This window comes from Acomys russatus, chromosome 2, assembly GCF_903995435.1.
Source record: "Acomys russatus chromosome 2, mAcoRus1.1, whole genome shotgun sequence".
Classification (NCBI taxonomy): Eukaryota; Metazoa; Chordata; class Mammalia; order Rodentia; family Muridae; genus Acomys; species Acomys russatus.
Genome location: NC_067138.1, coordinates 87,467,758 through 87,599,255, shown reverse-complemented (window position 1 = coordinate 87,599,255; position 131,498 = coordinate 87,467,758). Strand labels below are relative to the sequence as shown.

Below are 131,498 nucleotides of genomic sequence, written 5' to 3'. Positions count from 1 at the left end.
TCCTCAGACTCTCTCAGGTTGGACAGGATCCTCTGCAGAGGCCCCCACAGGAGTGCTGCCTCAGAGCAGCAGGCACACTGCGGCTATTTTACACAGCGGCCAAACCAGTTCAGACAACCTAGATGTTATCTGCTTTGCCGAAAGGGCTGGTGACATTTCATCTTGGTTCTATAAATGTTTGTTTGGAAAGCAGCTGGCACATCTCTAGCCCCTTCCTTTGATTTTCAGTAAATAACCTCTCCCCTCCCCATGTTTCCCTCCGTATCTCGCTCCCCTCCCTTCCTCATAAAAGACAAGAATATAGAAAATTAAGCAAATATATCAAATGACGTAGATAGATTATTGAGTATATATTCTTGCTGCTGTGTTGTTTAGATGTTTTGTGACGTTAGCCAATTACAGCCTAGGCATTTTTGTCAGGTATGTTTTGTGTGTGTGTGTGTGTGTGTGTGTGTGTGTGTGTGTGTGTGGTGTGTGTGTGTGTACCAGAAGCTGCAGACTGGCAACAGGTTTTTTCTTCACTGAGCTCTACTTGATTAATTGGGGCACAATCTTCTCTCTCTCTCTGAATCCTGTTTGTCTCTGACCTCTGAGCATTAGGATTATAGGCAGCCACCCAGCCTGCCTAGCCTTTATGTGCACTTCAAACTCTGATCCTATGCTATCACAGGCCAGTGCTTTATCTGTGGAGCCATGTCCTTGACCATACTCTAGACCTCTTAAACATTACATTGAATAGGATTAATTTATATTCAGTCAGAAAAATCCAAATCACCTTTTGATTATGTTTATTTTCAGTCATGAAGGCTCCTTGTCACACCAAGCAGCTATGTTGTTTTCTATCACTGTAGATTACTTTTTCTTTATTGGAAATTCATGGTAATTAAATCATTAAATCATGTTTACATACAGTGGTTTCTTTTGTTCAGCATATTTTGGAAATTGTCTACATTGTACCCTTAACCTGTTCCTAAGTAACATTCCTTTGTAAAAATATCCAAAGTTTGTTCATTTGTTTAATTACAACATACCTTGTTTCCAGTGTTCAATTACCATGAATATACACGTTAACAATGCATGTGAGTTTTCTTATAGATGTCGCACATACTTCTCTTTAGACGAATCTAGTACAATTTCTATGTGGAAATGGAAATATACCTTTGACTCTGTGAAGCATTTTCAGCCCTTTCAGTACTGCCTGTACAGCCAGAAATTCCCACCAGTGACGTCAGAGGACTTCGATGTCCTATCAGCATTTGGTAAGGTCAGTTTTCTGAGTTCAGTTATCGTAATGTGTGCAGAGTGGCTTCTATCACATCTGACAATGAGCAGTGCTGTTGGGCTCCTTCCTGTGCCTGTTACTATCTGTGTTATTACCTTGGTAAAGCTCGCTACATCTCTTCTGCCCTTAAAAGAGAGGGGGCGGGGTCCGGGGTCTATTTCCTTGTGGTCTGTGATTTTCTTTTTGTTTTCCTTTTAAAGATATTTATTTGCCTTTGTTTTACTTGTATGAGCATATTCCCTGCATGTATGTATGTATGTGTGTGTGTGTGTGTGTGTGTATATATATATATATATATATATATATATGTGTGTGTGTGTGTGTGTGTGTGTGTGTGTGTGTGTGTGTTACAAATATTTTCTTCTAAAATGTTACCAGCTTTAGTTTTAGACCTGTAATTTATGTTGCGCAACCTCTGTGTATGATGTGAGGTGTATAGCCAAGCATTAATTGTTTAGGTGTAGTTTGTGGAATGTCAATCACCCTAGTGCCTCGTTAAGAAAGCTGTCCTTTCTCAGTTGCTTTGTTTTGTACCTTAGTGGACATTCATTTACCGACATACCTGTAAAATTATTTGTTTTCTTTTGATTAACTTTTCTGTCTGTATATAGCAATACAGTATCTCATTGTTTTAGTGTTACACTTTAAAATGTGCAGCATAAATAGGTATATCCTTGTTTCAATATTCAAAGTGTTTTAACTACTATAGTACTGTAGGCCTTGTTCATTTTTGTTGAAGTTTTAGAGTCAGTTTTTCAAATTTTACAAAACAAGACTTTAAATATTTTGGATGGAATTATGTTTAACGTATACTCCAGATTGGAGTGGAGAGAGTCTTAACAAGAGGAGCCTTTCAGTATCATGAAGTTCATTGTTACTTATTGCTGCTGTTTCTTTAGCAACGTCAGTTATGCAAAGGAAGCCCTTGATCCGGCTCTACTTTGAAGGGTCGGGGTTTAGATTTTATTCTAAGATCTTTTATCTTTTTGGAGTTGACTTTGTGCAGGGTGAGAGACAGGGACCTAGTTTAACTCTTCTATATGTGGATAGTAACTTTTCCCAGCATCATTGATGAAAAAAAAAAAAACCCTATCTTTTCTCCAATGTTTATTTTTGCATCTTTATAATAATTAGAGCAGCTATAGTGTGGATGTGTGTCTGGGTCTTCTATTGTGTTTCATTGACCGGTAAATCTATTATTGTTGTTAATATCATGCTGTCTTTATTACTGTGGCTCTGCAGTATACAACTTGAAATGAGGTAGTGAAACCTCTGGCGCTGGTCTTTTGCTCATATGTGCTTCCATATGCATCTTAAGATGTTTAAAGTATATTTTCATGAAGAATGGCATTGGAATAATGAGGGAGATCATGCTAACTCTAAACTACTTTTGATACCATAGCCATTTTCTTTTCTTTTTCTTTTGTTTTCTTTTTTTCTTTTCTTTTTCTTTTTCTTTTCGTGTGTGTGTGTGTGTGTGTGTGTGTGTGTGTGTGTGTGTGTGTTTATGTGTGTGTGTTGTGTTTTCAAGACAGGGTTTCTCTATGTAGCCTTGGCTATCCTGGACTTGCCTTGTAGACTAGGCTGGCCTCAAACTTACAGAGATCTGCCTGCCTCTGCCTCCCAAGTTCTGGCACCACAGGCATGTAACACCATACCCAGCTGCCATAGCCATTTTCATGTCACATCTCCTGACCCATCAGCACGGAGGGTCCTTCCATCACCTAGTGTATTCCTCATTTTTTACCTTTGGTGCTTTAAAGTCATCATTGTAGATGCCTTTCACTTCCTTGGTTAGGTTTCATCTAATGTAGATTTTATTTTGTTTTTCTTTGGGAAATTATAAATGGGATATTTTAAAGATTTTTTTTTCTTGATCTTGCTATATAGGCAGGCTATTGTTTTGTGTGTGTTACTTTTGTGTACTGCCAGTTTGTAGAATTTATTAGCTCAGAGAGTTTTCTATGGGAGTCTTTATGGTGTCATAGAGAGAGAATCATACTAGCTGCACATCAGGACACTTTGTCTTCTTCTTTTCCTTTTTAATCTTTTTGGTTTTGTTGTTGATTGTACTAGCTAAGACTTCAGACACTATATTGAATAAGAAGTGTTTTTAAAAACTGGAAACAATGGCCATGTGTCTTGTTCCTGATTTTAATTTAAGTGTTTTCAGTTTTTACCTATTTATGTAAAGTTGCTTGTGGTTTGTTATATATAGCCTTCATTATGTGAAAATGTGCCCCTTCTATTCCAAGTCTCTCCCTAGAGTTTATCATAAAGAAGTGTTGGATTTTGTCAAAAACCTTTTTTGAAGCTATTATGAATACCATGTGAATTTTGTCCTTCATCCATTTAATATGAAGGGTTTAGCTATGGACTTGTGTATTACGAACTATACCTGCATCTCTGGAAAGACTGTGTTGTTCATGCTGAGTGATATTTTTGATAAGTTTGAATTCGATTTGCAAGTATTTTATTGGGAACTTTTGTGTTTATGTTCATCGAGTGTATTTGATTTTTATTTTCTTTGTTGCAGTTGTACTGTCATTGTCTGACTTTGTTATCAGGATAATACTGACTTTAACAGGAGCATGGCACTGTTCTCTTCCTATCCACTTCCTGGAATACACTATCCACACTGGTATCATTTCCCTTTTAAAAGTCTGGGTGAACTCAGCAACGACTCTATCTGGGCCTGGACCCTTGTTAGCTGGGACATTTAAAGTTGCTGCTTAAATCTTCTTGCTTGTTACAGATCTTTGTAAGTTGTTTACCTTTTCTTGGTTTAATTTGGGTACCTCATTGGGATGTAGAAATTCACCCAGTTTTTATAGAGTTTCCAATGTAGTGGTATGCAAGTTTAAAACATGTCCCAATGACTTTCTTAATTCCATTGATACCGTTGTAATGTCTCCCTTTTAATTACTAATTTTGTTAGGATCTTTATGACTATCTTTTGTTATGTTGGCTAAAGTTTGGTCACACTTTCTTTTTAATCTTCAAAAATAATCATCTCCTGATCTGCCTTACTGTTTTTTTTTTTTTTTTTTTTTTTTTTTTCCTTTTGCTTTTTCGAGACAGGGTTTCCCTGTGTAGTATTGTCTGTCCTGGACTCACTTTGTAGACCAGGCTAGCCTCGAACTCATATCAATCTGCCTGCCTCTGCCTCCCAAGTGCTGGGATTAAAGGTGTGCACCACCATGCCCAGCTACCATTTTTAATCAATTTTGCCGTTTTCTTGTGCTTGCTTTTCTAAGTTCTTAAGGCGGACACTTGAATTGTTGATTTTCAAGATCTCTGGTTTTTAGTGTAGACATGTACAGCTTTTGCTCCCTTTGCTGCTTTCATTACACCCCATAAACTGGATGTGCTGTATTTCATTTTCATTCAATTAGAGAAAATTTTAAATTTTCTTTGTCGTTTCCTTGATGATCTATGCATCATTCACTGATGTACAGTCTTCATGAATGTTATATTCTATAGTTTCTCTTTATACTGACTTTTAGCTATGCTGCATTATGAACAGGTATAATATAAAAACATACTTCAATTTTCCTGCATTTGTTAACTTACTATGTATCCCATTATATAATCTATTTTAGAGAATGATCCGTGGACTGCTGAGAAGAATGTGTATTCTGAGTCTTAGATGAACTGTTCTATAGACATGTTAACCCTTTGATCTATGATCTTTGATCTACGAATTCAGATGTTTCTCTGTTTAATTTTTTCAGAATTACTTGTCTATTGGTGAGAGTGCAAAATTGAAATCACTTGGAATATTCAGGTTGTGGCTAATCTTTGTCTTTATATCCAGTGGTACATTTTAATTAGATGCACCAGTGTTGCATATATGCTTAGGGTTGTAATTTCCTCTTGATAATCAGTATGCAGTGACCCTTTTCATCTCATCTGACTAATTTTGATTTGAAATCTATTTGTCAGACACAAAATTGTGATCCTAGATTCCTTTCTGATTTCATTTTCTTAGGAAACCTTTCTCCATCCTTTCACCTAAGGTTGCATTTGTCTTTGATGATAAGGTGTGTTTTGTAGATCCAGCAAATAGATGGATCATACTTTTTAAATCCAATATGTTAGTTTGAGTCTGCTGATGGGGGATTTACTTCATTAATATTCAAAGTTATTGTAAAAGGTGTTGTGTTGACTGCTGTTGATTTTGTAGTGTTTGGTGTGTTCCTATGCTGTATTCACGTTTTCAGTGCTGTTTATTCTTTCCTGGAGCCTCATAGTTGTCTTTATCCTTCTCTTCCATCCAAAGGGTCCCAACAAATATCTTTTACACTGTTTATTTTGTGGTTAGAAACTTCTTCAGTTAAATTTTGTCTTGGGAAATTCTTTTTTGCGTTCACTGATGACAGATCATTTTACTGGATATAAAAATCTAAACTTTCAGTTATTGTTTTTCAGTGCTGCCCGGGTTTTGAAGATTTTTGTTGAGAAATCTGATTTCATTTTGATAGGTTTGCCTTTATGTTATTTAGGTGCTCCTCTCTTACAGACTTTAGTATTTTTATTTGTTCCCTATAGTACTTGTTTTATCTATAATATGATGTTGAAAAGTTTTGTTTCTGGTCTTGCTTAGTGTTCTAAATGTCTTCTAAGTCTAGGTAGTCATCTCTTTCTCCAAATATGGAGACTTTTCTGCTATAATTTTTAATTCGATATATTGTTTATGTTTTTGGCCTGAATTTGTCTTCTATCCTTATGCTGCATAAATTTGGTCCTTTAGTGGTGTCCTATAAAACTTGCATGTTGTATTTATATCGTGTCTGATGATGTCTCAGAATTCTAATTATTCTGTTTTCTCTTTTATTCCTGCTATTCTGTCTTCTGTTTTTCTATTCTATTAGTGAAGATTATGCTGAATTATTTATTTGACTTACTGAGCTTTTCACTTCTAAAATTTTTCCAGTATTTGTATCTCTTTAATGAGTTAATGATGCATATCTTATATTGATGTTTGATTTTTTATTTCATTCAAATATGTATTTGTATATTCTTTGATTTTTAAACATTCTTATATTCATTCTTTCAAATTTTTTTTATGATTTCATACTATTCATCCTCATTACACACCATTATTATGAAACTAGTATTGAGATGAGTTACACTGCCTTGGTTTTTTATGTTTCTTATATGACTTTGTTGAGATGGTTTTTTTATTTTTATTTTTTAATCAGCTATTTTTTTTCAGCTGCAGTATTTGCAGTGCTCAAGTGGGGATAAGATGCCCATGGTCCACATGCTCAGGGTGCCCAGTATGATGCCTGCATTTCTCTCAGAGTAGAATTTTCACTGGAGAAAGAACCACAGTTGCTGGACACGCCCACAGTGCAAAATGTCCTAGCCAGTTAAAAACAAGCAATGATCCCTTTAATTTCCATTAAACAGCACTTAGAGGATGAACCAATGCGGAGAGTACTGCGTATGCTGGGAAGGGCATAGCCTGGGTAAATACATAGATTAGCATCACATCAATGTAATTTGATTCAGTTCAGATGTAATTTCTTCTCTCTCCCATGTTTTATTTCCCATCAAAATATCCTGTGATTGCCCATGATCATTATGATGTTTATTTCTAATTTAATTTCACTGTGGAAGATTACATACTTTATGCACCTTGTAAATATTTTTAAAGTTTTTAAAATTTGTTTCACGCATAGAAATATTCTGTTTTGAATAACATTTGAGTGCCACAGAAATTCATACTCATTTCAGTCTTGTGTGAGTGACCTAAGAATGTCATATAGATCAAGTAAGCTGATAGTATTCAGATATTCTGTATTATTACTAATGTCTATTTATGTAGTATGCTCACTGTAGCACTCTTACTGTAACTGAATGTGTTTTAATGATCTTTTTATGTGTTTTGAAGCTATATTTTCAGCAATAAGTATTTAAGAATTCTATGTCCCTTTATTAATTGTTCCTTTTACTTTTTAAAAATACATTGTCTTACAAAAGGAATGCTTCCTTGTATTATTCTTGCTCTGCAATTTAAGACAACTCTTTTCAAAAAGCCACTTTATATGTCTGTCATAGTGCCAGCACTGCATCTTTATCATTTTATTCTAAATATAATTATACTTGTACTTGAAATGCATTTCTTGTGGGCACATATAATTGAGTATTACTTTCACATCAATGTGATGGTTATTTAGAAGATTTTTTGTTCATTTCTGATTAGTTTTAAAGAATACGTTGCTTTACATTTCGTTCATCCAGTCTCTAATCCATTTCACTTTTATTCCTCCTTTGCTCTTATTTTTTAATTTTATTTAACTTATGTCTTAGTTATTTCATGCTGATATCACAAAATAATGTAGAAAAAATTATTCATAGGTGATAGGAATCTATTTGTCGTAGCTACATAGCCTAGGATATTCAAAGCCACCACACAAGCGTGTTGAGTACCCGATGAGCACTGTCTGCTTTGTAGTTTGTCTTTATATGATCCTTTAAATGAAAGAACATCATACTTTCTTTGTTCTTCATTGTTATTATATATAAATAAAGGCCACACAACAGATCTGGTATGAAAAAATATTTATTGTGGGAAAAGAAGGGAGAAAAACGGGAGGGCTACAATAACTGAGAAAAATGAGCCAGGGTGGGATTGGGGGTGGGAGGAAGATGACCTGGAGAGACCACTGGAGAGACCAAGAGAGGGAGCATGGGGTGGTGGGAGGTTCTTATATCTTGAGCACCTGGCTGAGATGGCAGGTGATGGCATCAGAGGTTGAAGACCCCTAGGGGCAGGCTAGTGGGCTGCCTATATGTTGACATTGATAAGGTCACTAATCCCATTCACAAGGTCTATACTCTCATGACATAATAACCTTTTGTGACTGTTGGCCTAATGTTCTTATGCACTATGTACACTTTACCCTTGTTCATTCAAATGTTTATTTCTCTACCCCACTATCTGGTTTCAATCCGGTCATTGCATTGTGATGTTTATTCTAAGTGTCTCCAGTCTCAAGTTTGTGTAGAATATGCCCACCATTTGTTCTCTGTATTGCCAATGAAAGCCAACTAGTCATTGCTAAGCAATACAGAGAATAGGGTGGGACATTCTAGCCCAGTGAGAGGAGGAAGAAGGACAGATATCAGAAGAGGAAGGAAGCAGAACCACCAGGATGGGTTAGCATGGAGAGGAGAGGAGACATGACTGAATTGTCATGGATGGAGGAAAGCAGTGATGAATAAGCAAGTACTTATGGAATTATGGATGGGAGGTTGCCCAGATAGAAATGAGTAGAGCAGGTGGCATGTGATAGAGGATGTTAGATAATGGAAGGTAGTTTAGAGGTTAACATCTGCCGCAGGTGAAAAAAGGCTATCCCAAAATATATCAGGTGTCTGTGTCTTTATTAATCGTGAAAGCAGGTTAGAGAATACCACTGCAGTAACGATAAGTCATTTATAAGGCCATACTTTTAAATTAATAGCAATATATATGTTAAAATTAAATTTTAAAACATTAATTTTAAGGGTTACAAATGTTCAGATAGCAGTCAACATGTATTTACCTAGTATAAATCCCCCCTTTTAAATTGTCTATAATGTTACTCTTTAGTACATTGTTTAGTTGTGTTTCTATTGCTGTGAAGAGACATCATGACCACTGCAACTCTTTTTTTATTTTAATTTTATTAATTTGTTAGTATTACAACTAAATTTTTATCCTATCACTTGTATTCTCCCATTTCTCCCTCCCTCCTGCTTTCACCCTGTTCCCCTCCCCTAGGTCTAAGACCGAGAGGGACCTCCTCCCACACTATATGGTCATAGGCTATCAAAGTCTCATCTAAGTAGCCTGCTTCTTCTTTCTTTGAGTGCCATCAGGCCTCCCCACCAAGGGGAGGTGGTCAAATACAGAGCACCAGAGTTCATGTCAGAGTCATGGCATGTGGACTCCATAACTGTGGAGAATGTCCTGTCCATTGGAAAGATCAGAGTAGGTGTTCATACAATGTGGGAGGAAAGTCACCCCAACACCTATAGGCTAAGCATTCAAACACTATGAGGGCCATACCTATTCAATCCACCACACCAATAATGTATATTTTCAATCTATATCACTTTACTTTTACTTTAATAGTACAATAGTACACTTCCATTGCTCCTCTTCTAATGTTTGTGTTAACATGATCATGTTTTTGTCGATGCTACAAACCCCAGATAATACTGTCATTATTTTATTAAGCAGCCAGTTATGACTTAATTATAATTAGAATGACTTTATTATAATTAGAAAACAATTTCACATACTTAATCATGTCATTTTCCTTGTTGCTCTGACAACAGGAAGGGAGTTTGATGTGGACACATAATTGATGGGACAGCCCATCATAGTGTGGAAGTGTGACAGCAGGAGCCCAAGACAACTGGTCAGTGTCAGGAAGTGATGTCCGAGAGTGATGAACACTAGTGCTTAGCCTCATTTTTTTTTCATTCTATTTACTCTGTGAGTTAGTGTAAATCTTCTTGCCTCAATACACCTAAACTAACCTTGATGATCTATCACAGATCTGTCCAGTGGCTTGTCTCCTAAGTGATCCATGATCCTGCCAGGTTGGCAGTTAATATTAAACCATTCACTATCTACTTACCATTAAGGCAACTTACCCCCTTGGCAGAGCCTATAGAGGGCCGTGATAAGCAACGTACCGAGGCTCACCCAGCTCTCTCTCTGGATTCCTATTTGAGATGTGGCCTTTATTTCTGTGCTTCTCCATGACTTTATAACAGTCATTTAATGCTCTCATTGAAGGCCAAACTACTGGGTCACTGAACCTTGGACTTCAAACTTCTTAAACCTCATTTATATATAGACTTAAGTATTTAATTTTTACTCATCATTTCAAAGATGTCTTTGTATTGTTTGATGTTACAGACTGAATTTTATATTCCTGATATTCATATATTCCTATATTGAAGTCCTAACTCCTGTAATAAAAGTGCACTTCTATTTGGATACGGAGTTTTTTTTTATTTACAAGGTAATTAATGTAAAATAAAGTTGTGTGTCTGGACTATAGTCCAACACAGCTGGTCCTTACATAAAGACACAGAGAAGGTCCAGAAAGAAAACTTTGTGAATGTTCTAGAAGAAAACACTTTTGCTGGTTGGTTTTGTGTTACTTGAGCCATGCAATATTGGGTAAAGTTCTTAACTTGTACTTACTCATCGTTTTAATGATGCTATTTCATTACTTTTGAATTATAAGTGGAATTGAGCATACTAGGCTGAAAGTTGAGGGCGTAAAAATGTTTCTGAGGGTATTTGGGGGTGAGATTAACATTTGAAGGGTGGTGGTTAAGCAGATTGTGCATCTCAGTATGGATGAGCACAAGCGATTTTTCTGTGGACTTTGTTAGTACAAAATGTGGAAGAAAAGGAATTCTCTTTTCCTTGCCTTACTCTTAAACTGACACACCTCATCTTAACTTCTTATGCCTTTAGGTGTGAATTCACATCGTCAGCGCCCTTTATTTTCAGACCACTGTCCTACAATTGAATCGTAGCATCCTGGGACTCCAGGAAGTGGTCTGGAGACTTTCAGCCTCCATGGGAAGTTCCATAGCTATGAGAGCCTTTTCCTCATAGCATATAAACCAAGCAGGTAAAGAGTAAAAGTGTCAAGAAGCTCATGTATAGACACACATAATATAGATACGTGTATACATAGGTGCATAAGATGCCATGCACCTATGTTAGATAGAAATTACTTATGTTATACTGTACATATCTAATTCATTTATTTGCTTATTTCTCTGAAAACCCTAAGTAATATAATGATCATGACACAAACAAGAAAAAGATTTTTGAAGAAAGAACTCAAAACTATTTCTAACCTCCAGAAGTATGAAGAAATACACTTCTGTCATTGTAGCCACACACTCTGTAGAGCCAGTAACAGTATCCAGAGCAGATAACTGCATATAGCTTGCACAGTTTTCAACAAGCCGGACACCTTTCTCACTTTTAGTGCCTAAAATGCTGTGTGTCCATTGTGTTCCCCTCTGGCAATTAGGAACTATGCTTTCCATTTTGCTATAGGTAGTTTATAGGTTACCCTGATAATTTCATTGGGTTTATCCTGTTTGGATTTTTTTGGTAGATCCTATCATATTTGAAAGGAAAAGGTCATTATGAGGGACATATTTATAACATCTCTTTTTTCGGTGGTGGGGGCGGAGAATCTAGTTATGAGTACATTAAGTCACTTGATATTAAAAGCCATGGTAACTGAGTCCTGTTCTAGTTTTTGTTGGTTGGTTTCTGAGTTCCCATTACCCCATCTTGAATTCTAGTGTCTTTTCTATGACTGTCCAGTTGCTTATGACGTTCATTGAAATTTAAATTTTGTGTCTTCTATTTTTTCAGTTCTAGGATTCTTATACCTTATACATTCTTTTTTATTCAATTAATTTATTCAGATTACAACTCAATTGTTACCACCTTATACATTCTTATGCATCGTACCTTTCTCTTCATCACATTACACTGGCATTTTTAGCTTTAGGGTTTATCATAAGTCACTTGAAATCTTTGCTAATTTCACTATCACTTTCATTTCTGAAACATCTCAAGTAAGTGACTTATCCTTTCTTTAAGATGACGCTGTATTGACCTACTTTATTGCACATTTATTTATGTCTACAGGCGTTTTGCTTTTGTGTGTGTCTGTGTACCACATGGATATCTGTGTACCCAAGGAGGGCAGAAGAGGATGCTAGCACTGGAGTTACAAATAATCGTGAACCACTACATGAGTGCTGGGAACAAACCTAAGTCCTCTAGAAGAGCACCTGGCACTCTTCACTTCTGAGTCATTTCTCAGGCCCAAAAGCAATTGTTTTAATTGGGTCATTTATTCTCAGTACTTTAGTTTCTCCAGGTAGTAAAGTAACTTTTATAATGGCTTGACATTTTTGAACCTTATTTTTGAGCCAGGTTGTGACTGGCCAGTGTAGCTTTTCTTCTAGAGCAATGGTACAACTCTTTAATATTGTTCTTTATATTGTGGTGACCTCCAACCATAAAAGTTTTTTATATTGCCACTTTATAACTGTAAATTTGCTGCTGTTGTGAATTGTAAACATCTGTGTTTTTTGGTGGTCTTAGGAGAACCTGTGAAAGGGTTGTTCATCCTCACCCTCAAAGGATGACAGACAGCCCACAGGTTAAGAAGCACTGCTCTACAGGCTTAAGGTCAGTGATGAGTGTCTCAGGCTTTCAGTAAAGATGTGTGAGTTTGGATACACTCATTTCAGGAGACTTTGCTGTCTCTTCCCTAGTGGACTTTTATCCTGGGCATGTGCAATTTAAGATTCAAGAACAGATTCCAGAGGACTCCTATTCATATTTGTATAGGCATTTTCAGTATTGGTTCTCCAATAATCTTCTGAAAACGCCAGTTGCCTCGAGCTTCCTAAATTATGAATTTTTGTTTGGATACTGCTGTGTTTCAGCTATCTTAAAATTATCCAGGAAAAACAAACAAACAAACAGCAACAAAACACCAAGGCTCTTGTCACCGAGGACAATGTAGACACCAACTCAGTATTGTTTTACTTTTGGATTACAATATACTGTCTGTTGTCTACCATCTCAACTAGCAGCCTATATGACCAGCCCTAAAGTTTGTTTTCTTTTAAACCCCCAAGAAGGGAAGTCCAGTTGCTTTTATGGAGCCTGGGGTAGAGAAGCAATAGTTTGGTGGCTTCTTTGTGATCTGTGCATAAGTTATAGTACCGAAGAGAACAGTTCTACAATGTAGTATCTTCTTGTTTATTTGGCAAGTTTTTATGTTTTACTTTTAGATACATGCTTACCCAAGTGATTTAGCACTACCATTATGTACATCACTCAGAGTATATAGAAATTCCAGAGCTCCATGTGACCATACATTACAATAGCTATATTCACATATCCTTGAGCATGTATTGAAAGTGTGCAGTGCCTGGAGGTGTCATTTACGTGATATGTGTAACTCTTGGAGGATGCAGAAGGAAGGACCTAATATTTCCCTTAAGACAAGGTTTTGGAACTGAACCTAAGATACTGCAATACTTTCCAGAAGGAAAGAGACAACAAGGATGGATGTACAACCCGGGCTACATGTGTTTTGGGATGTATATATGAAAATATAATTCACTGAAGTAAAATATAAATAACAAAGCATTTCTTCAGCATATAGAGTGTTCAAAACAATGTAGTGCTTGTGAAGGGTTACCCTCATCACCTGACTAGAAAAATTCTCATCTAGCTAGGGAGCTAAAGCAGAAAAATGAGATAGACAGTGAGTGCACATCAGCAAGGTACCTGTTGCCCTGGTCTAAAGTGTGTGCCGAGCTGTGCACTTTCACCATCATGCCATCACAGGCATCCACTTGGATTCACTCATGGTAAGGTACATTCTTGAGACTCTTGGCTACACAAATGGTGCTCTCATAACTTCAGGCTGGGCACCATTTTCTCTTCAGAAAGGAGTAAACTTTCCTCTGATACTCTTTCTGCTTCTGGGCACATAATGGCTTACTCAGACAGAATCTGCTTCCTAAACTCTGCCCTAGCATGAGTTTCATACAGCCACAGGGCATGCACTGTGTAACAGCCTTTGTTCTCTTAATCCATTTGTAAATCATTTATTTGAAGCTTTTCTGTATACAGGCATAAGAAGTACTCTAGGCAGTGTAAAATACAGAAGGTGGGCTCTATATGATCAGAACGCACGAGAAAGGGATGTTTTGTGAACGAAGTATGTAATCTTTCCCCCAGGGCATACTGAACAGCAGGGAGGTGTCACCCCAAAGTTATTGATATGTATAATTTATTTTTTGTAATTAGCAGGGACTAGTTTGTATGCTATAACAAATAATGTCAGCCTGAACATACAAGGAAATTTAAAAGTGAAATATTGTTCTTTAATATAATATAAAAGGCCCTATATATAAACAAATATTACTTAAGCTATCTTCACTTCCTCTATTGTCCTCCACTCTACCATTATCTCATGGTAGCTTATATCCTCTGTGAAGATAGCTATTTTTAAAATATAATATTGTTACTAACTTTTGAAATTACTTTTTTTAATAACTTGTTTATTTATTTTTATTTTATGCATTTTGATGTTTGTCTGCATGTGTGAGGGAGTTGGGTCTCTTGGAACAGGAGTTTACACAGTTGTGAGCTGTCATGTGGGTGCTGGGAATTGAACCTGGGTCCATCTGGAAAAGCAGCCAGTGCTTTTAACTGCTAGGCCATTTCTCCAGCCCTTGAGACTTCATATAAGCATACCATTGAATTTAGTCATATTCATCCTTCCCTGACTCCTCTCAGAACACCCTTCCAGAACCCCTTTTGACTTCATGTTCTCTATAGCTATAATCCACTGAATCCAATCTGTTGTTGTCCATATACTCATGGGATTAGAAGCCTCTAATGGAACATGATGGACCTAACCAAGTCCACAATATTAAAGAAGATTGACACCTTATCCTACGAGCATCAGTGGTCAATAGCTTTTCTGATGAAGCCACATAAGCTCATCTCCTCCATGTGGGATGTTTACTGGCCTGTTCCGGTGCAGGTCTTGTATAGCCAAGCACAAACGATAAAATTGGAGCCTTGTCTTTTGGATATTCTTTTACTTTTAACATTTTTTAAAATGTATTTATATGTACTGTGTGTGTGTGTGCGCGTGCACATGAGTGCATGTTTGGATATGCTACAGTACTTGTGGAAGTCATTCTTTTTTATCTATCATGTGGGTTCCAGGGATCAAATGCAGGTTGTCAAACTCAGTGGCAAGTGCCCTTAAATACTGAGCAATCCTCTGGCTCTTCAACAGTACTCTTAAAGAATAAAATACTTATGTAATTAATTGAATTCCACAGTTTATATTAAAGTTCAATTTCTATGTTGGACATTCCCATGTGTTTTACCAAGTGCATGATGCCATTTATCCAACTTGATGGCATTATAAATGTTATTAATTACCCTAAAGCGTCCTCCATTTAACTAATTTATTCTCCCTTCTGGCAGCCATTGATCCTTTTACTATTTTTGAGTTTTTGAGGACATAACGTAAAGTTATTGTAATGTTATTGTTTGTGCTCTTTCTGGGCTTTCTTCACTTGGAAGGTAGATTTTGGTTTAGAAGAACGTGGATGATATGAAGGCAGGGATGGAAACACAGGGTGGGGGTGGATTTATCTATTAAAAAAAGGAAAGAAACATTGAGAGATAGTGAGAAATAAAGACTACCTAAGATGATTGAAAAATCCATAAAAATATTATTTTATGTTTACTTAAAAATACAGAGGTAGCGTGTATGTCTGTATGTGTACACGTATATAATCAAGCAAAGGGCTGCCACTTGGATGATGGTGCTCCATGCCAACATCATAGACTAGCCATCAGAAACCTGTGCCAGGTGTGGGATGCCTTGTGCTTTGTTGTCATTGAACTTGGTTGCCTCTCACAAGTTGCCCTGTTGCTGACAGCAAAAGACACCACACACTTCTCCTCTCTGAGGACTGGCTCTCATAGTCCAGGAACTTGCTATTCAAGCTGCCAACAGAGAAGAGCAATGGGTATTCTTACTCAGATGAGAGCCCGTGGTCTACAAAAATGCCTGGACTGGCAAGATAGCCACAATAGCACAATAGTGCCAGTTTTATCTTGGGGGTAACCTGTGGCTGTTTAATTAGACTTAAAGTTCATACATCAGGTGAGAATTCATGCTAGGTACTGTAAACTTAGCCAAATACATGTGGCTGGAGATGTCATAGACTTGAGAAGAACCTTCTTCTGCAATTTTCCTGATATAACATCTTACTGAGCCCTAACCACTTATCCTTAGGTCCACAGATAAGTGTAGCTTTTACCCTTTATGAGAGAACGCCCCCTCTCCTCAGCAGATGGAGACTATTACAGAGATCCGCAACTATTCAAATATAGAGAATAAGTGACTATGAAGGGTACAACCCCAACTGATATAGCGCCAATGCAAACTTATAACCCAGGCTCAGGAAAAATTACACAAGAGGTAGATGCAAGAAAGAGTGTAAGAGCAGATGACTGGAAAGTCTGCTGAGAGACGTGACGGAGAAGCTGCACCTATGAACTCCCAATAGTATAGTTGCATGAACAAGATCAGCATAATGTCAATAGTCGTTGACACACACATGGACAGGGCTCTTTCCTCATGGTCCCAGCCCTAGGTGAAGAACTACAGTGATTCAGTGAGAATCAGTCTGTTCCTGAGGCAAGCTGGTCTAAACCTATGTGATCATCCTGGACACAGGTATGTGTATGTGTATGTATGTGTGTGTGTATGTATATGTACATAATTGCAAATATATATGCAAGAAATGATGATTTTTAAACTGAAGTCGCAAAATCATTTTATGTTCCCACAAGCAATAGAATCCCTGTTTCTCTACATCTTAGGTTGCCAGAAGTTCTGACTTTTTCTCTTTAATATTTATGTAGTGTCAATTCATAATTATTTTAAATTCTAATTTCGCTAAAAACATGGAATATGAAAAGGATTTTTATATGTTTATTTGCATATTGCAAATATTTTTATTTCTGTTTGCTGGCTTCATCTATTTTTATTTCTTTTCTGACATTTTGTAAAATTGCTAGTATATATAAATATATAATGTATAAAATATTGTTAATATTATATGTAATATTGCTAATATATATCTTCTTTATTGAATTATCTGCTCAAACTTTTCTCATGTTAATAATTATTATTCATATTGATCAGTTTTATCATTCTTTTCTTTTATATCTAAGTCATATGTAAAAACTCATCTACATTTTTTCCTGTGTTGTGTTCTGAAGTATTTTCTAGTTTTAAATTTTACATTTATGATTGCGGCCTATTTGGTCTTTTTTTTTTTTTTTTTTTGTAAAAGTGTAAACCCTGTGTAGAACTAATTCTTACACATGGCTACACACATTTCCATCCTTGTTGACTTAAAAAATAAATGTCCTTTCTCTCGAACTGAATTTACTACTTCTTTTATGTTTGAGTGGGTGTGACATTTTGTCTTTCATTTCAATGACATTTTGTAGATTAAAAAATAATTTGAAAAATAAGGAAAAGCCTTCAATGTATAAAGCAGGTCTTTCACTGTTTGGATAGTGATTACCCTTCTCTTTTAATCAATCAACCTCAAAAATAGAATGGAGGAAGACAGACTGTTGCCTGATGACTGTAGAGACCCTTTGGAAAACATGTGCCATCACTGGGTTTGGGGGTGGTTGCCATGCAGTGCTGATGGCCAGGAGATGCCATGATGTTCTCTGTGGGCCGTGAAACTCCCCAGCATTGACCTACTCTCCCAGGAGCAACGTCATGCTTTCAACAATAGAAATGGCACTGATGTAGGGACAGATCTTCCTTGGCAGCTGTTTTATTTCCTAAGAGTCCACAGTGTCTTCTGTCCTGTCTATGTTTCAGCATAAATCACAAAGCCTTTCTCCCATTTTGGCTCAGTGCCCTTCATCCAATACACAAGCTTTTTTTGGCTGATGGAAATTAAGTCTCTTCATCGATGGTGACTAAAATATGTTTTGTGTTTGTCTGTTTTTCAACCTTCCAGTATTACAAAATCTCAGAAAGGGGGCATAAATGGATGGAATCCAAAGAATATTAATAAAAAAATACTGCTACAAAACAAGAAAATTGTGCCCAAACATAGGTGTGCATGTTAGAAATTTAATGAAATATTTGCATTTGGTATGTAAATAAAGCTCTTAAAGCAGAGAAGCCAAGGCCTAGGGAAATTGCCACTGGCCTTGTTTTGAGTTTTAAATTTTTGTTGTTTGTTTTGTTTCTGGAGACAGGGTTTCTCTGTGTAGCCTTGTCTACCCTAGAACTCACTCTGTAGACCAGGCTGGCCTCAAACACAGAGAGCCACCTGACTGTGCCTCCCAAGTGTTAGAATTAAAGGTGTTTGCCACCACCACCCAGCTAGCTATGATCTTAATAGTCTAAACAGGACATGGAACTATTAGGCACCAATGAAGATACAAGTCACATAGATTAAATATAACAAATCATTTAAGATGATTTGAGCAGCATAAGAAGCCAAGAGTGACCCTCTAATTCTACTTGACAAGATGCTTTTCAGCTGGCTTACACAACCAATTGGAGTTAGTCACACTCTGGGCACCCTGGCTCACATGTTTAATTTGCATGAAGGCAGCACTTGCCTCCTGTGAAGAAGGAGGCAGACAGAGCTGGATGACTTTTGAGATGACCTGGTTTAAGCCCAGATCAGTTTACCAGCTAGGGTTTTTTTTTTTTTTTGGACAATTCGTAGTAGGCCTATGACTTAGTCATCAGATAAATTCTGAGGCAGAGGATTGCCTAAGAGTAACAAGCCATAAACTATTACACATGATCCAAAGCAGGGCCTTGGAAAGTTGGTAAAAAGTATTTTGTTTGGTTTTGGAAGACAGATTTTTTTTTTTTTTATTTTTTTATTTTTTTATTTTTTTTTTTATTTTTTTTTTGATTTTTTTTTTTATTAATTTATTCTTGTTACATCTCAATGTTTATCCCATCCCTTGTATCCTCCCATTCCTCCCCCCCCCATTTTCCCATTATTCCCCTCCCCTATGACTGTTCCTGAGGGGGATTACGTCCCCCTATATATTCTCATAGGGTATCAAGTCTCTTCTTGGCTACTTGCTGTCCTTCCTCTGAGTGCCACCAGGTCTCCCCCTCCAGGGGACATGGTCAAATGTGAGGCACCAGAGTATGTGAGAAAGTCGTATCACACTCTCCACTCAACTGTGGAGAATATTCTGACCATTGGCTAGAAATTACACATTGTAGGCAAGGCAAGCCCTTTGGTGATATGCAAGTCATCTCCGACTGTGGAACTCCCTTAGACATTTACAGTATGACTTTAGGCAGAATGCCCTCCCTGTTAAATCCTGCTTCCCACCTGGCGAAATGAATGAAATGACACTTACATTACAATGTGTTGTAAGCTTTCATTGAGATGATGTTTGGGAAGGTATTTATTTCTGGTCCTAGCATGTAGTAGGCAGCCTAGGCCCACTCAGGTTGTGATGCTCAGTCCCGGGGTCCCTATCCTCAGTTGGATGGCATTGGCAGCTGAGTAAAGGGGAAGATCCAGCCAATTATTTAAACTATTAAAGGGAATAACTAAGAGTGTGTCCTCATTTTATCCTCCACTGATACAGAAATCCAATCTACAACCACGAATTTATTAAGACAAAATAATCCCTAAACCATCTTTAAACAATTGTCCTTATACCCACAGATAAGGGTAATCTTTATCCTTCATTAAGGAAACTTTTTACAACTGACTGAGACCATATAAGAAAACCACAGCCAATAAAAATGCTGAATTTTGAAGGCCAGTCCCAGTGGTACATCTACAAAACACTCACTCCTGCATTTAAGTAAGGCTCAGGGAACATTGCAGAAGAGAGGACAGAGAGACTAGACAGTTTTCTGTGATATTCTTTCTCCTAGTAATAGTACAAGCTGTAGCCATAAAGTCTCCCCAACATGGTTGCCTAAATGAGAGGTGAACAAGGATGGCATAATTAGCATGCCAAACTTGAAGGTGAAAGGCTACAAGGCCTCAACCCCATACAAAGAACTATAGGCTACTGACGAAACTGGGAGAAGAGGCGGCCCTCCCCAGGGAAGACACCTGGCTTTTCAGTACCAAAAGGTCAGTTCTTTAAAAAAAGATAAATATTATTAACATTATATGCACTCAATAGGTTATGTTTAGGAATATCTGTGTATATACAAATATATGATAGCATGGAATAACAGTTGTTTTTTAAAAATCCATTAATTTAAAGGAGATCATGGAGGGGTATATGGGAGAGTTTGGAGGGAGAAGGGGCAGGCAGAAATGTTACCATTAAATTACAGTCTCAAAAAATTAGTTTGAGTCCTCAGTTGCTTCACCTGTTAACTAAGAGGCTTTGACCCTACAGGTGTTAATGTTGATCTACACTTTGATTCAGCCCTTTTATCCCAGTACAGATAATCTCAAAAGACAGGAAATCTCAAAATACAGGGAAATTCATTGAACACCCCTTCCCAGTGGGTAAGGGAAGCGGGCCAGACTTTCCTGCAAATGTAGGACATTTAGGCTTTGGCAAGAAAGGCTCTATTATGTTACAAATCTTAAATGGAGTAAGACTAAGCTATGAGACTAAGCTTAAAATGTGCCCCTTCCCCAGTCCAGTATTATTTAAATCTGGTTAATCATTACAGCAACTATGGGCAGAGAAAACAGGTATGGAAGGCGGAGAGCAAGGGTGTGGGAAAAATATGAGAAAGTCAAGGACAGATTCAAGTTTGAACCTCTTCCTCTTTCTTTTAAAGGGTTGAGCAGTTGCCAGAAGTCCTTAGAGGGCAGGCTGGCAACCTGGCCTGCCAAGGGATCACTCCACACCCATTTGCTGCAGTCACCCATGGTAACCTATGCAGTGAGAACACACAGGTAATTCAAAGGTAAGACATCACATGGACTCCCACATTCTTATCAGGTTTGCTAACACATCAGTAAGTTTATGTTAGCTGAAACAAATGTCTGAATTTAGGATTCAAAAATATTTCTTCCCCCCCCACCCCAATCTGTATAATTACTGTTTTTTTTTTCCTCCAAAAGTCTTTCAAAATACTGTAATTAACAGATTGGCAGATAACCCACATAACCGCAGTTAAGGCAAATATAGTATGCAGCTGTCTTTGCATTAAGTGATTAAATCAAATAGCACAGTTTTGAAGTACATTTATAAAGCATAAATTTACCTCCTGGCAAAACTGTCTCAAGGAACACACCCTGCACCATCTGTTCTCTCAGACTTAATACCATATTTCCCAGGATGCTATTGATGGAGAGAAGAGCGACCAGCTGTGCACAACCAGTAGCTGCTGGGGGATCCTTGAGAGTATGTGGCAACTCCTGGATTCTCTTACAGGTGCTTAGAGTAAATTGTGCACTGCATACTTTCACATAGAACATGCATGTGTGACACACACATGGCACACATGAATTTAGTCCAAGAGGTCTGCCATTTTGATATTTTGACGATATAGATACTTTCCATGAAAGTAATAGATGGGTGTGGTTTTAAATGCAATTTTCAAGTACTTACACTTTCAATAAGTTCTTGGAGGTAAATTATTCACTAAACAACAATTAATCCATTGCTTCTGTGACAACCTAGGTACTAAGTACTATGGATAGTGTGGTAACTACTTGCACACCTTGCCCTCTCTGAACTTACAGTCTAGCCCAGAGTCTTTTTATTAATATACAACTTTAATTGAAGTTGATACTTTTGACACAGCATACAAACACACACACAGGTACAGCCTCATTTAAGGTTTAAAAATAAAGTATGAATCATCTCACATAGATAAATGTAATGAGTGAAAATGGTACAATCATAAACTGTACCCAGCGCCTGCCCTACTCAGCATTAATCCAGTGGATGAAGCAAAAAACTTTCATCATGCAGGACAGAAACCTGAAGGTAAGCACAGAAAGGAATGCTAACTTTCATGATATAGACTGCTTCATGGGGTCTCCAGGATTTCAGCCAAGTACTAGGAATAAGAGGAGTGGGGAGGTATGGACCAGAGCAATGGATAAACCCTGGATCCTTATTATAGTCTGTTGGTGAACTCTTCAAAAACATTCACACTCAGATGCAAGCCCGTATCAATTGATCAGAAACTCCAAGAATGGGGCTTTCCAAGTCTCTCTATTTTATGTTCTTGTGGGTCATTTTAATAGTCCCTACACTGTAGAGTGATAATTAAATCAAATTTGAGTTCAAGTGCTCAGATACACTTTATGCATTTAACAGTCACATGTGGCTAATGATGAAGATCTTAGACTATACAGATTGTCTTTCTATTGGATAGTTCTAAATGTTTTCCAGCAGTGTCCTATGGGGTGCATATTTTCCAGGGTAGGCATGAATGGAGCTCAACAAGGAATCATAGACTTTCTTAAAATATCAAGAGAGGCTCAGTTGGTACAGTGTCTATCATGCAAGCTTTTGGACCTGAACACTCACATAAAAAAAAAAAAAAAGCTGAATATGTCATGGACCTATAATTGTGGTACTGTGGACGTAGAAACAGGAAGATCCTTGGGGCTTGCTAGCCAGACAATTTAGCTGAATTGACAATTTTCAGAGTCAGTAAAAGACTCTGCATCAAAAAATAATGGAAGCATGATTGAGGATGCCCTGGTGTCAACCTCTGGCTTCTACATAACATGTCCTCAAGACATGTGTGTGTGTATATATACACACACACACACACAAACACGTGACAAAAAGTTGTGACTTCTTTGGTAACTTGATTATGAAACATGAACTTTGTAGTTGTCAATGTCACATTTGATAGAGGGATGAAGAGGAGAGAAAGTATATCATAATCCGAGTGATGAAAGAGTTAGGGACTGGGCACCCAGGGTGGTGGAACAAAAACGAAGACTATGAACTGAGCAGCAGCAGCAGCATACTGAGCTTCCCCAGGCAGGCAGGAACACTTCTATTTGAGGAGCTAAAAAAGAGCGGGTTTTGGAAGACATGATACAGCACATAAGAACTTTGTCAAAGGACCATGGCTTGTCACCAGTCAGGATAACTAGAGAAAGTGATTGGAGACTGCAACTCTGATTAGAAAATGTCCTCTTCTGTATTGACAACGCTGTAAAACAAACAAACAAACCAAAACAAAAACCCAAACAAATGGAGACCTGGTTCAGTTTGCTGGAATACATGGTGACCATTTCTAGTTTTCTCTGGGGAGCCATAGCAGAAGGTTAAACATTGAAAATGAGAATGGTTATCCAGGTTGTCTGTTTTTATTTACTTAGTCCTGTGTGTGGGTGGGTGGCTGGGGGGAGGGCCCTTGGAGGTCAGAAAAGGGCATCAGATATCCTGGATCTGATGGTGAGCTGCTTTGTGGTTGCTGAGAATCAAACCCAAGTCTTCCTCTTAACGACTGAGCCATCTTTTCATGTCCGACTCCTCTGCTTTTAGAGGTGTAAGCCAACATGTTTGAGCTATGCACCACCACTGCAAAGTTGTACTTTTCCAAGCTGTGCTGTGGTAATACAATGAAATTATCTCATACACTGAAAGAGACTGAATTTTTTGCTGGACCTCACAGCCAAATTCACAGTACTCCTTGAGGTCACTTTAAGACTTGGCCTGGTATCCTGCCTGCTGTGTACTTATCCTGTTAGTTTCAGCTGCCTTCAAGATAACAATGCTACAACTGACTGCACTTGGTTTGAATTTCTCATGTACTCTTCCATACCTTGACTTAGGGCAATATATGTGTGTATGCGTGTTATGGTAATCATATACCATATAATCGAAAAGGTCAGAAGCAATATTGTATAGCTGATATTCCCCACAAAAGTTGGAAGAAGCATATATGTATATGTGTATGAGGTATGGCCTGACAACAGTATGTTTGTGAGGCTGTTTGTTATCTGAGTCAGTTGGGTCAGCTGGTATGAATAACTTTCCTTCTAGAACTTAGTTAAGGATTTCTGTAAAGAACCTCTCACTCCTTTCTGTGTTTCTCAATAAATACAGAGCAATGTCTTTTGCTTGGAGCACACAGGCAAAACAGGAAGATACGATACACACAACATAATACAGAAAAGCCAGCGACACAAACAAGGGACAAGTGGAAAAGTTAGGGAGAGAAATGGAGAATTCAAACTTGAGGAGACTCTCTGTCAAAGTATTCCAAGGAGAAGTGCTGTGCTTCCTTTCCTTAAAGTGACACCAGTGCATTTCGGTGCCTCCGAGGCCGTCTTTAGAGCACTTAGCTGATGCACTGTATGTGCCATCTGGCTCACTGTCTCATTGTATGTGTGTGAATGAGGACACACACATGTGCTAAACGCATTTCCCAAGGTCTCACAGGTAGAATTTGAGGCAACAGTTGAAGTGTAATGCAGGTTGTCCAATCTCCACCCTGGAGAGTCCTTCACTGCACCTGCTTTGCAGAAGTCCAGATGTAGTGAAGAGCAACCTTGCACACAGCGTTCCCTCATCATGGTTTTCAACACAAAAATACTTAAAGCAGGAAGGCAAGCAGCAATGACACATTCAGTCAGCCGAGGGAGGGGCAGGAGAAGGCTTTTCAGGATTCTTAAATTTTTTTTTTTTTTTTTTTTTTGCATTTATGGAAACATCTGGAGTCTCCTTCCACCTTTTTCTGTCATCGTATAGTAGTTTCTTTTAGAGGTATAGTTTATTTGCTATTTTGGAAAAATTAGCATTTTATGACATTTGGTCTTCCTACAAATGTGTCGAAACTCTGATGTCTTATTATTAAGTAAATGTAGAGTTTGTAGTTGTTGCTGTTGCATCTAAAAATAGATATATCTTCTTACTGAAGCTGAGTGATATGTATCAGGCAGCCTGAGCTGCAATAGTCAGGCCAAAGAGGACATATTTTAAGTTTTGATTTGCTTCAATATTTATGAACACATAAGTAGCTACATTTAATGTGCCCATAATTTACTAGTAGACTTTATCTGGAGGCACAACTAGAGTCCGTAATTATTGTGACTCACATATCCTCCAGGCAATTTTTAAATCTGACTTTTGTTGACTGTCACTCGGGTTGAACATTTAGCAATCTGCTTCATGAAGAGGCAGTTCACAGAGAACTATGATCTGGCCTAACTCAACAGTTTCCACTTTAATAGTCAGTGGGAGTCAGCGTTAAATTACTCAGCTTATAATTTATATCCGGAACAGACAATTTAATCGTTTTAGGATGTGTTCAAGCACAGCTCACATCTTAACAGCCTGCTTCTTCTATTTTCTATCCCCTCCCTGTCAAGAAGACTTCTGTTTTCACAAAGAAAACAGCTTTTCTTTCCAGTCCTCCTTCAGCCAAATAGTGTACTGAGGCACATCACAAGAAAAGTGAGGTGGAAAGCAACACAAAGCTCCAAGGAGGAAAAACCTGGGAGGTTTTGAGGTTGTATAAAAATTAAATGAGAAAATGGAACAATTATTTTGACAGCAGGTGGGAACTCAAAGCTGTTAATTAAGAGGGCAACCATTAGGAACAAGAAGACTCAAGTTTCAAGAGGTTTACTAATTCTTTTCCAGTGTTTTGTGAAGATTTGATTATATGGTACTATTTTAAAATATCATTTTATGGTCTTAAGAAATGACAGAGGAAGTAGCTTAACAAAATGATCATCCTGGAGGGACAAGGATAACAACTAGTGTTTGGCAGCTATTCATCATATATAACTCAAAAGTATTATTTACCCTGTGGATAAAAAGACAACTAATTATAAGAAGTAGTGATGAAATTAAACATGTGTGCTGATCTCAAATAAATCACACAATGGGATGAATGGATGGACAAATGAAAGAATGGATAAATGGATAGATAGATGGAAGAATAGATTAATTGATAGATGGGCATAAAATAGTCATACCCACATGAAAATATCAGCTAATATTAGCACGGCTGTGTTCATGTTAAATAGACAAAAGTAAGATGAGCCAAATCAACAACAAGGACTAATAGAAGGGTTGTACTCTCTATAAGAAGAGAGGAAATAGCTAAAGGGAAAACGGATCTTTCTGATGGGAGCTATGTCTTAACATGAACCACTCCACAATTCCTTGTATACAGTTCAATAAATATTAAATGAACTGAAGTAAGGAAAAAGGAAGGAAGGAAAAAAGGAAGGATGGGAGATAATAAAAGTGATATGTTTGGGAGAAAAAAGAATGGCATTTATCCAACCCAGTCTAAAGAATCTTTATGTCACAGAAGAAACATACTCAACATGTTAATAAGAGCCACTCAGGCACAGAGGTGGGGCCCACATTCACAACCTGATCCCTTAAGGAATGTAAAAGGTGTGTCCAGATTTGAAATGACACCTCAAAAGTATTGCCCAGGACTGCACTGGTTATCTGATCGTTCAAATGAAAGCCTAGAGGGGTGAATAGTTGTGCCTATCACAGAGGGTTTCCCAGTGGTAGGGAAGTACCCCAAGAGTACAAGCAGAACCAAGAATCAGATGGATCAGTCTTCATATCCTATGTCTCCACCCAGCTCCCTTTTCTTCTACTTCTGTCTTATCTTTGTTGAACACCCAATATCATTTTTAGGACCCATCTTTCTCTTCTAATTTTTACTGCTGCTTTTTATTCTCATTCTTCTTTTATTCTTATTCTTCTTTCCTTTGCCTTTTTCTCTTCCAAAGTACTCTGGCCAGGATTACTTCAGCCTCCTGAAAGATGAAACTGTTCTATAAGAAAACACATGCCCACCTCTTTTTTCAGCATACTATTAAACAAAACGTTTATTTTGTCCTTGCAGTTTACTCTATTACATTTCCTTCCTCTGTTTTTCATCATCCCAATACAAATCAATCACCAGCCAGGCTGTATTTCTTCTTTTTCTTTTCTTTTCATCCATAGGCACATATAGTAATCCATACCCATACATGGTACTTGCAGCGTCCCTACTCCCCCCAAATAATCAACATTTAATGGGTGACTGTTTTGTGAATGACTCTTACTCTACCTAAGATTACAGACTGGTGGTAAAAACAGTAATTTTACTCTCTGAGGGAGACTGGATAATTTAAAAAACACATCATATATTGTATTTTATAAAAATGTTTTTTAAAAGATCATAAACTGTGATCAAGTTGGCTTCATTATAGAGATGAAAGGATATTTCAAACTATGTGAATAAATTAATATAATGTATTACATAAATGAACTCAAGGACAAAATACAACATCATCTCAATAAGTGGAGAACATGTTTCACATAGTCTAACAGACCTTCATGTTAATAACACCAAAGAGACTTATGAGCATATGGAGCATATCTCAATAGGGGCTATTTAATGACAAAGCTACAGCAAATATTATGCTAAATGGAGAGAAACTCAAAGGATTTCCTTTAGATTACAAACAATATCAAAAGTATCCTCTTTCCTTATTTCTGTTCAATATAGTGATTGAAGTCATAGCTAAAGCAATAAGACATGATAAGAAAATAAAACAATACAAGTAAAAAATAAGTCAATCTATCTTTATTTACAGATGATATAGTTCTATACATAATAAACCCTAAGGATCACACCAGAAACTCTTAGAGCTAAACATACTTTCAGTAAAGTGACAGGATACACAATTAAGATACAAAAAACATTAGCCTTTCTATATACCAGTGGCAAACATTCTAAGAGATCAATCAGAGAAACAATCTCATTTTCAATATTCACCTCCTCCTCCCATCCCCCCAAAATCCTAAGCTAAACAAAACCAGCCCAGACTTCAAACAAAATGAACCAAGGAAGTGAAAGACCTTTACATTGAACACTTTAGAACACTACAGAAGAAAATTGAGGAAAATGCTACAATAAGACTTTCTATATTCATGGTCTAAAAAATAACAATGTGAACGTGGCCATTTACTTAAAGCAATTGCCAGCTTCAGTGCACTCTGCACCAAAGTCTCAATGCCATTCTTAGCAGAAATAGATAAAAAAGACTGACCATGTCCCCTGGAGGGGGAGACCTGGTGGCACTCAGAGGAAGGACAGCAGGTTACCAAGAAGAGACTTGATACCCTATGAGAATATACAGGGGGAGGAAATCCCCCTCAGGAACAGTCATAGGGGAGGGGAGTAAGGGAAAAATGGGAGGGAGGGAAGAATGGGAGGATACAAGCGAGGGGATAACCATTGAGATGTAACAAGAATAAATTAAAAAAAAAAAGAATCTTAAAATTGACAGGGAAACACAAAAGACCCTGGGTAGCTAATGCAGACCTGAGCCAAAGGAATAATGCAGGAGGCATGGTCATGTTTGATTTGAAGTTAAACTACAGAGGTGGATAAATAGAAACAGCATGGCATTATGACAAGCCGACTTGTCTATCAATGGTCTGGAACAGAGGACTTACATAGAGACCTAGACAGTTCCAGACGTACAGTTTTTAACAAAGATGCCAAAAATTGCCTCATCACTGAACATACAACAGTGGAACATTATTTTTTCCTTTAACTCTATATTAAAATGCACTCCATATGTATCAAAAATCTTAAAGTAAGACCAGAAACTCCAAAACTGTAAAGGAAAAAGTATGAAAAACATAAGACACGGGCATACATAGAGACTTGCTGAGTACAATCCCAGTTGTTCAGAAATTAAAGAGAACAATCAATAAATGGGAATGTTAAGTCGCTGCCTGCTGCAGGGCGTGGCTGGCATGTCCATAGAACATCTTCCCTGATGTTCTAGCCCAGGGGCAAGGCTTCCCCTCTCCCAGAAGCTCCTCACTATCTAACCCAGACACTTTGTTTCTCTTGGCCCTCTTCCTTTCTCTCCTTCTTTCTTCCTCATTTCTCAAGACCACCTCCATTCATCCTATCCCCCCCTGCATGAGCCCCCCCTCCTCCTTGCCCTCCCCTGATGCTTCCAATGAACCTACACACATATATGTACCTATCATCTGGTGCCATGACCAGACGGAGCTAATAGTGACACGAAAGTTTTATATATATGCAGGTTTATTGGGAACATGGGGGAGGGGAATTGTGGGAGGGAGGGGGAGATGGAGGGAGATAGGATAGATAGAAGAGAGGAGGAGAAAGAAGAAGAGAGGAAGAGGGCCAGGGGAACCAAATGTCTGGATTATATTGTGAAGAGTCTCTAGGAAAGGAGAGCCCTGCCCTGGACTAGGTCATCAGGAAAGAAGGGCAGGCATGGGACCTAATAGGCACCTTATGAAATTAAATGTCTTATTACAACAAAGAAACAGTAGAAGAGAGACCTACAGAATGGAATAAAATCTTTGCTAGCTGAACATTTGACAGAAAGTGAGTACCCAAAATATGCAAAAACAAACAAACCAACACCCCTGAAAGCAAGGAAACAACTGCCCAACCAAAACATGAACTGAGATACTGACACAGAGTTCTCAGGAGAAACAGGAGTGGTGGATACAAGCTTTAAAAAATAAAACAAAATATTCAATATCCTTAACCATCAGGATATATAATACTAAGTCAAAATTCCTTCTCATCTCACTTAGAATGACTGTCACCAAGAAAACAAAAGATTAATAATGATGCCAAGGAGGTGGGAAAGAAGATTCTTCATCCAGTGTCGGTGACAAGTCACTTTGGGAATCAGCTTGGACATTGCTCAACAAGAAAACAAAATTAAACTAAACTAAAAACCTCAACCACCACATGATCCAGCTACACCACAGCTTTGTGAATACCGCGTTCTCTGTCCAACCACAGAAGTCCTTGCATATTGATGCTCGCTGCTGCTCTGTTCACAGAAGAATAGAGCTGAACACACAATGACAATGTGGTATGTATTCAGTGTAAAGAAAAATAAAATTGTGAAATGTGCAGGAAAGAGGACAGACAGAATAGGAAACTCGGGCTCAGAAATACAATACACTGTAGGTTTTGTCTCCTGTCTGGGTCCTAGCTTCTAACTTTAATGTATGTGCATGTTTGTGTGAGTCAAGTGTGTCTAAAGGCCACAAGAGTAGAAAAGTACTCATGAAGCAGGTTGAGAAAAGATTCTTTAAGGATAAGGGGCTAATAGAAACATATCCAGTTTGAAACTGGAAGGAGAAATAGGGAGAATGGAAAGGTTAAAGTGGAGAGGAAGATCAGAGAGATGGGAAAGAAAGGTCACAGAGGGAGACCCAACACTAACTAATGTGGGAGTGTCTTGGGCAAACCTTCCACAGGTCTTGGCCTTTGGTTTTATAAAATAGAAGGTTAAGTTAAGTGCCTTCTTAGCTCACCACAGGTTCTGATATACCTTTTTCAATTCCTATGTTCCCTTCTGGAAGTCCCTTTTCTTATCTTATGGAAATAAAAATAATTAATGGATTTCTATTGGGGGGAAGGGAGGAAGTGAGGAGACATAAAGCTTTTATGGTATTTTCCAGTTATGCTGTTATTTGGAAAGATTTTCTTGTTCATTGGACATGAGTTTGTTCTAAGGTGTGAAGTCTCTGTATGATCTCTTAAAAGTAACATCTGGAATATTTGAATATGCAGCCAAAAATAAGGTTCCTCCAAAAGGAAGCTTTTCTGCAGCACCTCTGTAATTGAGATGTGTTTATAGTTACTGTACCAAGTGTCAAAACCTTTGTATTCTTTCCTTTCTAACTAAGGTCACTCAATGAAATATACACAGGGGACTATGGCAGAAACTTATGTTTCATTGTCATTGAGAAAGATGCTTTCACATTTGGTTGCACTGGGGGTTTCTATTGACTGGGGCAATGAATATATATATATATATATATATATATATATATATATATATATATAATGTGTATGCATGCATTAGTGAAGGCACATGCATGCCTAGGCATGAGGGTAGAAGTTAGAGGACAACCTCTTATGTTGATCCTTGCCTTCCGCCTTGTTTGAGAGAGGATCTCTGGCATTTTCGTACTCCTCTCCACCAGGGTACCTGGCCTGCAAGCTGGTGGGAATTAACCCATCTCTGTATCCTTTATTTCTATAGGAATGCTGGGATATAGGTTTTATAGCTCTGTCCCTGAACTGGTGGAAGAATTGCTTTTACTCACTGATCCAACTCCTCAGACCTCCATCTTAAACATCACTAAACATTTTAATGTCTATTTTCCATATAAAGAATTTGAAAAAGTAACTGGTAAAGTGACACATTCCAAGTCAAGCAGCAAGTATGTGAAAAGGCAAGACCTGGAGTCACATGGTAAATAGGATTCCATCTTTATGTGCAGCATCCATTTTGATTTCATAGCTGCCCTTTCAAAGCTGTGCCTAATAATCCTGAGAAGCTTCATTAATAAGGTAGAAACACAGGGGAATAAGACCTCAGTATCTTATACCATGCAGGACTACCCACCTACAAGTTGCACCACACTTTGTGGGATTAATATCTGTTAGTGAAATGTGCCATAGGCTTGCCCACAGGACAATTTGGGAAGTGCCTTTTCTTAGTTGAGGGTCTCTCTTCTCAGAGGATTTATTTTGTGTGGATTTTACATAATACTAGTTAGAACACACTTGTGGGGATTCATTCTGAGTACTTGGGTACCACTCAAGAAAAAAGAACATCCATGCATAGTATAGTTCCCAACTCATGTGAAATTAGCATGAGCACAGGACAACTCTGTGTTCATTGCCACTCTATTCACAATAGGTAGGAAACAGAAAAAAAAAATCTAAATGTCCTTCAGCTGATGAATGGAAAATGAAAATGTGGTACATATTCACAATGGAATTCTATTCAGCTGGAATGAGGTAACCAAGACCCGGAAAGACAAAAACCAAATGTTCTTCTTTTATTTGTGGTCCCTAGATTCAAATCTTTAGATGGAGTATATAACCTGAGGTAACCGCAGGAAACAGCAAAGTAAAAAGGCACCATGGGGCGAGGGTGAGGCTCTAGGGAGGGAACTAGCAGGACTCAGGTGCTGTGAAAGAAAAAGATGTTGGGGGAAAGCTTTAGCTGACAGGAGGGGGGTAAATAACATATGATACTTGAAAATGCTAGAGAATCATAGTATTTTATATTTACCTAAAATTGCATATTATATATGTGTATATATGTGTGTATATAGATTAAATATATACTTTGAATGAAGTTCTACCACTTGTGGTGATAATGCTCCCTGCAAGAACCATAGACTAACAAAATCCCAATACCAGGCGTGAGAAACCTCCCCTTGAGCTGTTGGTTAAAAGAGTCCATGAAATCTCCTGAACAATGAACTTCCTCTGGGATGCCACGTGCTGAGAGCATTTACTGCCACACAGGGCCCAGCAAGGGTCACAGAGTGTACTTGCCCACAATTCTCCGTGAGTGTCCTATTATCTAAAACAGCCACAGATTTCTTTTTTGTTGTTGTTGTTTTCATGACTGACATTTTTGAAGAAAGCAGCTGATGAGCCATTTTACAGTCCCGTTTTTCCATCTGGAAGCCGTTGCTGGAGCTTGTTTTTGCTCAAAATGTGAAGGGTACTTCTTGTACTGTGGTGTTTTGGTTGGCTAAGAGATGCACAGAGGGGCTTTGCTGAGCAGAAACATCTTATGTTAAGTCAAGCATAGCTAGAGATGGGAAGACTCGAGTATGTATTTGCTGTGGTTTGAATGCTCAGAATCTACTGAAATCTATATGAAATCCTTATGTCTATGCTGACTGTAAGAAGAGGCGGGGTCTTTCAAAAATGTTTTTGCCTTGAAAGCAAGGAAACAATCTGGATTAATAGTCTCTTGAGAATTCCTTCCTCCCTTGTTCCTTGCTCTGTGTGTGAACCCACTTAGAAGGCATGGCCTTTGAGAAGGTTATATTCACACAGATATTATAATATATTTATATTATATATAATATATTTTATGTAAATTACTCTATCAGTTGTCTTAATATCTATTGAAAGCATGCAGCTGAAATGTTATCAACTATGTGGGAAAAACAGAATATTCCTTTTGTTTTTCGGTAACGTACTGATGTGACACAAGCCATGTTCACAAAGTACTCCTCTCTATGCCTCCAACTGCTCTCATAAAGCTGCACATCCAGATCAGGATGTTCCTGGGTTTCCATGTGGGGTGGGGAGCTGGGAGAGCTGGCATTCTCTGTGAGAAACAAGAATTTGATATAGCATGGTGGTGGTGATTCAGGGACCTGTGACATGGTGGTGGTCAGCAGGTCAGGGCACTGATGGTTATAGGGGACAAGGCTGAGAGTCTAAAAGGACTTGGATGGAGACCAGCCATGTACACTAGGAACCAGGTTATAGGAGGTAGGAGGATGGGCTGTGTGTCCTGTCTCCTTTTTCTATTTCTTTATTAAAGCTTTTTTTTAATATATTTTTTTTAACTAATGCTGTTTATAGCTTGGAGCAAAGACAGAGCAACGATAAACAGATGTGTGGAGGAGATGGAGCAGAGAGGTGAAGGATTTCAAGACTAAAAATCTTGGACCATCAACACAAATTCTAACATTAGCTTCAGATTGTCTGAAGAGTAGCTATGTTCAAGGCCAAGATCTGCATCAAATGAGTCATGTTATATGTTAAGGGACAGATTGGATAATAGCAGAGTCTAGGAAAGTTGCGGACTAGTGGACTCATGTCTCCGCCCCTGTGTCCCAGTAAGCAGGCTCAGAGTTGCTTACTGTGGTCCCACAGGAACTCACTGGGTGTGGCCTTTGTGCCCAGAGGTAAGTAGGTTCAGTGTGCTTAAGGTGTCAGAGATTTTACTTTTACCTTCTTGAGTTACTTGTTCCCTGGAGAAGCCCAAACGTGCTTCCCGGGATACTGACATGATGTTCTACATCCTCTTAAGGCGGTGATTTCTTTTGTTATATCGGCATCAGGGGAAAAAATTTCATGCAGATGAGGAAGAGCTCCTTGGGCCCAGCTCCCAGAAAAAGAGAGTTTTATTCTGGTTTTTTTAAAAAAGCATTTGATATGAAAGCTCCCAGGAACTAGTAGACTACCACCATTCAAGGGAAACAACTTAAGCCGGAAAGGGAACAGGATGAGGTAGGCTTACATTGAGACCCCGCAGACCTTCTACTGGCTGGTGGAGGTCTCCAGGTAGCTCTCCTGCTAATCAGGAGGTGCTACCCTGGCTTAAGAGGAGTTTCCAGTGCAGTGTAAAAGAACTGTGCTCTACACACTGCTCGCCAGAAGCTTTTGTACGTCTTAGGTGTCCTTAGAAATCTCCCAACGTGTGCTAGGGCTGACACTGAGGGCAAAGTTCACACCCTGCTTGCGTGCTGGCCCATCTGGCCTCTATTGGATGGCGTGAATACGTCCCCAACAATCTGAGAGTCTTCCCTTCTTTAGGAGGGACTATCAGCGAGGACGTTATGAAGGGAATATCACCAGGGTCTTTCCAGAGAGGAAGTGTTGGAAAATTGTTTTACCCACTTTTATAAGAAGAAAAATGGGAACTTTTTTTTTAATGTAATGCAACCTAGAAATGTATGTTACTCTTGAGTAACAAATGTTCTCAGCTTGCCTAGTGGGAGAGTGCAAGCCGAAGGCGGTACACCCTCTCCTCATCTTTCAGCAGCCAGGCAGAGAGCCAGGGAGAGAGGATCAAAAGAGGGGCTCTTAACACACACACTTCTGCCAGTTCATCCACTGCCAATCAGAACCCTGAAAGACGCATAATCTTGCCATAATCCCAAATGTTGAAATTCTAAAAGACCAAAATCCCTAAAGTATAAAATCTCTAAATATCAAAATCCAGATGATCATCGTTTCAAAAGAGTAAAACTCCAAATGTTGAGATTTGGGGAGCTAAAATCCTGAAAACTGCAAACGCCATTGAGAAAAAGTCAACGGCTGCCCAAGTGGGATGCAGAGATGAATTCTGAGGAAGCCTTTCTGGGAGTTGGGATGGTACTTGGAACAGACGCTCAGTTAGGTCATTGCGTTGCACCTCTGTCTCTTCGCACAGCAGCATTCTTGACTTCCAAAACCTGTCCTTTTGTCAGAGAATAAAGTGAGTTCTGTACCCCAGTCACTTTCTACATCAAAGTTATCTGACATACAGCGTTGCTCCAGTATTAGGAAACACATTAAAGGCGAACTAACTGTTAGGATAGGATTTGAATGATGAATTTCCTCCGTTGATTACTGGATCTGAAATAGACTTCACTGTGCAAGCTTCACTTTACTTTGAGAACGCCACCTTCAAAACTATCTCCACTGATTTCTAAATTTTGTTTTGAGGAATCTTTATTTATTTATTTATTTTTGTTGCTTTGTTTGTTTTTGTTGTTGGTGCTGTTGTTTTGAAGTAGGTCTGACTTCGGTATCCCAGGCTGGCCTGGAATTCACTGTATAGCTGTGGGTAGCCTCCAACTTGCAGCAATCCTCCTGCCTCAGCTTCCCAAATGTTGGAATTGTAGAAGTGTTCCATACCATGTGCAGATTTCACTGACTTTTATGTCCATATATACAATGCATGCTCCTGTTGCATCTAAAATTCCTAAAATATTTATATTTATAGATGATAATTGGAAAAAGGGAAATCCAGTGGTCTTGAAAGAAGAAATTATATCTCAATCAAATTCCCAAACACTAAGGACAAGTTTGTATTTTGATTCAAACAAAGGTTTTGTTTTTGTTGTTGTTGCTTGTTTAATTTCTTTTTAATGTTTTCAAATTATTTTGTTTGTTTGTTCTGGTTTTGTTTTTCTTTTTTCGACTTCTCCTAAAGCTTTTACATAAAATTTCAGTATTGGACTGAAGATAAGACAAAAGGAAAACTTCACTTTCAAAATATTTCACTTGCTAGAGGGAAGAGGAAAAACAGAGACACTCACCACATTTTTAAATCTTTCCAGTTTGAAACAAAGCTCCCAGGTACATGTCTTCAGGGAAAGCTGAGTGGCATGGAAAGGTAGGTGAGGTGAGGTGTAAAACACCAGACAGTTAGACAGTGGGTGAAATTCAGAAATATTGGGCTCTATTAAAAAAAACAGCTAGACAAAGGAGAAGGCATACACAGGGGTGAGTTCCACAGGTTCAGAGTACAGCACTGTACATATATATATACACACACATATATATATATAAAGATGGGAGATCTGAGGTCTGCTTTGTAAGGGTTTGGGGTGTTTTGTTTTGGGATGTGGTCTCCAAGAGGTCAGGATGGCTTCTAATTTCCTATGTCGCTGAGAACCTTAAATTCCTGACCTTCCTGCTTCCATCTCAGAGTGCTGGGATTAGAGGCATACACCACCATGACAGGTAACTTTTTATGTTTTTGCACAACTGAATGTCTGGATTATTTTGACCGATTATTCATTGCTGACATAGACAATTTATGGACAAAAGGATTTATTTTGGCTCATGTAACAAAAATTCTAGTCCATTTTTATATGTATATATTAATTATATAAAATAATGGGTTTTGACATTTTTGTCTGTGCATACAATGTATTGTGATCATATTCACCTTCCACTTTATTTTTTCCTAATTCCCTTATGCACACTTCAATATTTCATGTGACTACAGTTGTAGGATTAGTTTAATACAACTGATAACACTGAGGTATATGTTTTATTTTATTTGGCATGGACTCCTTTTGTGTTGTATATTTTGTAGGGCTACACTTTCCTTTGCAGGGAGATCTGAGTGCACAGTCTACGGTGCATGAATAAAATGCCAATTTCTAGAGTAAGTGGTTAGAGGTCCACAGAAGGGAAAGCAAAGGCCAGGGAGTTCGTACAGCTCCCACTTTAATCACATAGGATGACCAACAGAGTTCAATGGGGTCCGTTCACCAGGGCGTAGTGTGAGAGGCAGCATGTATCTATGCACTCCAGGTAAACAAAGCCAATGGGTATAGAAGTGGTTCCTATGGGGGTTCAAGTTCAGCATCTGCAGGATGAAATTCCAGGTTGGAGGCCCAGGAAACTGGCATTTTGGCTTGTATCTGAAAGCTGGATGGAATATTGCCTCTTTATTTGGAGAAATCAATCTTTTACTTTATTCTGGCCCTCAATTTTTCAAATGATGACCATTTTCATGATGGAGATCAAACTTCTTTATTCAAAGTCCCCCACTTTTAATTTTTTTCTTAGTCCTTTGAGAATTTCATACAATGTGTTTTGGTCATATTTCTACCTCTCTCAACTCCTCCTGATTCTTCTTCCCTTTCCTACTTACCCAACCTTGGTCCTCTCTTTTTAAACACATCAGGTTCAAACTGTGCTGATCACGAATTCTTAGCTGTGTGTCCTTCCACTGCAGCATGATTGACCTGTTAGTGTCGCTACTCTTAAAAAAAAAGTGACTCTTGTCCTCCTGGAAGCTATCAGCTGACAATAGTTATTCAGCTATGAGTTAAGCTTCATGCCTAGTCCCCTGGTCATGCTCAAAATTTGTCTGAATTGAGGTCACATAGGCCGTCTGCATAATATCCCGTGTTGTGAGCTCATATGTGCAACTGTCCTGCTGTGCTCAGAAACCACAGTTTTCTTGTGCTCATATACTGTTTCTGGCTCTTACAACCATTCTGCTTACCCTCTATTCAGTAATTCCTGACTCTTGGGAGGAGAAAGAGGATGCAACGTAGATATCCCATCTAAAGTTGATCATGCCACTGTTTCTTAGTCTCTGCGTTTTGACAAATTGTGGGCCTTTGTTATCAAAATCTACTGGAAATAGAAGCTTCACTTTTAAGGGTTGAAATATAAATTCGTTTATGGGTATAGCCACTTAAGTTCTTGGCTTGATAACAGTACCAGGTATGGGTTTCATTTTGTAGAGTATGACTTAAATCTAATCAGAAAGTGGTTGTTTATTTTTAGGGTGTTCATATCCCCATTACACCAATGAGCATGTTTGGCCAGTCAGTATTGAAGATTGCAGGGTTCATATCTCGGTAAAACTAAGGATTATTCTTCTCTGCTAGTAGTATATATAGAACCTTCCAGAGTTGTGAAAGAAAGCCAGTAGCATTCAGGTCAGGAAAAGTTTGATTTATCTGTGTGGATTTTTTTGTTTGTTTGTTTGTTTTGTTTTGTTTTGTTTTTTTGAGACAGAGTTTCTTTGTGTTGTCTTGGGTGTCTGGGACTCACTTTGTAAACCAGGCTGACCTCGAACCCACAGCAATCTGCCTGCTTCTGCCTCCCGAGTGCTGGGATTAAAGGTGTGTGCCACCACGCCCTGCTTTATCTGTGTTTTATAACTCAAATACGTGGTGTTGTCAGCCACTATCAAGTTCCTAGGCATTAACCAATTCGATTGGCAATAGTATTGGGGATATATGAGAACTCATGGCCAATACTGCAAAGTAGGAAAACCATTCCTGTCACTGCGCTTTTTGCTATCCTGTGGTACCTAGTATGGACATTGTCACTTTTTATAGGGAATGACACAATTTAAACAATATATAAAAAAATAAAAATAAAAAAAATAAACTATATATATATATTAACAACCAAAGTCCAACTTTGTGAACCAAGGAATTTATTGTGGCTACTTACAGGAATATGGGTATATGGTACATACAGAATCAGAAATGAATCAAAGACCCCTGCATCACCAAAGCCCACCACAGTACGGGTAACATACTATTCCTCCCTGGGTTAATCATGTTCCCCAATTCCCCAATTTTATTGAGATCCCTACAAAGGTACTATATGCCCCAAATCATCCAGAAGAAACCTTAAGAGAATGACACCCTACTACTCCTAAAAGGGAGTGGGAGGTTGGTAAGTTTATGTTTGCTCTCTTAGGCTACAGATGCTTATTTTCACTGGGAGTTGGTTATAAGTGATGCTTGGTCTTATTCAGAGAGAAAACGAGGTTGTACTCAGGGATGTCTCTCTTCCTCTGTCTTTCTTTCATAGATATGGAGATGGGGTTGAAAAGAAAGAAGGGGGGGATATAGAAATACATAGGAATGATAGGATAAAAAGTAGGTTATTAAATCTCCTCCTCAACATAAGGCCTTATTTGCTACTAACAAAAAAGGTTATTTTTAATTCATTGGTATAGAATTTTGTATATTGATAGAAAATAAGATTAACTTTGAAACGTTGTAATTCGGTTTTAAGGTGGGTGGTTACCTGGCCTACCCAGAATCCATCTCTACTTTTGAGCCAAGGCTGCCTTCTCTCTGAGCAGACTCGAGAGAGCCAATACCTGAGTATGATGGTACCCTAGGGTTTGCCCATCTTTGAGGGTCTGTCTAATTATCAGCCTTCTGTCTGCAGCTCCTGGAGGTTGGCTGAGCTCATCTAATGCTCCCCCAATTCTCTCTGTGCCTCCGGCTTTCTTTCATTCAGGAAGTTCAGAGCTGCACTGTGGTCTGATGGGTTTTTTTTCTGCCCAAACCTGCTCCAGTCTCCTCTTAACTTGCGTATGCATCATCCCCCCCCCCCTTTACCTCCAATAAACTTCCTGCTGTATACATTTTGTTCTCTGGCCTGCTTCCAAGTGACATCATTCCTTAACACTTTCCCTTTCTTACTTTTCCCTGATTGCCTGACTTTTCAGTGTGCCTCCAACTTTCTTGAGAAATGTTTAGGTTCTACAGACTTAGAATTCCAAATACTTGTACTGTGGATCTCCTAAAATCTAGCTGAATGCTATACGCGTTGCCAAGAACTTTGAGGTGGACTATAGATGTTCCTGTTTTCTATTATATTTTGTAATCACAAATTTAAGATGCAACCCAAATAAGGGAATTCAATTTGTAGCTCCCGTTCCCAGCCCTGTTCTTTAGAGGTGCTCAGAGCCAGAGCAGTTACATGACTCATTTCAAACTGGGAGAGCAGTAAAATTAACTTCCTTCATACGTTAATTGTCTCGAAAGCGCTTTTTATTTTGTGGCATTTTTCATCAGAAAGCCTCAGGGCCTAGCTCTGCTCCTCATCTCCTAATCTTATTAAATTACTTCCTAATGTATTTAACTAAGATTATTTAACTCATCTAAGGTTGGAAAGATTAGTTCCATATATGTGATAATTGTCCTTTCCTTGAGGGAATATACTCTTTTTTTTTTTTCCAGACAGGGTTTTTCTCTGTAGCCTTGGTTGTCCTGAACTCACTTTGTAGACCAGGCTGGCCTAGGACTCATGGTGATCCACATGCCTCTGCCTCCCTGAGTGCTGGGATTAAAGGTGTGCGCCACCACACCCAGAGAGGGAATATACTCTACCTATTTCTGGGAAAGTTCTTTGCCAATGGTTAGATTAGTAAGAAAGTGGTCACAGAAAGCCCTGTATGTGTGTGCATGCACACGTGTGTGTGTACATATAATTAGCATATATGATATATTAGCATACATATGCTAATGTTTACTTACTTTAGCTGTGTCAGCAAGTTAATATGATGATGGTTCAGTATCAAAGGACATAAAATGAACATATAACTTGAGGAGGCAGAGGCAGGGGATCTCTGTGAGTTCAAGGCCAACCTGATCTACAAAGCAAGTCTAGGACAGCCAAGGCTACCCCAAAAAAACCTGTCTCAAAAAAAAAAAAAAAAAGAAAAAAAGAAAAGAAGAGAAAAAGAAAGAAAGACAGAAGGAAGGAAGGATTAGTGATAAAATATGAAGTATTTGCCTGTGTTTTATTTTCTTTTTTCAGTCCTTATCGACAAGCCCTCCTTCTTCTTTATCCAAATGGCTCTTCTTCTCTCAACAACTAACCCCTGGGGACAGCATCTAGAATCTCCTAGGAAGGCATCATTAACCATCTTTCCTGTGGACCAGTGGTGAATCTTGGGAAGGGAAACTCAAATTAGCTGTGGAAAGGTAAGCTAGAGCTGGGGGGAGGAGGGGCATAGACTTGGGCAGGAGTCAAAGAGGGAGCCAGTCCATAACTAGTAGGCTAAGTCTTGGAAGTATTAAACATGTACACACCCGTTTAATTTCGTCCCCAGGAGTCTTGCAAGTCATTTTCTTGCCTGTGTAATTCTGTCAAATGTATTCATGTTTTCATTAACTACTGAAATTATTTTTCTCTGCAATGAAGAGTTTAGACTGTACTTTTTTGTGTTCATGAGCAGTTATCCTCTTACCTTCCACTATTACAATCATTAACCATGGTGTGTAAATGTAGTAGTTATTACTGCCTAACTTTTATTCAAAATTCACAATAAAAGAGGGAAGGTAGAAAAAAAATTACATGAAAAACATGCAGCCAGAATTCTCTGCCAAGTAGCAGGGCACTGAATTCGTGACATTTAGCATCTGTGCCCAGCAGCTATGTCCTGTGGTTTTAATGAAAGAGAGTACTGATCAGCCAAGAAACATAATATTCTTGAGAATTGCACATCATGGTATTGAAGAAAATGAAAAATTATATTGAAAATAGCCACGTGTTCATTTTTTTTGTCCTTCCTACTTTTTAGTCTCGTGTTTTTATACATGAAACACGTTTCACTGTGGGCCAGGAAGGCATCAGAATGAAGACAAGGAAGCTGCGTGCCCCTGAAAGAATGTGTACCCCAAAGAAAAAGACGCACAACGAACCATAAGGAAAAGTAAAATGAAATGTTGGAGGTTGGTTTAAAACAACAACAGCAGCAGTAACAAATGAATACAGGCTCCTTTACTAAAGAGCTTTGGAGCTGTCAAAGCTCTTGGGATGATGCTAATAAGCAGCATCTTCACCATGGCTTCTCTCTGTACACAGTGTTTCAGATGAGACACGCAGATGGAGAAACGCAGCCAGCTCCTGTGTTAGCTCAACTGTGCAGGACAGCAGCTTGAGGGGATGGAAGTCTTGCTGCTCCTGTGTTAGCTCAACTGTGCAGGACAGCAGCTTGAGGGGATGGAAGTCTTGTAGTCATGTCAGGCATTAACCTGGCATTTGTGAACAGTGTCTGCTCACCTGAAGGATGTTTCTAGTCCAACCACACAAAATGTCATTCCCACAGACACATTTCTGGGCTTTCTTTTTCAATGAAAATGTATGAGCAAAGTAACACTGAAGTATTTTTTTTAAAGGAGAGGAATTAGATTCAATGTTAGAGAGGTGAGAACTATTGATTCCGGATAGAAACAGATGCCTGTAGACTTATCATTGTCAACATGAATTCAAATTTTCTTTTAATCTGATATTTTTTATATCATAAGAATTTACAAATAGATGTTGGTTGAATTTCACATTTGTGAACCAAATGGGACAAGAACAGAGAGTTTAGGAGATGTATTCACAGGCCTGACTCCTTCTCTTTTTGTTGCTCAAGACATTGCCACACACACACACACACACACACACACACACACACACACACACACACACACACAAGTCAAGGCCAGCTAAGGCATAGCTGCAGGGTCTGATGTGCAGAAAGACACCCTGACCCTTAGTCACCACCCTGAACAAAGGATTTCTTCAAAAATCTATACATATTTACTGCATTATTTTTTACTTTCCCCCTTCCCAGTAAATAACTTTTAAAATGCACAAACCATTTACACCAGCTGACTTCAAGCTACTCTGGGAAGGCCGGTGTACCACTGCAGCCCCACAGATCCTGAGAGCATGGCCTCCTGAGCTGAGATTGGTTTGTCCACTATGATGAATTATGCATAACTGCCAGGCTATTTCTTGGCATGGAAAAATGTGATATGTCAGATTAAAATTAAATATTGAGTAGGCTGTCTCCTAGCAACACAGATTAAAGAAAGATGCTTTTTTTTTTTATACTAGTGAAATATGGGAGCGTCCACCTGAAGAGTGCTAGCATGAACAAAATTGAGTGACGCCACCCAGCATGGCACAGACCACTGAGTACACAATGCCAGGCTCAGCCCTCAGCTGCTTACCAGCTTCAGTAGTGAGTTCCACCAGTGTTCAGAAAAGACCCAGAAAAGACCTTGATGCAAGGTTTCCATGTTTATCCACGTACCACTTAGAGTCCACACACCACAAACTGTCAGAGAAGCCACTGTCTACTTCTCACTCAGGAGTGGACAGCAAGCAAGCACGTAACAGGGGCAGCCAATGAACAGATTATGTGAGCAAGATGCAAGCCTCTTTGCTAGGCTTGGAAAGAGGGGAGTAAGGATGCATGATTCATTCAGGGTACTAACAAGCTTATCAGGAAACCTCAATGTCGCTTTCCTTTGGGAGCTTATTTCCTTATTAATTTCACATTTTAATAACATATTAGAAGATAATTAAAATATGGTCCACACTTTCAGAGTGAAATAAAGCCAAGCACCAAGAAAAAGAGTGTTTTTTTAGAATAGGCCTATTGCAAATGACTGCAGCAAATAGACCCCATCTTCAGGATACCAGCTTACACTACCTCTGTGTGTCTACTACGAAGGGTCTCTTTGGTTGCAGGGAGGTCTGTGTAACTGAGTGCAGTGCCTTTGCAGACACATAATGCTATCTGTAATAGTGTTCTAAGGCTCCCAAGGGCTTAATAAAAGAGAGAAAAGTGAAGCTTCCAATGGAATAATTCACTGGATAGGCATAAAACTGGACCTGTGACTCAAAGGATCTCTGAAATTGAGCTGATGTGCTAATCATCAGGAAACCTGAAGTCATTTCAAGTAAGATGTGCCACAGCCAGAAGATAGAAGCCATAAACACATGCAATATTAATAAAGCAATTACTGTAAGTGGTAGGGCATCCTGCTTTGCAAATCTCTTGCCACTTTAAGAAACATCTGTCTCTGCCATTAGAAATTACTGTTTGGAAAAAAAAAAAGTCCAAACAAAACAAGCTGTGCTTTGTGTTTTAGTTTTGCATTCAGTAGCCCGATCAGTGGGTTTGCTGCCAAAGCTTCAATACCAATTTTGTAGCCTATTCCCTTGGTTGGTTTTCTAACCAATATAGCCAATTGTGCTGATGGTAGGCTAAGGAGCAATTAGCAGATCCACTGCATTGTGCAAGGTGCCTGAATGCAATTGCACATAATGAAAATAATAGGAGCGAAAAGAGGCATTCATTGGACCACACGAATCTTCGTATAGTAGAAACTGGCTTAGACCTTACTATCATCATTTTAAAAAGGTGACTTCTCATGCTCTTTTATAGAGCACCTCAGGTTTTGTTGTTGTTGTTGTTGTTTTATTGGTTTTAGTCACTGGTGATTGAAACAAACTGGCTGAAAGAGAAAGGGGCTGTAGGAGATGGGTGAGCCCACTGTCTTGGGTCAGTCTCTTACTGTTAAGTGTCAGGAGTTTTATAATCTTTGAGATACTAATTTTCTTTATTTTGAAAACAGGACTTCAAAGGGAATCTGCTAAAACCGCTCATTCTTACAGTCTGAGGAGAGCTAAGTCAGGCAAGGGCCTCCTGTGTACATGGGTCCTTTTACTGGGATAGCAGCAAACTGCTTAGGGTAGAAGAAATGACCCACACCCACAAGCAGTCACTGAGCTCATCCAGTCTATAGATGAAGTCATTCATGGAAGAGGTATCAAAGCTTACCTCAGTCATGAAGAAACACACACACACACACACACACACACACACACACACACACACAACATCTGGATGGCTTCTGAAATGGAATATCACAATAGAACAAAATGTTAAAGGTTCCCCTGAAGAAGAGATAAACCTGTTTTTTTATGATCCCAAGTGCGGGGATTGGAACGGTCTTGTGAGAGAACAGGTGAGGTTAATTCACTAGAGGACCAACTACCTCATGCGGGAGCTTGATTGTTGCCAGCTGAAAAGATCCCATGAACAGACTCTGGGAAGAGATATATAAATGAGCCCTGAACTGGAGGCGGGGCTCTTTGGAGACTTGGGATAGTTTTGACTGTTCATCACTACACTTCCAGCACTTGGAGATGTTCCTAGAGAGAACCGCTCAAGGAAAGGCTTTGGGGCTCCGGCTCCTGTAGAGGTTCCAAGTTCTGGTTACTCCAGGTTCCAGCAGACGAAATCCTGCTGATCACGCCAGGAGAATCGTTCCTCGGAACTGATATCCTTTCGGTTTTGTTATTGTGTCCGTTAATCCTCTTTTACTATTGTTTTGGTTAGTCGGGTTATAAGTGGCATACGCTCAGTTAATAAATTGTAATAAAATATATTGGATAAGAAAATTGAGCCTACATTCCCTCCTTTTAGATTTGTCACCTTGTAGATCTTAATGGATAACTGAATTCACGAACCTTTGGCTTAAATAGTTTGGCACCCCTAGGTGCCAGTGGTGATTCATTGCACATCTCCTACAAAGTCACAGCTAATTGGTTACCACATTTCTGTTTGTACTCTGGATGTCGTAGAATAGCATTTCCTTTTTCTGGCTTCTTTCATTTTTAAAACCTGTCCTACAATGTTCTTCTTGCATCATGTCTCTTCCTTTTGTGATGTATTCTCTACATTGGCTATATTGTATAGTCTTTCTAAAATTCAGACCTGATTCATAACTTCCCATTTAATTCTCATCCACAACCCTACCCCCATTCACTGAACAAAATTCAAAGTCTTCAAATGGCCAAAAGAGCTCAGGATATGGTTTTTGTCTAACTTTCTGGTTCCACATGGTACAGTCCCATACATATATGATCATTAGATAACAAAGTTTTGAAGATCTGACATTCATTGGCATGTGCCATCATCCCTTTGTCAAACACTCCTGACCTACCAAGCAAGTCACTTCTTAATTTCTTCTGGTCTATTAGTCACTCCCAGGTAAGGCTGTGTGGCCACCTCTTTCTGTACACACTTTATTTATAACATTGTTCTCAGTATATACAACACAGAGCACCACAAAATGGTAGCAGGAACAGTGCTTTAAAAACAAAGATACTTTACTCAAATTCTATCTTATAAACTACTTTCTACTCTTTGTTCCTTATTCCCATAGAAGTCTTAGTTTTTCCATTCATCAGCTAAGAATACAAATGCTTAAGTTTAATAAAGATTGGCATTATGATATATAGTACACCCAGTGTTGTGCTTGACTCGATAAATGTTTGCCATGGACTTTTATACTGAAAATTTCTTGCGAACATATTTGTCTTCTGCTTGAATGTAAGGCCCATTTTTCTTTCTGGCTATAGTACCTATCAAAGAGACATACATGAATGTGTACAATCAAGATCTTGTCTGCTTGTGGATAGCACAGCATATGAGGCAATGGAAAGAAGAGATGTCAGGTCAAGGAGAGGCCGTGTCAAGACGTATTTGAGCTCAATCCTCAGAACTCCCCGAAAGGTAGAAGAGAAGAAATTATTCCACAAAGCTGTCATATCCACATGTGCTTTGTTGCACACACCTTGCCCAATCAAGTTTGACTTGGACATGGCCCTTAAGGAGCTTAATTGGAGGGATAATTAGATAGGTGAGAAAACCAAACATATTTCTTATAAAGTGTGCTCAGAATGGTACTGAGGGGAGAGAAAACTATGAAAGGCACCTTCCTTATGAGCTTGTTGAATAATAATCAAGGTGACAAGGGTCTGAAACAAAGCAGGTGGCCCAGACAGGTCCAAGAGTATGTGGCCTGGGTCATTGTACATGGCCTAACAATTAGAATGACTCCTGTTGATTTAATGTAATGTAGTTACCTTCTGGAAACTCATACTAATAGCTGAAAACAGGGTCCCACATTTTTGTTAAATATATACATTTATTTACTTTAAATGTCTCCCTTTACTAATGCCACAAGGGAATAGAAACATTGAAATTTTCGTACAAGAAGAATTAAATTAATTTCTCCATGTTTTCTTTTCCAATTCTTTGGTAGTTGTTGCAATAGCAATCTGGCTCAGCAGAATAAAAGCACTTGCTGTGCACACCTGGGAATTTGAGTTCTATCCGCAGACCTCACCAAAAGGTAGAAGGGAAGAAATCACTCCACAATGTCCACATGTGCTTTATCAGATACATTTCACTCCCAGCATGCGCCCGCGCACGCGCACACACACACGCATGCACGCACGCACGCACACCTGCACACTCAAAGTAAATAATAATAAAAAGATATAGCAGCTGTGCCTGGTGGTGCATGCCGTTAATCTCAGCATTTGGGAGGCAGAGGTAGGCAGATCTCTATGAGTTTGAGGCCAGGTTGTTCTACAAAGCAAGCCCAGGCTAGCCAGGGCTATTACACAAAGAAACCCTGTATCAAAACAAAACAAACAAAGAAGATATAACATCATGTTAACTGAAAGAAAACAAACAAGCAAATAAAAAAGCAAAACCTTTTGATTTAAAGAGTCTTCAATGTGGGCTTTCACATTTTCACTGAATACTTTGCTTTGTGAATAGTTATGAGTCACAGTGAGACATAAGAAGATCCATGTTCTGCGTTGCTTTTCCGTGAGTCCCTAAGGCTGTTCTAGCTGCTTGATCTGGGTGGAGTGGGCACTGTGTTTTGTTTTACTAAAATGAAAGTAAAAAGTAGATAAGTTGTATTGTGTTTTATAAATATAAATTTGAGATCTTTTTTTAGGCAGTGGGAAGCCAGGGTTTATAAAAAGAACAAAGTATTATTTGTTTTATTTTATCTTCCCCTAGCAAAAACAGAAGCTTGTGTTTGGTGGTCCAAATGAAAGCAAAATCACATTGAAAAACTAGAAAACCCCAAACTAGCTCTTTCTAGATTTTCAGAGGGGAGTGGGAGTTGGGGTGGGGATCTGAGTGTGAGATGATCTGCAGACTCTGAGGTTCCAAATGGGGAAAGGTTTACTGTGACCAGGCTAATTCTTGAACTCTTAGCCAGAGTAAGAGAGAGCCTTCATGTGAACGTAAATGGTTCATGTGTTTTGCTACCTATTTTTGGTCATTTGTAATATAAATAACTCTACTTGCCATTGACCATTTTCACAAATATATTTAATAACCTTAAGTGAGTCATTTTTATAGATTTGGTCATTAAAAATGTAATTGCTTTCTTTTCAATCTGTTCCTGATACCATAAACAAATCTAGTCTTGCAAGCCTTGTTTTCTTGGTTTCTGTTATGAATTGCTCTGATTTGAGGAATAAACATTTATGTGAAACTGTAGTATAGATTTGTTTACATATCTTAATTTCAGAATGCTATAGTGAGGTGGAAAATACACCTTATGATGGAAGGAATATGGTAATTGTGCTGCAAGATATGAATTTTTTATTTTATGTCATTTAACTTGTTGTTCTTTGACAAGCCCAGCGGCAAGTATCTTCAAATATGACAGATCCTGAAGCACAGTGAAGGGTGTGTGTATTTTCAAATCCATGTGATATTGTATACAACTGCACCTTAGTCTGAATCTCTGTTGCTTTGGGTTTTCAAACAGAAGCAATATACACTGCAATCCAGATGCTCCCATCACTGTCAAGTGGGTGAACTGAGGACACATAGGTAGGTAGCGTCGGGAGAGAAGGTTGACAGCTGGCTCTGCCTCCTTTAGCACCGGGCCATAAAAGAAAGATTTGAAACAAAATATAAGACAACAACCAAGAGGTTGTATATTTTGGCTTGCTGGACATTGAAGTGGTTCATGTAGTCAGAAAACCAGACCAGACTGAAGCCCTGGAACTGAAGGCATTTGGAAAGCAACATGTGCCACTTGTTTTCTTCCGTGAGGCTAGTTTTTCAGGATTCTGTAGTCACATGCCATGACTACATAATTGGCGTAGATAGGAGAATGAAAGATGTAAAACTCAATTTTGTTTTTTTATTTTTAATGGTTTGAATATAATTAATGAAACTAGGGAGTGTTTTTCAATCAAATAGAACCTACACAGAGGTATTTTTTGAAGCTAATAGTTAAATGACATGGGTATTGGTGTTTTTTTAAGCACCTAAAATACTTCTGAAGTTAGGGACTAACTTATCATAATTATATACTTTTTAATGTCAGAAAAATTCTTTTCGAGAATTGAGTCTTTGGGAATAAGTTTCTTTTTTTCCAGGCAGAGTAGCTGAAAATAGACTGGATGGTTTCCAAGATTTTCAAAATGAGTTTTGATCTGGTTTAAGACAGTTTTAAATATTTTTCAAAGATGAGAACATTTTGAGAAATTTTCAAAAGTTTTAAAAATGAAGCTTTCCTAGCAAGAAATAGATCTTACAACTTAAGCCTAGGAGAGTTCATTTAATTGGAAAAAGCCAGCCCTCTCCACCCCACCCCACCCCCTGCCCCTTGCCTCCATGTGGAAACTGAGAATAAATTTTGAAATTTATTTGGGAAATAAACTCTTGAAAATCATCAAAGGGATCTCTTCAAAGAGCAGAGTAGGAGCATCCAGGTGACCTACAGCAAGGCTGAAGATGAGCAGTTATGAAAACAACATGGTGAAGGGGGCCAGGAGTTGCCGGAACAAAACGGGCACCATAAATGACTTTCAACACAACCCAGTATGGAAGTTCAGAGTCAAGGCTGCTTCCTGGAAAACAGAAATTGTTCAACGAGTGAGAGCAGAACAGCTAGACATGTGCCGGGAAAGGGGTTTGGCTCTTACATCACTAAACGTGAAGGAAGTTGGAAACGATGCTCTCTTCTAAGTTTAATTTCTGTTCATCAGAAGCCATTGTAGAGAACACCAGATGAAGCCACATGCTGAGGAAGAAAATGCTCCAGCCCAGATCAGTAACGGAAAGTGGCCTATATATGAATAGCTTACTCTATATGCATTTTTAGAAAGCTTAGTTTCTAAATGGCCACCAGATAGTTTTCATGACTGACAGAGTGTATGAAGGAGTGCTCAACAGCAGTCAAGAAGAGAGAACCTGTTACAATTCTGCTTCAGTCTGCCTACGTGTGATGTCATTGTCTAGCTGCTATGGAGGCATGGCTCTGCCCAGTACATAAAAGGACAGACCTATCTTGCCCCATGCTATCTTACCTTCTTACTCCCTTTCTCTCTTCCTCTGTCTCTCCTCCTCTATCCCCCTCTCTTCTCCTTTCTTCCTCTATCTGTCTGTCTGTCTGTCTGTCTCTGTCTCTCTCTGGGGTCTCCATCCCCCTTTCCTTCTCTCCCCATGTTCATTTAATAAACCTCATATATTCTAACATCTGTCATCTAGTATCTTATTATCTGGTATTATCTTATCATCTTATATTTAATCATAAAAGAACTAAAATCCAAACATGATACCAGTCCACATATATACTATATAGTGGCTAAATTAAAATAACTAAATAATGGCCAATAACAATCCCCAGTATTGGCAAGAAAGTGCAGCAACTCAAAAGCTCATACATACTGGCTGAGGTTGCAAAGTTTGTGTCTAAACTTTGGTTCTATCTCCAAGCTTTATCATTCCATATATGAAAATATTACAAGCTGTGAAGAAAATGGAAATCTAGACTATTTCTGTTCCCAAACACTTTGGACTAGGAACTCTCTACTCATGCATCTTAATTGTGATAGTACTTGCATTAGTGCATATACACTTGTCATAATTCAATGGACTGCTTATTTGCAAATGTTTCATTTATTAGGTGTAAATTATTAATAATATTGCCATACATAAGCATAACTTGGGCTATCTCATCTTAAGCAACATATGTCTTAGCTGCATTAAAGGTGGAAAAAGGGAAGATGTCTTGGTGGATAAAGTACTTGTGAGGGCCTGAGCTTGTGGACACAGGTAAAACTGGCTATGATGGTAGACACTTACTATCCCAGCAGAGGGGCCTCTGGGAGCTCACTGCACAGTCTGTCTAGCCAATCTAGCTCTAGGTTTACTGAGAGACCCTGTTTCAAACATTAAGGTGGACAGTAAAGATGACGGGATAGTCCTTGTGCACTGACAGGCACAGCCTGCACACATGCGAGCTCACACAGATGCACATATCACACACAGAAAGAGAAGAATAGCAGATTTAATTTATTAAAAGTGTTTCCACTTCTGAAAGCTGCTGTTAGTCTCTGAGCTTAGCTGCCATTCATAGCGACTAGGTGATTTTCGAATGATTTATTTCTGCTCTCCAGTTCTCAAGTCGGCTGTGAACTCAGGAGCCCATATGCTTTACACTGGCAAACAGTCTCTTTCGCATTAGCTGTGGGGATCATGAGAACTTAGCAGGGCATTTGCTTTGTAGGCGATTTTATTTAGGGAGCACTGGGTCACTGGCAGGAGCCAATCAAGTGCAGAATGAAAATGCATGCATCTCAAACTTAGAAAGCATGCTTTAAAAAGCATTCAAAGCGCTGTAGAGATCCCCCCACCCCCACCCCCCAGCTAGGAGCAATACAGCAAATTGAGTCTGTTGAAGAACAAAGAAAATTCCAGCTTCAGGTGGGCAGTACCCCAGTTCCCAGTTCCGGCCTGACAGCTTCTTGGCAAGAGCCATGGCATCAAACTTGACTGGATGGAAGGAAGTCCTTGAGGGGTAGTGCAGGGTGGGGGCCCGGAAGAGAGATGAGGGAGGCTGGAGCCTCAGCTGCCGCCTGCACTCAGCGTCTACCGTGAAGTGCCAGCGCCACCATGTGGCCATCTGCGGTGCCTCCGCGGGAGAAACCGATTCTCAACACACTTGCAGAAGACTAAACTGTCCAAGGGCCCGGGAAATCCATGAGAAAGAGCATCCTCCAGCTCTTTTCCACCTAAAAGTGTCTGACAGCTCAATTAGTATGCCATCTGGAATGTTCTCTGTCTAGGCACTTGGTGTTTGTTTCTGCATTCATCAAATATTATTCAATACCGCGTGCCGTCTCAGACACTGAGCTGAGAAGGTAGCAGCACACACCAAGGCCCAGTGGGGCAGATGATCAGCATAAGGTAAGGACTCTCTGTGGCAAGAAAAGGCAAACCTGAGGACATCAAGGAGTGTTCAGCATTTATATAGATGCCGCTGCGCCTCTCCCACCGTGATGACCACAGGGACTGTTACCTCAGAAATGGTGGGCTGCCACTCTGTCCTCTCCATGCTACTGCTGCTGGCTTTCACAAACCCAAAGCAGAAAACTTTTCTGTTGTTAAGTGTCACTTCTGTGTGCAGGAAAAGAACTGGCAAGGAAAACGAACGTTACAAGCCGCTGTTATTTCTAGTTGAGTCCCTGCACCTTGCCTGGTTTTGCTGCTCTCCTTTCCTGTGTCCACACAGCTTGTGTGTTCTCCAGTGATTCCAGTGTAAACAACCACTCTAAACCGGCTTCAGGTTGGTCTGAAACGCTGAATAAACAGGGCTTCTTCAAGGAGTTCGGGGGTGTGCCTGATGCCCTGCTGTGCACCGGGCCACTTGTGTTCCATTAGCCACGAGGGTCATGCTTGAGAAGACCTTAATGGGGCGCTACCAGCTTTTCATTTGAGGGGTTAACCCTCCCCTCTCTGTGTTTCTGCCACTTCAGGGGTCCTGGCTATAATAAAGACCATCACTGAGAAGTTTAGATTAAAAATGGCAGACAATAGGAAGCTGGAAAGACGCATGCTCACACCTGCCCTCCAGGCCTCGCAGAGCAATCTCTGGGAGTGGGGGTAGGGGTGGGATGGGAGATCTGACCCTGCCTCCCAAATGCACACAGGAAGTCACTCTCTGTGCCTGTACCAGCACTTTGGCACCAAAGCAGGAGACAACTGCTCTAAAAATCCCCAAACAAGGAAAATGCAGGTAATTGGATGAGCCATGGAACAAGCTGGAGGACGTGATCTTAATGAACACAGCAGATTTGTTAACAATTACTGGAAACCAAACTGCCACCATAATTTATGGTTATGCCCTTAAGGAGCCAAGGCTATTCCTTAATCCTTCATGCCTCATCCTGTTAAGTCTTTCTTGTTTACAGTGTGCTCGGCCTACAGGTTGTTGTCTGGGCCGAGGTCATCTCTTACTGTCAAGTCCACTGAGAATGTGCTCTGGCTCTTAGGCTTCATCGTCAATTTGACTGGATTTAAAATTGAAAAAAAGAAAAAAAAAAGAAAAAAGAAAAAAAAACAAAAACAAAAACAGTATCAGCTCAGGGCCCTCACGACCAAGTTCTCAGCCCAAAGAAGATGTATTTACAGCAGAGGGACACAAGTCAGGAAATGAGAGACAAAGGCAGGAGATAGAGGATAAGGGAGCCAGGAAAGGATCAAGGCAGGAGGAGTGGAATTTGTCCAGGAGTTGACAAAGGATGGTCTTTGGATAGAGAGGAGACAGACATGGCCCAGAGGAAAATAGTAGTTTATAAAGGTAAGGAGGAAATCCTGCACTAGGATGAGGTGTTTAATTTTAATTGGGCATGCTAATTAGGTCAGGCAAAGGGGCCTTTTGGTTGCCAGACCTCAATACTTTGAGAGCTGAACCTCGGTGGTCAGCCTCAGGAGGAGGAAGTGACCTAATATGGCATAGACCTTGATGGCTAGCAAGGCCTGCCAGAGCTATGTCCGCTATGCTCATGATGGCTAGAGCCCCATCAAGAATCCATTGGAAGACTGGATCTGTCTGTGAGGGCTTTGATTTGAGAGGACTGAGGGTTAAAGCCAGCATGCAGTGGACAGCAGCATCCGTTCCATGGACTGGGACCAGGGTTGCCCTTTTCAACTCTCTTGCCTGCTGAGCTGCCCTAACAGCCTCTCCTCCTGTTTTGGACCCTTGAAACTATGAGCTGAAATGTACTCTTGCCCTTATGCTGTGTGATCAAGCTTTTGTTCATAGAAATAAGAGAAACAATTTGAACATGTATTTTCCATCCAGCTTGTGCCACAATTTTGGCTGTCTAGGTGAAGTCAGTGGCAGGAGGGGGCGGGTCTCCTGCCAACCCTGGCATGTCTGCGCTCAGTGTTAGGAAGGGTAATAGTCAATGCGACAAGCAAGGACAGAACTCTTGGGCACCATGACTCCAACCAAGATCAGACTCCAAGATTATTCTACTTTAATGCATTTGAATCCGGGACAGCCCGAAAATCATTCCGAATCTGTTTATCACTCTTGTCATCTCATTAGTCAACTTCTTTACAAAGAAGTTAAGAGCACTTTGGATACAAAGCGAGGCTATAGCATATTGTGTGTTTAACATGCTTTCTCTCTGAGCGTGGATTTGAAATTCAGACTAACTGCATGGCACTGTGCACTGATTCCCACATCCTCATGAAGAGCAAAAGGCTTGCGTTGTTTGTTAAGGATGAGGGCAAGAGACCGTGCTGAAGGGTTTGTTCTGTTCATCTTCCCAAAGTCCCCCGTGTGTGCCATTTTATAGCACTAACAGCAACCTGAATGTGTGACTTAACTGTGGCCATGGAAACTCTGCACAGAGGCTGAAGCGTCTTCAGTGGACTGATCTACCCTTCCCAACAGTACCCTGAGGTCATGCTCTCACCCCCAGTTTATATGAGAAGCAGTTTGAAAAGGAGAAGCACTTTCCCAGAGTCCTGTGGAGAACGTGTGGCATGGGTAGGATGGCCTGGCACACGCTCAATGTCTGTGATGAACAAAAATCCTCTAAACCATTTATCTGGAGATCTGAAGCCACCGTTAGCTTGGGATCTCTTCCTGACTCCACCTGTCCCCAGGTTCCAAACTGCACAGAGAATCTGCCTGCGTGTTGAACTTTAATTCCTTAACTTGTCTTCAACTCAGAAAACGGTTCATCTTCGTCCATCAGTGTCTTGTGCACCAGTGGACTCTGTTCTGTCTCCCACCTCCAACAGCTCCAGTGCCAACCCTCTGCATTCCTCCATTTGTTCCGATCTCTCTCCCTTTTCCAATTCATCCACCCAAGAGTTACCAGACCCTACCTCAAATCAGCCTTTGCCCACCTAAGGCTTTGGCAGCTTGCGTATAAAATGAATAACAAAACCCTAACAGGCTCAGTCATACTCTTTACTTTTGTTTCAGCCCAGTGATGGCCCCCAGAACTCCCCGAATATGCTTTGTTGTCTTGTTAAAATGTGGTTTAATTTCCATTAGTTACTTCTCATTCACAAGCCTAATATCATGTCTCTCCCCTGCTCCTGGTAAACTTTCCTTCATACTCTGATCTCTTTATTCACCGCCTCTGCTATTTCATGGTTCAAGTGCTTTTACTAAGTTCTAAAATAAGACTTACCCATCCCGTCTCCCTTTTACGATGTCTTTTATTAATTTACTCAGCTCATCACTGCTAGGGGAACAGTACCAAAATATACATGTTTATCCAGCAAATTTCCTGCTCAAAATCTAAAATCACTTCTTCTTTACTATAGATTGGCTCTCCAACAGCTTCACTATGGCCATGGCGCTAATGACAGGGGACCTGCTCAGATTTCATCTGTTGGAATCCTTGTGCTATCAAACAGTATTTTGAAAATTAGTCGTGGAACAATTGTAACAACCACACATGGCTTACTCTGCCTCCCACTCAGAAATCCATTACCATCACACATACAATCCTCATGCTCAGGCATGCTGAGGAAGCAAGAGTAATAAGGTCATCCCGTGGAGCTCTGTAAAAAAGACATTCATATGTTTTCCACAGTTACTTTTTGACGTTCTTAAGGCATCAAAGCTCCATAAATCCCTCCCAGGGGTTCTGCTCAAAATATGGCACCAGGCAAGGACAATATGTGCAGTAAACTTTGAACCCCGAACCAGATCTAACCACTGGACAGGACAGTCTCCACAGTTGAGTGGAGAGTAGAGAGTGGGGACTGACTTTTATAGGAACTCAGGTGCACCATATTTAACAACGTCCCCCTGATGGGGAGACCTGGTAGCCCTCAGAGGAAGGATAGCAGGCTACCAAGAAGAGACTTAATATGCTATGAGCATATACAGGGGGAGGAGGTCTCCCCCAGTCACAGTCATAGGGGAGGGGAGTAGGGGGTAAGTGGGAGGGAGGGAGAAATGGGAGGATACAAGCGACGGGATAACAATTGAGATGTAATATGAATGAATTAATTAAAAATGATATTTTCAAAAAAAGAAGCCCCTCCCATTGATGCATCAAACAAGGACTAGGCATGCATTGAGAGGACCTATGCCCCTGCTCAGATGCAGCCAGTAGGCAGCTCAGTCTCCATAGGGGTCCCTTAGTAAGGAGAGCAGGGGATGTCCTTGCCATGGACTCTGTTACCTGTTCTTTGATCTCTTCCTCCTGGTGGGGTGTCTTACCAGGCCACAGAGGAAGAGGATGCAGGTGTCCTGATGAGACTTTGGAAGGCTGGTGTCAGTTGATAGAAGAGTCCCCCTCTCTGAGGACTAGGAGAGGGGCAGAGGGGCAAGAAGGAGGGAGGGTGAGACTGGGAGAAGAGGAGAGGAGATGAGGGAGGGGGCTATGGCTGAGATGTAAAGTAAATACATTTAAAAAATAAATTTAAATTAAAAAACGGAAGAAAAGAAATTCCTTGCTGTATGCCCTCTGCATTGTCACCATCTCCAGTTTATTGTCACCTCACCAGGAAGGCCTCCCTGTGTTAGCATCCACTGCTACCACAAATGCCTGAGCTAACAGACTTACAGAGAAGAAAGGTTTCTTTTGCCATGTGGTTTTGAAGCTTTGACTTATTATGGGGTTGGCTTTGTTGCTCTGGGCTTGTCATGCAGGCAGAATCCTGACCAGGCCACAGGGTAGAGCAGAACTGCTTGCCTTATGGCCAGGGAGTGAGAGACAGAAAAAAAGAGTCCTGGCCCATGGTTGGAAGGCAAGTTTCCAAGCAGAGTCTTGCTTCTGCAGGTCACAAAATTTCTCCCTGTGAAACAGAAGCAGGAGAAAAGTCCCCTATCCTGATGTCTGAGAAGGAATAGAAGGAACTGGATCAGACCTTCTAGAAGACCAAAGGAAGTTTGCCTTAAGGTCCGAGAACATAATTTTTGCTTAGGTAACCGTCTTGAAATTTGTGTGAGCAGTAGGAGAGTTAGCTCAGCCATTAAGAACACTGGCTGCTTCTCTGGAGGACCTGGGTTCAGCTCTCAGTAATATAAGTCCCAGAGAACTCAGTGTCCTCCATGAGCACATAGTACATAAATATAGATGCAAGTGAAACTCCCATACACATAAACTCAAAATAAATCATATGAGGCAGGCTGTTTAGAGAACATGCTCTTTTATGAAATACATAATCTACATTAATTCAAAATGTTTCCATACATATCATTTTATGTACCATATAACAGAGGGAAAAGATGCAATACATTTATGATCAAGCTTGTCCTTGATGGCCAAGAAATATAACATATGGAATCAAGTATACATAATGAGTTCTGCTTCCTGGACAGGCTCTGAATTCTAATCTCCAGATTCTATCCTTTCTAAGAATGAGGCAGTTATAGCTGACATAGCACAGGGAAGTGTTAGGGGAAAGAGGGTCTGTGGCAAGTACTAGAATGGGATTGGAAATTCTTGTCTTCTATTGTGTATCGTGTGAACACACGGGAAGCTCTGACATCCACTGTGATGACACTTCCCATTACAAAGCAATTGTTACAGGCACTCCACAGAGCCACTTAAATACTAATCCACCTGAAAACTGTTACAGAAATTCCATCTCTTGAGGTCATTCCAAACTGAGATGTTCTCTGCTGAGACAGGTTAAATCATTTGTTCTCTGAATGTTCTGGGTTCAGGCCATCTGGAGACTCTTAGACTCTTCCCTGTTTTTGTTGTTGTGGTTTTTTTTTTGTTTTTTGTTTTTTGTTTTTTTTTTTTTTTTTTTGAGGGGTGGGGTAGCCTGAAAGGATGAGTGATTTATAGCTTCTGTGGGTTTCAGCACACAATTTGGTTTCTCCCCCTGAGAGAATTTTATTTCATCTGGAATATTTGTGCAATGGTGTAGCATGCCACATATGAAACATTCCTCATGATAAAAGCCAATCTATCTTCTGGCTGTCCAGTCACATAGCTAGGCAGGGCGTGACTTGGAACAGACTTTATTGAAGAGCCAGGATTGTGTGGAATGCAGTGATGGTGCTCGTTTCAGCCTGTTTCAGACCATCCTAGCTCTGCTGAGGGAGCAGAAGATGAAAAGCACCCACTTCTTTGTGGTCAGTCGTTCTGTTTTCCTACACAGCTGAGTTTTATAGAGCTCCCATGCTTTGAGATGCTCTGCAAAAAAGTGACCTGGAATAAGTGCAGATGCTAGGAGAGTAAAAAAGGACCATGGAAGGGGGTTCTGGAATAGAAAATAATAGGACAAAGGTACTATGAAGGGGCAAGTGGAAGGGAGAGTGGGGAAGGGTAAAGAACACTGAGAATATCAGAAAAGCCATAGGGAATCATATCATTTTATATTTGCTTAAATTGAATACCTGAGCACCAGAATGCCTGCTTTGAGATAGTGTCTTTTATATATGACAGGAAAGCTACACCCGTGAAACTGAAATAACATCACTGATTAAACAAAACTATGTATGCTAGTTGGAGTAATAATGTTGCCCCACAAAGCTATATGCTACCTAACAAAACCCCAGTACTAGGCATGGAAAACTTCCTTTCTAGTTCTTGGTCAGAAAAATCCAAGTGACTCCCAAAATAATCAAGGCTGTTGCTGTTACCTTTGGTTGCCTGGCAGAAATTGAGGGTATATCCATATTGTCTGAGAGTCTTCTTTGCAGCTCAGCTTCCTTTTGTCTAGGAGGGATTCTTAGCTTCTATTCTTTACTCTAGCATGAAAGGGCTTAGCAAGAATGGTCAGTTTCAGGGACTTCCTGAAGTATTTTGAGTTGTTTACCTTTCTGTTTAAGGAGATTCCCTGCAGAATGGAACGGTTCAATCTTGGAGGAAACTGTTATACAACTCAAGTTGCCAAAAAACAAAAAACAACAAAAAAATCTCAAACATCAACAAAACCAAATCAACTAACCAACCAGACAACAACAGAATGAAAACACTAACCAGAACACCACATCTGGTGATTCTGAGAACTTACAAGTATTCTGGCTACCTCAGGGAGTCTCTGGACAATAAAAAGCAAGCCTGGTAAGCTGGGTTTGAGTGCTAGGTAATGCTCTGTTATAATGTTGACAGACAGTTCCCAGGAGCACAAAGGGAGACACATTCAAATACTATAGCATTTCTGAGCTAAAAACTCTACCTTTGACTCTGTTTTTCCTTAGACTGATAAAGCCACTCCGCTATTGTACCATACTTACTTAACATCTCAGCCTTTAGTCTCTTGATCCACTCGTACCTGTATCTTCACCTGTATCTTCTCTTCATTTCAAACCAAACCCATCCTTCAAGTCCTCCCATAAAGGGGTCAGCATACTGCACTGATAGTTTCTTACAGTTTTCCCTGATTCATTGAACCCAGCACTCATTGTCAGTATGGTACTACCCGTGTCTTGGAAACTCCCACTGTTTTAATACAGGAGCCTTCTCATTCATAATATTTACCTTGTCACATGTGTATCTGTAAATGCTGTACCTTTTCAAGGAACAACCATTTTGCGGGTAAAAAGTTGCTAAGAATAATGCCTGCCATAGAAGCTATTGAAGTTATGTACCAGAAATATACAAGGAAAGCAGAAAAGATTTAACATAATTTGCTGTCTAGTTTTAAGTCAACTTGACACAACCTAGAGCCACTGGAGAGGAGGGGGCTTCAATTGAGAAAATGCTTCCATAAGATGGCAAACCTGTGGGGCATTTTCTTAATTAGTGATTGATGGGGGGTGGGGGCGATGTCCAACCCATTGTGGGTGAAGCCATCCTGGGCTGATGGTCTTGGCTTCTATAAGACATCATCGGACTGAACAAGCCATGAGGAGGAAGCCAGTAAGCAGCACCCCACCATAGCTTCTGCATCAGCTCCTTCCTCCAGATTCCTGCCTTGTCTGAGTTCCTGCATTGACTTCCTTTGATGATAAACTGTGACGTAGAAGCATTAGCCACATAAGCCCTTTTCTCCCTGAGTTGCTTTGACCATGGTGATTAATTACAGCAATAATAACCGTGAATAGGATAACTGATGTATCTTGAAAGCACTTTCCATCAGCTATGGTGAGCAGAGGCAGAGGAGCCTCCACTTAGGCTTGGTGTTTACATGAAACTTGAACTGTATTGGGAGCCAATAGCCAGTCTGCTAAAAATTGTGATTTAAGCCAGCATTCCTTAGCAGGGTAAACCCAAACTTAAAAGAGTTTAAAGTGTTTGGAGCCAAGTAAGAGAGCACGATAATAAGAGCCAAACTGTAGATGCACAAGAATTGGAGAGATTTTTCTCAGTTAACAAAGATCTTAACAGAGGTACGAAAAGATAGCCCAAAGATATGTTACCTGCTGCTCTGTAACTCTGGGGCCAAGCTGCAGAGCATTTATCATCATCTGTAAGTACTGTAGTTCCTGCCCACCTGCACATCCTACCCATCAACTCCACAGAGCCATCTTTTGGGATAAACTCAGCAAACCTGCCAGCAGATCTCATAACGAACAGGCCAATTCCTTTTGCTCATGGAGACTCAGTATCTTGTATGTCTTGAATGCCTTTCCAAAAAACAATAAGGATTCATCACTTATCCCAAGAATTTGCTGATAGAAAAACAATGAGATGAATCATAAAGGCAATGGTAAGAGAGCAGCAATTGCTAGTTATCCAGTCTCCAGAATTAAACCATAGGGATCCACTTGAGCCCTCTTAAATAAGGACTGTCTCTTTCATTACATTCATCAGGAGCTAAGCACAGACTAGTTGAAACATCATTTTACTTGCCTCGGTTTTACACTAAGGAACTCTTCATTCTCATTCAAGCTTTCACATTAGTGAGGGTGTACTCCTAAAGAGAGGCACTTGGTAGGCTGTGTCATTGGCATTTGTATGACAGGCAGCGTTTGTCTTGTGGGACTCTTTCTGAGGAGATCTACACAAAAGTCTGCTCTACCCATAGGGCACTGACAACAGACCTGAGAAACGACCCTATAGGTTGATGAAGCTATGAGTTTATTGTGCTTTTACACAGAACATGGGTGTAGAGTTACTAACAGAATCATGTTGAGCATCCCCCAACACCCACCCCAGTGTGGGTGGAGACAGAGAAAGCTGCATCTCTGGAGCTCCCTGACCAATCTGTAGGCTGCAACCCAGAGGGTTTTCTCCTCCCTGGCAACTGTTCATCTGTTATGTCACATTATGGAGGAGCCTCATGAGTGCTATAACCTTCACCAGCTTCTTTTTTTTAAGGATTTATTTATTTATTATGTATACAGTGCTCTGCCTGCATGACAGAAGAGGGCATTAGATCACATTATAGATGGTTCTGAGCCACCATGTGGTTGCTGGGAATTGAACTCAGGACCTTTGGAAGAACAGCCAGTGTTCTTAACCTCTGAGCCATCTCTCCAGCCCCCTTCACCAGCTTCTTATACCCTGGAATCGGTATGGGCTTGCTCAGTCTTTACATTTCCTCTCATCCCTCTGCAAGTGAATGCTTCCATTGCTAGGAAATAGCTACACACGTGTGTGCTTAAGCCTTAATCTGAAGGCAGAACACCCCTAGGAAGGTAAGTTCATCTTAAGCCATGCTGAAGGGATAGGCACAATAATTATTGTTTTAATCAGATACTGTAATTTTCCTTTCCACAATTCACACCTCTAGTGCAGCTAATGCAGTTCCTACAAGCTGGGCTGCCATGCAGTTCACCTGGCTCTGGTCACTGTTCCTCCATTCTGCATTGTGAGTTAGAAAGGCCCAACTTTTCCTTTTCCCCTTTCTTTGTCTTTTTGAAGAGAAAGTTCAGCAATCAAAAATCCTCCTTTGGCTTATCTAATTAACACACTCAATTAAAATTAAACACTTCATCCAAACACGGGGTTTCCCCTTTTACCTTTATAAATTGCTATTTGCCCATGGGCTACAACTGTCTCCTCTCTATCTAGAGACACAGTCCTTTATCCTTCAGGGGAAATACTCCTTCCTCTCTCCCTTGTGTGCATCCTCTTCTCTTTTGTCATCAATCTCCATCTTTCTTAGTCTCTGCCTTTTGTCCCTCTAGGACAAATAAATCTCCTTTGTGCTGAGAACTTAGTCTTGAGGATCCTGAGCTTATACTTTTCCTTATACCTATTACTTCTTTTGTTACCATTTTTTGGTGTGGTGAAAACAGTTAAAATCTATTCTCAGAAAATATCAACTCTACAGTACAGTAGTACTTGCTTTAGTTACCATATTATACATCAGATCTTAATTAATTGATCGGAGCCTGGTGTGATGGTGCATACCTTTAATCCCAGCACTCAGGAGACAGCGGCAGAAGCAGGTGGATCTCTGTGAATATGAAGCCAGCCTGGTCTACAAAGCAAGTCCAGGACAACTGGGGGCTCTGTTACTCAGAGAGACCATGACTCAAAAAACAAAACAAAACAAAACAAAAACAAAAACACCCAAAACCCAATTGATCCTTTAGTTGAAAATTAATCTTTTGGCTGACATCTCTATGTTTCCACCACCTAAGGGCCAATGGCAAACACTCTGCTAATCTCTGCCTTGTAGGCATGGATTTTCTTTTTCTTTTTCCTCTTTTTTTTTAGGTTGCAGAGATCATGTAGCATTTTTCTTTCTGTTTCAAGCTTATTTTACTTGATATAATAATGCCCATATTAATCCATGCTGTGACAAATAATAGAATATATTTTTAATGCTGAATCTTATTTTTATCTATACCACATTTTCTTAATCTTGTTATAGCTATTTTGATAATGTGACTCTTGTGAATGGTGTCACAATAAACATATGAGTATTAAGGGGAACTGTTTTAGTGGGTTTTTTCCCTCTCAGCCCTAAGATCCCAGAATAGAGGCTTGTGAGACTCAAAATATATTTAAATATACCTGGGACATGTAGCTAGGCACTTCTCTGACTAGCTGATAACTTAAAATAACCAACTTATACTAATCTACATTTTGCCAAGTAGCTAGTTACCTCTGCTCAGGTACCAAGTGTCTGTCCTCCTCACATCTTCCCAGAGAATCTTCTCAGCCTAGCACTATCTCAGAATCCTTTCTGCCAGCCAGATGTCCCATCTTCTATTCTACCTATCCTATAGGCCATCAGTTTTTATTTTTATTTTTTGGACAGGTGTTATATCCATACAATATACAAGATATTTGCTCTACAGGGATCCTTGTGGGGCAGAGTGGTTGTCTAAGGGAACTGCGATGTCTAGTATGTGAGACAAAGAATTGTACTGCTCAAACAGACTTGAGACTGAGAGGCAAAGGAAGCAACAAACTTTTGTAAAAGTAGAAGAACATCCCCCATCATGATTGGAGACCTCCAGAGCTGAGAGTCCCTAGTGTTGTCTCTGGACCTAGATTCTTTACAGAAACCCACCCTTTTCTGGCCACTCACCTTTTCTCCTTTATTGGCCCTGCCTGTGGTCCTCCCTTGGCCAGCCTTCTTCCACCCACTATGCATGGTTTTCAATCTATGAAAAGAATCAACTCTCTCAAGTGGGCTTATCCTTGCATTCCCTATCTGCCTGTGTTCCCCGGGAGGCAGGCATCTCTGAAGAACACTAACTCCATTTGGACATGTAGTCATAAATAAAATTGATGATGTCATGGCTGTTCTATGTTAGAAGTTAGAAGTTTTGAGGAAACTTCATTTTATTTCATGCATTGATTGTACCAGTTCACGTTCTCAGCAATATTCTCCAGTGGAAAGCACCTTTAGATCACTCTTTTATTATTGTTTTCTTCAACAATCTATGCTCAAATAGTTTTATGGTTGAGGAAGAACATTTGACCATGTTCCCTGGAGGGGGAGACCTGGTGGCACTCAGAGGAAGGACAGCAGGTTACCAAGAAGAGACTTGATACCCTATGAGCATATACAGGGGGAGGTAATCTCTCTCAGGAACAGTCATAGGGGAGGGGAATAATGGGAAAATGGGGCGGAGGGAGGGAAGAATGGGAGGATACAAGGGATGGAATAACCATTGAGATGTAACAAGAATAAATTAATAAATAAAAAAAAGACAAAAAAAAAGTGTACAACTTCAGGCCTCTGCTGTGTTCCCTCTTCTTCTACCCTGACAAAATCAATTTAAGCGTGAAAGTATTTACTTTAGCTCATGAGTCCAGATTATCCTCTGTCATTTCAGGAAATGAAGGCAACAGGAACTTGAAGGCACTGGGCACACCCACAATCAAGAGCAGAGAAAATGAATGCATGCATGCTTGTTTTCTGCTCAGAATCTCCTTTCTAGGTAATGGTGCCACCCATAGTGTATGGGTCTTCCCACATCAGTTAAGACCATTCCTCTTAGGCCAACCTAGTCTAGATAATTCCTCCCTGAGATTCTTCTCTCAGGTGATTCTCCTTTGTGTCAAGGTAATATTTAAAAGTAACGACCCCTCCTTCTCTCCCACTTCTGCTCCTTTACATATTCTCTCTCTCTCCCTCCCCCCTCCCTCCCCCTCTCTTGCCTTCTCCCTCCCTCTCTCTCCTTCTCCATCTCTCTCTCCCCCTCTCTCTCTTCCCTCTCTCTTTCCTCTCTCTCCCCCTCTATTTCTCCCTCTCTTCTCTTTCCCCCTCCCTCTCCCTCTTTCCCCCTCTCTCTGTCTCTCTCTCCTTCCCTCATCCTCCCCTCTCCTTTTTATTTCCTTTTCCTTTTTGTTAATCCCCACTTCTCCTTTTCTAAATGCTAGAATATAAAAGGCACTTCATCACAGGCTTAGTGTAGAAATTTGTGTTTACTTGACACTAATAAAAGATGACTAGACATGCAGAAATTTCTCTTCTGTATCTCTTCATCATGCAAGTTGCCAATAAATTCACCTATAACGTCCTCCTGCCTATACACCCTCAGTTTATCACATTGTCAAGTTTCCAGCGTAATCCACTAGTGGAAAGTCAATGGAACTGTGCTCTGTTTAATATGCTAGGGATAGTTGCATCGTATGGAGGTTCGTTCACACATCTTTTATCCAGTTGAACTTTTACAGATTTGTTTTTGCTTTTCATGAGCACTACTGCAAAGAAACAAGTAAAAGTCATTGAATTACTTTGTCCTGTGACAAACTGTGTTCAGTGAGCGAATGGGATGCTGGGGTGGTAGAAGGGCTTGGAGGATGTGAGGCACACTAGCGCATCCACTGTGAGTGTGCTGGGCCTGAGAGGACTGTGGAACTATGCTTCCCCAAAGAGCACTGCTGTAGAATCTTCCCTCACTAGAGGATTTTGGAACAGCAACCAAGTCCCCAGCTTTCAGAAAGAAGCAAACTCTGAAACCTGAAAGTTTTAGAACAAAATAAAAGTAAACTCGTTGCCTAATTTGGACTTTCTTCCCATCAGGATTCTAGACTACATCTTTTTCATGTTGTTCTTGCATTGGTTCTTGTTAGTGAAATGTCAAAACTGTAGAAGAGTGGAAAACTCCCATCAGGAAAATGCCTTTTCTCAAAGAATTCCTGGTATTTTCCTCATGAACTGTATTCACAGCTGCAACCAAATGCTGTAGCTGGACAACTTCACATAAGGACTAGCATGAGCCTCATATGAATAAATTAAATTTATGTCCCCTACTTTCTGTGGTCACTTGGAAGTAAGCAAATGGAGAAGTTGAAATAACACAGACCTTTATATTAGGTATCATCTGCTGAGTGAACAGGACAGCTCTCACCATACAACCCTAAGCCACCTTCCCTCATATTAAGTTCTCTGCCATCAGTATCAAAATAACATCCAGGGAAAGTACTGAAAAGAACTGAACAAGATCGATTAGGACCTTGGAAACCAATACTTTTGAAAGTTCAAACTATAGAACAGTCAACAAAAATACATATGAAATGTTAAGAAGAAATGCAAGAAAAGATTTTACTTAATTATTGGTTCAAAAAATTTGGGATAGACCCCTTTCCTTCTGCTTGCCCTGTTGCCTTTTGAAGATAGACATGGGGAAAAAACCATCAGACAGGAATCTGAAATATTCAGAAGATAAGGGCTGTGTAAAGGCATATAACTGTAATTACTGCTTTGATTATAAATTAGAAAACTGCTTTCCAGAACTGTTTGCTGATAAATCTGCTCTTTTTAAAGTATATGATTTTAAATCCTCTTAAAATGACAGTCTACAAGGAATGTTGAAGTGTCTTGGAAGATCTAAGTGCTCTCAGCTGCTTTCTTAATTTTAAAATATTTTCTTAAAGGGTATTTCCAGTCTGTTGGCAGGATCCAGACAGAATCTCTGCTTAATTTCTTGTTTCACTTTCTATTTTTTATTTTTGGATTTTATAATGTGGTTTTTCTGTGAGGTGATAGTAAATGGTACTTATTTATAAATTTATATTATTCCTTAATTACTTACTAAAATATACTTTTCATTAGCTTCAAGTTGTCATTATTTGTAGTAAATAATACAGAGAGCTGTATTATTTCCCAAAAGGTTCCTGAAGGTGGCTGTGGCAGCGAAATTGTAGATAACACACCCAAAGTGATCAGTTTTCATGAGGAACAAAGAAGCCAGTCCACAGAAGATCAATGCTGAGGGACAATAGAAATAAGAGATATTACAGCTTGGGGGAAAGGGACAGAGGACAAATGTTCTCAAGATGTTACTTTTACCTTTAACGAAGATATAATGACAGCATGAGAACTGTGCTTCAAGCTAGGCAAGAGACAGTGAGTGCAGTAATTGACCCCAGAAATTTCAGTCTTGGAAACCATAATAAGAGCCTTACTGCCAGCCTGGGTCTGCTTCTGCCCTGGGGGAGTCCAGACACTGTTGTGCCCTGGGCTGTACTGGAAGGAATGAAGCTTAGACAAGTGGGTGGGTGAGTAGTGAGGGTGGAGAGGAAAAGCCTTCTTTGTGATGGTTTTTGGTGAAACAGTTCTTCTTAATTGATGGGAATAAGGGTCATATAAACCTTAGGGAAGTGGGTGGGAGTTTTACAGGGTAGCTGTACATCATTGGCTTGGCCTGAGGTTTTTTGGAATTCTTCATTTGAATGAAAAGGAATTCCGGATGATGGTTAGACATGTCCCTATAAGGAAATAAGAAGTTTAAACCTGAAACCTGGCCACCAAGCTATGTGACTATCTCAAGGGTGGTAGAGGTAGGTTGCATGGCTACACGCACCACAGTATGCCTTCCCAGCCAGTAGGGGTTTGGACATTTGCTGTGGGCTGGTTCCTCAAGTTGGATGGCTCACCTGCCCCAGACCATATTTAATAAAAAGAACTTTGAAGTTGTGGTGTGTATTTAAGGTAAAAGACTATTCTTTTGGATCCCAAATGCCATTGACTGCCTCCTGAGAGAGGAGTACAATTAGATTCAAATACATATGGAGAAGAAGCATCATTTTCAAAAAGACAGAGTCGGGGGCACAAGTCAAGCCCCTTCCAGCACTGTGGAAGCCAGCCAGCAAGGAGGAAGTTTTTAGTTCAATTCAGCATTGTTTCTCTAGATTTTGTACCAGAGTACACATTGTGTAGAGCAACACGGTGTTATCATATAGTTCTAGTGGGAAACCAAGAAGAATGGCAAACCCCTACATCGTCTGGGGAGTCTGTGGGACCTCCCTGTCCAGCCCTTCATATGGAGGTATTCCACATCTTCTATGGACAACATTATACACTGATGAAGGTTATCTTCTTTCTAACTTCTTTTTTAGTTATGTTTTCAAATTAAATCACAAGGTAGTAGGTTTTTTTTTATATGCCTTTGCTTTTGGTTACCCCTCCAATCCTTATTTCTCTCATATCCTGCACAAAACTGGGCCTGAAGAACATTGACCCTGTCAATGTTCAGTCACGGGAAGGAGAAGGCTCGAGAGCCCCAACCCTCCAATGCTGAGCTATTAGCTGCTGATACAGCCTGGGCAAAGAGGAGTCATTGTCTTCAGTTGTGTATGCAGTGGTGTGCTACCAAGTTCCAATATTCATACAGGCAGAGAGAGGCTGACAAAACAAAACAGAAGGATATGATGTAGAAAGGGGTGTGTAGTGAGGTCAGGGGATTCAGGCAGTGGGAGGCTCATGAGAGAGGGTGGAGGTCAGAGTAATTAGAATATGCATGCATGAAATTATTAAAGAACACATTTAATTGATAAAAATTGAGTTTTGATTTTTGAACATATAAAATATTTAGGCCACTGTTGATATTGTAAACTATAAGTACATCCTTTAAATCAATAAGGAACAGGAAGCAACACAGTTGAAGCAATGACAAAGGATGTGAACAAAGAATTCATAAATGAGGATGCCAGAATACCTAATGCATATAAAAATATACCCAATGTCATTCCTAGTCATGAGACTGTAATTAGTAAGGACCATTTGGTGGCCATTAGACTAGACAAAAAAAATTCTAATATAGCTTACCATGTTGGAAAAAAAGGTGAACTATAATATGCTTTGATTGTATGTAAGATTTAGTCCAATCAGTTTAAAGAAATAATTTTAAATTCCTGTTTTATGGGTTGAATTGCTTCTATTGCAAAATAAATATATTGCAGTTCTTACTCCTTTGGTATCTCATAATGGGACCTTATTTGGAAATGGGGTTATTACAGTTTTAATTATTAGCATGATGCCATACCGGAGTAGTGTGGGCCACTAATCCTGTAGGACTGATGTCCTTGTAAAATGTCCATTTGAAGACACAGGGACACAAGGAGCATGCCATGTAAAGATAGGGGTAGAGATGGCTAGGCAGCTAAATACAAAGGGATGTATGTTGTTACTAGAAACAAGAAGGACAAGAAATAATCGCCAGAGTGTCCAGCAGCCCCACAAGAAGACCATAGGGCTGGCTGATCAGGACACAGGGGGCCTGCACAAACTTCTGTACTGATACAGAACAATGCATGCAGTAACCCTAGCACCCCTGTTCAGATGTAGCCAATGGACAGCTCACTCTCCATGTTTGTGGGGAGAGCAGAAACTACCTCTGACATGAACTCTAGTGTCCCCAATTTGATTACTTCCCCCTGGTGGGGAGACCCAGTGCCACACAAAGGAAGGAGAAGCAGGCTGTCCAGATGAGACCTGATAGGCTGTGATCATATGGTGGGGGAGGAGGTCCTCTTCTGGTATAGGTCTAGGGGAGGGGGATAGGGCAAAAGAGGGAGGGGAAATGGGAAGATAAAAGTGAGGGAATAACAATCAGGAGATAAACTGAATAAATTATGTAAAAAAACTGAACAAAATCCTTCTGTGGAATGCTTATTGGGAAAATGTTTTTTTGTACACTAAGCCACCTGGGTCGAAACATTTTGTTACAGAAATCCAAATATTTAATAAAGCTGAAAAGATGCATGCTGATGACCTTATTTCTTGCTCACCCTAAAATAATCCCACAACATCCACACAAATAACCTCATGAATTCAAGGCAAGTCTTCCTGAAGTATCCCGAGATACCATGACAGCTGTTCATATGCATGCACAGAGAGGTGGGGTGGGGTGAGGGAGGCTAATGTAGGTTTTGGTAGTATACTCATCCTAGCTTCCTCTAATTTATTTAATTTTATTTGACATATTATTTCCCTTGAATAAAAAATTATATGACTAAAACTAAGCTTGAAAATAATTGGAATAATAAAATATTACTTTCTCAAATGATGACATTGCCCTTTAAGTATAAATCGGTTCTTTCTTTGGAGTGATATTCTTAGTGAAACTTTTTTCCTTTCTATTTTTTTCTGTATATAGCTCCAGTATTATTTTTGAGATATGTATGTCTTACCAGTCAAGATTCTATTTGTCCCATTTCAAAAAACCCTAAATGACTATTATGATAACCAGTGTCAGGTGGTGTGAGGGATGGGTCAAAGAACTACATAAAAATATAGTACACATTATTAGAAAATACACAATTTAGGACAACATGGATAATACTGCATCTGTAGTAAGTTTAAAGCTAAAAAGATTGGTTAAGTGTTGGCAAAAATGAAGTGTCCCAAACACATCTGGTAAAAATAGAAAATAGAACAAGTGTTTTAGAAAATGATTTGTCAATTTCTTTCAAAGTTAAGCACACCCTACTCTTTGATGCAGCCTTCTATGTCTAAGTATTTATTCAAAAGAATTCAAGTATTTGTGATGAATTTGTTTGTAAAATAGAAACAATTTGAATGCAAACAAGGGGTAAATGGATCAATAAATCACTGTCCACTCTGGGCTACAGGAGATTATCTAAAAAAAAATCCAAAGCAAAACCTCAACTAACCAAATAAAAACTCAGAAAAGCATTTGTTGTGATAAAAGGTCTTTTAAAGTATTTAGTTATTCATGATAATTGCTGTCTTACTTTACTTTTTTGCTTAACTCTAATTCTTCACTGTGCCATAAATTTTGTTATGCTATATCTTTCTTGTTTATGGTACAGGGAAAGTATGTAGTAAGTAATGAGGAGGGAAGGAAAGATGGCTGCAGAAGCTTCCATCCCTCTAAGCGCTTTCCTATTGGTTGGAGCTATATCCCTGCTCATGATCCACAGTTTTATCATCAACTCAGCCTATGTTCCATAGTGGTTTGGCTGCCCACTTGTCTGTGCCTTTGAATTTTACACACTGGTTCCAGAGAGTTGCCCATCTTTCTCTGTATGATAAAGGCTACAAGACACAAACCTTGAATTTTGAAGAGTCCTTTCTAAGTTTCTTTCTTTCTTTTTCTTTCTTGTACATTGAAAAAGCAATTACATTACAAAAGAATAAAATTTGTAGAGGAGAGACTGGCAAGGCTCCAGGTCTCACACTAGCCAAGCCTGGATGACTTGGCAGGTTAGAGGAGTTAGGCTTGGCCAGGGGATACTGCCATTAGCTCACTTCCCCTATTTATAGATGGTAGCATGTAAGGACATTTGGATGACAAACATTATTTCAACTTCAATAAATATTGCTGCTTTTAGACTTGTGAAATTCTGCCATCGCTGTCATGAAACATCAATGAAAATGAATAGCCAGTGAAAATATGTATAATGCTTGATTTTGTTCTTTAAAGCCGTTATGTATCAATTTCCTCCAGAACTAAAACCTTACATCTTGGAGGAAATTTTGTAAGACACAAGATGTTAGATGGTGAAACAACAGTGCGTTCTAGGGGAAGCTCATAAAGATTCTGCTTGATAGAAACGAGACAAAAGAACTGGATATTCTAAGGCAGTGTTTCGCAGCCTTCATAACACTTTGACTCTTTAATACAGTGACTCATGTGTACAGCGACCCTATCCATTAGGTTATTTTTCTTGACACTTAATACATGTAATTTTGTTACTTTTATGAATCATAATGTAAATATTTGTGTTTTCCAATGGTCTTAGGTAACCTCTATGAAAGGGTCATTCCACCCACACCCACAAAGGGGTCATAACCCACAGGATGAAAACTTCTGTTCTAAGGGAAAATGAAACATATCCTGCTGGGAGCTCATCAAGCTCAAGAAATAAACAACTTAATAGCTTCAGGAAGTCCCTGAAATTGATCAAATTCACTAGGATCCTCTCTCCCCAAGTGTATATAAGGAAGGTGTAAGCCTTGCTGAGAGACAATCTCAGACAAGCTGAGATGCCTAGAAGAGGCTCAGACCAATAAAGTTGTCTAACAAAACAAACCAAATGATCTACTTGATGAAACAAAGACCAGTTAAGCTCTCTGAAGGAGTCTCAGAACTGAGATGAAAGAACACCCTCAATCCTGTTGAGCCTCCTGCAAGTAAAGACCAGTTATTCCCTCTGGAAACATCTCAGAACGATTGACCTACCTGGAAAGAACACTCTCAAACCCATTGAGCCTCTTGCAAGTCATTCAGTGCACATCAGGATTCCAGCTTTTATGAACTCCTACCCACTGTGTAGTAGGCTTATAGTGATGGAGCTGTCTTTGAGGAATTTCTTCTTGTGAGCAACCCCTAACCCATATCCCTGTAAGTGACCCCAATAAAACTGGTTCACCAAGTTGGACTTTGGTGGTATCTATACTTTGATCTTTTATTGGTTCTCTGGGATGAGTATGTGTTTTTTTCACATCACCTTGGGAATATTTTCACACAAGAAAGGGCTGGTTTCTTAACCAAGTGTATGGGAGGCACAGGGAGGCCTCTGTGAGTTTGAGGCCAGCCTGGTCTACAGCACAAGTTCCAGGACAGCCAGAGCTGTTACACAGAGAAACCCTGTCTCAAAAAACAAAACAAAACAAAAGAGAAATCTAATAAGTCATGTTCCTTAACCCACTACTAAGTACATAAAAATAAAACTGTTGTGATCTATAGAAGGCAAGATAGCTGGCTAATAATATGAAAATAATACTTAAAGCATTTTCTACTTTATAGGAAGGAAAAGCATTTAGAAGAAAACTATTAATAAAGCTAGCATATAGATATCTAATTCAAGACTAATAAAATTAGTAAAATCACCAACAGACTAAAAAAATCTTGTAAGAAACTCACAATTCATGTGGCCACCTGACATTGTCACTAGAGTTGACATAAAACATTAATGATCTTTATTCCCTCTGTCCTATGTATTTTTATAGTCTCTGGGCCCCTGACCCAAATCTTTGAAGGTTCCCTTGTGTCTGGATTTATCGACTCTTGCAAAGAAATGCCTGAGGGCCACCATCTAACTAGTCACCAGTCAGTCAGTCTTAGCATTTCAAAGTGAGTTGAGACACAGCTGGGAACAACCATCCCTACTCAAGATAGGATGATATGGCTTAAGAAGAAGGTTTCCAATGTCATTCAGGACAAATTCAAATATGGTCTTTCTAAAGCAGTGCTAGAAGGACACATTTATTGAGGGATGTAGGTCATGTCACAGAAAGTAGAAATCACCATCTAGCCACTTAGTTTTATATTCTTTGGGGAGAAATATTGCATATAGAATTCAGAAAACTAGGCTAAAATTATAATTTAAAGATTTTTTGTTTTTAACCTATATTCTCTCTCTCTCTCTCTCTCTCTCTCTCTCTCTCTCTCTCTCTCTCTCCTCTCCTCTCCTCTCCTTTCACAGGTTTTTGTTGTTTCTTTTTTATACTTTCCTTCTGCCTCTTCTTCCACTTATACATCTTCATGTCTCAACTCTCTTTTTTCTCTTTCTTTCTTTCTTTCTTTCTTTCTTTCTTCTCATCTGTGTGGTTCAGGCTGGGCTCAAACATGTGATTTGCCCCACTTTGTTCTACTGTGTACAGAAATTATAGACATGGTCTACCGTGGCAGCCAAGCCTGTATGTCTTTATTGAAGGTGAAAGTCTAGCAATACAGTTAAAGATCAGTCACACAAACGTAGGAGCCCAAAGCTAAGAACAAAGTTAATGTTCATTTTTATTTAGACAAATTCCTTTCTAAAGAAAAGAAAATGCCAAAATTGTCTCATGAGTTCTTGTAGCATATGGTATCACCTGGGAAATTTATGATTTTGCCATCTCTACTCATTACAGAGAAAATAAACTTGATGGTGTGTAATAGGAAATGAAATTAAATTTTTCTTTCACCTTGAATTTCAGCTGAGTTTCAGATTTGGTTAATACACATGTCATCATATGCTTCTTGTGGCTTAACACTACAATCTGGATAATTTATGTTGGAAATCAATTTTCTTTGGCTTGTGATTCCAGATGCTGGGAAGGGCACAGATACAACGCTGGCCCTTATTCAATATCAGCTAAGGATCTTTTGTCTACAGCTTAACATAGCAAATGGAGTTTCATGGTGGAATAGAGCAAGGCCAGGCTCTTGCTCTTCATCTAAAGCTAATCATGCTATCATGAGGGCACTATATTGGTGACATTACCTGATCCTAATTACTCCCCCAAAAATCCATCTTCAAATAATATTATCATATGACATTGAGAACTGATTTTCCAACAGATAACCTCTAGAAGGCTGTTTTATATCAATTTCATCTTAATTGAGATATTCCCTCTTGAGGGAGGCTCAATGAGACTTGGGCAATAAAAGAAATTTACAAGTTCAGAAAGTAAGCAAGACTTAATTTCATAAAGCTTCTGATCCTTACAGGATTCACAGAGCCCTTCCCCAGGCTATATGAGTAGAAACAATTCCTGGGGAAAGGGGACTTTGAGACAGGTAGAGCCACCTGCAAGTCATGCAGCATATGAGATGCAGAGATCCAGCTTTTGCTCAGGCTGTGGCGGGCTTTTCAGTGATGTACATACCTTTGAGTTATTCATCCTTTTGTATGTAACCCATCAGCCATACTAGACAAGAAACCCTAATAAAGTCACTGGTTCACTAAGCTAGACTTTGGTGGAATTGATTACTTAGCCTGCTGTTCCTGTCCTGTCTGGGTGACTAGATATTTATTCACACCTCTCCAGGAGAAGTCACACAATGTAGACAAACATACATAACATAGCGACATATTAACTCGTCCCTCATACAAAGAGCTAGCTGGTTGGCAGACAGATCTAGAACTTGCTATCAAGTGAAGAACTATCCAGTGACCACCATCACCTTTAGAAATCAGTAGGAAGTTTCTATGGAATGAAAGTTTAAGAGCTGAGGAATCTTTGGTTTTTCTCTTCCCTTTATAGGCTTGGGAAGGCTATATGGTTGTTTGTGTAATTTCCCAGTCTTACATAGGTCTGAATCAGTGGAGTTGCAAGAGAATCGGATGTTCAGATTGGAGCTCCTCCAAAGAGTTAGGACCTTCCAAAGGAGGTGGAAGTCAGCTTCAGACATGGCCTAGACTCTGTATCCTCAAGGATGAGCCTTGGTGAAAAGACTCTGCAAGAGTCTGACATACATCTCCAGGAATGGGGAAGTACCATTTCTAGAAGTGGCTCCCTGATTTTGCTGGGGAAGTTGTATTTGACTGAAATAGACATGGAAAATGTGCTTTCGTGTGAAAATAATTCAGTTGGGTTTTGGGGTTCTTGCCCCTCCCCAATGAATGAGAATATCTCCTGTATGTTTGAAGACTTGGACTTCAGTCGGTAGCTGTTTAGGTAGGTTTAGGAGGTACAGCCTTATCAGAGGAAATATGTCACTAGGGGTGGGCTTTGAGGTTTCAAAGCCACCATACCATTCCCAGTTTGTTCTCTCTGCATCATGTTTGTGGTTTAAGATGTGACATGAACTCTGTTGTCTGTTTTGGGATCACGTTGCCCCAGCTGGGCTCCCTTGTATGGCCTCAGTGGAAGAGGATGTACTTAGTCCTGATGAGACTTGTGCCAGGCTGGATTGGTGGGAGAGGCTACCGCTTTCTGAGGGGAAGCAGAAGGGGGAAAAGGGAAAGAGGGTGGGAGTGTGGGACTGGGAGAAGAGGAGGGAGGGGTCACAATCGGGATGTAAAGTGAACGAATAAATTAATTAATAAGAAAAAAAAAAAGATGTGAGCTCTCAGCTTGCTCCTCCAGCTGCCGTGCCTTCCTGCTGCCATGTTCTCCTACTATGATGGTGATTAACTCTTACCCTCTGGAAGCATAAGACCAACTAAATTCTCCGATAAGGTACCCTTGTCATGGTTCTTTACTATAGCCATAGAAAAGTACAGTGCATCTTCAAATCCAGTATTGCACATGGTTGGAGATGTAGGAAAGCTGAGAAACATCTGGAATCCTGGGGGTGGAGGATTTTTAGCATACCCTGAATTTGTACCACCCTCTGCTCACCTTGGAACCTCAGAAAAATAAAGGAACAGGAATGTACACACAGATCCCACTTTGAATGAAGTTGATGGAAATTTCATATCTAAATATGGCCAGATCCAGGGGCTAGCATTAAGGAGGAAGAGATGTGTTTAAGTGTGTCGGCTCTGAGGGGAAATGTTTCCCCAATGCAAATGTTGCAGCTCTTCACAGAAAGGTATCCTGTCAGTGGGGAACCAAGGAATACCACAAAGTCACACCACATGATAAACTTCACACAGAGATTTATTGGGAAAGACACAAGATGGTGGCAACCTCTTCTCAGGAGAGAAGCAGACAAACTGAGAGCAAGGTGGGTTTTATATTGGGTTTCCTGGGGGCAGAGTTTTCCAGGGTGGAGATTTCTAGGGTGCAGATTGGTGAGATTTCAAATCCTGAGCTTGGGACCAGCCCATGGATTGGTGAGTTTTCAAACCCAGACGTGAGCTCAGACCACATACCTTTCCAGCACAGAAACCTGTGTTCTCTGCAGTATCCTGATTAAACACTTGGATTGTCACTGAGCTTGCAGGCACTGACTTCTGAGGGAAAAATGCAAAGGCTTGGGCATCAAGGCAATATTCTGATGCTAGAAATTAATGAAAGACCATGCTTTGACCTTTGAATTAATTTCAATACAAAGAAAGCCCTCTACTTATAAGAAGGAGCAAGCAAACACTGAGAAACATCACACCCATGTAAGGACTGGTGTTTTACAGGTCATGAGGTAAAATATATGTCACAGTTTTGGCCAATGTGGGTTTTCTGCTTACAATGTGTCTCTCATCCCTGTGACTAACCATTCCGAGAGTCACTGAAGTGAGGGTGTAGCAGAGATTGTGTCACTTCTGTCTCACAAACCCTTGCTTCAGTGCTTTACCTCCCCAGCTTCACACACTAGGCTTCATTCCAAACAGAAGTGTTGGCCAGTCTGGTGTCTGAGTGCAGGATGGCTGAACTTTGTGGCTAGGTGGGAAATGTTCTTTATAACAAACAGACTCTAGGCTATACTCCACTTCATACTTAAGGGGAAAAAAAAAAGCCCATGTTTTTCTTGCCCCGGAATGCAATGTTCATTAAATAAGAAGTAGGTATGGATAAACCCTTTGTAATGAATGAAGTTTCTTCATTGTTAAGCAAAGCATAATCATAGACATCATGTGAACACCTACTATAATCCAGGCACTGCTAGGTACTTTATAAGCAGAACTATATTTGGTTCACATAGTTCTGTTTATATTATAGTCCTGTTTTAGCTGAGAAAAGTAGGGCTCAGCAAGAATAAATAATCTGTCTAAATCAAATAGGAAGAAAAGAGAGTAATTGGATAAACACAGCTTTCTTACAGGCCTACTATTTCTGCATTGTGAACAACATCTTGGTAATTTGTTTTCATCATAAAAACAAAATTGCCAAGAGTTTAGCAGCTGTAAACAATCGATGAATGGACATTCGTGCAATGCTTTAGAATAAAGGGTCATATGTCCCACACTAGGTGGATTACTAACAATACTATGCCAATATTCTTATTCATATTTTAGCTTCTCATTTTATGATTTAGTGAAATTCATTTCCTCAATAGGAGTTTGCTCATAATTTTTGACTCTTGCTCACATAAAGTACTTCATTTCTTCACCCTAAAGAGTTTAGCAGACTGACTGCTCTCGTAGAGGACCTGAGTTCAGTTCACAACCACCTGCAACTTCAGTTCCAGGAAATCCAACACCCTCTTCTGCTTCCACAGGCTACTATACAAGCACAGCACACATAAACACATGCAGGCACACTCAGTTACATAAAAATAATAAATAAGTCTTTAAAGACTGCAATGCATGAACTTGATATGAATTTGCAATTTTTGTGCACAGCACTGAAATTTTTAATTATCAAATAGTGGATGTATTCCCCTAAAGCACCTTGCCAAGTAATAGTATGTTTAAACTTTTAGGTCTGCAAGAAACTGGCAGCTCTGTAAATTACGATTTAATACCTTTACAAGAAGAGACCCTATCTAGAGCTTCTAGAAATTAGAAATGTGATAAAGTCAATAATCATACACATGAAACAATAAGGTATAGTAGTTCCCTGTATACTATGAGTGGTAGCTGAGCATATCAAGCCTATATGTCAGCCCTGTGCAAATTATAATGTTAGGAATGTAAGATTAGACCATTTATCAAAGGCAGAAGAAGAAGAAGAAGAAGAAGAAGAAGAAGAAGAAGAAGAAGAAGAAGAAGAAGAAGAAGAAGAGGAGGAGGAGGAGGAGGAGGAGGAGGAGGAGGAAAAGGAAGTGGAGGAGGAGAAACTATCTTAAGAAATACAATATTAAGCCAGTTATGGTGGCACAAACCTGTAATCCCAGCACTCAAGAGGCAGAGGCAGGAGGATCTCTGTGAGTTTGAGGCCAGCCTGGTCTACAAAGTGAGTCCAGGACAGCCAAGGCTACACAGAGAAACCCTGTCTTGAAAAACCAAAACTCAAAACCAAGAGCAAAAACAACCACACACACACAAACAAAATACACTATTACTTCCACATAGTTAATTAGTTGGTATCTTTTCAGGAAACCAGAGTCTTTTTCTATAGGTGGTGATTAGACAAGTCCAAAGTACATTTAGTCTTTGCTTTTCCAGAAACATTATTTATATGTTGAGATATATACTTGGTAGAAACAGCCTTCTTCTTGTGCCTTCTTATTAGTTAAAGCAAAGTCAAGAACTGTGAGAAAGAAAACTGGGAGGCAAAGAGTGGTTGGACATCGCTCAGAGCAGTCAGAGGAGTTTCTAGCAGACTAGGGTGTGATGAACCTTCTGATACAGATGAAAGAAATGGCGTAGAAAGTCCTTTGAATTCAAACCATTCTCTGTGGTACTTCTAATTTGTATCACTCTTCCAGAATCTTTTACAAGCATTTACATGCAATTAAGATAAGTGGATGATTAATTTTACAGAACTGAATTCTTGAAAGATGGAAAAACAAACATGGCAAAAAGCAAAAATTAACCGAAGGTCCCCTGCTGCTTCATTGGCAATCAGTTTCTTGGCCAGTTTCGGTCATTATTTTTTGTAGCTCCTAAAACCTGAAGTCACACTCAGATTGTGTGGGTGTTTGAGGATGTCACGTGCTGTTTAAAGTTCTTTAACTTTACGACCAAACTTCCTGTGTAGAGGTTAAATGGGGTGAGAAAGTTATACGGTCTTTGTGTGCAGTCAGTGTTACAATAAACATGGGAATAATTTTTCCACTAGAATGAAATAACACAAACTTCAAGTGCACAAAGCCTTGGTGCATGTTTATTCACTGGCAACCTCATTGTGAGTTGCTGTCCCATATTGATGCAAAAATTTTACAGTAACCCAATATCACAAGGACTGGGGTTTTACAAAGATAACAATATCAGCTTGACTTGTGTTCAAGGCACTACAGATTAGTCATCAGACAAAGAAACCCTGCCTGTGTTGAACAGGATGATCTCAGGAGCCTAGAAGTCTCCTCTATCTGCCATACTCTTTTAGTTTTCTGTTTCTCTGTTATTTCTTTGGTCAAAAAACCACTGCCTCTCAATGACTCAGAGATGCCACAAAATCTCCCCTGTGTCACAGAGACATCCGATCATCTTACATGTAAGTCCTCTGTCAAATCACATTCTCCAATAATGGCTGCTACGTGCGCTCACATCTCAGCAAACCTTGATCTGCCCTTTACACCATGGCACCGCTCTCTTCTCCAATGACTAGACCTTTGTACTGACCTAGGCCTGTAGAGTATGTCAGAGAGGCTATGGGACACTTTGGGTTAGATTACAAAAATAAGTAAATAAATAATAAATAAATAAATATTAAAACAAAACAAAAATAATAAAAAACAATAGTACAACATACTCCATGCCCTCTTGAACAGCTCAGGCCATCATTGGAGAAGGCCACTGAGCCCACGTAGAGAGACAACAAAGAAACCCTCTGCAGATACAGTGCAGTCCAGGCCAATATACAGCTTTTTCCCTTTATGTATGAGTCGTGAAGCCTCTAGTTGATTGCACTTTGAGGTGCTGAGTCTCCTCTGGTGGGCCAGTCCCCTCACTTGGAAGAAGCCAAAACAACTGCTGTCTACTGGTCCTTCACAACTTCTTCTAGCGTGGAATCTGTCTGTTTCATGAGAGGGTTTTGTGCCACTTGCCTTGACGATATTTGTTGTGAAGCCATAATTGAGCAGCATCCTTTGTATTTTTACATGCGACATCACAGGTCAAATTAGCACATTTGGAAGAGAGAACACATATATCTCATCCTAAAAGACTGAAAGAAGATCCTAAGTAAAGGCATTAACTCCATTTGTGTGGGCTTGGTCATCCCATCTCACTGACAACTCATGGGTCTCCATTTCTTCTTGTGTGACTTCAGTTTCTGTGTTAGTGGCTACCTCTCTGGGTATACAGTGAGAGGAAGCACCCCAACCTTGCTATGAGGCAGTTGATTCTCTGATCTTGGGTACTTGTCCTGCCCTCCTTCCAAGAATGGAATGAGAAGGGAGCAAAGGGGAAAAAAGGGAATTTCCTTTGCCAGGACGAACTGGATTAAATGGGAAAATAAATATATGAATAGGAAAGTAAAAACTCTGAGCGTCCTCATAGGCAGCAGCATGCCAGCTGAGGTGAACTGGGCTAGAGGGCTGTGCACTCAGCAGACTTCAAGTGCCAGCTGAGATATTGGTTGCAAGTGTCATAGCTCAACAGCTCTTGGAGGGTTTTGGGGTGCCAATCTAACTCAATCCCTTGCAAAGAAAGACTGCAGGATTAAGGTCACTGGAAGAAATCATCATTATGTTGGAATTTTTAGGTTGCTCATTTTCCTTGGTGAATTCTCCAGGACTAACACATTTCTACCGTGGTACAAGGGGGCAGTCCTATGTAGTTTTTATTGTTAGGGCAACACAATCTTTGCCTTCTCTGGGCTGCAGCCTGTTTCCTGCCCCATCGCTCTTGGAGAAATTCCTGTCAATTTTCATCTAGCAGGGCTTTTCCCACTTCATTACTGGGCACTCCACTGACAGCTTGGCCTTAGAGGCAGGCTGTCAAATGGTAACTAACTACCAGCTTCTCGCCCTCGGGGCTTGAGCCCCAGGGAAGTATCCAGAAGGCTCTCTACTAGGGTCTTCACTCTTGGGCTAGTAGGAAGGAAGCTCCATACATATCAAGGGGCCCTTCCTATCCTTAATATAAACAGACAGTGGTTATTCTAGTCTCTATGCTGCTGCAATAAAACATGAAGATCAAAAGCAACGTAGGGGATGAAAGTGTTTATTTCACTTACATTCCCAAGTCATAGTTCATCATTGAAGGCAGCCAGGACAGGAATTCAAGCAGAGACTTGAGGCCGAATCCATGGAAGAAACACTGCTTGCTTGCTCACAGGTTCATGTTTTGCTAGGTTTCTTTTCCTTTTTCTTTTTTCCTGTGACAGGGTTTCTCTGTGTAGGCTTGGCTGTCTTGGACTTGCTTTGTAGACCAGGCTGGCCTTGAACTCGTAGTGATCTACCCAGCTCTGCCTCCCTAAGTGCTTGCTAGCTTTCTACCTACCCAGGGAACAGTGCTGACTACAGAGTGCTGGGCCCTCCTACATCAATTAACACAGGCTAATTTGATCTACATAATCCCCCAATTTAGACTTCCTTCTTGAGAAGGTGATGCCTGGCTGTGTCAAGTTGACAGTTAAAACTATTAGAGCACTGGTAGAGTGTTAAGTCGACCCTATTTCCTTTTTTTCTGGAACAAGGTAGTCCATCAAGATCTCTTAGTAAGTCCAGCTAACAGGCCATATATTGTCTTATTATGTTATAGAATTCCTTTAAAAGAAAACAAGAAAACAAACAAAACCAAACATAAAACACACAGCAAAAACAGAGAAAAACAAAGGGAAAGAGGCTTAGTCAATATTCACACACACACACACACACACACACACACACACACACACACACACTGATTCAGGCTGCTAAATTAGTAGTCCAGTATTGTAAAAGCACTGGAGAACCAATACAATGCATGAGGATTAGATCCCCAGATTTCTCGACACTTTTCTCATATCTAATAACTTCACACTATGCTTCTGTATGGACTATTTTCTACTATGGGTCTTTTTTGCCCAGTGCTCAGGATATTGTGTAGACACTTTCCACCTATGACTTTTTTCATGTACAGTTTCTAAATACATTAAGTGTTTAATCTTAATAGTGATGAATTAGAAGAGAGGAAGAAGTTGCTGTGAAATAGCTGTGGCTACAAAAGCCAACTGACTGATCAAAACTTCAGAAGTATGGAGAGGGAGAGGGAGGGAAGGAAGGAGGGAGGGAGGGAGGGAGAGAGGGAGAGAGAGAGAGAGAGAGAGAGAGAGAGAGAGAGATGATAGACAAGCAAGTATTTATGATCATATTCTTTTATTCTTATTAGTCCACAGGAATGTCAGTATCACTCTATTTATTCTAGTTCATCTCCATTTTGTTTTCTTTTCCTTTTTTGTCTCCTACTTCTTCCTTCATTTCCTGTCTCCTACCTTTCCTTCTTCTAAATAACTCTTGGATATAACTATTATGAGCTGAAATGGCAATTCACTAGTTCAAAAGTATTGATTTGAATACTACCAGTTCACCAGATTTCTTCTTTCATAAATATTTCCCTAGATAACATATAAATAATTGTATGAGAAAATGATAGTGTTAAAACAGTTTTGTTGGCACCAACCATAACTAGGATTGTGAATCGGCTGGATTTTGTTAAGCTGTGCTTGCCTGCTATCTTTTTCATAACATCTCCCACAATACCTCATGGTAAATGACCACCTGAAATACATTCTAAGAACAGCAAGTTGAGTCATTGGCCTATCTGGTTTTCTCACAAATTAATCCCATTGTTATTGCACTCTGGACAATCTTACCCTCAGAAGTCCTTTGAGATTTCTGATGAAACTCATTCTATAATTTTAGCACACAATTAGTCCTTGAACTCATTGAAATGGTGCTCTCGTATTTCTATATATTGTCAAGTGTCAAACTAGTCTGTTTCAGGAATTAAAAAGAAATCCTTTCTAAATTGGACTATATGTCATTATGAATGTGCAATAAAGAAATATTTTGACATATTTCTTTAAGAGCTGATCATCATCCTGGGGAGGTGGCACAGATGCTATCAAGGGGAGGATGTGCATGCTGTAGAAAGGTCTTGCTGCTAATCAGCCAGCTTGACACTGTACTTGAACGAAGCACAAGCAAGAGCTATGAAATCATTTTTGAGAAAATTCAAACCAGCCGTATCAGATGGGGAACAGAGGTAAAGATGGCACTCAGGTAGTTTTTTTTTTAATTTTTAAAAATTTTTTTATTAATTTGTTCTTGTTATATCTCAATGGTTATCCCATCCCTTGTATCCTCCCATTCTTCCCTGCCTCCCATTTTCCCCTTATTCCCCTCCCCTATGACTGTTCCTGAGGAGGATTTCCTCCCCCTGTATATGCTCATGGGGTATCAAGTCTCTTCTTGGTAACCTGCTATCCTTCCTCTGAGTGCCACCAGGCCTCCCCCTCCAGGGGGCATGGTCAAATGTGAGGCACCAGAGTTCATGTGAAAGTCATACCCCACTCTCCACTCAACTGTGGAGAATATTCTGCCCATTGGCTAGATCTGGGTAGGGGTTTAAAGTTTACCGCCTGTATTGTCCTTGGCTGGTGCCTTAGTTTGAGCGGGACCCCTGGGCCCAAATCTGCCTATCATAATGTTCTACTTGTAGGTTTCTAGGACCCTCTGAATCCTTCTACTTTGCTATTCAAGTAGTCTTAAAAGAAGTAAAACTTGTCACAAAAACCATTCTGCTGTGCTTCCAGCTATTGCAAATAATACTGTGCACGGGATTGAGTCACCTGAGGCAATTCTGTGGCTCAGCCACAGCCTGAGGACAATCATAGCTCACTTGTGGGGAAACTGGGTTATGATGTAATTGTGATCAGAGCCCAGTCTCTGCCCCAGGGACTCAGTAAAGACCCTGACAGTTTGGGTTAGCCTACTTCCACATTTAATGACTATTCCTTCTACCTTGAAAATGTATGTGTTTGTCATTGAGAATATTTCAAACAGTCTTTAGAAGAGAATGTTTCATGCTTAAAAACCTATGTGAGCTGCATTTATCCTGCCTGGTTTTTACATGGAAGTCTTCTACTTTATCAACAAATGAGCTCAGAGCCCTTAGGGACAGCTGAAGACAGGATTCAAGTACTCCAATGCTTTCTGCAGAAAAGAAGCTTTTCAGGCAGCGAAGCATTGGCATAAAGGTTTCTTCTGCTACTTCAAAATCGGAGCATTTTCTAGAATGTTGACCTTGGAAAAAATAAGATTGGAATTAAAGATGGTGGGAGGCAAGTGGCAAGAGGAAACAATTTTGTAGTATCTCTTAACTCAAGGATATTACTTAAAAAATATACCTAGTAATTTGACATTAAGACTGTTGTCCAGGTGGAGAGTGGTTGGAATCCATACTGACAGCAGCAACTTGGAGCTCAGGGAAAGAGCAGAAGCCCACAGAGATGCTGCACTTCTCCAGCATCTGACAGAAGGTAGAACGTGCTCACCTACCCATCGAAGCTGAGGTTGATGAAGATATTTTTGACATCTCATTGACTCTAATTTCTTCCAAAACACTCTCAAAACACTTATCAAAAACCATTAGCTGAAAAATACTAAAACATTAAGAGCTGCGATGTAGTAGCAATTTAATTAATTGGTCAAGGCCAATGCCAAAATTGACTTTGAACTGAGGTTTACTAGTGAATGTGTGTGTTTATGCAAAGCTTAAATAATGGCTAAAACATTAAGGACACATGAATGTTTGTATTTATTTTCTTTCTGTTTGAGACTTTTACACATAAATAATGTGTGTTTTGATCAAGTCCATTTTTCACTACCTCCTCTCCATTTCCTCTCTAATCCCCACCACTATTCTCTCCCGATTTCATTTGTTCAATTTTTTAAAAGTAAACCCACTGAAAACCTTTAGTGTTGCAAATATTGTGTGGGTCTGGGGCCATCTAATAGAGCACAGAGAACTTCTCAAGGGCTAAGTCCTTGAAGAAAACTGATTCTTCCTCCCCTGTAGCCATAGTTGCCAGTATCTCCCGAGACAAGGGTTGTATTTCATGATTGTGACTGTCTTCCACACCGGGATTGTGTTTGGCTTGATCGTGTGCAGGCCTTGTGTTTGCTGTCATATACACCATGAATTCACATGTTCAACTGTCCTCTTGTGTTCTGAAAACACTGCTTCACTGTGATCACCCATCGCCTCTGGCTTTTACTATCTTCCTAACTCTTCTTCCTCAACCCCTAAGTCTTGAATAGAGGGTGTGTGGATGTCCCATTCAGGGTTGAATAGCCCATAGTCTTTTATTTTCTTCATCTTGACCAGTTGCTGATCTCTATATTAGTCACCATGTACTGCAAAAGAAAGCGTCTTGGACTAAGGTTGGAAGATAACCTAATGGTATGGGTTTAAGAATAAGTTATTAGGAATTGTATCAATACTATATCCATTTAGCAGTTCTTCCCCTGGTGTCATGTTCTGGCTACCTATGGCTCCTTTGCCTCATGAATGGTGTAAGAGTACTAACGTGTGGATCCAGCCTTACAAACAAGCAGAAGATGTTTGGTTACTCCACACTACATTTCTGCCACTGTTGTACCAGTGTGCATATCTTGCCAGACGTGGTGTTATTTGTGGCTTTCTGGGTTCCCATCCAGATAAAACTGCTGATTACATGCACAGTGCCTTCTAGTTCTTTGGAAGCTAGGTAACAGGGATAAAGTTCCTAGAAAACTTGATTTTTCTGTGTTCTATGATGCAAATACGTGGTGTCTTTAGAAATAGTCTCACCAGAAGCTATGGAGGGTCACCAAGAGGAATGGAAACGGCTGTAATGTTAGGGATGAGTTTCCATTGACAAATTTCCTCCAAAAGAGGCACCCACACTGGAAACTGCTGTCTTATTGTGTATGGTGCCTAGGAGGGGCATTGCCTTCTGTTATAGGCTAACTGTTTAAAATCTTCATATATGTATATGTACAAATTCTATAAAGAGATACTTGTTAGTTCATGGTTATTGTTGCTCTATTCACAATAGGATAATGAAATGTGGTAATTCATACATTGAAATATTACCCAGCTGTTAAGAAAAATGAAGTCATAAAATTTCTATGAATAGAACTGGAAAACAGTATACTGAGGAAAGTCACTTAGATTCAGAAGATAAATATTGCATTGCACACTTTCTTTTTTTATTCAGATGCTGGCTTTGAACCTTTAGATGTATATATGTTTAAACTGGAATATTCACAGAAGGAAGAAACATAATAGGTTATTCCAGGGGTGGTGGTAGGTTGGTGGTGTGAAAAGTTGGGGAGGTGGAAGGTTGGTGGAGGGCCTCAAAAGAGGTTGGCTAGAATCACAAGTGGTATGAAGGGGTAATGGCAAATAACGAGTAAGAAGGATTAACTAGGATGGTAGATGGGAGAGCAGGGTAGAGAAATGAATATGGGGAGAGATAAATAATACTAAAGAGCTTTGAAAACACTATAAAGATGTATGTATTTATAAACTGATGAGTAATCTTTTCAGCTATAAAGTTGTTCAAAGCTCTCTACTGTCATTCATATGATTTTGGAGGAGAGGTATTCTTATCACATTTTGGCATTCTTTTCTGATTGAATGTTAAACATACATTTTCACTCGGCTTTATAAGCTTTGTGTCATTAAAGGTGGACATCTACTCTCATAGGGTATCAAGTCTCTTCTTGGCAACCTGCTGTCCTTCCTCTGAGTGCCACCAGGTCCCCCCCTCCAGGGGACATGGTCAAATGTGAGGCACCAGAGTACGTGAGAAAGTCATATCCCACTCTCCACTCAACTGTGGAGAATATTCTGACCGTTGGCTAGATCTGAGCATATACACGGGGAGGTAATCCCCCTCAGGAACAGTCATAGGGGAGGGGAATAATGGGAAAATGGGAGGGGGAGGAAAGAATGGGAGGATACAAGGGATGGGATAAACATTGAGATGTAACAAGAATAAATTAATAAAAAAAAAAAGGTGGACATCTACTGTCAGGCAGAAGATTAGTGGTGACCATCCTTCTAAGGTTGCCTGCTTCTTGAGTTTTCAAAGATGTCTAGATCCATCTATCCTGAAAAGCTGATGATTTTGCTCTTTTCTTTGACTTCTGAGAGTGCTTTTGGAAGAGGAAAGTATGCAGTGAGGTGTGCACAGCACTGATCTCCATGCTTACATGTGGCAGTTCTCATATTCCACAAACCATGCCCCACCTGTAAAGCTCACTCCTGAAGTTTATTGGCTGCATAGTGAGCAAGAAGAATCTTGATAGAGCCTTTGCCTTTTAGAAGAACTTTCTGATTAAGCAGTGCAGATAGATATTGGTGGCCTCACTAAGAATGGTTTTGAATTGGCTTCTATAATAATTTAATGCTTTGGATTAAAGTTATATTGCAAGAATAAGGAATAGGGGGCTTTTATAGATAGGGTCTTGCTCATTTGCATATTTATCTCTAGTACTTTGTGTATAAACTTTGTGTGTTGCATTTGGCTAACATCCATCTATATCAGCATAACAACACTCAGACAACTTAAATTCCTTTTAGAGATCATCAAGGGATCAACAGTCTGTTTCTAAAATGGACAAACTATTACCAAAGGATAGTTGTTGAACTTGGTGCTTTCCACTTCAGAAGATACATTTACTGTTTTCTGAATATTACAGTGAAGCTATTCTAAATCTTTACATGTGTAGACCAGCAGATAATATGCTCATGTGTCTAAAGTCTTCACTCACATGTGACAACTGGATAATAAAATGTTCAGCTGTTTAAAAGAAAACATTTAGTATGCATTTCAAACACCTTGTTGGACTGTGTCAGGTTTTTAATTTTTCCTGTTCAACTGACTCCACCAGCAGATAAACTTCAATTGTTAATTAAGTCAGCCTTTTCATTCATGTTTATACATTGCCTACTATGTTCAGAGAGATCCTCAGGTATCAAGGAAAACATAGCATTGATATTAAATTTATATTAATTTAATTTATAGTTCACCAAGGAAGGGATTTGTGAACCCAAATAAAACACTTAAGAAAATTAGAAGTTACATTTGAAAACATGTACATAGAATTTCTCTGATTTTAGTGGTGTGAAGGATTTCTCCAAACTGAGAAAATAATGGACAATTTTATGGAGAGCCAAGGTATACATAAAGCCTGGATCTGGACATGAAGAGATGGTGAAAAGAGAAATGCCACACAGAGCACATAACTGATTTCAAACAGAGTTAGCATGGAAAGGTCTTTGGAATCCCAACTCTAATTTTCAACTTTTCTTTAGACCTGCAGTGAAGGTTCTGGAGAAGGACACATCCATCAAATATAGTGGTTTCTGGTCTTTTGAGCAGCTATTTTTCCAATGGTCAATTCTCAGCTCTCATCTATTCAACCTATTAGAAGTGTTTGATTCTAATGGGACCCAGTTTGAAAAGATCTGTTTCTGGGCCTTGTGAGTTGGGTTTCCTTTGACTGTGATTTCAACTTTTCCTCCAGTGTGAAGCTGACTCACTGGGCTGTGATCGATTAGGCTGTTTAAATCTCAGCATACTAGGACATGGAGAATATGTCAAGAGCTTCAATATTCCTCTCTTGGTGCTGGGTGGTGGTGGCTACACTACCTGAAATATTGCCCAGTGCTAGACATATAAAATATCTCTGCTGGTAAAAGAGGCCATTCATGAGGAGTTTCCTTATAGTGAATACTTTGAGTACTTTACCCCAGACTTCAGGTTCCATCCAGTCATCAGCACCAAGAATCCACACTGAGAATCAGAACTCATGTCAGTATTTGGACCAGATCTGCCAGACCATCTTTGAAAACTTGAAGATACTGGATCGTGTGCCTAGTGTCCAGATTCATGATGTACCGGCAGATTTCCTGATATATGACAGGACTAATGAGGCTGATACAGAAGAGTGAGGTCCTGAGGAGAGCTATAGCCGACCAGAGGTACCCAATGGATTCTATGAGAGTGACCATGACAGTGACAGGAAAATGATGTGGAGATTTAAGTGCAGCATTTCTACCTTAAGATGCTTTTGGTCAGAGTATTTTATCAGCGAAAGAAAAGTAACTAAGACACTGCCATTGTATGGCCATTGCTTTGATGTTAACTTTCACCTGATGAGTTTTAATTCTTTCATTTTACTTATTAATATTTTATTATTATAACTTGGTGATAAGAACCATTTTCAGTAAGAGTCTGTAGGCAGATATACAGAGGAGACAGCAGATTTTTGACAACAGTGCAAAAGCAGCTCAGGGCTAGAAGGCTTTTCTTGGCAAAGAGTGCAGGGACGGGTGTTCATTTAAATTTTTATTACTATACTTGTGTATATGTGTGATGCTTGTAATTGTGGGTATGAGCATGTAAAATGATGCTTGTGGAGGTCACAGGACAACCTTCGGGAATCTGTTCTCTTCTTCCACCATGGATTCTGGGGATTAAACTCAGGATGCTAGGTCTACATGACAAGTATTTTTGCCCACTGTGCCACCTCACTAGTACCTGCTGAGACACTCTTAATAATACATAAAACTGGTTATCATCATTTTCATGAGAAAATGAAAATTCAACACAATCCAATAGGACTTTGTACCTAACAGAATGGGCTAAATGAAAGGCCAGCCTGACCAGTTCTTGGTAAGGAACTGGAGTGCCTGAAACTTTCACATGTTGTTGATAGGAGTGTAAAATAGGGGGAAAAAAGACACTAGGAAATAGCCGGGCACTTTCTGGTAAAGTTGTTTATACACCACACCATAGTCCGCCATTTCCATTGCTAGCACACAAGCTTATTCATGCTTCCATGCTCTCCTGACTGCCTTATTTATGACAGCCTCATATTGGAAACAACCAGGTCGATACTGGATGAGTAAAGGATTGAAGCATATCCACACAATGAGACATTATCAGCAATAAAATAAACTATTGATGCACGTGTATTAGTAGGTTATCTAGAGTAGCAAAACTTATAGACTGAATAATTCTCTTGTTCATAGCCATATATGTGTATATATGTATAGGTATATATGGATACAAAGGCCAGGAATCCACAAGTTGCACAGTTCACAAAGTTGGATGTCTTTTTAAAATTTTTTTTATTTAATTAATTTATTCAGATTATTTCTCAGTTGTTATCTCATCCCTTGTATCCTCCTGTTTCTCCCTCCCTCCTGCTTTCACCCTATTCCCCTCCCCTATAGCTGTGACTGAGGGGGACCTCAAGGCTGGATGTCTTAAGTCTTCAGTAGATGCTGGAACACTGAAGACATAGGCTCTAGTGCCAGTGAAAGGATGGACTTGCTAATAAGGTGAGAACAAGCAGATGAAGAGCAAAGTTCCTTCATCCATGTCCTTATATTGCCTTCCAGCAGAAGGGGTGGCTCACATAAAAGATGTTTCTTCCCACCTCAAGATCTAGATTAAAGGAATATGTCTTCCTAACCCAAAGGTCCAGAGTAGAAATGGATCTTCCTGCTTCAAATTAAGCATAAATTCCTCTCATGTGTGCCCTCCATTTCTGGGTTTTAGTTCCAGATGTAATCAAATTTCAACCAAGAATATCAAACAAACCATGTTCAAAATCATTTTGTTAAATGAAAATAAGCAAAGCAAAAATTGGTCATTGTAAGGATCAAATGAGACAAAGTAGACTCATGTATAAGTCAACATGTCAGTCACCATTCACTCTGCATTTCAATTTTTCCTGGCAGCTTTGAAAGAACACAGTGTTGCTTGGCTCGTGACAAGTGTCTATAAAAGGATAAAACTGTGCTTTCTCCTAGAAATTGCAACACGGAGTTTGTCTCCCCCCACCCCCCAGAATGAACAAACTCATCTGCAGGCCCACAACACTGAAATAATTCAGGAGCACACCAAGCCTGGTAAACACCAGATGCTTTATTCAGAAAACTAGGAAGAGCAAATGGTCCTGCCACTTCCTGGTGATTTCTGCACGTTAAGTGCCTCATAAGCATCTTCCCACAGCGACTGCTAGCACTCTGCTCTTCTCGATGCCACCTTTTACCACATCAACTGTCAGACCAGTGAGTATCAGTTGAATCAAGGCTTTCTTGGCAGTATAAGATACTTCAAATCTGTCAACACTGGAGAGTCCTCCCTTCATTAAGTATATGACCTAGAAGGGGTAGTAAGGAAGACAACCTTTATATGTTGGAATGTTAAATCTTGGTCTAAAAGATGCCTAGAATCAGCTGGGTCATACACCAAGACAAGTGAGGTGATGAGTCGCTTTCTGCTTATTTTCCACACAATATCTGTCCTGTCCCATGTCTTCCTTCAGTTCTTGGTTCCACATAGCCTTCTAAAGTAACTTTTTCCATAAGTCAGTGTGCAGTAGCCTCAAGTCATTCTTTATTATCAAAAGCCTTCTTCCTGTGTCACGACTTAGATGATTTTATTTTATTTTATTATTCCTTTTCACAGAAACGCCATCTGTTTGTGGGAAGGGGCTTTTTCTTTAGTTGAATACCCAAGGCATAGAACATGAATAAATACAACTGGTAAGTAAAATTTTGTGGAATAATGAAGTTGTGATAAACTAAGTATTTTAGCATTTAGTTCCATTCACATTATAGGTGAGAAATTGGGCCTATGAGTCTTAGTAAGTGAGCTGTTTCAAGCATAACTGATGACAGCTTCTGTTGTCATTGTGAAGTTCTGACTTTTAGTTCTAGCTGTTGGATATTATCTCTCACTGAGGAGGACTCTTGGGATCACTAATGGGCTAAATCATAGATGCAGACCAGCATGACGTCTACATTCCAAGTGCCCAGGTGGTACTGAATTCTTTAATTTTTTTTGGTCAGATGATTTTTTTCTTTACTCTTATTTCACTATTGACTGTAAACTGTTCAAATTATCTTTGAAATTAAAATGTTTAAAATCATGTCAACAAGTTAACACTGACTTATATACACCAGAAGTGTCTCTTGCGTAAATACTCATGGCATGTACAGAAGGCTAGCTGGAGTCAGTTTTGGCACAAAGACCCTTGTTATATGCAGTCATGAAAACGTGTCTAGAAGTCTGGGCTTCACAGATGAAATGTTATACTAACTTCCTACACAAAGGAAAACAGTGGAAAGAGGAAGTAAAGAAACACTCTGAACATAATACTGAAACATGAAGTGTTTTCTTTTTAACAGACCAGATGGTGGGAAACAAAATGAATACTTAGCATGCACTAGTGGAAACAATGGGAGTTGGAGACCTTGTGGACCATGATGTTGATAACATTCACATGTGCACTCATGAATGCAAAAGACAGGTGGTAGATAAGTGAATTGATAGACATTTTTGGTTTTGATATAGGTTTTGAAAGGCTGAATAACATAAAAGTAAGCACGTACAGATACAAATATGTTTTTCTGCTTATAAAAACACTTTTATTCATGCATAAATATAACAGGCATAGTATATGTTAATAAAAAGTTAATAATGAATAATATCCAGCTATGAATGCTGTTAGCCACAATGGCTGGCTTATAAAAATCCTCACATGCATTAGCGCCATTAACATCATGGGAATAACGTAACTAAGAGAATAAAAGATAATTATTAGGTAAAATATGATGAGAGGAGGTGTGTCTTAGCAGCAAGATTAAAAAGTCAAGTTCTCAGCTGGGCGGTGGTGTTGCATGCCTTTAATCTCAGCACTCGGGAGGCAGAGGCAGCTGGATCGCTGTGAATTTGAGGCCAGCCTGGTCTACAAAGCGAGTCCAGAGCAGCCAAGGCTACACAGAGAAACCATGTCTCAAAAACCAAAACCAAAACAAACAAACAAAAAAAGTCAAGTTCTCTTTTTACAGAAATACTCTGAAGAACAGTTTACTGCAATGTTCACCAGGCACTAATGTCATATAAAGTAGCCCATATGTGTCATCTTGGAATAGAACACAGGGATGAGAGGTAATCATTACAGAGCCCACTCCAGTCTTTGATCAAAAGTTGGACGAAAAAAGCACAAGTCAAGTATGAAGTCCATATCATTTGGAAAAAGAGAACCAGGTGACACAAAAATTCCAGAGGAGGGCAGCAAAGCTAAGACAGTGGAAATGACTCAGGCAGAAAGAATAAAGAACCCAGTTTAACAAACCTGAAGGTTTCTGGGCTGGAGGATCCCTTGTTGTTATTTGGCTTGCTAGAATAAGGAAACACGGAATTACACACAATTACAAGCTTCCCTTGGGATTTACCTTCATTTGAAATGTATTACAAGGCATAGAGATGTGGCATCTGACTTTACGGAGAAGTGATGCTTAGCCTCAAGTGCCTGTACCTGGACATTTCTTTATAAATTAAAGCAGATTGGGAGTTGCATCCAGGATTTTGTTGTTGATGTTTGTATTTTCATAAGGGAATGGCATGAAGTTATGGCTGGCAAACCAAAATGTGTGTCTTTTGGAATATACTCATGGGAAAGCATAATAGTTAGGGGTAATTTTATACTGGTAAATAGAAGAAGTTTAAGAATAATTTGGCCTAATAAGATATTTAATGTATGTTCTTATTTGTAGGAAGAGACAGGTTGAGATGGGGAATAAAATGAGGGCAAGAGAGAAAGTGGGAGGGGCCATTTAAGTTAGGTCTCCCCTTAAGCAGTAAGCATATTGTCTGAGTGGCGGCATGTTCTCTTTAGAGTTAACTCATGAAGTTTATTTTAGCTAAAAGGCTTTTTTTACCTTCTACCTACAATTTCTACATAGAATATTCTTTGAACAGTAAATGAGTCTATTCTTTAGATGATGTTTGTGTGACACTGTCAAACCATAAATCTTGTGCTATGAAAACAATGGGTGACATAAAGTCTGAACATCTTAACAAAATAAAAGTTCATCAATGTATCTACATTTATACATACTTAACATTGCATATATATAATATATATATATATGTCTTTTATGTATATTTCATCGTTGTTCCTAGCAGAAGTTTTGACACATTTCAAACACTGAGGAATTATCCTATATTTTAGTGGGTGGTTTGAAGATGTACTTTTGTGAATTTCCATATACCTAGTGTATGAAGAAAGTTTAGAACCAGAGTAGCTAAGGAAATAAAAATGTCAGTGTTAGAGGAATCTGAGGTTGGATTTGAGCCTTGTTTTTCTCAAATGTAAATTGGAAACATGCAGCCTGCATGTTAGGTCATAAAGGGAGCCCCAAATGACACTGCCGATGTCAATGTCTGGACCCCTTCCGGAGTTCGGTTTTGCTAGGTTGAAACCCCACCTGAGCTAGATTTTGCTAGAAAACAGAAATCTAAAGTGTTTCTCAGAAGCCCTTAACAGCTGGCTAAATGCTGCTAACTGGAACTGTCGGCACCTCACCTGTCAAAGAAATCCCCAAGCCGACACCTGGCTGTTCCAGCTGTTGCACTGTTGCTCCCTGCTGTATACTCATATGGAACCTAACAAGCCTTTGCAGCAGCTTCTGCCCTCTACTACTTGAGGTGGCTCTCCGATTGTTAATAGCCTGCTCCTTGTCTTCATGAGAGCGGTCATGTCCAGTAAGTTCTTGCTTGCTTTGCCTACACACACTGCATAGCTATTGTGAAGACCAGAAACAAGGGATGACAAGTACTGTATTGAGGTTGATTATGTAAAAATAACATGCTTTGCATAGCAAACATTCCTGTTGAGAATGATAATCATTTGTTATACTTTTTCTTACTTAAAACAATTTTTAAATTTAAATATATTTTGATCACTTCTTTAAGAAAGTAAAATGATCAACCCTATTTTTAAAGGATAAAATCTAGAAATATATTTGAATTAGAGGGTTTCTTCATCTTATAGGGAAAAAAATGCTACATTATTTGGGAATTAGACCACTACTATGTGATCTGTAGGTTATAGCTTTTTACTGATTGGTGAAATAAACATAGAGAAATAAGAATGTAATAGATTAAAACTCAAAAGGAAATGTTAGAGCAAATTGTTTCTAACTATGAGAGTGCTTCATGGCAGGAGCTGATTACTGAGCTACATGTGTACAGGGTTGTTATTATTGGCTGTCACGGTGAGCACCCCATTAGTTGGAAGACACACAAGGAGTACTCAAAGTCACAAGACTTGCTAAGCTAAAGATCGATTGTGCATAATTCAATGCTTTCAGTGATTCAGTGATCTGTATGAGTTTGCAAATCATATAGTGTAAATAATGGTTATCAATTATTAGTGTATGGAAGTGTTTTGGGAAGAGGCAATTTACAGTGTAGTTTAGTCATCTAGTCAGAAGCTTTTCCTGCATATGGAAGCCAAGTTGAAATAAAAGAATTATTATTTTTCCCATAACTTATTGAGAGTGAGGGCCATGCTCTTGAATACAGAGAAGAATTTAGTTAAAATGCATATTTAAGCCTGAGTTCCTTTAGAATATCAAATAACAGAAGCATTAAGGGTCTGTTTTAGACCAGAGATTCATAGTTAGGTGCTCTTTGAGCCACATTCAATTTTACATTATTTTCCTTAAGATATTTTAGCAGTTTCACTGATTATTGTTTTTATTGTCAAATCATATCAACAGAATCATTGTTCATGAGGCTGAGAAGCTTCTGTAAGGCAGGAGACACTGTCAAGAGAACAAAGCGACAGCCTACAGACTGGGAAAAGATCTTCACCAACCCCACATCTGACAAAGGTCTAATATCCAAAATATATAAAGAACTCAAGAAATTAAACACCACCAAGCCAAATAACTCAATTGAGAAATGAGGCTCAGAACTAAACAGAGAATTCTCAACAGAGGAATATCGAATGGCTGAGAAACACTTAAAGAAATGCTTAACCTCCTTAGTCATCAGAGAAATGCAAATCAAAATGACACTGAGATTCCATCTTACACCCATCAGAATGGCTAAAATCAAAAATTCAAGTGACACCACATGCTGACAAGGATGTGGAGAAAGAGGAACACTCCTTCATTGCTGGTGGGAATGCAAACTTGTACAAGAGTCAAATGGTATATACTCACTTATATCTGGACACTAGCCCAAGGGGCATGTCCCATGAAAGTCTTCACTTGCCAGGAAAGTGGGACAGAGGGGAGGACATCCTATTGGGACTTTAGGTGAGAGAAGCAAGGGAGAATGGGGAAATAGAAGGATCCAGAGGATCCTGGAAACCTACAAGAAGAATATTATAATGGGAAGATCTGGACTGAGGGGTCCCGCTCAAACTAAGGCACCAGCCAAGAACAATACAGGCAGTAAATTTCAAACCCCTACCCAGATCTAGCCAATGGACAGGACATTCTCCACCATTGAGTGGCAAGTAGGGACTAACTTTCACTTGAACATTGGTGCTCCATTTTTGACTATGTCCCCTTGATGGTGAGGCCTGATGGCACTCAGAGGAAGGATAGCAGGCTACCAAGAAGAGACTTGATACCCTATAAGCCTATACAGGGGGAGGAGGTCCCCTTCAGTCACAGACATCGGGAAGGGAAGTAGGGGGAAAGCAGGAGGGAGGAATGGGAGGATACAAGGGATGGGATAACAATTGAGATGTAATATGAATAAATTAATAAAATATTAAAAAAAGAATCATGGTTCACTCTAAAAAACTGTAGTTCCTCCAGAGACTCTTGTTTATTATTTGTATGATTGTTATCATTATGTTAAGATGTTGCAATTGCTGTAATATGTTTGTATATATAGGAATTAAATGAAATCTATACTGTGGGTGTGGTTATTTTCATCTAATATAAGTTGGAAAGTGCTGAAAAGAGAAATATGAAGAAGTAGAAAAGGCTCAGCTTACATATTATAAAGTTCTTCATTCTGGAAAAGGGAAGCTGTGTTACAACTTTTCTAGGGTAGACGTGAATAAATGTTTTTTCACACCAGATATAGTACAGGCATCAGACCAAAGAAATGATCTCATTCAAGTCTAGGTGAGTAAAATACTGAAGTTATTGGGGTGACATACAAAAGCGTAGGTGGTGGCTACTTTGAGGAGAATGAGTAAGAGGTTACCCACGGGAACACGAATGACCAATTGTAGTTGTCACCGAAAAGTTCACTCTAGCACAACAACTTGCAAAACTGGCATCCTTTAAGCTCCCTGTGCAACTAGCAATAGTCACTGACAAGTTAGCCTTGAGGAGGCATCTTGTAAACCTTTTAACTTTCAGGACTTTCCTGAGCCTTGTAAATGTTATCACCTCTTAGGTCTTCTACGTGTGTTGCCTTTACTTCCCAAGTCTCCCCTCCTCTGAGAAGGAATGTTTCAATTTGGTGAAAAGAGCTATACAACAGGACATGCATATGCTTTTTATGCATTCCCACTGGGAAGATAGAGCTCATTGTTTGTGCCCTTTAAATGAAAATAACTTTCAACCTTAACTGTACAGAATTTTTAAAATGCCTTGGATTGGTTGGAAGCTTAGAACTAACTAACTCTTTCTTGAATGCTGCTGAAAGCATCTTTTGGGCAAGGAAGTCTAGATCTGGAAGAATGAGGGGGAGTGCTAGCTTGATAGTAACCAGGAGCAAGAAAATAAAAAGTGAAGCTGTGTCTTGGTCAGCCAGTATCACCAACAGCTGACAGCTGAACCTTTGTATCATAATTTAAAGGAAGGCCATGAAACAATTCTCAGCAACTGAAAAACAAAACAAAACAGAAACCTTTCCTCTAGGTCAAGCTGGGTCCTGGTTTTCATCTATGAAGACATATTTATGACAGTTAGGAAAAAAATCCTAATTTTTGTGCATATCTTGGTACTGTCTTAAAGTCTCCATGTTTTCCATTCCAACAACATGTTTATCTGGATACTGTAGCAGCTCAAGAGTCTGGAAGCTTCTGTGGTCTGTGAGTTCTATAAACAAGTAAAGGTTCACTTACCACTGTCACTAGGATTTTGTATGTCTGCATCCACTGGCTTAAGATCATGTATCCATTGGCGTAAGATCATCCTGCTTACAGTCAAAATTTAACCTTTTCATCCAAGAAAGGTGCTGAATCGTGAGAACTCTGGCTACAGATCACCATCATCCTGTCAAATGGGACACGGCAAACAGTTCATATGCAGTTCGCAGATGTTTGCTGAGGCCATGTTGACCATGTCTTGCAATGTTCCTCTGAAACCCGGGTGCAAGTTCAAACTCTTGGAATGCAGAAAAATTCCTGCCAAATAATTTGACAAGAATGTTTTCATTCTCAGATTGGCTAGGTACGGATTTGGCCTTGTAACATACTCCTCATTCAACAGGGCTTGCTTATAGATGAAGAGGTAAATGTTTTACACCAAGGTCCTATACACTGGTGTGATGAGGGCTGCTGAGAATTTCTTGGCCAAACTTTGGAAAACATGGCTTAGAAGATGGCTGTATGACTTGAATGATTGGCTTTGAGTGTCAGGTTTGGTTTTTTGTTTTTGTTTTTGTTTTTTTGTTTTTTGTTTTTTGGCCTGCAGATATCTAAGCACAGGCAACATACTTGGATTCACGCCTGCCTGGAAGATATTCACATATAAAATACTGCTTTTCATTCCTTCCTCATGAACATGGTAAATGCCAAAGAGGTAGACTTTACTGAGGGTAATTAAGGGATGTATGTAGGTGTCACTAGGGATGGTTACTGTGTGCCCAAATATGTGTAGTATCTTTAACTCAGTAGACAATGGAAATTAATATATGTAAGATAGCTTTGAATTTTAGGGCCCCTTGCCTTCTTTGTGTGATAAAGTGTAAGAGAACCACCTCTCTTTGCTCTCATGTCTCTCTGTGGAGTCTGAACAGGAAGAAACTATAGGTATAATCTTTAAGGTGGAGTTAGTACACTGTAAAAGGCACCATGAAATGGTAACATACAAATTTCTATGTAAATGGCCATGCCATATTTTTTTGGCCGGATTTAAGCTCAAAATGCTTACTATAAAATATCTTAAGTTTTTGGACATATTCAGATGAACAACAGCCACAATATACCCAAAATGTATAACCTAAAGACTCCCAGATAAAAGACCTCAGAGAAAAATGTCATAATGTATATACTGAGACTGAACTATAAAGATGTATTTTTAGACACATCTTTCCCTCAAACATTTTTCTTAAATATTTTAATCTGTTTTCTACATTTCTATGTCTTCTTTCACCTTTTTCAGTATTTCCAATAGTACATATGGAATGATTTATAATTTTTATACTCATACATATAAAAACCAAGATAAAATCCCCAAAGAGAAAATGAACTCTTAAGGGTGTTTTGCACATTATTACTCTTCAGGGCGTCTTTGTGGTTTCCCTTGCTAACAGGTTTTCATTACTTGTAACACATACAATAGTTCACATCATAACTTAGACAAGAGGTATTTGTTATGGATTCCTCCTGACAGCCATGTGCTACATGAATCATAAATACTTTTCCAATGTTCCAGTGTGGGATGATAGGAACAGCCCTGGCTGGAGATGAAACAGTAAGCTTGACTTCTCCAAATGTTTTAGATTAAAAACTAACAGTGGTTTGGGAAGGTGAAGCGAGGTATGCAGTCGCAGATGACATGAGCCCCAAGGACCCACTGCTCTCCAGCAGCCTGGACACAGCTTGTTCCCAGTGTATCTCTTTTGTGAGGTTTGATCTATAGGGGAAGAAAAGCTTGATTTCTGAATGAAAAAAAAAAAAAAAGAGAGAAAAGAGAAAGGGAAAGTTAAAAGATGGGAAGAGGAACCCAGGGTAACCACTTGGTGAAATTTCACCTGGGAAAGAAAATGTTGTATTGATGCAAGGCGCAGTACAGTGTGTGTGTGTGTGTGTGTGTGTGTGTGTGTGCCATGTGTGAATGCAGAGGCCAGAGAGGGTATCAGATCCCCTGGAGCAGAAGTTAGAGGCTTCTGTGAGCCTCCTGGCATGAGTCCTCTGGAGAGAAGTAAGCTCTCTTTACCACTGAGCCATCTCTCCTGCCTCCCTGTATGCATAGCCTAATGTCAGGGTGACAAGCCTTTATCTAATGTCAAATCAAGATGTTGGCAGCTATCTAAAAGGTCAAGCAATGTGTGTTTTATTCATAGTTTCGCTCTTGCCAACAGGAAAGGCGTTCAGATTCAGGACGTGATTTTCTCTGGTACTTCAGTTTTTTCAGTGAACTGAAGTGAGCTGACTACATTGCCATTGATGACCAGGAAGAGCCCATTTTAACCTGTGGGAATGCTACTTGCATGTGTGCAAGGGATGGCATGTCACACATGGATAAATATACCATGTTTAACATACGTGTAGACATGCATAGAAAGACGTAGTGTTTTCAAGTTTGGTTTTTCATTGTTGTTGTTTTTGTTGTGTTGTTACACTTCTTGAACAAACTCCCTTCTTTCTTTCTCGCTGGGAAATGATGTTGAATTTTAAATATCTTTTGTAACCATATCGGTGGAATTTGTGGACCTCTACAGGGTATATGTTTTTTTTTTTTATTTTTGACTTTTAGATTTTTGATTTTGACTCCAGATTGCTCAAATAAATGAGTTTTCTGTCTGGGTTTACCCATTTCCACTTCACGCCAATGTTTTTTGTAGCTTATTTCAGCAGACTCCATTACTGGAGCTAGCTAACGGCGACAGCTAGCCCAACAGGTCCACATCCAGACAGATTAAATATCTCACTCTGGAAATCCATGGCCAAATTGCAGGTTAAGTTGCAAGTTGATAGTTATTCCATGCACTGCTCAAGGCTTTAAATCACATTACTTCTGCAGAACTCCAATCTGAAGAGGAAAATATAGAGATGTGTCTGTCGAAGGGTTAGTCAACAGCTCTGTTATAAATTCTGAACCAACCAGAGAGAGGGCATACTTCTAATTGAAAAAGCAGAGAAGAGGAAAGCTTTGAGCTGTTCTTACAGAATTGAGCTCTGAATACCAGAATTTACTGCACTATCTCTAAAAGTGTAAACTTCTTAAGCCCTATCAGTTTTATTTGTAAAATGTGTATAATACAATGACCGTTAGAGGCTGTTATAAAGACTAAATGACATAATATGCAGATAGTCCCACAAAGTGACATTAATAGTTAAAAGATAGTTTTCTATTTTTCAAGGTCTTAATTGACATGGACTTAGATCCTTTGCTTTCAAATACATGCTATAATTTTATCACCTATAATATTAGGATGTTCATTTTTCCAAGACACAGAAAAAGCTGCTGAAATGAAAATATTGGCTTAAACAAGAGAGTTGTAGTTATTTTATTGCTCTTTCTTGTAACAACCCAGACTAACAAAGAGTTTCCTAATAAAAGATTGGCAAGGGTTTTCATCTTGTGGCTTTGTTAAGCCACTGGATCGTCTTCAGCCAGCAGAGGATGGGAATGAGAAGTAAATGTACACACACACACACACACACACACACACACACACACACACACACACACATACACACACACACTATTTTCAATGCTCTTGTCACACGGGTCACACAAAAATAGAAAGGAGCTGGGAACTTCTGAGTGGTTTTTGGGAGGAGGTCAAGAGTTCAGCTAAAATATTTACTACTGCTGAGAAAGGGGAAACATTATTATATGTTTATTATTATATGCATACTATTAGTATGGGGAGGGTAGTTATTCCCTGTGTTAAAATGAATTTGTTTTAGGGGTGTGCACTTATAGATTGAATACACTTTAACCTAGGAAGGGAATTTAAAGGTAGGAGCTTTAGTGTAATATAGCCTAATATATAAAGGCCTTTTACAACAGAAGCACCAACCAAAGAATATGCATGGATTGGTACTAGGCCCCCTACACATATGTAACCAATGGGCAGTTTGATCTTCTTGTGGGTCCCCTAGTAAGCTGAGTGGGTGCTCTCTATGACATGAACTCTGTTGCCTGTTTTGCATCAGTTTTCCCTAGTAGGGATGCCTTGCCTGGCCTCAGTGGATGAGGAGGATCTCTGTCCTGATACACCTTGATGTGCTGGGGTGGGTTGCTGTGGGGCTGGTGGGGGGGGGGCGGGCTCCCTTTTCTGAGGACAAGGAAGGGAGGGTACAGATAAGAGTGTGTGAGGGGAGGAGGGAAAGGGCTATGATCAGGATGTAAAGTGTATATATAAAGTAAAAATTAAAAAATAAGATATACAGCTGTAGAGATTTTTTGAGATGTTTTATATATGTATAAAATGCCCAGTTGATATTTACTATTTTTTTTTCAACAGACAGTAACTGAGCTAGTTGCTAAGGAGATGGCAGTGAACAGCCAACATAAATCCTTTTCCTCCCTTGTGATACTTGCGCTCCAGTAGGGGGGAATACAGAAGAAAATAAGGGACATGTTACAGACTGGGCAGTAGGTGATGGATGACAGAAGATCATATTCATGACTAGTGTAGCCAGTAAAGAACTCTGTAAGCCATCCTCTGGGATGAAGCCCACAGGAGAAGTGACAAAGTTCAATGCTGGCTTGCCATAAAAATGCTGTTGTATCAGAGGTAGGAGTAAAGATTTGTGGTTCAACTGTTTCAATTGTATTTGTTTGAAGGTGGTTTATTCTGTTTCATTGAGCAGAGACTACTGCAGCACTGGATAAATTTGAGAAAGGAGTAAGGAGGCTACTGCAATAAACCAGTAGGAACACCAGGAGGAATAGGAAGAAACAGCAAGATGTGTTTGAATGGTGAATAAATTCCAACAACTGAACAGCATCAAATTTTCTAATGGATTTCTCTACATTATCCAGCACATATAGAAAAACAAATGGCCAAAACACTATGAATGTGACATTTATATAATCCTTGATTCTTTTGAGGCTCTCTTGTGGTAGGTAGTTTATTGTACACATGCGTAATAATATAAATGTATATGTTAAAAAAAGAAAAATGAAACTGCTATGAACATAGTTGAGCAAATGTCCTTGTATGGTGGAGCATCTTTCAGGTATATTCCCAGGAGTGGTATGCCTGAGTCCTGAGGTAGAGTTGTCCCCAATTTCCTGAGAAAGCACCAGTTTGATTACCAAAGTGGTTGTACAAGTTTGTACTCCCACCAGCAATGGAGGAGTGTTCCCCTTTCTCTACATCCTTGCCAACATGTGCTGTCACCTAAGGTTTTGACCTTAGCCATTAGGATAGGTGTAAGATGGAATCTCAGAGTTGGTTTTGAGTTGTATTTTCCTGATAACTAGGCATGGTGAGCATTTCTTTAAGTGTTTCTCAGCCATCTGATATTCCTCGGTTGAGAATTCTTTGTTAAGTTCTCCATCCCATTTTTAACTGGATTATTTATTTTGGTGGTGTTTAATGTCTTGAGTTCTTTATATGTTTTGGATATTAGACCTTTGTCAGATGTAGGGTTGGTGAAGATCTTTTCCCAGTCCATAGGCTGTCATTTTTTTCTTTTGATAGGGTCCTTCACCTTACAGAAACTTTTCAGTTTCATAAGGTTCCGTTGATCTTAAGGCCTGAGCTGTTGGTGTTCTGTTTAGGAAGTTGTCTCCTGTGCCAATAAGCTCAAGGCTCTTCCCCAGTTTTTCTTCTAACAGATTTTGTGTGTCTGGTTTTTGTGTTGAGGTCTCTAATCCACTTGGACTTCAGTTTTGTGCAGAGATATAATGGATACTGAATTTCATTCAGAAATTTAGACCCAACAAGACAGGAAAGATGTTTACTTCAAGTTTGACAAATACAAATAGCCAAATCACTATGAATGTAACATTTATATAACTTCTGATTGTCACATGGTTCTCCCTGCTGTATGTAGGTTGTTTTACTCATGTGTAATAATATAAATATATGGTAAAATAAAATTTAATACAATTACATCAAAAAATTAAAATAAAAAGTTTAAATATTTAAAAAAATAAAAATAGTAAATCTTCAAGGACTGATCACTGGGCCACAAAATGAGGAAGAGTAAAGAGAGGAGACAGAAATGTAGGAACTGTTGAGATTGAAGTTAAGTCAGGGCAATGAGATCCAAGATGAGATGGGAAGTGGATACAGACAAGAAAAAGTAGGTCCATAATATGAACAGGTCTCTTAATTCTATATCTAAGTCTTCCCAGAAGGCAGACCAATGATTTATGTATTTTCTCAGCATGAGAGCAAAATGTGAAATTCAGATAATGTCATTAACATAAACATACATTAAAAATCACAACATATTGAACTGAGAATTAGGAAATAAGAATGAACCCAAAGATGTTCAATTTCAAGGCAGCAGAGGTGGTTTCAAAACAAGTTCAGGGGCTGCAGTGTGGTCATGCTGAGTGATGGGGTGCAGATTTTAGTATGCATGCACTTTCTGAGGATCTTGGAGATTGAGACAGAGGAGGCAGGCCACCAGTGGTGCTAGCTCCATTGACTGTATTGATTTCTGATGGGAAGTTAGTGCCTGTGACTGCTGCTCAAGCATTTTGCTTTTTATGTGGTGTCGTCCATACATTCTGCCCATTGGTGTTCAAAGCATAATCTATATAATCATATCTTCATAATCATTGTAGCTACTTCTGAAAATGTCACTTCCTGGGAATCTTTTCAGCCTTTGGATTCAGGTTGGAAAAAGAGTCTAGACAAAGGAATGTTAAGTCGGCTTCATGGGAACTTTTATTATGATGGTCTAATTTTTACTTCTCCCTCCCAAAACATATACTGTGATTCTTATCTGTCAAGGTTTTGGTATTAGATGATGGGGCTCCTGATCAGGCCGGAAGCCCTTATAAGAGGACTAGGACCATGAGAACAAAGGTCACATGGGCAAATGCCCGATGTGGGAATGACCGAAATGGCACAGTCAGCAACAGCTGAGAAGACAGGGCCTTCATGGCTACACTCTAAAATCATGCTTCATTACCTCTTCAGTCATCTCTCAGGCCAGTTAGGAACACACACACACACACACACACACACACACACACACACACACTTTTCCTCTGTACTTAATGTGCACAGCATGTGTGTACCAAATGACAGTGAAGTAGACCTCTACAGGAAATGCCTTATTCACAATCCCTATCACCAGAACCGAAAAAATTGAAATGATAAATTTCCCAAGAAAACTATTTACAGTATATGGTTTGGGAATGGAAGTGTGCTCTATTGCACTTTGTCATTCCCCAAGTGAACAGTTAACTTAATAATTCTTTCATAACTTATTTCCCAAATTCTATTCATTTTTTTCAATGAATGGGCCATATTTGTAAAACTGTAGTTGAAAATCAAATGGCTCAAAATTGCATAACAAAATATTTTGAAATTCTTTTTCAAAGAAGTAACACATTTTTTGACTGAGTGTGTGTCATTAGAATGTAGAAGGAGAAACATGCTGGATTCATTTAGAAAGGAAAGTGAGGAAATGTTACTGTGACCTTTCCCTTTGAAACTGACTGCATTCCAAGTCTTCACATGCCTTCTCTGGCGTGAGCATTTACAGGAATAGGTTTGAGAGGCTTTCTATTCATGACTGTTACAACATCCAGTGGTTATATATGTGTGGATATTTTGTTAATAAGAACCTACTCTATTTTTCTTAGACCTTCACAGAATCTTGGATTTCAAAGGCTTACTTTAACTGTAAAATAATCAACCTTTCTGTAAATGTTATTGAGACCTTTAAAGCTCATTTCTTCTCCAGCTGCAGATCACTTTTCAGTAGAATGGAAATAGCTCACACTCCCATTTGGTGACATAATGGAACCCAGCTTCATTATATGGAAAAATAAAACACTGTATACATTTTTTATTTATAGATAGAAGCTGGCATATAATGTTTAAATAAAAAATTGATTCATGATAACTTAGATTTTATTTGAATTTAGCTTTAGCTTGGCATTTCATATCTTTTTAGAAAATCATATTTTCCACAGAGGGATGAAGTTCATTTCTCCCAATGCTGAACTTCCCTGCAGCTTCTCTCTAAGTATTTGCTTCTAACTTGTTATGTAATATTTGAATTGAATTTTTGATGGCTACACTTTTATTTCTTTCTGTAAGTTTGCTGGTGGTTCCATCCATAAGCAACTCCATTTCAAGTAGGTCAAAGTCATTTCTGCTTGGTCTAGACTGATCGCTTTATTATTGCATTTCTCTTACTTCAAGAGTAAAATTATAGACATATCAAAAGATGAAAACACAAAATCCGTGTCATTTCATTTTAACTACATATTTTTTAAGTGAAAATGCATGACATACTTCTTCACTTTCAAAATTTGGCTTTGTCTATGAAGTAAAATTTCAGCTGTTATATAAGGTGGTTGTGTGGTTTATATGATAATGAATTTAAAGTGATCTTCCTTCATGTCCATATTACTATAAAAAACATTATTGACTTTTGTCTTTTACTACTTTTAATGGGAATTAACAAGAACGCATATTTGTATATACATATCATATCTACAAAATCTGTCATCTATCTATCTGTTGTGTAGCTTTTCCTGGAGAGATGTGAACAAACGTGTATTTACTTCAGATAGGACATCAATGAGAGACCAAAGCAATGATTTCCTCCAAGTTTGGCACAACGAACCAGTGCAGGTTTGTGGAGTTACTTTCAGAAGCATGAGTGAGAAAGTCCTTATAAGAGCCCTGGTGACTCAGAGGCAGCTGCACTGAAAAGCCTACCCCAGCATGGCAGTAACTCAGGAAGGCTTCTTCCGAGGAACTCCTTCCACAAGCAGCAAGCAGCTTGACTTGAGTCTCTTTTCTCCAGAAATTACTCAGTCCATCCAGAACCTTGAGAGAGTCCTTATGATTCTTAGATGTTCGGGAGCTTCCTGGGATTTTATTCTGATATGCTTTGTCCCTCTTTCCAAAAAGAAATGTGTCAATTCAGAGAAAATAGCTCCTAACGATCTAGCTGTCTGTTTATGTGTATGTAGTGTATATTCTAGAGAAGACATTAGACTTTTCTAAAATGTGTATAAATGTTTTTCTGTATGTATGTCTGTGTACCACATGAGTGTCTCATGCCTACAGGAGTCAGAAGGGGACATTGGATCCCCTGTAACTGGAGTTACATGTGGTTATGAGCCACTATGTGGGTGCTGTATATTGAACCTAGGTCCTTTGGAAGAGCAACCAATACTTTTAATGACTAAGCCACCTCTCCCCTTTTAGGCTGGTTTTAAACATAAGCATTTTGTTCTGGTGTTGTAATTCCTATCAGAGTAAACTTCAGTCCTGGGATATGCCAATGTTATGGTCCATGTGGACTGAAATGACTGTAGTTGACACTAAAAATGGTTGAAATCTTTCAGCTTCACTTAAAATTGAATTTGTTAGACTTCAGATTTTTAATTTAGACTTTATGAGTACTGAAAGGGGCTCCAAAGCAAACAATGTTTTTTTTTTTTTTTAAATCATAAACCATCTAGCCTTTCTTTCAAGCTCATGTACAGGTTCAATGTTTTAAATTAGCCTTTGGTTTTACTGTAAGTTTATGGCCTTATAGGACAAAACTTAAACTCATGAAATTGGCACTTGCTTTAACTAGAAAGCCATTTTCATATTTTTAAAATGGTTTTTGGTTCCCTAGAAATGTACTCTAGTTTCTTCCTGCAACTTCCCAGAAGTTGGTTTGGTTTTGTTTGTTCAAAGTTGTCTTATCAGCTGTTCAAAGCTCAGAAATGACAACTGTACAGAAACCAGTGTGTGTGTGTGTGTGTGTGTGTGTGTGTGTGTGTCTTCAGACTTGCTAACATAATCCAGCATTACTACCAGAGCTTATGTATCTACAGAGGACACACAGCAGCAAGTGACCTAGGAACACCAGAAACCAACCTGTAAAGGTTGAGGAACTGGAGAGTGCTCTGTTCATGTATTTCATATAAAGACTGTAAAATTACTATGATAACATATGAGAAAATATTGACTTCCTCCTATTAGTAAAAGTTTGATGCATTTAACACTGTAAATAAATCAGCTCATAAGATTTTATGAATTATAAAGCTATTTTTAAGAGAAAAAAAATGGACTCTAGGCTTTGTCTACTGAAGTTGTAGAATAACCATCTTAACGAATGACATATGGATACTAACTGAGGTGCCATCAAGTACTCTCTGGGGAGTGGAAGCCCTGAAAAGGCTAGAACACTGAATAGAGCAATGGCTGTTGGGATGCTTGTCTGTACTAGTGCCTCGGCCAGTGAAATGGCACAGGCATTCTGTTGCTAACCACAAAACACAGGCAGCAGAACCTTTTGGAGAGATGTCAGGGTGTAGAAGGCATCTGTAACTCTCTAACAATTTGTAAGGGCACCACTCATGCATTCTGCTTATTAGTGGCAAATGGTCAACAGAGTGGCTCTGTCAAAATAAAACATACAGACTCAGCTTTGTCTTCAGAAAGAAATATCACTGAGATCCATATGATTGTAGTCAAGTGAAAGTAATTCAACATAAAGTGAGCAAAATGTTCTTAAATTTAGCTTCTGCCATGCAAAGTTGTCAGAAAATTAATGCTTAATATTATCCTGCATTCTCCTTAGTTTATCAACTCATTTCTGATTGGCTTTGTCTTCACATCAATTTCATTTCATATAAAACAGGAAAACATTGTACAAAGGATTGGTATTTTCCAAGTACATTTTTTTCAGAAGGAATTCCCTCAGTGAGTTTTCTGACTTTAGCTCATTTTACTAGCTACTTAAGTTATTAACATAACATATGCTGCTGTCAAGAGGAAAAAATGAAAAAGGGGATACTCATAAAGAAATGGAGTTAGGATGTTGGTGTCTAGCTTGCACTGTGCTCAAGTCTCCTGAGAGAGAAAGAGAAAAAAGAGGGTGTGGTGGTTTGACTGAGAACAGCCTCCACAGGCTCATGTGATTGGATGATTAGTAAAGATGTTTAGGAAGAATTAAGAGGTATGACCTTGTTAGAGTAGGTATCGCCTTATTGGAGGGAGGGTGTCACTTGGGGTGGGCTTTAAAAATTTTAAATTCCACACCAGGTCCAACCTCTCCTGCCCCCGCTCTCTCTCTCTCTGACTGTTCTTTTCAGATAATATGTAAACTCGCAGCCACTACTGTCCACCTGCCCACCTGTATACTCCCCACCACGATGGTCATGTACTTAACCTATGAAACTGTCCCCACCCCATCCTTTGTTTATGAGTTTCCTTGGTCATGGTATATCACCACAGCAATAGAACATAGAGAGAGAGAGGCAGTGCTATTTTCTCCTATCAGACCCCTCCAGGGTATGGTTCGCAGTTTGGGTTAAATAAATCAATTAAAAACATGAAAAAATTTCTTATTTACTTTTTACAAAAATGCAGTCACCAAACGACTTTATGCTACTGTGATTTTCTGCCCCTTTGAACAGTGTGTTATAGGTGTGCTTCATTCTTTCTGTGGTAAGTTCCATAACTTATCCAGTCTATCCCTTGGAGGGGACGTATCTTTTCCTCAATTTTCTATTGTTCTCTCTTTCTTCTTTACTAATAATTAATATATAAACATCCTGTGTATATTTGTGTGTAAAAATCTATTGCTATGGGTCCCTAAGGGGGATTTCTAGGCCAGAAAGATGTTAAAATTGCATGATATTGGTGCAATAATGCCTTGTATTATCCTCTTTGCTTTGGATTATATAGCTGCTTCCTTAGTACACTAGTTCCTAGAAGGTAGATATTCTTTCTGTTAATCTTTTGGGGAAAATAAGTACTTATTTGTAAATTAAAGCTTGGATTAACCAGCTATATTAGCATGATTAGTTTTTTCTTCTCTAATTTCTTATAGTTAATTTTAGCATACAATGTCTTCTTGAACAGTGAAGCCATCAGTAATGGCCTCATCTTTTTCAACTAATGACCCTGGGAATATTTCACAAAAATTTTAAAAGCTGGCCCATAATTTTGACTAATTATTTATTTTCTTTCTCGTAGTAAATTTCTATGTAGATTATTAACTATTCATGGTCTAGAGTCATAAAAAAAAGCTAAAAGAATTATTAGTGCTTTTATGCACAGGGTGCATATGTCCATTTCTCTGCTTTGCATTAATGCTGCGAAAGCACATTGTCCATATCTTCTAAATGACCATTCTGTTTATTGTGTACTGGAGACACTGGTAACAGTGAAAGACAGAGAGTTTCAAGGGCTGCACATTAGGATCTCCACCCTGTCTGGTTGAATCAGAGTCTGAAAGGAAGGAGTGCTCTCGATATCAAGTGAGGGATAATATCCCTGTTGAATGAATAAGAGCTGTCTTTCTTAAAGTTGTAATTTTTTAGCTGAATAAACCAACACGGTGTTTTCAATACAGATAATAATTAAATTAGACGGACAATAAAAGCCAGATGTCAATGCCAGTGGTTCAGTTGGTTTGCAGGTGGAATGAAGCAAACTGGGTAAATTCTGTTATAAATTGAGTAGTGTTCTGCCAAAATTCAGCTCCACTAAAGACATTGTGACATTATTTAGAAATAGAGTTTGCTGATATAATCAAGTTAAACTGAGTTCATAGTAGACTGATGTTTGTCTTGACTCAAATAACTTGTGTCCTTATAAGAAGAGGAGTCGGGATACATAAACACACTGAGAGAAGAAAGTCTTGTGAAGACAAAGGTGGAGATAAAAGATGCTTAGCCAAAGATCGTTGGCAACTGAAGAAACCTCAAGAGACAAAGAAGGTTTCCTTTCTAGAGCCTTCGGAGGGAGCATGGCCCTAGGATGCAGAGAGAAAACATTCTTACTGCTTTAAGTCACCAAGTCTGTTGTAATTGTCAGCCCTAGGAAACCAATGTAATTACATAACTTTCATTTGTGTTTCCATGTGGCAGGTTACCATACCCTTGGCAAAGCCACAGGCCCTCTTTGAAGGAGGAAATGTAAAGCAATCATGTAGTAGAGTTTTTTCAAGTTGAAAAGGCCAGCTCTGTCTGCTAGCTAAATTGTTTATAGTTGCAATAGAGGTTTTTTGTTTTGTTTTGCTTATTTGATATTTTTGAGTTTGTGTTTTGTCTGTGTTTTCCAAGAATGCACTCAACCACATATAAAGGCTCACACATAATGTTATTGTTTAATAAGTTGTATTTGTTAATTTTTTCATGATTTCTTAATCCGATCATAAAACAATACCACCTATAAAAAAAACTAAAGCAATAGCTGGGGATGTTGCTCGATGACTGAAGTGGTTATTGTGCATGAAAAGTGAAGCCTTGAGTTTGGCTTCTTGGTGTCCACTTAAGGCATGACAGTGTGCATTTATATCCCAGTGCCAAAGGGAAGAGTGGAGAAAAATGGATTCTAGGGTTTTCTGGACAGGTGTCCCACCCACATCAATGAGTTCCAGGTCTACTAAGGGACAATGTCTCAAAAATAAGATGAAGAGATGTGCCATCAACCTTTGGCCTCCACATGCCCATGCATGGTCATGCAGACCTGTACACATACATAAAAGAAAAAGAAGACAAGCAGCATTCATCAGTTTCACTTATTTTTATGACTACCATTAGTGCTAAATCACACAGAATATTATTTGTCCTGAATAAAGAGCTGTTGATGTTGAGAAAATACTCTTCTAGGACTTTTGGGTAAGATGGTAGATTAATCCTTCTCCAAAGAAATTTGATGAAAGAAAACTGTCAGTTCTTAATGACCTGACAACAACTCCCCCCAAAAAAATCCAAAACAAAACAAAACAAAATAAAAAACCCAAGATTAGTAACCACAGGAAATAGGCATAAGTCAACTTCAAGACATGCTCTAACCCAAACAAACTCACAGAGAATAAACAACATGCTACGGAATGATGAAGACTTGGTCACTGGATAAGTCAACAAGGAAATTTAAACATCGCATAGAAACAAATGAAAATAAAAACAATTCATAGCTATATGTCTTTATATCAGAAAAATCAAAGTTACCTGAAATAGGTAACTTAATGATACCCTTTATAGCTTTGGCAGAGCAAAAAAAAGCAAACACAAAAAACAGTAGAAATGAAAAAGTAATCAAGTTTAGTGCAGAAAGTAATGAAATAGAAAAAATTATATGAAATCAATGAAATAAAAAGTTGTTTCTTTGGAAAATAATAAAAGATGAACATACCTGGGCAGTAGTGCTGCACATGTTTAATCCCAGCACTCAGCAGGCAGAGGCAGGCAGATCTCTGAGTTTGAGGCCAGCCTACTCCACATAGTGAGTTCCATGACAGCCAGCGTTGCTCAAAGAAACTGTGTCTTGAAAAACCAAAAGATCAAAAACTCAAAACCAACCAACAACAAAAAAAAAAAAAAAAAAAAAAAAAAAAAAAAAGAAAAAAGAAAGAAAGAAAAGAAAAAAAGCCACCTTTCCCCCCAAAAAGGAACAACAACAACAAATTTATGCCCAAACTAAGAAAAATAGAGAAAAGACTCTTGTTAATAAAATTAGAGATAAAGACTGCCCCTAGAGGCACTGCTGGTGTGTCAGCTGTGTCACATGTGTGTCAGTAGGTGGCAGAGAGGAGCAAGTCTATGTCTTTGATCAGTGTTCTGAAGTTGGGGAAAAAAATTGAGCTTGAGAGGACCACCAGTCTGGCATTGTGCAGGCTCCAGTCGGACCCCCGGGCTGGAACAAGCTGGAGATGAGACTAGAGGGTACAAGGCCCGAGTGACTGGAGACAATTGACCTCCAGTATTTTGCCATGGGGGTGGGACAGGGAGCTAGCCTGAGATAACTCCCAGTCTGGTGCCACACAGGCCTGGGGGAGGAGTGGCAGATCATGCCCAAGATGATAATACATGTCAGGGCATAGCACTCCTGATACCACTCCTGAGATGGCCCCAGACACTCAGAGATCATGGGTGTCACTAAGAGGAGCAAGTAAGTAATGGAGAAATGGAAGAAAAAGAGAAACAGAAGCATGTGGGCACAACGAAGAGAGACAGGCATGTGCATAGTGAGGGACAGTGTGATGTGAGTGGCAGGAGATGCTACCTGAGGCCATGGCAGGGTCCTGGCCTGTGTGTCTACTGGGGGCCATGTCTGAGTCTGTGACGCTGCAGCAGCAGGGGCCTACTCCCTGGTCTGGCCTGCCACCTGGAGCCATATTGATGTCTGAGGTCTGTGCAGAACAAACCCCAGCCCTTGTTTTGGCATCATGGGAGAGTTGGCCCTGTGAGTGTGAGAGTAGGAGAGCTGACCCCTCCTCTAGTCAGAGGCAGTACGTATTTGGGGGGAACAGCCACACATCTTATAGGAAGCGCAGTAGAGCTGGCCTTGGCTCTGGGAGTTATGGGTGAGCCAGCACTGAAGGAATGAGTGTGGGAGAGCTGGCCCTGGGGTCATGAAAGCAGGAGAGCTGTCCCTGCTCCTCACCAGCTGCACCCTGAAACTCTTTACCTTATCTGGGCAGCACTGTAGAGCTGACCATGGTAGTGAGGGCATCGGTGAGCAGGTCTGAGGGTGTGAACATGGTGGAACTGGCCCTGTCTCTTGTCTGCTGTGCTGGCTGTGTCAGGGATGAAAGAGAGATGCACTCTTCCTTTTCCTAGGTCCTCCCCACCTATGGCAAGTGGGAGAGTTGGTCCTGGAGTCACAAGAGTGGGAGAACGGTCCCTGTCCCTCACTGGCTACAACACTACAGAGTGTGGGCCTCCACATCATCTGGGCAACAGGGTAGAGCTAGCCCTACTTGTGGGAGTTTTGAGTGAGAAGGTCCCAAAAGTATGAGAGCAAGAGAGCTGGCTCTACCCCTTGCTGGCTACAACATTGGATGGACTAGCTGGGACAGGGCAGGAGAGCTCACCCTGGTGTTGTGGGTGCAGCAGAGCTGGCTGGTTGGCTCTCAGACCTAAATCCAGGCTTTGGAATTACCTCACCCTTTCATCTGTCCTACAGATGAACTTCTGGAGTGTGTGAAAGGCTTGCCCTACAGATCCAAAACTACAGTACTCCATGACATAGGGCAACAACACAATATCTGAGAGGAGTCCCAGTGAGGTTCCAGTATTGATAGTGCAGCAGAAGCCAGAGGCCATGTACCAGACCAATGAGTCATTGTAATGAACATTTGCAAGCAAAGACATGTAGATGAAAAGATATACCGTGGGACATATTGTGACATACTACAGTTTCCACAATTAGTTTTTTTCTCTATTGTGGAAGTCGGGGAGGTTGCAAGGGTGCAGGGTGAGCATGAAGGAAGGGGACAATGAATGTGATTGGGTCCATGATTTGAAATTCACAAAGAACCAACTAAAAGTTTTTTAAAAAAATTAGAGATGAAAGGGGGACATTACAACAGAGACTGGTGAAATTCAGAAAACCATAAACATAAAAAACTTATATTGTACTAAATAGCAAAGAAATTAATAAGTTTCTGTATACACATTGCCCACCAAAGTTAAGCCAAGATGAGATAAATAATTTAAACATATCTATAACAAAGAAACAATACAATTAAAGCAGCAATAAAAATTCTCTGATCTATAATGAGTGAGTTAACCCAGAAGCAGAAAGAATCAAATGGTATATACTCACTTATATCTGCATACTAGCCCAAGGGGCATGTCCCACGAAAGCCTTCACTTACCAGGAAACTGGGACAGAGGGGAAGGCATCCTATTGGGACTCTAAATGAGAGACGCATGGGAGAACAGCAAAATAAAAGGATCCAGAGGGTCCTAGAAATCTACAAGTAGAACAATATGATAGGCAGATTTGGGCCCAGGGGTCCCGCTCAAACTAAGGCACCAGCCAAGGACAATACAGGAGGTAAACTTTAAACCCCTTCCCAGATCTAGCCAATGGTCAGAATATTCTCCACAGTTGAGTGGAGAGTGTGATACGACTTTCTCACGTACTCTGGTGCCTCACATTTGACCATGTCCCCTGGAGGGGGAGACCTGGTGGCACTCAGAGGAAGGACAGCAAGTAGCCAAGAAGAGACTTGATACCCTATGAGAATATATAGGGGGACGTAATCCCCCTCAGGAACAGTCATAGGGGAGGGGAATAATGGGAAAATGGGGGGGGGAGGAATGGGAGGATACAAGGGATGGGATAAACATTGAGATGTAACAAGAATAAATTAATTTAAAAAAAATTCTCTGATCTAAGAAAAATTCAGGCTCAAATGAATTAACTGTAGAATTTTACCTGTCTTTAAAAAAAAAAAAAAAAACAGATCAGCAGCCATTTAAATTACCTCACGAATTAGAAAAGGAAGCTATAATTTCAAATTCTTTTGATAAAAGCATTATTTTCCTGCTACCCAAATCAAAGAAAACCCAGGAGCACACGTGTGCGTGCACACACACACAACACACACACACACCCCAAAAAAAAGAAAGAAAGAAAAAAGGAAGAGAAAATTACAACCAAACTCCCTAATAAATAGATAAGACACATTGATCATTATCCTATATGAAAACTAAATTTACTAATGTATCAAACATATAATTCACCATGATCATGTAATATTAATTTTAAAATGCTGAGATAGTCCAACATATGCAAATATAAAATGTAATGAATCACATACCTAGATTCAAGTACAAAAATCACATGACTTTTTACAATAAAAGCTAAAAGGGCTTTTGACAAAATCCAGCATTCCTTCAAGAGAAGTCAAGAAGACACTCAAAATGGAAGGAACATATCTCAAAATAATAAGGCTATACATATAGCAAGTTTATAGCTAAACATGCTCAAGAGAGAAAATTAAAAGCATGCCCGTTAAGATCAGGAGAAGACAAAGCTGTCCAGTCTCTTGTGTTGTACTCAACATTCTTTGAGGTCTTAGCTAAAGAAAAAAAAGAGAAAGAGAGAGAGAGAGGGAGAGAGAGAGGGAGAGGGAGAGGGAGAGAGAGAGAGAGAGAGAGAGAGAGAGAGAGAGAGAGAGAGAGAGAGAGAGAAGTAAAAGGGTTACGTGTGAGAAGAGAAGTTAAAGTCTTGTTATGCAGATAATAGCATTCTATATAAAAACCCCCAAAGTTTCCCACTGGAAAACTCTTAGACCTGATAAACACTTTCAGCAAAATGATACATGGTCTTGTTTTTTTCTGTTGTAGCCATAGACATTCTGACCAAAACAAGTCTGGAATTATTGGATCTTTAATGGAAAAGTAAGCTTGTTGGATCTTAAATGTAAAAGTAAGTTTTCTTTTCTCTGCCTGCCCTATCTCTGAATAATGACATGGAGCCCTTTATATTTATTGAAAGTTTCAGATACTATAGCTGGGTAGAATTCTATAATAATCTGACAAGAATGGCCTGGTCTACTCTCCAGCCATGTGGCCTGTTACCTGTCATCTTAGTCTCGCCCTGGCCTTTCCCTCTTCATCCATGTCTCGATAGAGACTCTCTCATGGTGACTCGGTCATGGCAACTCTCTCCATGCTCTCCATCTGGGACCCCCTCGCTGGGATCAGAAGTCTCACATATTCTCTCCTGCCTAACTATTGGCTGTTCAGTTCTTTGTTAACCAATTGGAAGTGATGGAGAACAATTTTTACACAACATTGAGACAGGAGATGCTTCATAGAAATGCCAATGCCGATGCCGGTACTCAACTAGATCTTAGTAGAAATATCAACATTTGAATACACGGTGCATAAAACATTTACCAACACTTACACCTTATAGTCTATGATTAAGGGTAGATCCATGGATGAGTTATGCTTACTAGCTTGGTCCCCAAGCCTTGCTCAGCCTGCTTTCTTAACTCAGGACCACTTGCCCAGGGGTGGTATCACTCAGAGAAGCCTGGGCCCTCTCACATCAACCATTAATCAAGAAAATGCCCACAGGCCAATTTGATGGAGACAATTTCTCAACTGACGATCTGTGGCATCCAGGTGACTCTATTTTGTGTCAGTAGTCTTTTTTTATACTAATAATGGTACCAAGAAATAAATTATTGAACCAACCCCTCCCACAACCACGCAAGTGAAAGGCCTCTACAATCAAAATTTTGAAACATTGAAGAAAGTGAGGAATATGTTAGAAGATGCAAAGGGGTCCCGTGATCCTGTATTGGAAAAATTAATATTGTGAAAATGATCATACTACCAAAAACAACCTACAAAACCAATATAATCTTAACAAAAAATCCACATCATTTTTCATATAAATAGAAAAAAATTTTAAATGGTCACCTTGCACAAAACTGAAATCCAAGTGGATTAAAGACCTCAACATAAAACCAGAGACACTAAGTCAGTTAGAAGAAAAAGTGGAGAAGAGCTTGGAACACATTGGCACAGGAGACAACTTCCTGAACAGAACACCAACAGCCCAGGCCTTAATGTCAACAATGAATAAATGGGACCTCAGGAGGCTGAGAAGCTTCTGTAAGGCAGGAGACACTGTCAAGAGAACAAAGCGACAGCCTACAGACTGGGAAAAGATCTTCACCAACCCTACATCTGACAAAGGTCTAATATCCAAAATATATAAAGAACTCAAGAAATTAAACACCACCAAACCAAATAACCCAATTGAGAAATGGGGCTTGGAACTAAACAGAGAATTCTCAACAGAGGAGTATCAAATGGCCGAGAAACATTTAAAGAAATGCTCAACCTCCTTAGTCATCAAGGAAATGCAAATCAAAACAACTCTGAGATTCCATCTTACACCCATCAGAATGGCTAAGATCAAAAATTCAAGCGACACCACATGCTGGCGAGGATGTGGGGAGAGAGGATTACTCCTTCATTGCTGGTGGGAATGCAAACTAGTACAGCCACTTTGGAAATCTATCTGGTGCTATCTCAGAAAAATGGGAATAGGGCTTCACCAAGACCCAGCTATTCCACTCCTTGGAATATACCCAGAAGATGCTCCAGCACACAACAAGAAAATGTGCTCAACCATGTTCATAGCAGCCTTATTCATAATAGCCAGAACATGGAAACAGCCTAAGTGTCCATCAGTAGAAGAATGGATAAAGAAACTGTGGTACATATACACTATGGAATACTACTCTGCTATTAAAAACAAGGAATTCCCAAAATTTGTGGATAAATGGATTGAGCTAGAAATGATCATAATGAGTGAGTTAACCCAGAAGCAGAAAGATTCAAATGGTATATACTCACTTATATCTGCATACTAGCCCAAGGGGCATGTCCCATGAAAGCCTTCACTTACCAGGAAACTGGGACAGAGGGGAGGACATCCTATTGGGACTCTAAATGAGAGATGCATGGGAGAATAGCAAAGTAGAAGGATCCAGAGGGTCCTAGAAACCTACAAGTAGAACATTATGGTAGGCAGATTTGGACCCTGGGGTCCCACTCAAACTAAGGTACCAGCCAAGGACAATACAAGCAGTAAACTTTAAACCCCTACCCAGATCTAGCCAACGGTCAGAACATTCTCCACAGTTGAGTGGAGAGTGGGATATGACTTTCTCACGTACTCTGGTGCCTCACATTTGACCATGTCCCCTGGAGGGGGAGACCTGGTGACACTCAGAGGAAGGACAGCAGGTTACCAAGAAGATACCCTATGAGCATATACAGGGGGAGGTAATCCCCCTCAGGAACAGTCATAGGGAAGGGGAATAAGGGGAAAATGGGAGGGAGGGAAGAATGGGAGGATACAAGGGATGGGATAACCATTGAGATGTAACAAGAATAAATCAATTAAAAGAAAGGAATAAACATCTAAATACAAAAAAAAAAATCTTAAAATGTATGCAGACGTGCAAGAGACCCCAGGCAATAAAAGCAATGCTGAGTAAATAGGTTTATGCTGGAGACAACTCCGTACCTGATTTCAAGTTACTCTATAGAGCCACAGTAAAAGAAACAAACACACAGACAAATCAGACAAAACATAGTATGGCACTGGCCTAAAAACAGACACATAGATCAATAAAATAGAACAGGGGACCCAGATATAAACTCACACTGTACAGTTCCACACATCCACTACTTGACAAATATGTCAAACATAAATATTAGCAAATGGTGACAGAAAACATGGATGAGAATGTGTAAAAGAATGAAAGTCGATCTTTATCTCTCCCATAATGCATTTCAGTTGTAAACAGATTGAGGAATGGAAAGACAGAGGGAGAAATTTTACTACTTAGGCCTCCTTTTGTCCCCTCAGGCCAAGATGATGCTTGAGACTCTGTTCTCTGTCCTTGATTAGTTCCTAATTTGTTCAAGGCACTGGTTAGAAAGATAAGTCCTTACTTCTCTCACAGCAAGTCATGAGCAGGCCCTAGTATCCATCTTAATGGGGAATAGCCATACCAGAGGCTGCCCTAACTTTTCTGGGACAATGTGGATGAAGGACTGGCAGAGCTGTCTTACTTTGGAGGCTCCTTCCCTGACTCTGAGATGGTGTGCTGTGCTGCGTTTCTCAGAGGACATTATTCTCTGGCTTTGCCTGTGTTCTAACACAAACCCTGTGTTTCCTAACTGTCCTAGGGTGAGTCTTTGCTAAGAAACTGCCCTTGGTGATTTCCTTTGGCAGGGCTTTTGTTTTATCTGTGTTTTGCTGAATAATGAATGTTTGCTATATTTGATCATCCTGTCTGTGGAGGCAGTGCTTTTCTGCTGTCCCTATTAAGTAAGTCTCTCTCTCTCTCTCTCTCTCTCTCTCTCTCTCTCTCTCTCTCTCTCTCTCTCTCTCTCTTTCTCGCTCTCTGTGTGTGTGTGTGTGTGTGTGTGTGGTGGAGGTGGGTATGGGTGTAGGGGTACTGTTTCAGCTTTCAGAAGGCATTTTTCACAGCAGGGTCTAGTTTCTGTATTCTCTGGATATGGGGAAAGCATTAGGCAATGAATCTGTTCATAAGAGCAAACTGCCATTGGCAGTCTGAGCTAAAAATAATACCAGCCATTATACAAGGTCAAGGTTCTTGCCATATAACATTACTACTAATTGTCCGGTCACTTCTCTTCCCTAGGACTTCTGAAGGGGACCACAGAGGAACCACTCCTAAGCCCAGGGTCTTGCTGTTGGCCTCTGATGCATGTTTATGTCTGTCCTGTTTCTTCACCTTTTCTCTAGTTTCCATCTGTGTTGTCCATCACTGGTAACCTTACTTGGGGAAATGTCACTCTCCTTGAAGCTGGTGTTCAGAAGTCCATGGTGCAGCCAACAGATGTTGCTTCATACTACCAGAAATAGTTCCTGCTCTGAGCACCTCACCTCCTTGTTGGGGCCTCTGTGTTTGCAAGGGCCTAAGGCTTCTTTATGGGAAAGTTTACCTTACAGATTCCAGCATTTATTAGGAGCTGTCAAATCTGAAAAGCAGAAGACTGTGCAGGCAACACCTGGCAAGGATTCTGCCCACTCTTCTTTTCCTTCACCCAGGCCTTTCCTTGTGATGTTCCTCACTTAGAGGACAGAAATGTCCAGACATGAATACAGGCCAAGAGGTGCTATGGAAAAGGATGTGCCGCCTAACACCTCTGGGATGCAGCCAGAAAAGCCTGCTAATGCTCTCCAGTGGTTCCCCAGCCACAGAAGCTTTTCAGACAAAGTTTTTCATCACCTCATTTTATGTTCAGTTTCATGTGAACCCTGCATAGATTATAGCCATTACAGGAGCAGAGAGGGCCAGTGAGAGAAAGGATAAAGACTTCACCATAGACCTTCTGTAGATGATGTGGGAATTACTCTTGAAAATGCACAGAATTATGCCAAATAAGAAAATTAATAAATGAAAACACAGAAGTGGACTTTTCCATTTTCTTTCTGTCTTTTTTTTTTTGTTTGTTTGTTTGTTTCTGTCCTTGACTCACTCTGTAGACCAGGCTGGCCTCAAACTCACAGACCCGAGTGCTGGAATTACTGGTGTGTGCCACTGCGGCTGCCTTCTCTGTTTTTCTTTAATCCCCATTTCCCTCAACTTTTATTCTTCTGCTACTAAGTAAACAGGTATTACAATTACTTAAAGACCCTCTGCAGATGAATACCAAAATTTACAGAGGCTCAAGTCCCTTATGTAAAGTAGTATAGTATTTTCATATATTTCATATAGGGTACTCACACCCCCTGTATACTTTAATGAGTTGTGTATTTCTCCCAATACCTAATATAATGTAAGTAGTAGGTAGATAATGTCTATAATACATTAAAGGAGAAATGACATAAAAGGGTATTTGCATTTTCAGGACATACCTAACCATGATAGGTTTAAGCATGCTGCCCTAAGCACATGGTTGAGAGGCAAGGCAAACAATGCTATAAAACAGACTGCAGGATGGAGACAGGAGGCATGAGTGGAGGGCATCTGAAGCTGACCATGTCTCTCTATGCTTCATTCATATGGGGCACTCACATACTGTTCCATGCTTGGACAAACTTAAGTTTCGATTAAAAAAAAATCTCTAAGTTTAAAAAAATCTTAACAGTTGGCTGAATCTGAGTAAGAATGAAGAATCTGCTGAGAAGGATGAATGTTCATGTTCTACAAGAAACAGTATAAAATAGGACAGTTATAAGACTTAAAATATGCTTGAGCAGCTTTGTAGAAGCTTCAGCCATACCTGGATGTGTCTAACATCTCTCTTTAATCCTGAACAATTGACTCTATCTTATGTTTAATTGCAGTGGAAAATTTGAGAGGTCCGGTCCAGATGTTTGAAGAATACTCTACATTTAAATTATGATTACCACAGTTGGTAAGAACAGCACATGGGCTATATAATTCTCTGTGGGGGTTTTAATTTTAAGGTGGAGACCTTTGTGTCTCTAACCTTGTAACTAGAGATATAATCAAAAGGAGCTGGTCATTCCTTAAAAGACTGTCCCTCTAGTTATGGGTAGAATAGAATGTGAGATACTTATTTTCTTGTAACTTGCAATTTAGCTCAATCAAATTACTAACCTTTCAAGAGAAAAGAGAGCAGAGTGAAGTTAGCTCCCTTTGGGAGAGGTAGTTAGGTTCAATATTGACTATGTTGCCGAGGACAGCTCACTTTGGTTCAGTTTTCTCATCCTACAGTGGAATGATTCTGAATCTTCCCATCTCGTGGTGTTGTCACAGCAATCAAATGTCAAGCTATGATCTGTGCTTCTTGGATTCTATGGCTTTTCACAGCCAGAGTGCACTCTTGCTTTAGTGTTAGTTTGATGCAAGTCAGTTGCTTCGAGTAAACTCAGTCTCCACAGGATGTGCAATTCCTGACTGCCTTGCCCATGTAGCTAATAGTCTGACTTCTCCCTCCTCCTCTGGGTGCCCCCTTTCCCTCCCTCCATCTGTCCCTCCATCCCTCCCTCACCCCAGCTCTTTGTCTCTTAGAAATGAAAATTCTACTTCTTGATTCTGTAACAGTACTGGAGATCAAGTCAAATTCTGTGCCCCTGAGCTACGGCCCAGGTTTTCCTTTGGTGGGTTGGTTTTGATCTTGCTGTGGTAAGCTCTTACTCTGTATCCCAAGCTGAACCTCAAACTTAAGAAGTTACTGCTCCCACCTTCCAAGTGCATGGATCCAGGCTGGCTTGATGCTGTGTCTTCATTCTCCAGAGTGAGGGGTGCAATGTAACCCGTTTCTTTGTTAATGAACTAACATGAACAATTTCCTGAGTAATATGTGATGTCTGAACACAGTGAGTTGTCTCCTCCTCAGTGACAGATATGAGAATGTATCAATAAACATCAGATAAACTGGGGATTTGTAGAATATTCCAATTGTAATATTGTTTGGGCTCTAGTCATGAGAAATAAACAAGAGAAGACAAACTTGTTGCCAAGGCCATTTTCCCAGTGCTTAGTATTAAAATATCACTTTAAAAATCATTTAGAATGCATTTTTAAAAGAATTGGTGATTATCTCCATGTTCCCAATGAAAGCAGAGATGGAATTATAGCACATTGTGTTAACACATCCCTGACTAACAGCCAATGTAGGAGACATAGCAATTCAGTAAGTGCTCTGTTGAATTATACGGTGCAGGAACCAAGTGTCTTTAGAGGTTCGTACTCCCAGGCAACAGGCAAAGGTCACATTAATTTAAATAAAGTTTAGCTAAACAGAAATGAGCAGTTACATAATTATGAGATCAACTGCTTCAGCATTCTGCCAACGGAAACAATTCTCTTCCTAGAGTGGATTCCCAATGCTCGTTCTAACTGTAATGACTCGAGTAATGGTTTTTACACTTATCAGATAATTGAAGAACAATATGAAAATCATCATATGTTGTTGCTTATTCAATATTGTCAAATATATTTCTCCTAGTAGACTGTTTCAATGCAAAATATCCTTTTTATAAGGCAACCACGTCCCCAGTTCTTTTTTCTGCCATCTAAAGAAGTGTGAAATGTACACCATGCGCAGAGGGAAAAAGCTGAGGTAGCTAACAGCATTGAAAATTGTATTTTGTGGTTTATTCTGTGTGTGTATATATTTTGCCTACACTTATTTGCATAACTAATACCAGTGGAGGCCAGTAGAGGGAACCAATTTCCATGGAACTGACTTTGCAGACACCTATAAACTGTTACATGAGTGCTGAGAATTAAACCCAGCTCTACTGCAGGGGCAGACAGTATCTTAAATGCTAAGGTATCTCTCCAGCCCCTAACATATTTTCTGAATGAATTAGTGACTGATGCTAACAAAACAATTGGCCACAGCCAGCATAGCAGAAATAATATTTTATATTATCTCCAACTGAAAGAAGAAAGGTAGGGAAGAGAGAGAAAGGAGAGGAGAGGGAGGAAGATGAGGAAGTGGAGAAGGAAAACTTCCCCTGCTTATTAAATAAAATCAAAACATTTTCCTGTAGTATTGATAGCCCTTCTCACTGGTCTAATTGACTCCTTCCTCACTTGTACCCATTTGGACTTTAGGCATAATTGTTCCTACTCTTACTGTGCTCCACTTTATTTTAGTCAAATGACATTCTCTCCTACAGAACATCTGTACCTTTCTATACTCATGCCCTTTTATCCATCACTATGAAGTTTCTTTATTCCTTTCTCAACTCCTACAATATTTAAAATCTGTCTAGATCGATTGCCAGTTCATAACGTGAGAACAGGAGTTCACTGTACTCTGCTGTCTACTTCTTCACTATTTGTTTGACTGGCAGTATGGACTAAAATCAGCCTTAATAAAATAATTCTCCCCCACTTGGCAGCCTGTAGTGCCCAGTGTTGGTTCCTTTACCGAGGTCCATGCTCACTAACGATGTTTTGAAGTCCGGCTACAAGCTAGGTAGGTCCCTTGTTTTAATTCAGAACAATTTAGAAAAGCTGTATTTGCTACAGAGCTCCCTGAAGAGACACATAAGGTCTCTGTTACATCTATTCTGTGGTTCAATTGTCTCTTGGTATATGTCTGCTTCTCTTGTTTCCTTGCAAGTATTCCTTCTAAGAGATGGATGAATACATCCTTCAGAGTTGTTTTTCTGTAAACCTGACAGGATATCTGGCATAAAAATGGTTTGAGGAAATTAACCTTTATCTCAAGTGCCCACTTGTTGGCAGAAAGTAAGAACAGCACAAACCATACTGTACCATAGCAAGAGTTTTTGATCAATGCTGAAAAAAAAGTGGAGTACCATGTGATGGAGAATAAATAGAAATGGAATCTGTGTGTTTGAGCAATTTAGAGTTAATGACACTTAGGTGGACTATGAAGTCAGATGATTTCTATTGAAGAAAGTCAGGCATTTGAAAAAGGTAATGAATAGCTGTAAGGTCAGTGAGTTACTGTTGTGCCTGTAGATCTCTCTCTCTCTCTCTCTCTCTCTCTCTCTCTCTCTCTCTCAACCATTATCAGAGAAGTGTCTACTTGTAGTAGATTGTGATTAGCACACAGACCCACAACTAGCCAAGGTACAGAGAATAAGGGGTGACACAATTCTCAGCACTAAGTGGAACATAATGTTGCTCATATGCCCTTTCAAGACTCAGGCATTGTTGTTGAAGATGGGGTAGGAAAAGTGTAAGAGCCAGAGGCAGCAAATGACTACAATGGAACAGTATCTTCTAGACACAGCAGGGCAGCGGCAACATGAACTCACATCAGTTGTCAGCATTATATGTTCCAAACATATGCAAGCTGAAGCCAGACCAAATTTCAGCATGGAGAGAGGAGTTGCGGATGGAATCCCACCCTGCCTGAAGAGATTGGCAATTGATAGCTGATCAGAAAGAGAGAGTCCATCTTTTGTTTTGTTTTGTTTTGTTTTGTTTTCTAGGAGTGTAGTCTTTGATAAGCCAACCACACCCTGGTGGCAAGCCATACATCCAAGAATATTTGGGCAGCACAAACGGCTCTTGATGGAAGGAAAGAGGGCACAAAGACGGAAAGGTAGGGAAGGGAGGTGGGCCTGGTAAAAATTGAAAAGGGGCAGTAAATATGAACAAAGTACAGTGTATGAAACTCTCAAAGAATAAAAGGAATAAAATTCATAGAAATAAGCATAAAATAAAAAGTAAAAGTAAATGTAAGAACCAGAAGACCCCCTGGATTCTAGACAGGAACAAAAGCTGGAAAGTAAGCCTAGGACTTAACTAAAGTGAAGTCAAGCTCTGCAGTAGATTGAATACCTTGGCATCTGGGATGGAGGCATCCAAGAACATGCATTGCTGAGTTTAAATTTTCACTCTATGAAGCTTTAATGGCTGCAACACTGCTCAACTCCCCATTAGAGGCTGATTCTCTTCCTCACCTGAAGATTATGTACACAGACATTTGCTGTACCAGATAACACCTAACTCCCCAGGGCCTAGACTCTTCAGATCTCCTAGACATCAGAGCAATAACTAGGGTAAACTGACAAAAATACAGCTAGCCAGGGTCTTTATGGGCAAGCTGGAGGGGAGGAAAGAAAGATAATGCTGAAGCATGTAGAGACCATACATGAAACAAAGTGACCAGCGATGAGGGACTCTAGATCTTAAGGATGCTGGATCAATGGAAACAAGAGTATGTTAGGGAAAGTTTTTCAAACTCTGGATGTTCTTTCTTGAAATATGAGATTGAATTCCTTAAAGAGGATTCTTAGAGATGAATCTAACATTTTGGGGTAATGAACTTGGGAGATTTCAAGTTCATAGCACTAGTGAAAATCTTAAGTAAATAAGTCAATGTTGTGGTGTATGTGGAGGGAGCAAGAAGAGGTTCCAAGGATCTGTCATGTCAGAGTGAATACTATGTGAAAGTAGAACTAACAACAGCAAGATTTTCTCCAGAGGATTTGGAAGGGATGCTAAGCTTCTTTATATGCTGGGAGCTCAGAGGCACTGACACTAGAGCATACAAGTAGAGCTGACGTTGTGCAAATACTGTAATGAGTGGCAGAGGGAAGGGTTTCAACCTGGAGCCTTGATCTATAGAGACCTTCAAAATAGCTGATAAAAATTAATAATCCTGGGGCAAGATACACGGGAAGGAAGTGAGCAAACATTTTGCTTGATTTATATAATGGAGGTAAGTTAAGGAGGCTAAGGGCAACAGAGAGCCCATTTTGGAAATACTAGACTGTATGCCATTGAGCATAGAAGTAGAAATCTGGGATCCTAGGTAAAGGAAGGAGAGACAGGGAAAGAAGGAAGATGCGAATACCATGAGTCTAAGGGAAATTGGTGAGGAGGCAGGAAATGCTAGTTAAAAGCAGGCACTTTAGATGTGCTGCTTTCCCTGAGTAGGCACAAGAGAAAGACTCATTGAGGCCACTTTTTAGTTGGAGAATGAAAGAAAGGCATAGAGGATTGAATAGATCTGATGTGCCCATTTAGTCTGAGCATAGAGAGGAAACAGCTGTGCATTTTTTTCTTTAGCATTAAAAGAAAATACAGTCAGCTATGAACATTAAAGAAACTGTACTTTTCATATCATGATTCATTCCCTTGGACTCTTTCTGTTGCGTACTCTGGGAAATCATGGCTTTCCCAGTTGTAATATAATGTTACAATTCCAGATGCTTGACAGCCCATGAGCTTTATTGTAATAATTTATTTCCTCTCTTTTTCTTTTTCCCTTCCTTTTGTGCTAGTTGGATCCTTAAAATGCATTAAACTATTTGCTATGTGATTTGTGAAGTTCAGATAGTTTTCAGGGTGGGCAGGCATAAGGAATAGCTTAGCAACCTGGGACTCCACTTGATTTGGGAGTCCCACCCCAAAAACCCACACCAAAATAATGCACCTAGCAACTTGTTAAGAACCTAGGACTCCCTAACTGTATCAAGATGCATGTATACCTGCTTTTAAAAAGGAAAATAAGTCACTCCTCTGAGTAGTGAGCCCTTTCTGATACAATTCTTCTTCAAACATATTCTGAAAAACATCCAGGACTACAGGCCAATAGGCCAACCCAGTAGATCCATCCAACCTATACTGGTTTTGAATGCATGCACAAGGCAAAAACTATATTTCCAAGTGTTATATAAAAACTCCCCTATTTATCATCTTATGCCTATGCATGGTTGGACATGAATATGACTAAACTCAGATGCATTATGGAAAAAGACATGCACAGTGAGCAAGGCCTTACCTAATCCAGGTCTGTCGATCAAAACAGAGAATATTCAAATCGCAAAAATAGTAACCAAATTCCTGTTGAACCCCATCCCCATATAAAAGAGCCCCAAACAATAACCAGAGGCCTTGAGTAGTCATTCAAGTGGCCTGCTGCCTGTTTCCAATAAATTATTATCTGTTCTGTTGCTTTGCTTAAAATACTGCTTCTTCACTACGTTGCAATTTATGTTGGCTTTTATTTCATTCTTGAATAACAGGACAAGATCCTGAAAACTCCTAGCCCCAAAACTAACCTTTCCTAGCATATCTGTCGTAAAGAAGCTTGTAATAGAAAACAGAGATCAACAAGTGGATGACAATGACAAATATAAAAATAATATTAGGGGACATACTTTGAGTGCTAGACACACACCTCAGACTTGAGAGTTCAAGGAAGAACTTGGGTAAGCAGTGTTTTTAAATTTTTATTAGTTGAGAATGTCACATGTGTGTACAATGTATGATGATCATATACAACCCCAGTGTCTCCAGTCCCAACATTTGCTTCCTGATCTCACATTCTCCCACTCTTCCTCCTTTCTTCCCTTTTGCTCTTCTTTCAAATATACACCAATTTGTCTGTATCCAGTTAGTGTTACGTGTAGCCTTATGGGATGGGATTATCCACTGGTACTTGAGCAGCCTATCAATGACCACCCCCTCATATAAAAAGTATTTTTCCTCCTTCACTTGTAATCAACTGCCAATAGTTCTTCAGCCAAAGGAAGTGACTCTGAGGCTCCCTAGCCTCACCAGGGCTGGAATTTTACGTAATCTTGTGCAGGTAACCACAGCGGAGGTGAGTTCATAAGTGCAATGGCCATTTCATGTCTAGAAGACAGGATTTCATAGCATTCCTGCCCACTCTCCACCTCTTGTTTCTGACCCTGCTTCCAAGATGTCCCCTGAATCCAATAAAGTTGAGAGGTAGTATTTTGATATAATTTGTAGAAAAAAACCTGTGAAAAGATTAAAGAAGTTAGAATGAAATACAGAATAATTTGCTCCCTTTGTGACCCCATGGAAAATAAAGAGCTGTCAATTTTGAGAAATATAAAAGGCCTAGAATGTCCTGATCTTTGTTTCAAAAAAATTTTGGATGTTATGATGAAAAATGTAATGGGAAAGATAGGCTTTATATGCTATCAAGAATGAACCTCATGTGTAATGGGAAGATATTAAACATTGCTTAGTTCATAAAGATAAAAATTAACATGATCATATTAAGTTACCTTGGTAAATTTTGCTGTCATCAATGAAGAATGCACTGAAATGAGCAATACACACACACACACACACACACACACACACACACACACACACACCAAAAAAACAACCATCACCACTCCACCCTAACAAACCACCTGACCTCTTTGTATCTCAAAGACACATTGATATGCATATAGCATATTAGGGTCATACATACACCCCACAATTCTAATTACACCCAGAAATCCCCAACTCATCTGCCTTTCACTTGATAAACTAGTCAAGTGACTTGTGCTTAGTTCTACTAGTTCATGATAGCTTTGTCTCCTACAAGAATGGTTTTCATGGTTAGAAGCTCCAGGTGTAAGAATGACAGTGTTGTACAATGGAGTCACTCTATGCCAAGACCATTCCATCCCACTCCACTGCAGAGCTTCTGTGCCCACTGCTTGGGGTCTCTACTGTATTCATGGGGTAGCTTTGTTTTGTCTGTGGGAGCAAAGCTATCTTTTTAACATGGCAGTTAGTTCGGAAGTCATACTACCTGAGTATTGTCAATCCGAGAGAAAGTCAGGCATCCTGCTCTTTGAGATAACTTGGGGCCACAGCCACAGTGCTGGCAGGTGCTGAGAGTGAGTCTAGCACGATGAGGCAGGCTAGATTAGGACTGAGAACATGGGTAAGAGAGTAGTAGTCCTGTCAAAGATACAACAATGCATCCAGATTTGAAGCTAAGAAGAAAGTTACCTTTATGGTCTAAGTTAGTGTGACTTGGTTGTCTTTTATTTGAAATTGAAATTTGAAATGTGAAATCATTTGAAATTGTCTGAAAGCCTGACATGAAGAAACAAGAAGCATGGGGCCTAAGCATAAAGTGAGAAAAATGTGCTGATGTCTTTAAAATCAAGTTTGAAATAGACAAAGTGCAAGTAACTGTAAAAGAAGTTGTGGTCACATTGACCTCTTTAATGTTTGTTGTGATTCAACAAAAATAAACACTGAAAATATAAATTACAGCTCTGTAGACTATAGTAAAGAAACTATAAAATCATATGGATAATTTCAGAAATCCAATTACTATTCAGTTCTAAAGATTGTATTCTGAAGTATCAGTAAATGAAAATGAAAATATAGTATGAAAAAAAATATTATGTATGAACACATTTTTATAGTTTCTTTTAAATTTTCCATTTTCTCTGGGTTTGTGGTATACATATATACATAAATGTGCAATATATATGATACATAATTATGTGTGTTTTGTGTACATGTGGGCATATTGTGTGCTGTGCAACACACACACACACACACACACACACACACACACACACACATGTGGTTGTGTATCTAGAGACCAGAATGATATGCAGAGTCATTCTCATTTTTCTTCCACCATACTCTTTGAGGAATAATCTTTCAATCCATTCCAGAGTCGTTGATATGGCTGATCTCACTATCTTGCTTGCTCTGGGCAGTCTCTGTCCACCTGTTAAGGTTGGAGTTACACTCAGGTTGCCATACCATCCAGATTTTAAGTGGGTTTCTGGGGATTTTAACTCTAGTCCTCAGGCTTTCATGGTTAGTGATTTGATTACTCAGTCATCTCCTTGATCCTATATTTATGCTTCCTAATTTCATCCAAAATATTTGGAAACTATAATTATGTGCTATGGTATGTATAATAACATGTAAAATATGTGCTTAAAGGAGAATAAAAGTAGAAAATAAGTATATATTGTATCTACTGACAGCATCAGAACACATTTGGTTTTCTGGAATTCAGAAAATATTAGTAGAAAGGAAGTCAGAAGTCATTTAAAAACATGTAGCCTAGGAATCACTAACTCTTGTGTTAGGGACTTCTGAAATTTCTTTGCTTGGTCAATATCATTTAATCCTCTGTAACTCTATATGTAATAAATACCTTACCCCCCTCATTTCATAAAAAAGAAAGTTATCAGAATATAGGTAGTGTTGTGAGATCTTGATACACATGCACTTGCTTCAAAGCAACTATACCTGACCACTAGATTTGTCATTGTCATCTAATTAGAAGACCCTACCTAGTACATCACCCAAGCTCAGTACCAGAGCCTCAAGGGACTTAACTCTGATCTCCTAAGAGAAAAACTACTTTGCTCCACATCTTCCCCACTGTACTTGCAGTTAAGAAGCCCAGTAGAACCTGCCACCTGGCTCATGATCTTCAGCTCATCTATTCTGCAGTGGTCACCCTCTACCCTGTCATAGCTAACCCTATACAGTCCTTTCCACTGTCCCCTCAGGGACCTCCCTCAAGGACACCTTCTCTATCCCCCTTTACACCCAGTCACAGAATATTTTTGCTTTCACCTGGACTGTCATATGCCAGGTGTTCCAGGACAGCCTACTCCTGTTTGGCCAGGCCCTAGTGTCTGATCTACTCTCTTTATCTCACCCCAAATCTAAATTTATACAGTATGTAAAGGCTTCTCCTCTGTAATCCATCCCTACAAATTAACCGAACCAACACCTCTGCTCTTCTGAATTTCTTGTCCAGCCAGGGCTATGGAGTCTCACTGTCTAAGGTCCAATTGTCCATCTCTCAGGTCATCAACTAGGGACTAACAATTACTCCAACTCACAAAGCCATTACCTTAGATAGAAAACACCTAATCTAGTCTCTAGGTGTCCATGTAATAAAGAGGAGATTTTATCATTGTTAGGAAGAGCTGCCTTCTTATGCTCCTAGATCCATGCCTTTTCATTTCTTGCTTGTTCCCTAAATGAGGCAGCCCTTGGGTCCTCACATAAACCCCTTCTCACACCTTATCCCAAGCCCTTTCAGAAGCCATTACTGCCTCTTATAAAATCTGTCAGATGTCAGACCCCAATACCAGATATTGCCGCCCCTTTTTCCTACCCACAAGGCCAGAGATTCTCTCCCAATAACCGACTGGCAATTTGACCTTACCCTCATGCCCACAGTCAAATGTGTTAGGTACCTCCTTGTCTTTGTGGACACCTTCTCAAAGTGGATGGAGGCATTCTCCATCACCACCAAAAGAGCTCAGAGAGTCTCTGAACTTCATCTCCCAGAGATCATTCCTTGCTTTGAAATCTCTGCCTCCCTCCAGTCAGACAATGCTCCTGAATTCACCTCCTACATTTCCCAAGCCCTATTTAAAGCCTCAACATCCCTTGGCCACTTCCATATCCTATACCATCTTCAGTCCCCAAGAAATATAGAATGAACTAACCAGTTCTTTAAAAGCAAAGGTTAAGGAGCTTGAAGTCGCTACCTCCTGTAGCCAGGTAGGACTTCCAGTTGAGGGAGGGGGACACCAATCCACACTTAAAGCCTTTGACCCAGAATTTGTCTTGCCTACAGGAAGTATAGGGATTAAGATGAAGCAGAGATTGAGGGAATGGCAAATTAATGACTGGCCAACTTGAGATCCATCCCATGGGAGAGAGCCAACCCCATCACTATTAATGATACTCTATTATGCTTGC

The 131,498-nt window shown here is 39.6% G+C and overlaps 2 pseudogenes; both read left to right on the top strand.

Moving 5' to 3' along the window:
- Positions 1 to 20,615: 20,615 nt before the first annotated feature.
- LOC127198615 (histone deacetylase 3-like) lies at positions 20,616 to 90,181 on the top strand (annotated as a pseudogene).
- A 21,566-nt stretch (positions 90,182 to 111,747) lies between these two features.
- LOC127207863 (uncharacterized) lies at positions 111,748 to 111,890 on the top strand (annotated as a pseudogene).
- The last annotated feature ends 19,608 nt before the right edge of the window (positions 111,891 to 131,498 follow it).